The 144,179-nt window shown below is 46.7% G+C and overlaps 1 protein-coding gene and 2 long non-coding RNA genes across 6 annotated transcripts; 2 read left to right on the top strand and 1 right to left on the bottom strand.

The window, feature by feature from the left end:
- The first annotated feature begins 45,859 nt into the window (after positions 1 to 45,859).
- Positions 45,860 to 53,951, top strand: LOC309338130. 2 transcript variants are annotated; one of them, XR_014154743.1, is made up of 2 exons: positions 45,860 to 45,981; positions 53,825 to 53,951. It is a non-coding gene; the product is annotated as an uncharacterized lncRNA (long non-coding RNA). The 2 variants fall into 2 exon arrangements; XR_014154744.1 differs by having other exon boundaries at positions 45,866 to 46,052.
- Positions 53,952 to 67,158: 13,207 nt separating this feature from the next.
- EFEMP1 (EGF containing fibulin extracellular matrix protein 1) lies at positions 67,159 to 141,026 on the top strand. Of its 3 annotated transcripts, XR_014154560.1 has the most exons (13): positions 67,161 to 67,357; positions 77,570 to 77,659; positions 78,426 to 78,513; positions 88,022 to 88,070; positions 90,381 to 90,626; positions 114,062 to 114,184; positions 115,452 to 115,571; positions 129,834 to 129,953; positions 132,346 to 132,465; positions 135,617 to 135,740; positions 135,854 to 136,049; positions 137,958 to 140,069; positions 140,514 to 141,025. XR_014154560.1 is itself a non-coding variant. In XM_081854870.1 (12 exons), the coding sequence occupies exons 3-12, from the start codon at positions 78,430 to 78,432 to the stop codon at positions 138,114 to 138,116; spliced, it is 1,341 nt and encodes a 446-aa protein (XP_081710996.1). In that variant the 5' UTR covers positions 67,161 to 67,357; positions 77,570 to 77,659; positions 78,426 to 78,429; the 3' UTR covers positions 138,117 to 140,146. The 3 variants fall into 3 exon arrangements, 1 of the variants encoding a protein (XP_081710996.1); XM_081854870.1 differs by lacking the exon at positions 140,514 to 141,025 and having other exon boundaries at positions 137,958 to 140,146; XR_014154559.1 differs by lacking the exons at positions 114,062 to 114,184; positions 115,452 to 115,571 and having other exon boundaries at positions 67,159 to 67,357; positions 140,514 to 141,026.
- On the bottom strand, positions 138,227 to 142,466 carry LOC309338030. The gene is made up of 2 exons (XR_014154593.1): positions 141,407 to 142,466; positions 138,227 to 141,104 (listed from the first exon to the last, which is right to left on the bottom strand). It is a non-coding gene; the product is annotated as an uncharacterized lncRNA (long non-coding RNA).
- Between the last annotated feature and the right edge of the window lie 1,713 nt (positions 142,467 to 144,179).

Below are 144,179 nucleotides of genomic sequence, written 5' to 3'. Positions count from 1 at the left end.
GGCACTATTGTAAAATTGCTGCATTTTTATTTTATTTTTTTACTTGCTTGTTTCCAGGACTAAATCAAGAAGATGCAGCTTTTGACAGTCGAAGCCTGGAACAGCCTGGATCTCAAGGAGAACTTTCTCTCCTATAATCTCCCGGGGCTTTTAGGATCTACAAGTGAGACCCTAATCTATGTTCCTTCCTTTACCAAGGTAATGTTATCATCTACCTGGGGCAAGACTTTATCTGTTGTGGCCCCAGAGTTGTGGAACGCTCTCCTCCATGAGGTCTGTATTAATTCTTCATTGGTAGACGGGGGGTGGGGGGAATTCTGCTATTTATTTGGATGTTTAGGGATTGGTGGAGATACTTGTGTAATTAGAAATGTTCATTTTGATTAATTTAGCTGAGGTTGTTTATTTCTATTTCAAATGGATTAGTTTTATTTGCATTTTCAAACAGTAAAAAAATTGTGCGCAGGTGCTCTTTTTTTGAAAGATAGTGTAAATAAATAAAATCCTCAAGGCAGGGAACATGTTTTGTTGCTGTTTATATTATTCTTTATTTACAGAAATTGTACTGTATAATGTCTGGACGATCTGTTGAGCATTCATCCTTGATTTGCTTGCATAAAGCTTATGCCAGAGTCTAGATCATATCTGGTCTTTTTGAACATTTGTTTAGGGGGCAGTTATATGGCAAATAGGGATGCGGGTGGCGCTGTGGGTTAAACCATAGAGGCTAGGACTTGCCGATCAGAAGGTCGGCGGTTTGAATCCCCGCTATGGGGTGCGCTCCCGTTGCTCGGTCCCTGCTCCTGCCAACCTAGCAGTTCAAAAGCACGTCAAAAGTGCAAGTAGATAAATAGGTACCGCTCCGGCGGGAAGGTAAACGACGTTTCCGTGTGCTGCTCTGGTTTGCCAGAAGTGGCTTAGTCATGCTGGCCACATGACCCGGAAGCTGTACGCTGGCTCCCTCGGCCAATAAAGCGAGATGAGCACCACAACCCCAGTGTCGGTCACGACTGGACCTAATGGTCAGGGGTCCCTTTACCCTTTACCTATATGCCAAATGAGCATTCATTCTCAATTCATCCTGATTTGCTTGCAAGGTGTTCATTCATCTTCTATATTATATTCATTCAGCCCATACATTTCTGTGCATCTTCCCCATCGCAAAACTCACTTCTCTGTTAAAGTAGATCTGTTGCAGCAAGGGAGTCCTTGAATCTACTTTAATTATACAAACTTATCGTTCCAGTATGTCCAGTCTGAAGACGCTCTAAGTTTTTTTAAAAAATAATACCCAAGAACTTCCTGCTTCCCTCTGCACCCGTATCTATATCCCTTCCATAAGAAATCCCTCATACTGTGAAATTGTAAAAAAAGTAAAGGTGAAGGGACCCCTGACCATTAAGTCCAGTCACAGATGACTTTGGAGTTGCGGCGCTCATCTCGCTTTACTGGCCGAGGGAGCCAGTGTTTGTCCGCAGACAGTTTTTCCGGGTCATGTGGCCAGCATGACTAAGCTGCTTCTGGTGAACCATAGCGGCACACGGAAACACCGTTTACCTTCCCACCAGAGTGGTACCTATTTATCTACTTGCACTTTGATGTGCTTTCGAACTGCTAGGTGGGCAGGAGCAGGGACCGAGCAACAGGAGCTCACCCCGTCACGGGGATTTGAACCGCCGACCTTCTGATCGGCAAGCACAAGGCTCTGTGGTTTAGACCACAGCGCCACCTGTGTGCTTCTTTCATTACAATGTGTAAGAAGATTGGATCCTGCCCCAATATACACATTATTTCTTGTAAGGCAGGCATGTCCAAAGTCCATTTCGGGGGGCCTAATCGGTTTAATCCACCCCCTATGGCCGTTTATTTCTTGGGCAAAATCCTTAAAAAAAACCCTCAACTACTTTGGGGTAAAATCATAAAAAGCTCAACAACTTCAGCCCGAAAAAAAGGTCAACAACTATGGTTGGCCCTTTGGTCAGCCCTCACAGCCCTTCACTTCATCAAATCTGGCCCTCTTTGAAAAAAGTTTGGACACCACTGTTGTAAGGTAAGGGAGAGAAGAGGCTAGGCATGGCTCCAAGTGTAACTCCCCCAGAAAATATTGTTGTGGCAGAAATGGCCCCTCAATATTCCACAGCCCACATGGTGGGAAGAGGCCAATGGGGTCTATTACGCCCTCCAAAAAGCTACACACACAAACGCCGGGCACCCACAACATTGGGTGCCCCCTCAGTGTGCCTGCACCCCTCATTTTTAATAATATAGTCTGTATAGCCCACTCTTCACTGAATATTTCAGAGTGGAGAATATAGCAATGTGCAAAAAACTACAGAATCAAAAAATAATAATTTAAAATTGAGTAAGGTAAAGGTACCCCTGACCATTAGGTCCAGTCATGGCCGACTCTGGGGTTGCGGTGCTCATCTCGCTTTATTGGCTGAGCGAGCCGGCGTACAGCTTCCGGGTCATGTGGCCAGCATGACTAAGCCACTTCTGGCGAACCAGAGCAGTGCACAGAAACACTGTTTACCTTCCCACCGGAGCGGTACTTATTTATCTACTTGCACTTTGAGGTGCTTTTGAACTGCTAGGTGGGCAGGAGCAGGGACCGAGCAACGGGAGCTCACCCCATCATGGGGATTCGAACCGCCGACCTTCTGATCGGCAAGCCCTGGGCTCTGTGGTTTAACCCACAGCGCCACCTGCGTCCCTTAAAATTAAGTACTCCAGCATAAATCAGAAGCAAAAAAATTAAACAGCTCCGAGAACAACCATTAGAATGTCCCTATAACCCAAAGGTCTGGGTAAGGAAAAGAGAGACACCCAACCAACTAAAACAAGAAAATGGCCTTATGAAAATGTCCAGTCCATCGTAAGTTCCCAGGATAGGTTGCAATCTTGTGAAACAACAGTAGAATTAAAACCAATTCAATGCGAGTGTCGGTGAATTGCCGCTTACAGACAGCAGGGGGAGTGCTACGCTCATTCCATTACTCTCTGAATTTTTCTCCTGCTGCTCTGTTGGCTTTCTTCGATTCCTCTATAATAAGAGTGCAACTTTCCCAGAAAGAAATATGGCAGCAACAAACAGCCCTCACTGCTTGATTTTGAGGCCACAAAGTTTCCAGACATGTTGTCCCCCTTCCCATTTCATCAAGCGATACCCAACATTCCTGAGCTACTGGGCACGCTCAGTCCCCATCATTGGGCCATTGTGGGGGGTAGATTTTTAGTTTGCTTTGTACTTTGCAAAGCTTAGGATGCCTGCCACCTGCAGCATGCCAATATATCCCTCCTGTTTCTTGAGGTACCCATTCCTGTGGGTACTCGCACCCTGAATTTGCTATCAGGAGGAGAAATTATTGGCTGCTTCCAACAAGCAGTGACAACATTTTAGATTTGCCTTCTTGTTTTCTATTGGGTTTAAAAAATAAGTAAAATACACCCAGCTTTATTGACTGGCCGACTTACCGATCAGAAGGTCGGCGGTTCGAATCCCCGTGACGGGGTGAGCTCCCGTTGTCTGGTCCCTGCTCCTGCCAACCTAGCAGTTCGAAAGCACGTCAAAGTGCAAGTAGATAAATAGGTACCGCTCTGGCGGGAAGGTAAACGGCGTTTCCGTGCACTGCTCTGGTTCGCTAGAAGTGGCTAAGTCATGCTGGCCACATGACCCAGAAGCTGTCTGTGGACAAACGCCGGCTCCCTCAGCCAATAAAGCGAGATGAGCGCCGCAACCCCAGAGTCGGTCACGACTGGACCTCATGGTCAGGCAACCCTTTACCTTTACCTACATGATTTAATCTCCTAAGAAATGTTTTGTCGACAAAAGGAACAACCCTGGGGTGCTAGTGTCAGCCACAGTGGGGCCTGTTGGCCCTGGCATTTGCACAACTTTGCTTATTACCTGGCCTGCTGTGGAAGTCCCCCCACCTTTAGAGGTACAGTTGTTGGCAATCAAAGACGGGGCCTTTTCAGTGGTGGCACCCTTGAGTTGTGCACTACTTGTTCCAAGGTCATTTGGCTTGTTTTCCTTTTGGCATCAGGTAAAGGCTCCTCCTACCCCTCTCCTAGGCCTTTAAAGGTTTGTTTTGCCCTTTCTGGTTTCAACCTTTATTGCTGCTTTTAAAATTTACGGGTTTGCTTTGGCTACTGTTTTTTTTTTTGTGACTGAAAGGCTTGCTTTTTAATGTGACTTGTGCTGTGAAGCTTCCCCTCACCCTTCTGTATAGCCCAGAGAGATGCCTTGAAAGTTTCAGCCAAAAGGCAGTTAGGAATCTTTTAAATACAGTGGTACCTCGAGTTACAGATGCTTCAGGTTACAGACTCCACTAACCCAGAAATAGTACCTCGGGTTAAGAACTTTGCTTTAGGATGAGAACAGAAATCACATGGTGGCAACGTGAGGCCCCATTAGCTAAAGCGGTACCTCAGGTTAAGAACAGTTTCAGGTTAAGACCGGACCTCCAGAACGAATTAAGTTCTTAACCCGAGGTACCACTGTATATACATACACACATAACTGGAAATCGATAGAAAAGAAAGTGGTATTCTATCAAAGGGAGAATGCATTTGAATCAGAAAACATGCGTGATCTCAACAGAAATGTTCACAGCCTACAGCTTCAATCCCACCTGTGAGTGATTCTCCTGAGTAGACATTCACGAGATTGCAATGTTCATATATCAAATTCTGGATATCAGTTTGCCCAGAGATTCAGTTCTGTTGAGAAAACCCCTTGACACGAACTATCCTAGTCTTGTGCGTTGCAAAGGGTTGAACTGGATGACCCCCTGGTGTCCCTTCCAACTGTACAATTCTATGATTCTACCCCCCCACCCCCATTTGATGAGAGTGTCCTGGCAAATTGCACTGAATACTTTTTTATATAATAATTTTTTTTAAAAGCAAGCGAAAGAGCTCATGCTGTGACTTGCATCTGCCTCCTAAATGATCTCTAATAAGATTTACTTAATGCACTTGAAAAGGGGGGAAACTCTTTTTTTGTCCCCCAATTTGTGTAAACATCTGAAAGTTCGCAAGGTTGCGACCCCTCTTTCGGAAAGGGGAATCCCCTGCCACCTGTAAATATCCTGGGGGAAACAGTTGGGAACAATGAAACACGTGCTGGTTAACTGTTGCCCGGGCAACGGTTACGGTTCATCCGTAGGGGGTCTCCGGCCCCACCAAGGCTTTGTCCGCAGGAGACGTGGGCCAGCTGTTGCCGAATAGCCATTGTGGAAGATCATTGTGAACTAATAGTCAGCCGCACAAATAGGCCCCTGTTCGTTCTCAATGGGTTTTGTCTTTTTCAAGGGGGGTGTTCCCTGCACCTCCCGCAGCAGATAACTCTACAAATTAGCATCGTGAAAACAGCCCTTTTCCTGTAGATGCATAAATATCCCATTTGTAATACAGTGGTTCTCGAACATTTTTTCCTCCAGGCCAGAACGAAACAAAACAAAATTGCTCTTGGATTTTTTTATTGATAAGAAATACATTGGGAAACACGAGCAGGGTTGTCCTCAGTATCATTTGCTCACATTTTGAAAATATATCTATTCGTATTCCGCAAATGAAAAAAAACCCAATTGTTTTAATATTATACTATGCTATGTTTAAATGTTCTTTGATTGTCCTTGAGTTTTTCTGCCATGCTGGTCATTCTTTCCTGCCCCACCAGTGTGGCACACCTCAGCCTTTGAGAAGCACTGATTTAATAGAATGGACACCAGCTTAACATTGGTTACTTAGGGCCATTTCATATATAGGTTATGTCAGATGACAATGGTGGTTGCTCATGAGTAACCAGTCAGGACTCCGACCTGTCTTTTACAGGTTTTAATTAGGTGCAAAAACTATTTACAGTGCAGAACCACAAGTTCATGTCTGCCTCAATCGCTAGCAGGATCTGGGAGTGGTCCTTTCTGGGTCCTCCCCCAACATAAGAGCTCAGTCAGCCCCAGCCTTTTCCTTCCTTCCTTTGCATTTTACACCTCTGCACAAGGTGGGCGATGAAAGAGGCATGCTTCCCTCCTGGCCAGCTTTCCCCACCATCAGACTGATGAGGTGTGGCACTGGGGCTCCCAGCAGCATCTTCTGGTCCCTTCCCCTCTTCCCCACTGGTCGTGTTGGTTTCCCCACAGCAGGAATAGGAATTGCTTTGCAAGAGATGAATGTATTGCCAAAAATGTTATTTTTGTTTCAAACTTTGCAGATTGTGGACAAGATGGATTGTTTCAAGAGGTGGCAGAGAGATATCTCTAGATTTGTCTGGCAGGGCAAAAAGCCCAGAATAAAATTTAAAATATTAACTGATGTGAAGGAAAGAGGGGGGTTTGCCCTGCCAGACTTTAAACTTTACTATGAATCAGCAGCTTTCTGCTGGTTGAAGGACTGGCTGCTTCTTGAGAACACTGACATCTTGGATTTGGAGGGTTTTAATAATGTTTTTTGATGGCATGCATATTTGTGGTACGACAAGGTTAAAGCGCACAAAGGAATTGCTTTGCAAGATTTTCGGAGGTTCCCTGTAACCCAACTGCCCCTCTGCCTCCCTTCCCTGTTCTGATGGCAGTCCCCTGACAGGCTAGATATAGCAGAAATATCCAACAGGATGGTGCAGAATGATCCTGGGTGAGGGAGTCAGAATAGTTAGGATATTCTGAGTTCCTGGAGCAAAAAACATTCCGCCATGGATATTGCAGCTCTCTGGTCATCCCCACCTGCGTTCTTGGGGGTTGCATCTCTGGGGATGGCCCAAACAGGCCATCTCAAGATCTCACGAGAGCCATTGAAGCAACAAGGCAGGACTCCCTGGTCCTGAGTGAGGTAACTGTGCCCCTGAAGGACCTGGTGCGTAGCCTGGGAGTCATTTTGGACTCACAGCTGTCCGTGGAGGCGCAGGTCAAGTCTGTGCCCAGGGCAGCTGTCTACCAGCTCCATCTGGTAAGCAGGCTGAGACCCTACCTGCCCGCGGACTGTCTCACCAGAGTGGTGTATGCTCTGGTTATCTCCCACTTGGACTACTGCAACACGCTCTATGTGGAGCTACCTTTGAAGGTGACCCGGAAACTACAACTAATCCAGAATGTGGCAGCTAGACTGGTGTCTGGGAGTGGCCACTGAGACCATATCACACCAGTCCTGAAAGACCTACATTGGCTCCCAGTCCATTTCCAAGCACAATTCAAAGTCTTGGTGCTGAGCATCTCCATTATTGTCGTCAAGGCCGGACAGCTCTGAGGGCCTTCTGGCGGTTCCCTCCCTGCAAAAAATGAGGTTGCAGGGAACCAGGCAGAGGGCCTTCTTGGTAGTGGCGCCCTCCCTGTGGAACACCCTCCCATCAGATGTCAAGCAAATGAACAACGATCTGACTTTTAGAAGACATCTGAAGGCAGCCCTGTTGAGGGAATTTGTTAATGTTTGATGTTTTATTGTGTTTTTAATATTCTGTTAGGAGCCGCCCAGAGTGGGCGGGCTATAAATAAATTGATGATGATGTATGAATAGAAGGACTGGCCTCGTGACCTCGCAAGCTTGGATCCAAGTCACAGACTGAGAAATCTCTGCAGGCAAATGTGATGGCATGACAGCGATCTCACAGCTACCTGTAGAGGTTCCGCAATCTGGAGGCTTTACAATCCCAGGGTGCATCTTGAGCATGTATGGGCAAAAGGGCTGATAAATTCACAGTTGCACAGCAAACAATTCACTTACCGTACGTTGCTCTATTTTTGCTCTGTTAAACTGGGTTACCCTGGAAGATAGCATCCACAGTCATAGAAGGCAGCTAGTATAAAGTAATTTTGGCAAGATTTATCATGCAGGAGCAAGAACGTGACTTCTGGGATGTTTGCAGGTAGGATTTCCACCTTTCGGTATGGAAGAAGAAGAAGAAGAAGAAGAGTTTGGATTTGATATCCCGCCTTTCACTCCCTTTAAGGAGTCTCAAAGCGGCTAACATTCTCCTTTCCCTTCCTCCCCCACAACACTCTGTGAGGTGAGTGGGGCTGAGAGACTTCAAAGAAGTGTGACTGGCCCAAGGTCACCCAGCAGCTGCATGTGGAGGAGCGGAGACACGAACCTGGTTCCCCAGATTACGAGACTACCGCTCTTAACCACTACACCACACTGGGCTGAAACAGTGTGATCTTAGCAGGACACACCAACTCTTGAGTGATGCCTCTTCCATCACTTTGGTGGTAGCTCAGTGGTGTAACATGTGCTTTGCATGCAAAAGGTCCCAAGTTAATCCTCGGCATCTTCAGGTAAGGGCTGGGAGAGAACCCTATCACTCCAAGTCAATGTAGACAATCCTGAGCTACATGGGTCAGTGATCTGTCTCGGTTGTTGGCATCCATCTGTCTCGGGAGACAACGGAAGAGTATGCCCTCAAGAGTGAAGTCAAACTGTTTGGAGAGTTGCGTGGCAAGTTCCTAACTGCCCCCCCCCAGGTTGAAATGATGACACATGACACAATTATTAAGATTAATGGGCTTTAAAAGGCCACAACTTTATTGGTTACAGGTGATGAGTGGTATTGGCTTAGGCATTGGTCCTAACCGACTATATCTGACTCCAGCCCATCTGCTTGAAGTCCGGGAAGGGTTAACCACCAGTAGGGGGAGTCCTGCTGATGCACATCAACTAGGAGCTCCCCCGGGGTCACTGGTAAGGGGTGTGCCTTAGGCCCTAACCTCCCTAGGCTTTGGACAGGGCCACGCCCCCCGGAATCCATTAACAGACTACCCTTCAATATGCAAGGCAGGTGATGGCGCTACCTCCCCTCTTCCATCTACAGAACTATACCAATGCCTAACCGCCAATACCCAGAAAGTTGTGACGGTTTGCTACGAGCTAGGTGAAAAACCAAGTGGCCAATTTGGCAAGTGGAAAAATTCCTATCAGGCCCCTCAACGGTGACCAACCAAGGTCCATAGCAAGGTCAAAGAAAGAAAACCTTATAGGGCGGGAGGGTGGGAAAACAGGAACAGCTAGGGGTGGACAAAGAGGGAGATCCCCAGCTACGCCCTGCCTTTATAGGGCAGGCCACTCCCCCAGACCAACCCGATTGGCCGGCTAGGGGGTGATGCAGCCAGGCATCCCCCAATCACACGTGGAGGGGCCGTGAAGCCTGCAACCCCACCTCCTCCTTAAGGAGGAAGTGGCTTTACAGTACCTGTTGTGGTTTCAGAGACCTATATGGGAGAGACATGTTTTAACTGCTGACCCCTGTGTTGTTTTTGCTGTGTTAGCAGCAACAAAGTGACCTCCCCATTGCACAAGCCTGGGCAGTGTGTCTGGAGGTCCTGGGCTGCCCAGACAAGAAGACTCCTCGCTCTCAGCTTCACTGATGTGGTCCAAAGGAAAGCAGAGCAATATGTTTGGCACCAGCTTGGCTGCAAGAGTTGCCGGAAGGAGGTATACAAGGCGCCACCCAACCATCTTAGGAAGGCCCTTCCAAATTTGTGTAGGGTTTCCTCCTTAGCCTTTTCTTCTTCCGAATATATCCCACAAGGCAGCAGAGGTTTAGGATCAGAGTTTTTAGGTTTCAGGGCATTGGCTTCCTCCCCCGGGGCAGTAGATAAGCAGAACAAAGGAAAAGAGGTCTTCTTACCAGTTGGAAACTTTAACAATCACAGCAAGAGAACAAAGAACTTCTGGGTTTGGTGCTTGAACATGCGCAGAAGCACAAACCGCTCCGTGCGCGTGCGCAGAGTGGTGCTTTGTTGAGCATCCTTTTCGTCGAGCGTCCGGGGCTCCAGAATGCATCCCAGACCACTGTACTGTATTTATTTTTCGCGATTTGAACTATAAAATGGTGATTTTCTTAAGTCAAAATGAGAATACCCCTAAGCATTTTTTTAGAAAAAAAACACTGAATAATAATAATAATAATAATAATAATAATAATAATAATAATTGCACCCCGCATATGATTGAGAAAAACAGAGAAACCAAAGCTAACATATTCAACCATCCCTAAATCTCCTGGCTAAGAGGATTACAGGTAGCATAGTGGAAAAGACTCCTGCCTGAGAGCCCAAACAGCCACTGCCAGGGAACAGCAATGCTAGTATCAGCAGAAGCTGGTACCTTTTTGCAGTTGCCAGGACCCAGCTCCCTGGTGGGCTCACCTCAGATGCCTGTCCTGGTGTCATGGACAGGTTGGACGCAGAGGAATGGTGGAAGGAACCAGCTGGGGGACCACCAAGAGAAGAAGAAAGCTCAAAGCCTGGAGAGTGGTGGTAGGATGACAGCGAGTGGTCAGAGGAAGAAGGTGTTGGAACTTGAAGAGGTAACAGGGCTTAGTGAGCAGGGAGAGTCGGTGGCAGAGGCAGAATCAGAGGCAGAATCTGAAGCAGGTGAGGGGGAGGATGGAGGCAGAGAGGCAGAGATGAGTCCTGCTGTCGATGAAGCCAGGATCTCTCCCCCTCCTGATGCAACAAGCTCTCCTCCTCCCTGGTCTCCCAGAACCAGAAAAGGGCCGAAACGGGCAGAGCCGCGGCAGACTGCATGCAGGCGCAGTCTCTGATCACTAGGGGGAAAGCCCTGAAGAGGAAGGGACTTTGATGGCTGCGGGGAGGTAAGGACTTTCAGTCTTGGCAACTGATTCATGGGGCCAGACCTACTCAGCCAAGTCCATGAAGACTGTGTTTTTGCAAATAAAGAGCCCCTTGGGCTTGTTGATCAGAAGGTCAGCAGTTCGAATCCCCACGATGGGGTGAGCTCCCGTTGCTCTGACCCAGCTCCTGCCAATCTAGCAGTTCAAAAGCATGCCAGAGCAAGTAGATAAATAGGTACCGCTCCGGCGGGAAGGTAAACAGCATGCGCTCTGGTTTCTGTCACGATGTCCCGTTGCGCCAGAAGCGGTTTAGTCATGCTGGCCACATGACCCGGAAGGCTGTCTGCGGACAAACGCTGGCTCCCTTGGCCTGAAAGCGAGATGAGTGCCACAAGCCCATAGTTGCCTTTGACTGGACTTAACCGTCCAGGGATCCTTTACCTAGGCTGACACTCAGCCAAGTGTGTAAAGATTGTGTTTTTGCAAATAAAGAGTTAATTCCAACTTTGAAAGATATGCCTTTCTGCTGGCTCACTCTAGCCTCCTTTTTCTAGTGCTCTGACTAGAGTTGGGCGGCCTTCCCAAATGTGGCAAATTTTAGTGGCTACATCTTCTTGCCGTCAATTAGAATTCAGTAAGCCCAGAGACCTGGTCCCTCCAGAAGGGCCTTTGCTGAGGGCTTCCTCAAATGCAGAGAGATGGACAAGTGACAAGAAGCTAAGGGCCTCTTCACATAGTTCTGGGATCTGACAGTGGCTTTCAAAATGCCTCCTTGAACCCTGCTGTTATTAAGCCCCAACCGCAAAGTACGTCCTACTCGAAGGCTACAAATGTTTAGCAGAAGGAGTTTATATGCTCTACAAGACACAGCTGCGCTCTCGAGTTGGCACGTAAGAATCTCTCCAGCTGTTAACCCTGAACTTCAACCTGGGGGGCAAGGAACATAAAAATAGGATTATTATTTTTTGTTTCCACGTCCTTCGTTTTACTACATCAACATGCTGCTTGTGGCCAAAGATTTTTTTTATGCCTTTTTAGCAACCTTGAGTAATATAAGGGAAACAGAACAGCTCAATGTCATAAGGAAGGCTTGGCTTGGGAAATGTTTATCGCTTGTGGGATGTTTCTGTCTTCCGGAGCCAAAATCAGGGCATTCGTCTGTTTGATTTGCGATGCCAAACAAGGGACAGACAAATCTGTCAGTTTGTGTTTCTCTCTGTTTCTCATTTGTTTTTACTATCTCAAGTACAATTTGCCCCCTTTTCTTTATTTTTAATGTGGTGTGTGTTTTTTTAGAAGTCTGCATGGAAACCACACACTTTTTATGCAGCTTTTTCAATTACACACATTTCGGCAAGGATTTCCCCCTTGATATAATCCATGCTTGTATGTTATTTTCACTAAAATATGTGTTCCTGTGCACACTTCCTTCCTACCACGTTTATTTAGTGTATGCAATTTTTGGCTGGAGAAGCGCATTGCAAAATTCAGGAGTGCAATTTCTGAAGGCTAACAGCTTTGGTTTGCATAGTGGTGCAGGAAGTGCCAATTTGACAATGTGAACTGGACAAATTTCGCAGTCCTTGTAAAAAAGAACAGAAAAAAAGTCAGCTTTGATGAACCCTTTTACAGTCCAAACTGATACTCCTGTTCAGCATGCGCGAGCAGCAAACCCGTTCCGGTACTTCTGGGTTTGCCGCGGACGTCCGCCGAAATGGACGTTGGATGGGGCAGACTTATACAGAGGTACCGCTGTAAATGGACAAAAGTGCAAAGATTCATAAAATGCTTAGGGGTATGCGTACCCCCAGAAAAAAGCACTGACCATTATTATTCTAATCTGAATTTCAGCTACACATTCAAAACAGTGTGTGCACGCGTGTGGGTGTGTGGGTGTGTGAAGCAAACTTGAAAAGTCATTGTTTAAACGTGTCTCCTAAAATACATTGCTATAGGTTTGTAGGTGCTGGGGGTTTAAATTTATTTATTAAATTAGTATACCACCCTTCATCCATAGATCTCAGGGCGGTTCACAACATAGAATTTAAAACCGTGTCCCTTGTGTGTTTGAGCTGAGCGCTAGCTGCTTCTTATCCTTTAATTAGCATGTGTGAAAGACTTATTAACTTCCTACACTGTGTATTAGACACCTCGCTAATCTCTTGAAATCAGCATGTGTTAGAAAGCAACGGAGTCAACTAATTCCCCTTTAAGGTGTTAGCCTGGGGTGATGTGTCATCCATACAGCAAGAGGACCAAAGGGTGAGGGACCTTTGCCTGTGTTAAAAGAGGCCAGCGCTTATCTGAGCGAGGGGAGAGCAAAGTGGGATGTGATTTGGAAAGCAAGGCAAGCCTAGTAGAAAAGCAGGACCCACTTAAAATGCTGGTGCAGATTATCACGGCAGGCTCAGGTTGTATATATGTGTAAAGAAACCAATATCATAAAGACACCACGGTCTTCACTGTGCTTCATTGTCCAAACAGAAACACAGACCCAGAGTAAAGCATGCCTGGAACTCCCTGAAATCTCACATTGCTGTCGAGATTGAGGCTGGTGTGTAGCAACATTTTAATATGCAATTTTCTCTAACATGAAACATTTTTGCGAATGTAATTTTTTAAATTAAATTTCCAAAAATTTTCAATTTAAATAATTACAGAACAATTTTGTTCCGTAGATTGATTTCCCACCCTCACCTCTGCAGCGTTTTTACTCAAACCCTTTTTGACTACATTATAGAACTAACGTAGAACAATTTTGAAGGCCTGTATGTGCCAGTGTAACACGCGTGCACCCAATATATGCATGAGGTTATTGCCTCAAATATTTGCATTTTAATGCAAATGAAATTTTGCACTGAAATGGTGAGGGGCCCCGAAGCTCAAGCTTCATCAGTTTTATCGTAGATCCGCCCCTGGGTGCCAGTAAAACTGTCACAGAATTAATTTATTGCTGTGAGCATGTTGCAACGGGGAGGGGATTTGGTTTTCTGCCTCAATTAGCTTCGTCTCTAGGTCATTCCCCTCCTCTGTCGTGCTCCATTTCCTCTCTGGCCCTCAAATCCAGCTTCTCGGCCCTCTTCTGCATCGCAGGGTAATAGTAATTTGGGGTCAGCGGTAATAAAACATTGCAGCAACTACAGCTGTTGTTCTTTCCCTGTTTGTGTGTAAACCTCTTCCAAGACCACCAGCTCAACATCTCCCTCACATTTTGCTGCATTCCTTATTACCCGAGATGAACTAAATAAGGCACTCAAGGGAACGTGCTCCTCTTTTCGCGGATTTGCTGTTTCGCACGTGCCAAATACCACTGGACCAGAATGTAGCGCTGTGAAGGGAGATGCTTGACACATGCAACACCCTCCAAACGCTTTGGCGGTTCATTTTCCCAGCAGCATCAGACGACTCTTTTTTTTTTTTTTATAATAATTTTTATTGATTTTACAACATAAACAAAAAACAAACAAACATAATGCGACTTCCCCAAACCTCCCCTTCACTGCATCCAGATTTCAAAATTTTTAGCAATTCTTCATCCCATTTTTATATTTAATTCTCTTTAAAAAGAGTTTCTGCTTTATAAATTTCAATTTATAGCTGTAATTCTTTGTGTCCAATCCCCTGACATCTTAACATTCCGAAATTTTACAACAATTTTTAAGATAGTTTTTAAATTTTTTCCAGTCCTCCTCCACTGTCTCTTTCCTCTGGTCACGGATTCTGCCGGTCATCTCTGCCAGTCCCATAAATTCAGTCACCTTGGTCTGCCATTCTTCCAGAGTAGGTAATTCTTCAGTCTTCCAATACTTCGCCAAAAAGATTCTTGCTGCTGTTGTTGCGTACATAAAAAAGGTCCTATCTTTCTTTGGTACCAATTGGCCGACCATGCCCAGGAGAAAAGCCTCCGGTTTCTTTACAAATGTCCACTTAAGGATTTTCTTAATTTCATTATAGATCATTTCCCAGTAGGCCTTAATCTTTGGGCAGGTCCACCAAAGGTGATAAAAGGTTCCTTCACATTCATTACACTTCCAGCAATTGTTATTGGGCAAATGATATATCTTTGCAAGCTTGACTGGGGTCATGTACCACCTATAGATCATTTTCATTATGTTCTCTTTCAAGGCACTACATGCCGTAAATTTAATACCTGTGGTCCATAACTGCTCCCAGTCAGCAAACATAATATCATGACCAATATCTTGTGCCCACTTAATCATGGCTGATTTAACCGTTTCATCTTGTGTGTTCCATTTTAGCAGCAGATTATACATTCTAGACAAATTCTTAGTATTGGGTTCTAGCAATTCTGTTTCTAACTTTGACCTCTCCTTCTGAAATCCTAGTTTTCTGTCCTGCTTAAAAGTTTCATTAATCTGGTAGTAATGTAACCAATCTCGGACTTTAGGTTTCAATTTCTCAAAACTCTGTAGTTTCAACTTTTCACCATCATATTCTATAATTTCACAATATTTTGGCCAGTCTGTATCCATGTTCAATCTTTTTACCGCCTTAGCTTCCATTGGTGACAGCCACCTGGGGGTTTTACTTTCAAACAAATCTTTATATCGATTCCATACATTATACAATGCTTTCCTAATAATATGATTTTTAAAATTTCTATGTACCTTTACCTTGTCATACCATAAATATGCATGCCATCCAAAACTATTATCATGACCTTCCAAGTCCAGAATGTCTGTATTCTCAAGAAGTAGCCATGGTTTCAGCCAGCAAAAAGCTGCTGCTTCATAATAAAGTTTTAAGTCCGGCAGGGCAAAGCCCCCTCTATCCTTTGCATCAGTCAAAATCTTAAATTTAATTCTGGGTTTTTTGCCCTGCCAGACAAATTTAGATATATCTTTCTGCCACTTCTTGAAACAGTCCATCTTATCTAAAATTTGCAATGTCTGGAACAAAAACAACAATCTCGGCAATACATTCATCTTAATTACAGCAATTCGGCCTAACAAGGAAAGTCTCAATCTTGACCATATATCGAAATCTTTCTTCACTTCAGCCCAGCATTTCTCATAGTTATCTTTAAATAGGTTCACATTCTTAGATGTTAAATTCACCCCCAGATATTTTACCTTTTTAGTAATTTCCAAACCAGTTTCTCTTTGAAAACTGTCTTTTTCCCCCACCGTAAGATTTTTTTCCAACACCTTTGTCTTGTGTTTATTCAATTTAAAACCTGCTACCTGACCAAATATTTCAATAAGTTCCAGAACTCTTTTTGTGCTAGTTTCTGGCTGTTGTAATGTCAAAACTAAGTCATCTGCAAATGCTCTTAGCTTATAATGTTTAGTTCCGACCTGTATACCTTTAACCAGCTGGTCTCTTCTAATCATATTAAGGAAAACCTCCAGTACCGATATAAACAATAGAGGGGAAATTGGGCATCCCTGTCGTGTCCCTTTCTCTATTGGAATTTCATCCATAACCATACCATTTACAATAAGTTTGGCCTTTTGCTCAGAATAAATTGCACTTATACCATTTTCAAAGTTCTTGCCTACCCCCATTCCTTGGAGATTCCTCTTCATAAAGCTCCAACAAATATTGTCAAAGGCTTTCTCTGCATCCACAAAAATCAAAACAGCTTTTCTATTTATATCAGTTTCCAAAAGTTCTAGAATATCTATAATATTCCTCACATTGTCTGACAATTGCCTGCCTGGTAGAAAGCCTGTTTGGTCCCTGTGAATCTCCTCTAACAAAACCTTTTTGAATCTTTTTGCTAGAATGTCTGCAAAAATTTTATAATCCACATTCAAAAGTGATATAGGGCGGTAATTCTTAACTTGATGTTTCTCAGTTTCTGTCTTTGGTATAAGTGAGATGAATGCTTCCTTCCACGATTCGGGAGCCTTTTTCCCCTCCAAAATCTGATTGCAGACTTCTTTCAGTGGTTGTATTAACCAATCCTTCAATACTTTATAATATCTCGCGGTTAGTCCATCTGGTCCTGGTGATTTTCCCAGCTTCATATCCTGGATGGCACTCTCTATTTCTTGATCTGTAATTTTCTCATTTAAACTCCTTCTGTTGTTTTCAGAGATTTTTGATAGTCCGTATTTTCCAATAAATTCTTCTATCTCCTGTTCATTTTTTGGCCCTTGTTTGTATAATTTCTTAAAGAAACTTTGAAAACAATTACTTATCTCATTTGGTTTATTAATAGACTTCCCATCTACTTCGAGTGATGTCACTGTATTCAGTTTTTGTCTCTTTTTCAGTTGCCAAGACAGTAGCTTCCCACATTTATCTGCAGACTCAAAAGTCTTTTGTCTCATTTGTTTAATTTTCCATTCTATTTCCTGGTTCATCAATTCCATATATTGTGTTTGATAGAATTTTATTTCTCTTAATATCTCCTGGGATTTAGGCTTAGATCTCAGTTTCTTCTCCCCTTCTTTTATTAGATTCCAAATTTTCTCTTTCTTCTCATTCTGTTTTTTCCTCTTTATTGAATTCTGCTGTATTAGGAAGCCACGCATCACGGCTTTACTTGCGTCCCAAATGATTCTTTTTTCTGTGTCTGATCTCAAATTGATCTCGAAGTAGTCTTTAAGTGTTTTTTGGGCCTTTTTGCAAATTTCCTCATCTCCAAAGAGGGTGTCATTCATTCTCCATCTAAAGGTTCCAGCTGTTGTCAGTTTCATTTCCATCTTGACAGCATTGTGGTCAGAGCAGGTCTTTGGGCAGATTTCTGTTTTTTTAACCTTTGATGCCAGATTACTAGAAATCCATATTTGATCAATTCTAGTCCATGTCATTTTTGCTTCAGAGAAGAAGGTCCCCTCCCTTTCCAGAGGGTTCCTAGTTCTCCAAATATCAATCAGATCCATAGTGTCAGTCAGGTCAAAAAAAGTCTTTGGTAGTCTTCCATCATTAGATATTGTTTGTCTTTGGGCCTTATCCATATTTGTAGAGACGACTCCATTCATGTCACCCATCATTATAATTTTAAAGTCCAAAAAGTCCATTAAAGTCTCATGCAACTTCTTGAAGAATTCAGCCTTCCCCTCATTTGGTGCATAAACTCCAACAATCAATATTTTTTCTCCATGAATTTGGATTTCCACTGCCAGGTATCTTCCTTGGTCATCCTTAAAGATCAATTTTGGTTCAAATTTTTCCTTGACATAAATCACAACTCCTCTTTTCTTGACTCTATCTGATGATATAAATTCTTGTCCTAATCTCTTGTTTGTTAAAAGTTTTCTATGTATCCTGGCAATGTGGGTTTCTTGGAAAGGAAAGAGCATCAGACGACTCTTATTCAGATCGAATGAATATTCTTACCAATCCGGTTTCGGGGACAATAACGCTTTCAAAAGTACAGTCATACTTCTTGTTACGTGTTATGTACTGAAGTTCTCACCCTGGGCCAGCAGGGGGATACTGTAGATAGTTATGCAAATAAGGGATCGAAAGTGACGTTCAGTGATTGGATAGTTTTATAAAGTTGTTACAGTAACGTTGTACTGGAGCTCTATATAAGCAGGCTGACTGAACCCTTCAGCTCAGTTCTGTTCTGTTCTGGCCTGTGAATAAACAAGAGCTGTTTGAAGAATCGCTGTGTCGTCTGATATGTTCACCCACAACTTAACACTAAGTTTGCTTCATATGTTTTTTCAGGTTGCGTCCCGCGGTGACCCGGAAGTACCGGAAATGGTTACTTCCGGATTTCGCCACTCATGCATGCGCAGAAGCGCAAAATGCCGTCACGCGCATGCGCAGAAGCGGCGAATCGCGACCTGCGCGTGCACAGACGCGGGTTGAGTTTCAGGTTTGAACAGACCTCCGGAACGGATCCCGTTCACAGCCAGAGGTACCACTGTACTCCGATAAGAGATCAAGAAAACACCAAGGCAAAAATGTGTCCTACAATGAGAGATCTGAACAACAACAACTACCCTGTAAATAAGTTTAGACCGAGAGATCATGACTGCATTTGCACATACTGCTAAGCCATGGTTGAACGTTATAAGGAGGCACCACGACAAAGGTAAAGGACCCCGGACGGTTAAGTCCAGTCAAAGGCGACTATGGCATTGTGGCGCTCGTCTCACTTTCAGGCCGAGGGAGCCGGCGTTTGTCCACAGTCAGCTTTCCAGGTCTTGTGGCCAGCATGACTAAACCATTTCTGGCACAACGGGACACCGTGGCGGAAACCAGAGCACCTTCCCACCGCAGTGATACCTATTTATCTACTTGCACTGGCTTGCTTTCAAACTGCTAGGTGTGCAGGAGCTGGGACAGAGCAATGGGAGCTCACCCCATTGCGGGATTTGAACAGCCAACCTTCCGATCAGCAAGCCCAAGAAGCTCAGTGGTTTAGACCACAGCGCCACACGCATCCCTACCGCAATGAACACCAAGCTCTTAGACCACAGCGCCACACGCATCCCTACCGCAATGAACACCAAGCTCTTACAACACCACCTCTTTCCGCCATGGCCGCAAGGGGACGTTTGCTTCCATTTTGGACTGACCACAGTTTGCTGTATTGTCTAGACCTGGGCCAGCATTTAGTCTTAGTTCTCTCTCCCCAAGGATTTGTACTACTGTGAGGGCTCTCAGCACCCGCTTGCTGTCACTGCAAAGGGTTGGACTAAATGACCCTCCGGGTCCCTTCCAACTTGACAATTCTGTCTTGTGTGTCGAGGTCTCCAAGCCTCCCCAAAATATCTCACAATTCACATGGAATTTTTGTTTAAGGTTTTTGGCATAATTTTGGCCACAACTTTATTTAAATACATAAATGTGAGTGGTTGCTTAGGCATTGGTTACGACTATCTGTCCTTGCCCAGGGACAGAATTGACTTCCGGATTCCAGCGGAAGCCAGTAAGGGAAAACAATATTGGGGAGAAATGAAGTTGGGCACCAGACCCTCACCTCTCCCCGCATGCTCCCTGGGGCTTGTGCGGCCCAAGCCCCATGCCAGGGATTTGGACAAAAGCATGGCAAGCCCCTGGATTCCTTTAACAGAATTCCCTTGCAGCAGCAGCATTGGAGGGGTAGGCACTTACCCCTCCACCAACCAATTTTTTAACCAATGCCAAACCGCAACCTTGGGATGCGGGTGGCGCTGTGAGTTAAACCACAGAGCCTAGGACTTGCCGATCAGAAGGTCGGTGGTTCGAATCCCCACAACAGGGTGAGCTCACGTTGCTTGGTCCCTGTTCCTGCCAACCTAGCAGCTCGAAAGCACGTCAAAGTGCAAGTAGATAAATAGGTACCACTCCAGCATGACCACTGGCCACATGACCCAGAAGCTGTACGCCGGCTCCCTCAGCCAATAAAGTGAGATGAGCGCCGCAACCCCAGAGTCGGACACGACTGGACCCAATGGTCAGGGGTCCCTTTACCTTAACCGCAACCTTACAAGTTGTGACTATTTGCTATGCTGTAGGCAAAAACCCAGTGGCACCAGCCAATCAGCCAGATGGACAAAATTCCTACCAGGCTCCTACCCAAAAGCAGGCGACCCCATGACAGGCATAGCAAGGTCAATCGCAAATCCCCAATTCAGGGAGGGTGGGCGGGTGATCCGGTGCACGCAGCAAAAGAGGACCCTCAAAGCTGTGTGACCAGTATTTAAAACCTTGGGCCCAACCCACAAATTGGCAACTTCAAAATCTCCCCAGAATCTCAACTGCCCAATCACAGCCTGCGGCCATCCAAACAGATCTGCCCGGCAACAGTGGGGTGGCCTGCTAGACCCCACCGCAACATGTGCTCTCTATTAAGGTGAACACGCTAACCAGAGGCTTTCTTGCTAGGGATAATAGGAGATGAATTTAAAAAAAGAGGATCGTAAATCATTTATGTACGCCACAACCGCTGCTAGGATTCTAGTGGCCCAAAAATGGAAAACCCAAGAGATTCCAACTTTAATGGAGTGGCAGACGAAAATGTCCGAATATGTAGAATTGGCGAAAATGACTTATAAGATTTGATACCAAAAAGTAACAAAGTTTGAAGAGGAGTGGAGTAAATTTGTGGTGTACATACGGAATAACTGTAGAAGCTTAAAAACTGTAGCAGGGTTAACATAAATCTTGTGATGTAGACAGAGTGTAAATAAGAATCTGTAAGAGAGGGTGTTAATTGTGAAAGCCGAAGTAGGGAGGGAAGGAAGGAAGTCCAGGCACGACAAAGCGCAGGGTAAATAAGAAGATACCCAAATGTTGAATATAAGAGTTTATGTTTTATTTAATTTTGTTTTTGAAAATCAATAAAAAGCATTTTTTTAAAAAAGAGAACACGCTTTGCGGGCTTCCCATAGGTATGTGGCTGGAGAAGAGGATTCCGGACGAGATGGGCCTTTGTCCTGATCCATACAGTAAATTAAAACAAATTTTACCTTGATACTCTTTTTTAATTTTATGCATCTCTTTGGGTGGTGGGGAAGGGGGGAACTGTGTCGTGGTGCCCAACCACCTTAATCCAGTTCTTCCCTAATGCCATGTTAGCCGCCAGAGCTTTCGAACCTGGAACAAGGCGTTGTCGAAGTTGTGAGCCGAGTTGTGCAAATCCACTCCCTGGCCAGATTCCACAGATGGCTGTGAGCTGGTGTAATCTCAGCTGGCAACTGTGAGCAGTTAATGAACCCTCTCACAGTGGTATCTGGGATTATGCTAAACACGGCAATTGCATTGCTCTGGCGGATCGATCATGCGCCCGCGGAAGATCACGAAGCCGGAGGAGATCCCTTTGCATGGAAAACAGCCGCTCTCAAACGCACAAGATCGGCATTTGACTTCATTGACTTCTGCACATCATGAAGTGCCCTGTCTAAATTTGACGGCTCGTGCAGATAATAACTCAATCCACTCTAGCAGTATCTTGGAAATATATTTGTCAGCTCGGTTCATGCATATGCAGTTGCAATTCATTTTTCCTCAACCCACAGAAAGCATGCTTCAGACTGATGCTTGGCTGTTTGTGGAAATGGATACAAAATGTATTTTTATTGTATGTTTCTGAATGATAGTCCAGTCTACAAACATTTCGATAAGCCTTTGGCTTCCATTCTGTGAAGGGAGATCTCTTTGCCTCACCACACCACACCCCCCCCCCAACAGCAAAATATTACTAGCAGTTCTACCACATTTTAAACAACTTTGTACAACCATAGATATTATGGTTTTGTGTGCAGATAGCATCTCAAGATACCACAGGAGCCAACGCTAAATCTTAAGCGGAAACAAATGCTCCCCAGATCTGAAAAACCTTCTCTCTTTCTGGGCTGTCACATTTCAAGCATTCTATGAATTGGGAAGCACCCCCTATGGACACTGTATATCATTTCCTGCCTTACGGGAAGCATCTCTTGAAATAATCTGAACATTTGCTGACTAACTTGTCCTAGTTTAGGTCTTCCACCCACAGGCACTGAACTGAACTGATTCGCCCCTCCGTATAGCTTGTAGAGGCAGAAAAATTGTTCCAAAGGAAAAAAATAAGTGTTTTGAATCATAGAAGAGTTGGAAGCAGCCACAAGGATCATCTAGTCCAGGCATGTCCCACAGGTAGATCGTGATCTGCCAGTAGATAACCTGACGTCTGTGGTAGATCGTGAGATGCTTAGTGATTCTACCCCCCAAGAATCTGTGCTGGTCCCGTGGGATAACCATGAGGCGTGGTCCGAGTCCAGTCCAAGGTCGAGGGTGCAGTATTGAGGCCGTCCGTCATAGCCGAAGCTGGGTCCAAGACAGGGAGTCAGGCGAGGTCAGGAGCTCCAGCAGGACAGGGTTCAGGCAGGAACTGGCTACCAACAATGTTGCTCCCCAACTTAGGACTGGGGCTGGCTGGTTTTTATCTGCCCCGAGGCATAGGGCGGCCCCCTATCCTCTGGTGACTCCCCTCTCTTGGCCTGGAGGCGAGCACTCCTCCTGCAGGAATTTACTTCCCTCCGCCTCTCTGCCCTGAGTCTCTGTAGCTCAGGAGAGGCTGGAGGGTTACCGGACCCAGAGGCAACCTCAGCTTCCTCTGATGGGACTGAGAATGGAGCACCTGCAGGCAGTGGGTCCTCCATCACCTCAGGAGCCAGAGCAGACTCAGCTGATGCCTGCACCTGAGGATCCAGCACAGGCGAGGACCCTTCAGCCTCAAGCCCCAGCCCCGGCTCAGCTGGTTCTGGAGGCAGGGAATCCTGTGCAGGCTGGGATTCCTCAGGTTCAGCCTCCGAGTTCGAATCCCAGGCCATCACAAAAGCTTTGCTCCCCTAAAAAAGAAGCTTAACAACCTCACCTGTCAATAACAATGGGCAAATCACAGCCAGTATTTTTATAATGTGAGTAGATTACATTCTCTTTGGAGTGCCCGAATTCTAGTCCAACCCCATGCAAAGCAGGAATCTTTCACCCAACATGGGGCTTGAACCCACAGCCCTGAGGTTAAGAGTCTCATGCTGTACCGACTGAGCTAGTAGGCGGTACTACCCCCTAGAAATCAGGGGCATTACCTAGGGGGGGACTAAGAGGCAAGGGGCTGGCAAGGTGCTGCTGTACTTTAGCTGATATCACTAGATCGAGGACATCAGTTTTGAATTAATTAAACTAAATATTTTTCATTGGAATTTGAGTCAATGTGCAATTGATTGTCACTGTTTCGAATTTTATCGTGCACTTATCTTTCTTAGTGGGTCATGCAAACCGCTATTCTGAATAATATTTTTTTATAGGGTGGGGTAGCGGGCACTGGGGGTGAGTTTGTGGAACCAAGAGGGGCATGGCCAAAAAATGTTTGGGACCCGCTGGTCTAATGCAATAATAATCAGTGTGTGAAGTAGGCTGTCAGAGAGTAAGGAGGAATCATACATCCCTATGTTCCCCTACCCTCCAAAACAGGGGCTTGCAGCTGGCTGCTGCCTATTGGAACTGGTGGGGTCAAAAGCAGGGAGGTCAACAGTAGGTGGCGCCAGAGGCAATGACAGGTGTCACCTGCTTGGTCTAAATTAGCTCTCATCTGTTCTGAGTTCTACAATGGCAACACATGAGGCTAAAGATTCTGCACAGTGGCAGAATCGTAGGCAACAAGGTTAATCCGAGGTGCCATTCAGCGCCGGGTTTAGGGCGCCACAAGTGATTTCCCCACACAGGGTGCCATGCCGAAGGTGCACAAAATTGAGAAGGTCCATAATTGAGAAGATCCATTTGCGGGTGCCAGGTTTTGCCTTGTTCAGGGCACCAAAGTCTGCCCCTGCACAATTCTCGCTAATTGAAAACTGACGGTGCCAACCCCTGGACCGGTTCAGGACTGACTGGGGTTGGTGGGGTAGCACCCTTTTTCTCCTCATGGACCACCCTTCACTGGCTGCAAGGGTGCACACCTGAGGAATGGGTGCTTCTCCAAAGTCCGTCCTCCAAACAACTGCCACCTCTTTTATCAATTTCACCTCCCTCTGCCACCTTTAGGCAGGCCTCCTTGCTAGATTGTTTTTAGACGTCTGCCAAAGGCCTTTTTATTTCAGCAAGCCCATCCAGACATAAAATTGGACAGTTTATTTATTTGTTTGCAAATCCGTGTAGCTTTATTGGCAAGTGAACATGCTGTATAGTGACGCTTAACAAGCAATCTCTTTCCTCAGATTCTAATCTGTGTTTCATCCTTGGTTATCTTGTGTGTGTGCATTCCTTGCTTTCTAATGGCTTTGTGGATTTGGGCTGCTTCTGTGTCAATTATTGTACTGTGTATATTACCTGGAGGGTTTTATGATTGAGAGGTAGATCTGTCTTTCTCATTATAATAATTATATTAATTAAAGTCCCCTCCCACCCAAAAAAGCCTTACGTGGGTCATGAGAATGGGGAGGCAGTGAAGGCAGTGGTAGGAGGGCTATCGCCTCCCTGCCAGAGAAAGCAAGGGAGGAAAGATTGCATTTCCCAGCATGCCTTAGTGCGAACGTGACTCTTAATTCCATCCATTCCCCCCAAGCGCATGATGGGACATGTAGTCACCATTCATTCCCCAACTGCCACATGAACTGGAACCCTCTCTGTTGCCTTCATCACCTCTGCAAGGAAAAGGTGAGACATGATGGGACATGTGACCAGGATGATGTTGAGGATGTTGAGCATACCATCCAACTTTTCGAGGAGGCATTCTCATGTGAGTCATGTGACCCACTCCATACTCTCAACTCAGAAAAAGTGCTTTGGGGGGGGTGAGATCTTGTGAGGCACCCCAAAAGTGCTTTTCTCAGGGTGAGAGCACACAAGATCTTGGCACCCAACATGGTTGCCGCAATCTCACACAGAAAAATTGGCTGTCCTTTTTCCCCAGGGCACTTGGGAGGTATGTATAAAGGACCCCTGACCATTAGGTCCAGTCGCGGACAACTTTGGGGTTGTGGCGCTCATCTCGCTTTACTGGCCGAGGGAGCCGGCGTTTGTCCACAGAAAGTTTTTCCGGGTCATGTGGCCAGCATGACTAAGCTGCTTCTGGCGAACCAGAGCAGAGCACGGAAACGCTGTTTACCTTCCCGCCAGAGCAGTACCTATTTATCTACTTGCACTTTGCCGTGCTTTCGAACTGCTAGGTTGGCAGGAGCAGGGACTGAACAACGGGAGATCACCCCATCACGGGGATTCAAACCACCAACCTTCTGATCGGCAAGCCCTAGGCTCTGTGGTTTAACCCACAGCGCCACCCACGTCCCATATGTGTAAAAGTAAAGGGACCCCTGACCGTTAGGTCCAGTCATGAATGACTCTGGGGTTGTGGCGCTCATCTCACTTTATTGGCTGAGGAAGCTGGCATACAGCTTCCGGGTCATGTGGCCAGCATGATTAAGCCGCTTCTGGCAAAACCAGAGCAGCGCACGGAAACGCTGTTTACCTTCCCGCTGGAGCGGTACCTATTTATCTACTTGCACTTTGACATGCTTTCGATCTGCTATGTTGGCAGGAGCAGGGACTGAACAACAGGAACTCAGCCCGTTGTGGGGATTCGAACCGCCAACTTTCTGATCGGCAAGCCCTAGGCTCTGTAGTTTAACCCACAGCACCACCCGGGTCCCATATGTACAAAGGTAAAGGTATAAAGGGACCCCTGACCGTTAGGTCCAGTCGTGGCCAACTCTGGGGTTGTGGCGCTCATCTCGCTTTACTGTACAGCTTCCAGGTCATGTGGCCAGCAATCTCACGCAGAAAAATGGGATGTCCGTTTTCCCCAGGGCACTTGGGAGGTATGTATATGTCAGGCATAAAACGGTTGGTCGAAGGAACATTGCACAGCATAGAATGGGGGGAAGTTGGAGGCCACAATGCTTCTGAATACCAGTTGCTGGAATATGCAGGAGGTGAGAGCGGTCTTGTGTTCAAATCCTGCCGGAAAGTTTCCCACAGGCATCTAGTCGGTCCCTGTGAGAACGGGATGCTGGACTAGACTGGTCATTGGCTTGTTCCAGCAGACCCTTCTTACGTTCTGGAGTTAAAGGGCTTATTGCCTCCATGTGCTTTTATCAACCAGAAACAACAGTGAGTGCAAAACAGCCCACCACTACCCTTTGTAATGTAGTTGATAGTGAGTATTTCCAAAAGGGAATCAGTCCCCCCAGCCTGGTGGTCGAACAAGTGCCTGAACAACACACCCAACCAAATGGTCAATTGTGCGCTGTGGCAGTTTGAAACAAGTGGGAGCTGCAGCAAAATGTTGCTGCGTTGAATTCAGGGGTTTCAGCCACTCCATTCCGTTCCCCCTCCTTTTTCCTGGTTTTTTGTCAGCATTCCATGGCCATTGAACATACTCCCTGAGCTCCATGTCTCTCTGTGCTCCCCCCCCCAAAAAAAACCTTATTGCCCTTTCCGCAAACATTGAGGTTCCCCTGAGTCTGTGCATAGGTGGTGGTGCTGTTATGGCAATGTAAGGAACGGCACTCACTGCCTGAACTCACACTCTCTCTCTCTCTCTCTCTCTCTCTCTCTCTCTCTCTCTCTCTCTCTCTCTCTCTCATACACAAGCACACACACACACAGGTGCAGCCTGCAGAGTTTTTGATGTCGCAGATACTGCATCAGGAACTGATTGGATAATAATCAGGCACCATCAGTTCCTAATGCATTGCCTTCAGCATCTAAACGAGCATCAGCAAAATTCTCAAATTAACCGGTCCAGCTATAGTACAGTTGCCCCCACTTGGTGGTTTTTCGGGGGGGGGGGTTTAAAGCCAGTTCCAGAAAAAAGGTCTGATGCCCCACCAATATTTTGCTCAATGCAGAATGCCAAGCAAGTAGCGTACCTGTGTTCTGCTGCTTTCCCGGGCATTGCGTCCTCGGTGACACATATTGTTTGCTATTCAGAAATGATTGTTCAGGGTCGTGGTGGCAGTAGGATCCCAGTACACAGTCCCATTGTTAATAATAGAGGAGGGAGAAAGGTTGTTTTCTGCTGCTCCAGAGAACGGACACAGAGCAATGGATCCAAACTACAAGAAAGAAGATTCCACCTAAACATTAGGAAGAACTTCCTGACAGTAAGAGCTGTTTGACAGTGGAATTTGCTGCCAAGGAGTGTGGTGGAGTCTCCTTCTTTGGAGGTCTTTAAGCAGAGGCTTGACAACCATATGTCAGGAGTGCTCTGATGGTGTTTCCTGCTTGGCAGGGGGTTGGACTCGATGGCCCTTGTGGTCTCTTCCAACTCTATGATTCTATGATTCTATGATTCTACTGTTTGTGCTTTCCAATCATTCAGGGCGGCCATATTGCTTCGTTTCCAACCACTGCACCTCCCATCACATCCTGTCACATTTTATAAGACTGTCTTTCGCCATATGAACCTCCCCGGACTCTGAGATCAACCTCTGAGGACCTCATTATACACCTTTAGGTGCCATGCAAGAACCAGGCTTTGGGTTGATTGACACCTGGTGCCCTTTTATATGTGTTGTGGGAGGGGAAATTATTGGTTTGTTGTTGTTCATATTTTTATACAGTGGTACCTCGGGTTAAGTACTTAATTCGTTCCGGAGGTCCGTTCCTAACCTGAAACTGTTCTTATCCTGAAGCAAAGTTCTTAACCTGAAGCACTATTTCTGGGTTAGCGGAGTGTGTAACCTGAAGCGTATGTAACGTGAAGTTTATTTAACCTGAGGTACCACTGTATCGTAATTTTATTTTGCAGACCACCCTGAGGTCTACAGAGGAGGTGTGCAAATATTAGTATTATAGGTAAAGGTAAAGGAACCCCTGACAATTAGGTCCAGTCATGGCCGACTCTGGGGTTGCAGCGCTCATCTCGCTTTATTGGCCGAGGGAGCCGACGTACAGCTTCCGGGTCATGTGGCCAGCATGACTAAGCCACTCTCTGGCGAACCCCAGAGCAGCGCACGGAAACGCCGTTTACCTTCCCGCCGGAGCGGTACCTATTTATCTACTTGCACTTTGATGTGCTTTCGAACTGCTAGGTGGGCAGGAGCAGGGACCGAACAACAGGAGCTCACCCCGTTGTGGGGATTCAAACCACCGACCTGATCGGCAAGCCCTAGGCTCTGTGGTTTAACGCACAGCGCCACCCGCATCCCATTAGTATTATACCATAAAGCAATTTCCCAGGGAATTGCTCAGCAAAATGGTATCCGGGCAGATTTTGGCTAAATCTGGATGTATGGCAAGTTGGGCTCAACAACTTGGTCCAGATTTTCACTTTGGGGGATATGGCAACCCTGCCATAAATGCTCCAGTTTATTTCTTTGTCACACTTTTGATGTGCTAAAGTGCAAGAGTGCCTCTCCAGACAGCAATAATGCGGTAACATTGGGGAAGCATAGCAGAAGAACTAATAAGGCAGAATGATATGGCGATGGTCCAGTTTAAGTCCAGCATGAATGCACCATTATTGAGTCAAAGAAATACTGCAGAATGTACCAGTCTGGTGAGATGCTTTAAATATATGGCCTCTTACTTCTCATGAAAGGTCCCTTACCTTTCCCGCCCTGACCTGGCCACAGTGATCCATGCGACGGTCACCTCCAGGCTTGACTACTGTAATTTGCTCTACGCGGGGCCGCCCTTGAAGCTGTCCCAGAAACTCCAGCGGGTGCAGAATGCAGCAGCGAGGCTCCTCACGGGGTCTCTGCCATGGGAGCATATTCACGCAGTGCTTTTCCAGCTGCACTGGCTCCCGGTGAAGTACAGGGTCAGATTTAAGGTGCTGATTTTGACCTTTAAAGCCCTTCACGGCCTAGGACCCTCGTACCTACGGGACCGCCTCTCCCGGTATGCCCCACAGAGAGCCTAAAGGTCCATAAATAGCAACACCCTAGTGGTCCCGGGTCCTAAGGAAGTTAGATTAGCTTCAACCAGAGCCAGGGTCTTTTCAACACTGGCTCCGACCTGGTGGAACGCTCTGCCTCATGAGACCAGGGCCCTGCAGGATCTGATTTCTTTCCGCAGGGCCTGTAAGACAGAGTTGTTCCGCCTGGCCTTTGGCTTGGAGCCAATTTGATTCCCTCCCCCTCTTTCTTTTTTCTTTTTCCTTTCTCCTCCTGTGATGAGGCTGCATTTTAATACTTTAATGTTTCAATATTTTAATGTTGTACTTTAATCTTGTTTTTAAGTTGTATTCATTCAACTTGTTTTTATTATTGCTTGTTAGCCGCCCTGAGCCCAGCCTTGGCTGGGGAGGGAGGGGTATAAATAAAAATTATTATTATTATTATTATTATTATTATTATTATTATTATTATTATTAGGACACTTGTGGTATCATGTTGGGGCCTCCTTGATGTAGCCTTTCCATGTTCTGGGCTTCCAGAAGTCTTTTTTCAGATGTGCAATAAAAGAACGCTGAATAAATGACAAAATGCTCATTTGTTAACACTTTTGTTTTCCCGTCTTAAAGGGCCATCGGACAGAAATGCCTTTCTGAGCTTTATAAGGTGCCGACTGAAGACCAAGTTGGAGGCCACACGACATCGTCTCTCTTCTGACTGACCATTGGATGTTATTTGCATGCTAGCATCATATTCCAGTAAGGGTATGAAATAAGTTACACCCAAGGAGTTTGCTCTTGGGACGCCCCATCGGAGATGCTCGCTGATGAGTAACTGGCCTTTTAAGGCCGGAGACCTCCCCTGTTGTGTTGAAGCTCTGTTCCATTTGGCCTTGGGTGGCTCTAAGGTTTGAGCAGATCCACAGCCCTGTCTTTAAACCTCTCTAATCCAATCCTTCCGGGAGCTGCAACTTCTTGCCTAAACCAGAGTTGACCTACTCAGAAACGCATAGCTCAGGGCTGACTCACACAGGCCGCTCCGAGGGAGCTGTCACTCAAGGGCCTTTGCACCGCGTAATGCTTCTCATATGGCCGGACATGAAAATTCCTGGTCCTCAGCCTGAGATTGCCTTCAGACCAATAGTCCTGAGCTCCACGGGCTGCATTCCTTCCTGGGAAAGCATCCAGGAGCCTCATGCTAGCAGTGGATGGGGTCTGGGGCAACACATTGAAAGGTCATGTTACCTTTGAACAAATGGGCAAGTTTCTACACTCATACATGAACCCTCTCTGTCCTTTGGCCAAGCAAGCAACAAGTACTATCACAATTCAGAGACTGGTGTGATATTCAGAGCAGTGCTCCTCAAACTTGGGTCCCCGGCTGCTGTTGGACTACAACTCCCATCATCCCTTGGCCACTGGTCCTGCTAGCTAGGGGTGATGGGAGTTGTAGTCCAACCATAGCTGGAGACCCAAGTTTGAAGAACACTCCTCAAACTTGGGTCCCCGGCTGCTGTTGGACTACAACTCCCATCATCCCCTGGCCACTGGTCCTGCTAGCTAGGGATGATGGGAGTTGTAGTCCAACCATAGCTGGAGACCCAAGTTTGAAGAACACTCCTCAGACTTGGGTCCCCGGCTGCTGTTGGACTACAACTCCCATCATCCCCTGGCCACTGGTCCTGCTAGCTAGGGATGATGGGAGTTGTAGTCCAACCATAGCTGGAGGCCCAAGTTTGAAGAACACTTCTCAGACTTGGGTCCCCAGCTGCTGTTGGACTACAACTCCCATCATCCCCTGACCACTGGTCCTGCTAGCTAGGGATGATGGGAGTTGTAGTCCAACCATAGCTGGAGACCCAAGTTTGAAGAACACTCCTCAGACTTGGGTCCCCGGCTGCTGTTGGACTACAACTCCCATTATCCCCTGGCCACTGGTCCTGCTAGCTAGGGATGATGGGAGTTGTAGTCCAACCATAGCTGGAGACCCAAGTTTGAAGAACACTCCTCAAACTTGGGTCCCCGGCTGCTGTTGGACTACAACTCCCATCATCCCCTGGCCACTGGTCCTGCTAGCTAGGGATGATGGGAGTTGTAGTCCAACCATAGCTGGAGACCCAAGTTTGAAGAACACTCCTCAGACTTGGGTCCCCGGCTGCTGTTGGACTACAACTCCCATCATCCCCTGGCCACTGGTCCTGCTAGCTAGGGATGATGGGAGTTGTAGTCCAACCATAGCTGGAGACCCAAGTTTGAAGAACACTCCTCAAACTTGGGTCCCCGGCTGCTGTTGGACTACAACTCCCATCATCCCCTGGCCACTGGTCCTGCTAGCTAGGGATGATGGGAGTTGTAGTCCAACCATAGCTGGAGACCCAAGTTTGAAGAACACTCCTCAGACTTGGGTCCCCGGCTGCTGTTGGACTACAACTCCCATCATCCCCTGGCCACTGGTCCTGCTAGCTAAGGATGATGGGAGTTGTAGTCCAACAGCAGCTGGAGACCCAAGTTTGAAGAACACTGGTTGAGAGTGTCAGACTAGGACCTGGGAGATCAGGATTCAAATCCCCACTTAGCCATGAGACTCACCTTGGCCCCAGTCAATGCCTCTCAGCCTTACAGGGTTGCTGTTTGGATTAAATGAGGAGAGGGAAAATCCTTTAACCCCACCTTGAACTCCTCGGAGGAATAGGTGGAGTATAGATGCGAGAAATAAAGAAATACACTTCCAAAAAAATCAACCAACCAGAAGGAGGGTGTGACACAAGGCTGGTAAGAGGCGTGGCATGGGGAGAGGGCATGTGACTCGGGAGTGGGTGTGGTCTGGGGAGGTGTCACCACAGGAAAAAAGCTGCCCCTTTTTACACGAGGCTTGGAGCAAGGGGCTTGCAGAAGAAAAGGGGAGAGGTCGGAACGTGTCCAGAGGAGGGCAACCAAAATGGTCAAAGGCCTGGAAACGATGCCTTATGAGGAACGGCTAAGGGAGCTGGGCATGTTTAGCCTGGAGAAGAGGAGGTTAAGGGGTGATATGATAGCCATGTTCAAATATATAAAAGGATGTCACATAGAGGAGGGAGAAAGGTTGTTTTCTGCTGCTCCAGAGAAGCGGACGCGGAGCAATGGATCCAAACTACAAGAAAGAAGATTCCACCTAAACATTAGGAAGAACTTCCTGACAGTAAGAGCTGTTCGACAGTGGAATTTGCTGCCAAGGAGTGTGGTGGAGTCTCCTTCTTTGGAGGTCTTTAAGCAGAGGCTTGACAACCATATGTCAGGAGTGCTCTGATGGTGTTTCCTGCTTGGCAGGGGGTTGGACTCGATGGCCCTTGTGGTCTCTTCCAACTCTATGATTCTATGATTCTATGATTCTAACACCATGTGATGATGGCTAGAGCAGGCATAGGCAAACTCGGCCCTCCAAATGTTTTTGGGGGGACTACAACTCCCATCATCCCTAGCTAACAGGATCAGTGGTCAGGGATGATGGGAAGTGTAGTCTCAAAACATCTGGAGGGACCGAGTTTGCCTATGCCTGGGCTAGAGGAACCTGCATGCAAAGACCAGGGAGAATGGCTGGACCCAAGCTTGCTGAAGTTATGAGGAGAGCAACAGGAGGCACCCTTGGAGCATGAAGCTTTGCCCTCCCTCCATCAAGGCTAAGTTGTATATATGTATAAATAAAACCATATATCTTAAAGACACTACAGTCTCCGCCGTGCCTCATTCTAAAGGAACACAAGCCCTGGTTAAGTGCCAAGAGCCCTGGAACCTTGCTACCACTTTGCAGAGATTGGGGTGGCCTGTAACACGGATGAAAGGTGGGGAGGGGATGTTAGTAAACTTGTAGGGGGGTGGTAAGGATGACAGGGAGTTGGGGAGAAGGAGGTGGTGCAAACACTGGCTCGTCCTCTCCCCCACTCTGATGCACAACTTTAGGGTTGTGCAATGCCCTCAATCCATTTTGGGGCATTGAGCGATCCAGCATGTATAAGGCCCCAGACCAGATCAATAGTGCCTCTGCCCCCTCTTATTATTTATCCACAGGATTCTGCATTAAGTCCTGTACTTAGGGGGGACTACACTATGTTCCCCTTCATGAATCACTGCCTTGCCGATCATGGACACTGGTCCCATCACCTCCTGGCAAATAGAAGGGGGGGAAATGGAGGCAGTGAGAGATTTTACTTTCTTGGGCTCCATGATCACTGCAGATGGTGACAGCAGCCACGAAATTAAAAGACGCCTGCTTCTTGGGAGAAAAGCAGTGACAAACCTAGACAGCATCTTAAAAAGCAGAGACATCACCTTGCCAACAAAAGTCTGTATAAGTTAAAGCTATGGTTTTCCCAGTAGTGATGTATGGAAGTGAGAGCTGGACCATAAAGAAGGCTGACTGCCGAAGAATTGATGCTTTTGAATTCTGGTGCTGGAGGAGACTCTTGAGAGTCCCATGGACTGCAAGAAGATCAAACCTATCCATTCTTAAGGAAATCAGCCCTGAGTGCTCACTGGAAGGACAGATTGTGAAGCTGAGACTCCAATACTTTGGCCACCTCATGAGAAGAGAAGACCCTGATGTTGGGAAAGATGGAGGGCACAAGGAGAAGGGGACGACAGAGGACAAGATGGTTGGACAGTGTTCTCGAAGCTACCAGCATGAGTTTGACCAAACTGCGGGAGGCAGTGGAAGACAGGTCCATGGTGTCACGAAGAGTCAGACACGACTAAACGACTAAACAACAACAACAACACTATGTTAGAACCTGGGCCTGTTAACATGGAGGAGGGGGGAAGTTCCCATCAGTAAATCAACTTAAGCTTGGTTGATTAATCTATAGTTGAAACATATGGCCTAATTCCCAAGTTTATCTCCCCATCCCCAACCATAAAAATACAGGACAAACAAATAGGACTTAACTTTCCGTTATTTCTTTTCCTTTTTCTTGAAGTGAAAACATAAGGAAAATCTTATTCATCATTAATGATGACAAAATTAACTTTTAGCGTCATTCACATCAGTTCCAGATTTCAAACCACAAGAGACCATCATCCTCACTCCTTCCAGCAAATTCCACCCAGTCACTAATTACGAAAGAGAGATAAAGTTTGCCAACAAAGAAATTAATGAAGAAGATTCATCGCTGCCAATTGACTTTACTACTAAGTTAATGGGGAAAATATGTTGCAAGGAGAGCCACCCAAAAGCAAAGAGAGATTGCCCATTTGCTCAGAGGCGTTTTATTCTAGAAGAAACATTTATGACATTGACCAGCTTAATCTAATTTTAAAGAGAGAGAAAGAGAAATGAATGATATGAATCAAACTCAAGCCTTGCAAGACTGGCCCAATCCATTTTGTTTCCTGAAACAAAATGCAAGATGGTATCCTTCATGCAAAGCTGACTAGACCAGCAGCTGAATCCCATTTTAAAAATTGGGATTTTTCAGTCCTCAGGTGTGACACCCAGCCTTAGGGACAAGTTGCCGCTTATTGTTAGAAAACCAGCAATTTCACATTTGCGTTCTTTAAAGAATGCTTAGTTAGGTGACCTCTAGACCCAACGATGTGTTTGTTTTAAATACAGTGGTACCTCATGTTACAGACGCTTCAGGTTACAGACACTTCAGGTTACAGACTCCGCTAACCCAGAAATAGTACCTCGGGTTAAGAACTTTGCTTCAGGATGAGAACAAAATCGCGTGGCAGCAGCAGGAGGCCCCATTAGCTAAAGTGGTCCTCAGGTTAAGAACAGTTTCAGGCTAAGAACGGACCTCCAAAACGAATTAAGTTCTTAACCCGAGGTACCACTGTCAATAAGCCATAGAACTTGATCTCTTGTCTTCAAGACTACTTGCCTCCATTCCTCAAATGCCCTGCCTGAGAAAGTTAATTCAGACACAGAGATCTGCTGTACAGTGGTACCTCGGGTTAAGAACTTAATTCGTTCCAGAGGTCTGTTCTTAACCTGAAACGGTTCTTAACCTGAAGCACCACTTTAGCTAATGGGGCCTCCCGCTGCTGCCATGCCGCCAGAGCACGATTTCTGTTCTCATCCTGAGGCAAAGTTCTTAACCCGAGGTACAATTTCTGGGTTAGCGGAGTCTGTAACCTGAAGCATCTGTAACCTGAAGGTGTATGTAACCCGAGGTACAACAACAACCATTCAGGTCCTTTCCTCCTTCAGAATATCTTTGACTCACTTGTCACCCCAAGATCCAACCTCCTCTCTAGCCTGGCTCCGGCTTCTAATGCACTTAAATAATATTTTAACGCAGGTCTGAAATGTTTTTAAGTGACATGCTCCTTGAAGAGGGAAGGCGGATAACAATACTGTCAGAGCCACCCGTGGTCCCAGCTCACAAGAGACCAAAGTCCAGTCCGGCTTATGTACAAAAGCTTTTATTGGAGAACATTCTTAGCTTCACTTCCGAGCTCCGTGACTCTACGTCTGTTACGCTTAGACCGCTGAAGTCCCCTCTGAGTCAGTCCCGCCTCTACACCAGTTTAAGAGGCTTGTACTGGTCCACCTCTTCCTCTCTTTCCTTTTCCGCAGGGTCTTTCTGCCCCCCTGTGTTCTCTCCCTTCGGGACTCCCCAGAGGCTGAATCCTCTGGCGCCTCCTCCCCCTTCCTTCGCGCTTTGGGACCAGGCTCCTCCCCAGGACTCTCTTCACTTCCGCGCGCCTCCCATTTTGAACTTGGCGCGCGTACGTTGCTCCTGACCTTCCCTTCGACAGTTACACTGCTCTCGATACTACTTTCTGCCCCTTCCGGCAGGACGTCTTCCCCTGATCTCCTTCCCCTCTCTGCTTCCTGTTCTGCTCCTCCTGACACACTGGTCACTCCACCCCCTTCACTCCGTTCCGGCGGAGCAGCTGGTCCCGATCTCCAACTCCCACTGGGGGTTCCCCCTTCGTTCCCCTGCTCCAGACTGCTTCCCCCTCTAGCTCCCCTTGGCTTGACCAGAGGGGCTCCCTTTTGGGAGTCCTCCGATTCACTGGACGGACTCATGGACAATCTTGGGTCATTGTCGTCCTCTTCCTCGTCACCCTGGAATCCTTCCCCCTCGCTCTCTGTCTCCTCCCTCATCTGCGCCTCTCTCCCTGAACCCCTGACATCCATCCCCCCCTCGAAGCCCCCCCTTCCCCCCTCCCGGCCATCGGAGGCAGGTCGTGGGAGCCGCAGCTCCTCGGAGGTAGATGCAGGATACAGTTCGTTTGCTTCAATGTCCTCTGCTAGCAGCTCGGTGTATGTGTGTTCGAATTCGGGTTCTTCACCCAAGGTGTTCTCGGCTCCCTCTTCCATTGTTACTTCGTCTGGTGCTGCCTGCCAAGGCCCCGTCAGCCATTTCTTGCGCCAGTCTTCCTCTGGTTGCTCGTCCCACCAATAAGAGGGTTCTGTGTCTACCCCCGAACACGATCCCCTGGGCGGGCTTGAGTCTGGCGTTCTCTCCTCGGCGGAAGAAAAGCCCCTGAAAGTACTGTCTGAAAGTGTGGGCGTAAAGAGCCAGTCATCAAAGTACTCGGCTGGCATGGGTCTATGCGGGAAAAGTGCATGGAACTCGTCTTTCAGAAGAGGTTCGTCTAAAGCGTAGTCCGGCACCCAAATATTGGCACTGGCCGGGGTACCCTCTCTGGCTAGAAAGTATTCTACTCCCTCTACCCCCCATCTCGAGTCCAGGATCTCAGTGACCTCGTTGAGTGGTTCGGCCCTGGGCGCCCCCTCCCTCTCGGGTGACTGTGTGCGTGGGTGCGGTACTGTTTCAGACTCCTGAAACCTGTGCGGGGTCTTGTAGGGAGTGAGCACCGACCTATGAAAGACCGGGTGCACTCTGGAACCTTCGGGGAGGGCCAGTCGAAAAGCTACAGGGTTGATCCTAGCCTCCACCTGGTATGGCCCTAGCTGCCTGTGTCCTAGCTTCTTCTTAGCCAACGACCTGGCTGGCATCGCTTGGGCCGCTAACCATACCCAGTCCCCCACCTGGATGTCCTCTCCCACTCTCCTGTTCTTGTCTGCCTGCACCTTATATGCTTGTTTGGCTAGCTCCAAATGTCTCCGCAGCTCCTCGTGCACCTCTTGCAGTTCTGCTGCGAACTGGTCGGCCTCTTGCGTCACCCCCTCTCCCGGTGTTACGAACCCCGGGAAGGTTCTGGGATGACGACCATTGTTCGCGAAGAACGGCGTCACCCCCGTCGACACGTGCTTCGTGTTGTTGTAGGCAAACTCCGCCATCGGCAGGTAGTCCACCCACGCCGCCGGGCGCTGATTGGCGTAACATCTCAGGTACTGCTGCATGATCGCGTTGACTCTCTCTGCTTGGCCGTTGGTCTGCGGATGCCTTGCCGACGTTAGGTTGATCTTGACGTGCAGGATACCTAGAAGCTTCCGCCAAAAAGTAGAAACAAATTGGCGCCCACTGTTGGACAGGATGGATTGTGGCAGCCCATGCACCTTGAACACGTGATCGATGAAGAGTTTGGCGGTCTGTTCCGCCGTCGCCACCTTCGCGCAAGGAATGAAGTGCGCCATCTTGGTGAACAGGTCCACCACCACCAGCACCGCCGTCTTGCCTCTGGAGCTGGGCAGGTCAGTGACGAAGTCCAGCGCCACCCTCTCCCACGGTTGCTGTGGCGTCTCCAGCGGTTCCAGTAACCCCGCTGGCTTCTGGTGCACTGGCTTGGACCTCTGACAAGTGTCACACCTGGCGACGTAATCCGCTATCTCTCCCCTCATCTGGGGCCACCAAAAGTCCCTGGCCACCAGTTCTATTGTCTTCTCCTTGCCGAAGTGGCCCGCACTGGGGGCGTCGTGCAACTGCTGCAGAACCCTTGCGCGGAGCTCTTCGCCCGGTACGTAGAGGGCACCTTTGTGAGTTAACAGCCCGTCGCGTAATTGGAACTCATCGTCTCTCTGCGAACCCCTGCGCAGCGCCTCCATCTTGGATTGCGCAAATCGATCCACTTGCAACGCCCGTCGCACCGCGTCCAGGTCGACTGCGATGGTAGCACACGTCCACGCCTGCGGTGCGAAAATGTGCTTGGCTGCCACTGGCGCTGCTTCCTCGAGATATTGCGGTTTCCTGGAGAGCGCGTCGGCTATAACGTTGGAATCTCCCGGGATGTATTCTATCCTGAAGTCGAAATCCGCGAAGAATTCAGCCCAGCGCATGTGTCTTTGGCTCTGGAGCTTCGCCGTGCGCCAATACTCTAAGTTCTTGTGATCCGTACGGACCTGCACCGTGTGCTTGGCTCCTATGAGGAAGTGTCTCCACGCTTTGAAGGCAGCATGAATGGCCAACAGCTCCCTGTCCCATATGGTGTAGTTTTGCTCCGCCTTGCTGAGCTTTCGGGAGTAAAAGGCACCGGGTCTCCAATTTCCTTGCGAATCTTCTTGCAAGAGCACGGCTCCCACCGCTCTGTCTGAGGCGTCGGTCTCTACTCGCATGGGTCTGCCCGGATTCACGTGCAGCAGCTGCTCCTCGGAAGCGAAGAGGCTTTTAAGCTTCCTAAAAGAGCGCTCCGCCTGTTCCGTCCAAGCGAACTTCTTCTTCTTGGAACTGAGAGTGTCCGTGATTGCTGCCGTCTCCTTTGCAAAACCCCTGATGAATTTGCGGTAGAAATTGGCGAACCCGACAAATCTCTGGACCTCCTTCCGATTGCGTGGGCTCTTCCAGTCCAACACCGCGCGGACCTTGACGCTGTCCATGGCCAGCCCCTTGTCAGACAGCTTGTAGCCGAGGAAATCCACCTCCGTCACATCAAACTGGCATTTCTCTAACTTGGCGTAGAGCCTGTGTTCTCGTAGTCTCTGCAAGACCTCCTTCACGTCTCTTTCATGAGCTTCCTGCGATTCCGAAAAGATCAGGATGTCGTCGAGGAAACACACACATTTCTTGTAGAGGAGCCCCGCCAGCACGTGATGCATAAAGGCTTGGAAGACGTGAGATCCATTTTGGAGACCAAACGGCATAACTCTGTATTCATACGTGCCCAGAGGCGTGAACATGGCCGTCTTCCACTCATCGCCCTCCCGGATACGGATGAGGTTATACGCTCCACGCAGATCCAACTTGGTGAAGATCTTCCCCTTCCGCACGGTCGCTAGGAGGTCATCAATCTTGGGCATGGGGAAGGCCTTGGGCTTGGTCATGGAATTGACGGCCCGGTAATCCACAATGAGTCTCTTCTGGGGCGTGTCCTTCTTCTTTACAAAAAACACAGGACTGCCCCCCACTGCTTTGGACTCCCAGATGAATCCACGCTTCAAATTATGCTCTATGAACTCCCTGAGTTCTTGCATCTCGTCCTCAGACATGGAATACAGCTTCGCAGTCGGCAGCTGCGCCCCCGGCAACAGGTCGATCGCGCAATCGTAAGGTCTGTGGGGCGGCAACTGGTCAGCTTCCTTCTCGCAGAAAACCTCCAGGAAACTCTCGTACTTGCGAGGAACTGCCTGCACCATGCCAAGTTGCAGCTGCTGCTCCGCCCCCTCCTCCTGGCTGGACTGGATGCAATGTTGAACACAGTACGATGAGCAAAAGGTGATCTGCCGTTGGTACCACGCTATCGCAGGACTGTGCCTCTCCAGCCAACTCATGCCTAGTACTATAGGCGTGTCCGACAGGCGGGTGACATTGAAGCTAATGACTTCTCTATGATGTCCAATCCGCATCTCCATGGGAGGCGTCTGTTGCACAACTTGTCCTCCCAGCAATTTCCTGCCATCAACCGTGACTACGTTTAGAGGCGTTGTCACGGGCAGAAGCGCTATGCGATGCTGCTTGACGAAATGCACCCCCACAAAGTCCGCGTTGCTCCCAGAATCGATCGTGATGGGGACTTCCAGGGTGGTTCCGTTCGGCAACTGGAGTGTTGCAGTGAGCTGCACCGTTGGCTTGGGTGGTAAAGGGTCTGTACGTTGCAAAGGCACTGGGGACTGCTCTACAGATTCGCCTGGCTGAGCCCCAGCAGCTCTGCTTCCAGCCAGGCACTGTCGTTTCCCTGAGGTTGCTCTTCTTGCATCACTTCTGCTGCCACTGTTGCTAAGGCTGCAGTGTGCTTCTGGGGCCTCTGGGGGCACTCTTTCGCCATGTGCTGTGCACTGTCACAGATGTAACATTTCCTGTTCCCTCTAGGAGGCTTCGCCTTTACTGCACCGGATGCTGGGACTCTGGCTGTTGCTTGAGCCTTAGCACCACCAATTCCCATCGGTTCCTCCCCCTGCCGCGCCAGAGGCGAGGGATGTGCCTGGCTGAAGTCTCTGGGGAGAAAAGGAGGCGTCCTTGCCGGTGCACGCGCCTGGCGTCCCTCCTCATTGTGCCAAGGACGTTCTTCGTGCCGTACCCCTATCGCAAGAGCCCTCTGCACGACGTCCTCCAGGGTCTGAGGTCTGTCTCCCCTGGCAAGTTCATCTTTTATGGGGCCGCTGAGACCCTCCCAGAACAAATCTCTCACTGGTTTGCAGTCCTTCTCCCAGCCTAATACAGTCAGTAACGCGAAAAATCGTGAATGATACTGACGCACCGTGGCTCTGCCTTGCCGTAGCCCGTGCATTTCCCTGCGCGCAAGATCAAGATCCACGGTTGACTGGAAACAAGCATCCATCGCTTTAATAAATTCATCAGAATCGCGGCGGGCAGGGCCGTCTTCGCGCCACAAATTGCGCAACCAAGCTCTTGCCTCCCCATGCAAATGAGACACAATAAACCCCACTTTCTCCTCTTCATCTTTAAAGTCATTACGAAGCAAATGCAGTGCATACAAGACGTCTGCTCTGAAACTTGGGTAGTGCTTCAGGTTCCCATCGAAGTGGGTGACTAGGCTGCCCCCCCCGCCTTCCAAGTCCAATTCCCTCCGATCTGGACCCTGGGAACCCTTCCCTGGCTGCACGCTCCCACCTTGTTTGCAGGTACTGGCAGCGCTTCTCCGCTTCATCACTCTTCTTCTGAGATGCAATGACTGCAGCGGTGAGTTCTGTAACTGCGTTTCGCAGCGTCGTCAGCTGCTCCTCCGCACTCATGGCCGCTACCGTTCGTGAGCTTTGCAAAAAAAAAATTTGCGTTCTGTGAGAGGGGACTTACTGTCAGAGCCACCCGTGGTCCCAGCTCATAAGAGACCAAAGTCCAGTCCGGCTTATGTACAAAAGCTTTTATTGAAGAACATTCTTAGCTTCACTTCCGAGCTCCGTGACTCTACGTCTGTTACGCTTAGACCGCTGAAGTCCCCTCTGAGTCAGTCCCGCCTCTACACCAGTTTAAGAGGCTTGTACTGGTCCACCTCTTCCTCTCTTTCCTTTTCCGCAGGGTCTTTCTGCCCCCCTGTGTTCTCTCCCTTCGGGACTCCCCAGAGGCTGAATCCTCTGGCGCCTCCTCCCCCCTCCTTCACGCTTTGGGACCAGGCTCCTCCCCAGGACTCTCTTCACTTCCGCGCGCCTCCCATTTTGAACTTGGCGCGCGTACGTTGCTCCTGACCTTCCCTTCGACAGTTACACTGCTCTCGATACTACTTTCCGCCCCTTCCGGCAGGACGTCTTCCCCTGATCTCCTTCCCCTCTCTGCTTCCTGTTCTGCTCCTCCTGACACACTGGTCACTCCACCCCCTTCACTCCGTTCCGGCGGAGCAGCTGGTCCCGATCTCCAACTCCCACTGGGGGTTCCCCCTTCGTTCCCCTGCTCCAGACTGCTTCCCCCTCTAGCTCCCCTTGGCTTGACCAGAGGGGCTCCCTTTTGGGAGTCCTCCGATTCACTGGACGGACTCATGGACAATCTTGGGTCATTGTCGTCCTCTTCCTCGTCACCCTGGAATCCTTCCCCCTCGCTCTCTGTCTCCTCCCTCATCTGCGCCTCTCTCCCTGAACCCCTGACAAATACATTTTGTGAGATGCTCTTTCACACATGCAGAAAGGTCTTATATGAAAGCTACAGTTCTTATACACATTTAACTGGGAGTATCACCTTGCCGACAAAGGTCTGTATAGTTAAAGCTATGGTTTTCCCAGTAGTGATGTATGGAAGTGAGAGCTGGACCATAAAATAAGAATTGATGCTTTTGAATTCTGGTGCTGGAGGAGACTCTTGAGAGTCCATGGACTGCAAGAAGATCAGACCTATCTATTCTGAAGGAAATCAGCCCTGAGTGCTCACTGGAAGGACAGATCCTGAAGCTGAGGCTCCAATACTTTGGCCACCTCATGAGAAGAGAAAAGACCCTGATGTTGGGAAAGATGGAGGTCACAAGGAGAAGGGGACAACAGAGGACGAGATGGTTGGACAGTGTTCTCGAAGCTACCAGTATGGGTTTGACCAAACTGGGGGAGGCAGTGGAAGACAGGAGTGCCTGGCGTGCTCTGGTCCAGGGGGTCACAAAGAGTCGGACACGACTAAATGACAAAACAACAACAACAACAACAACAACAACAAGTCTTTAGCTGAGATTCCTGCATTGCAGGGGGTTGGACCAGATTACCCTTGGGGTCCCTTCCAACTCTACAATTCTATGATTATAAGTCCTACTAAACTGGGGCTGTGTGTACACTGTACATTTGAAGCACATTTACAGCACATCACTTCCCCCAAAGAATCCTAGGAACTGTGGTTTGTTAAGTGTGCTGGGAAATGTACCGGTAACTCTGTAAGGGGATAAACAACAGCTCTCTGGATTATTCAGGGGAAGAAATGCGCTTTAAATGTGTTTTGAATGTATGGCACGTACACAGCCTCAGTGGGAATTACTTCTGAGTAGGCAAGCACAGGTTTGTGCCGGTAAATCTCCTGTTTCTGCGGGGTGTAATGTTCTTACTTTCCTGGGTTGTTAAATGGTCTCTGCTTCTTACAGTATGTCGATGCTTCATTGCTAACCTTTTTTCAACTGTGTGCTCACAACAGAAGATATAATACTTCTAAAGGGCTTCTTTGCTCCATCGATATCGTTCCCCAGCCCAAGCGCAGCAAGCAGTTCTGCCACTCCCAAGCAAATTTCATCTTGCTTTGCTCTAGGTGATCCTGAAATATTTTGCAATTCCCAGAACCTGAAACATAAGACAAATTGCTGGGCTCAAAAGTCTCTTTGCCTTGCCAAGTTGGGAAGGATCCAGATTAGTTCCCTCCCTCTCTGCCCCTCCCCCCCCGAATCACTTATCATACTAAACTTCCTGCTTAAACAAACTCAGCAGCAACAAATATAATGAAATTGCAGTTCCGTCAAGATGGCCCAGCCTTGCAAGTTGACACATGCATATATGACTGCGAAGCATTCTGAGGTATCCAGTTCCTAGTCTAAAACTTCACTTTGACTCCAATCAAATTCACAAGATGTCCACAGGCATTTCATTTTGGTATGTACTGAAGTTCTCACCCTGGGCCACCAGGGGGATACTGTAAATAGTTTTCACTCAGGTCCACATATGCAAATAAGGGATTGAAAGTGACGTTCAGTGATTGGATAGTTACAGAAGGTTGTTACAGTTACGTTGTACTGGAGCTCTATATAGGCAGACTGGCTGAACTCTTCAGTTCAGTTCTGTTTTGTTCTGATCTGTGAATAAACAAGAGCTGTTTGGAGAATCGCTGTGTCGTCTGATATGTTCACCCACAGCTTAACACATTTATTTTGTATTCCAAATCTACCTGCAATTCTCTAATCCTGTTCCAAAGCCATTACCATTTTCCCAAGGGCTTGGGACAAGTGTACAACAACCTCCGTGTAACCAATAAAACGAAAGATTCCTTAGATTAAATATATATGCATAGACGAGCCAGTTGACAGAATTCCAGTTTACAGTGGTACCTCGAAAGACGAATGCCTCGAAAGACGAAAAGCTCGCAAAACGAAAGAGTTTTTCGTTTTTTGAGTTGCCTCGCAAGACGGATTTCCCTATCGTCTTGCTTCGCAAGACGAAAACGTCTTGCAAGTTTGTTTCCTTTGTCTTGCAAGTTTGTTTCCTTTTTCTTAAAACCGTGCATTCACTTCGAGGAGCAACTCATAGCACGTGGGGTGGTAGCCTTTTTTGAGGTTTTTGAAGACTTTGGTGATTTTTGAAGCTTTTCCAAAGTCCGTGCTTCGCAAGACGAAAAAATCGCAAGACGAACGAATTAATTTCGTCTTGCGAGGCACCACTGTACACCAAAGAGCAGGGCCTGGGTTATGCAAATGAAGGGGTGGAGCTATGTAGAGAGAGGCTGGCTCAGCTCATCATGGCTTCCACTGAGTTCCATGTGACAAAAAACTAAAAAAGAGGCTGTGCTATCTACAAAGGAAACTACATAATACTAGGTCAGAATATTCATCCATCTAGCCCAGTATTGTCACTGGCAGCAGTGAGTCTCTGGAGTCCCAGGCAAATCCTAGAGAGGAGAGCCTGGGCCAGCAACTTCCTGTTCAGACTCTTGCTGCTTTCTTCCATCACTGCTTCTGAGTTCCCTGCCCAGTAGTCTGCCAGTTTTGAACTGGTGTTGGAATACCAAAACAGGGTTGGGATTCCCCCCTACTAATAATAATAATAATAATAAAATTTATTTATACCCCGCCCTCCCTGGCCAGAGCCGGGCTCAGGGCAGCTAACACCAATAAAATCACAGTAAAAAACATAATGGGGGGGAACCAATTTAAAATACAGGTTAAAATGCAATTTAAAATGCAGCCTCATTTTAAAAGTAGCTGATAAATCAAGGCCATAAGGGGAGAGAAACATAAGGGTCAGACTGAGTCCAAAACAAAGGCCAAGCAGAACAGCTCCGTCTTTCAGGCCCTGCGGAAAGATGTCAAGTCCCGCAGTGCCCTAGTCTATTGTGACAGAGCGTTCCACCAAGTCGGGGCCAGTACTGAAAAGGCCCTGGCCCTAGTTGAGACCAATCTAACCACCTTGCGACCTGGGACCTCCAAAATGTTGTCATTTGTGGACCTTAAGGTTCTCCGCGGGGCATACCAGGAGAGGCGGTCCCATAGGTACACGGGTCCTAGGCCGCATAGGGCTTTAAAGGTCAAAACCAGCACCTTAAACCTGACCCTGTACTCCACCGGGAGCAAGTGCAGTTGGTAAAGCACTAGATGAATGTGATCCTGCGGCAAGGACCCCGTAAGGAGCCTCGCTGCAGCATTCTGCACCCGCTGGAGTTTCTGGGTCAGCTTCAAGGGCAGCCCCGCGTAGAGCAAGTTACAATAATCAAGCCTGGGGGTGACCACCACATGGATCACTGTGGCCAGATCAGGGCGAGAAAGGTAAGGGACTAACATAACAATCTCCAAATTTGGGCTAATGGAGGCGGACACAAAGGTGGTATCAGAGATCATGAACTTGGTCTTGGGGAAACCACTCTGAAGTCACCTTGTCTAGAGTGGCTTAGGATTTGATGGCCACCACAACAACCAAGAATGCTGGGCCCAACACAAGTGTCAGGATCTTGTTTTCTGTACTGGACGGGGGAGGAATGGTGTTTAGATAACAGAGCTCATGCCGGCTCCAGAGGCGGATTCTGGGGGCACAACTGGTTCAGTTGCACTGGGTGCAGAACTTGGGGGTGCCACTAGGGAGCACCACAACTATTACAGTCATCCCTTGGATCCTGAACGCCCAGGAACTCAGACGTTTTGGCTCCCCAACGCCACAAACCCGGAAGTGATTGTTCCGGTTTGCAAACGTTCTTTTGGAACCTGAACGTCCGTCAGGGCTTCCACAGCTTCTGATTGGCTGCAGGAGCTTCCTGCAGCCAATCAGAAGCTGCGATTTGGTTTTGGAAGCCAAACGGACTTCCGGAATGGATTCCGTTTGACTTCCAAGGTACAACTGTATTTAGAATGGCTCTGAGATTCAGGGGGTGCCAAATTTTGGCATTGTGCTGAAATTTGAGGCCTCATGGTCCACCACTGCTGGCTCCCTACCTGAATAAAAATAACAACCCTTAAAGGTTCCTTTTCTGGTTCTGCTGGATTCCTGGACCCACCCAGCCTATGGATCACATCTTCCGACTTTTAATAATTTGCAATCCCATGAGGCACCGACCCCCATGACATCATTAAGTCCTACCCATGACATCGTAAAGTCCTGCCCGTGACATCTCTGCATCCCTACATGGATCTTAAGGTTTGGGGGTGACAAGAGAACAGGAAGCCTACCTCCAAATGGAGCCGCTGAAAGCAGCCATTGATACTGGTATCTGCTGGGCAGTGTCCAGAAGGAGGAGGAACATCAGAGGTGCCATAGTAGCTGTCCACTTCCAAGGAGGGTGAGAGGAGTTAAGCCCAGTCAGCTGGCCAGCTCTGCAGGTGTAAGGGGGAGAAGCAGACTGGGAGATGCTAAGCATCCCAGCAAGTGGGACGCGAGTGGCGCTGTGGGTTAAACCGCAGAGCCTAGGACTTGCCAATCGGAAGGTCAGCGGTTCAAATCCCCGCAACGGGGTGAGCTCCCGTTGCTCTGTCCCAGCTCCTGCCAAACTAGCAGTTTAAAAGCACATCAAAGTGCAAGTAGATAAATAGGTACCGCGATAAATAGGTAAATGGCGTTTCTGTGCACTGCTCTGGTTTCGCAAGAAGCGGCTTAGTCATGCGGGTCACATGACCTGGAAAAACTGTGGACAAATGTCGGCTCCTTCGGCCAATAAAGCGAGATGAGCGCCGCAACCCCAGAGTCGTTCGCGATTGGACTTAACAATCAGGGGTCCCTTTACCTTGAAGCATCCCAGCAGTACTTCCAAGGGGTGGTATTTATGTGCCAGGCCCAGACCCAGTAGAGGTCCGAACAATTAGATTTTTTTTTTTTTATTTTAAAGAAAGTTGCTAAACCTCTTGGAAGAGATGGTACAAAGTAAGATGTGCAGGCAAACCTCTAAGTGAGAGGTGAAATGAACCAGCCTTACTGCTCCCAACTTTCAGTGTTTTCTAGCCAATGAATGAAGTCAGAGTTGTGATTGAGAAGTGAGTTGTGTGCACATCAGGCAACAAGAGTCCAGCCCCAAAGACCTGCTGTTTCCCACTCCCTGTAAGTGCTGTTTTTCCTTCCCCGCTTCGCTGTTGTTTTCTACTCCTTGCAATCTCCAAAGTTTAAAAGATCTACAATTTCCCCTCGCAGCCAGGACTCATCTTTCCTGTGTCAGGTTTGTCTGAGGACAGGTACTTCCTACATGTTGTGGTGGGTTTTTTTGCAAACACTGCTACACAAGAAGAGTTTGGATTTGGATTTGATATCCTGCTTTATCACTACCCGAAGGAGTCTCAAAGCAGCTAACATTCTCCTTTCCCTTCCTCCCCCACAGCAAACACTCTGTGAGGTGAGTGGGGCTGAGAGACTTCAGAGAAGTGTGACTGGCCCAAGGTCACCCAGCAGCTGCATGTGGAGGAGCAGAGACGCGAACCCAGTTCACCAGATTACGAGTCCACCGCTCTTAACCACTACACCACACTGGCTCTCAAGAAGCGTGGGTGGAAGATGTTAGAGGATTCCACCCCGATATGGCAAATGTGAAATCTTTGCAAAGAGGACTTGCTTCCGAGTAAAGCACGTGTGGGATTGTTAGCGTGTTGTGAGCTGCCTTGGAGGTCATCCGATCAAAATCTGAGGTCTTTTAGAAGATAGGATCTGGTTGACATTGTTTATGTCACACCTTGGTAGCATGCATGGTCCCACTCTCACCCACCTGTCAATCTTATGAAACCCCGTGAGGTTGGTTTGAATTGCAAGCTTGGCTTTCTTCTGAGGAAATGGCAGATGGGTTCACAGGGTCAGTATGAACTCTCACTTTGGGAATAAGCACACCTGAGTGCAAGTGAGATTTATGAATCAAAGTAAACAGACAGAAATGTGGTCAGATTAAGATGGGCTGAAGCTTTGGAGCTGTACCAATTTGCAAGGTGGAGTGTTGTTGTTGTTGTTGTTTAGTCGTTTAGTCGTGTCCGACTCTTCGTGACCCCCTGGACCAGAGCACGCCAGGCACTCCTGTCTTCCACTGCCTCCTGCAGTTTGGTCAAACTCATGCTGGTAGCTTCGAGTACACTGTCCAACCATCTCGTCCTCTGTCGTCCCCTTCTCCTTGTGCCCTCCATCTTTCCCAACATCAGGGTCTTTTCCAGGGAGTCTTCTCTTCTCATGAGGTGGCCAAAGTATTGGAGCCTAAGCTTCACGATCTGTCCTTCCAGTGAGCACTCAGGGCTGATTTCCTTAAGAATGGATAGGTTTGATCTTCTTGCAGTCCATGGGACTCTCAAGAGTCTCCTCCAGCACCATAATTCAAAAAAGGTGGAGTGAGGGACCCAGAAAAACAGTTTTTTTAAAAAAAAAATTATTGATTTTAACATATAAATTATAAAATGTACCACAAAACTTATCACTTATACAATCCTTTTAGACTTCCATCAGCACCTCTGATGATCCACCGTTTTAACCACTTCTTATGCATTTCTTAACTTTATATTGCCTTTACATCTCTTAACAAATCATCCTTCTCCTTCTCCAATTTTGCAATACTTCCAATAATACTCCTCACAAAACTTCTTGCAAACCTACAAACATCGTCTGATCTTCACAATGTCCACTCCCTGCTTAAAACGGGGGGCGCCCTTTGCGTGGACGCGCGCAGCCCCTAGATCTGGAGCGGTTCCATCAGCATAGGCTTGGCTTTGCCTTCCCTCAGGTGGGATACCTGGAGGTCTCCGCTTACCTCAGTCAGTTGTCCAATCCCACCTGGGGGAAGCATTGCCAAGGAGACCAGGCCAGGTAGGGGAGGGATTACCTGCCCACACAATAGAGGGAGGATCTTACCTGGGAATCCTCACTTGGCTCCAGAGCTTCTCCCACCCTACCCACCCTCAGTTAATGTCTTATTTTGCAGGTTAACTTTTCTTCACAGGTTTTGCAGGTTAACTTTTCTTCACAGGTATGCGGGCGCTGCTACGTTAAGGTCGCTGTTAAAGGGCCGGAAAGGAATTTCCCTGCATTAGCAGGTTTCACCTTTCCCGTAGCAAAACGTCACAACTTTGGCGGTATCAGGCCTTGGGCGGAATCCTTTAGTCCATCTTCCTCTTTGTGGCGGCGATACCAGGGTTCCCCGTTAAAGGGGTTTCTGAAGGGAGGCTTTGACCGTACACCGAAAGGTCGTCATTGCTCTCCCCTGCGGCGGCAGCGTAACGGGGGCGGCTATCTCTGCTTGAACATATGTTCTCCAGAGCCGGCCCATCCCCACACACACACACACACTGGATAACCCTGATGCTCCCTAGGTCCCCGGCTGGGGACTGGGGAGGGAGAATGCCCAATGCCTGAGCCAAGGTCTACCCACATTTGAAATTTAATAAAGTTGTGGCCAATTTAATCCCATAGCACGTTGTCTTGAGTCGTTATTCCACATGATGGGGGGGGGCGCTCGGGATCTGGGGACTCCACCCGTCCACGCAAATACTTTTCAAGTAGTCCATAAATTTACTCCAGTCTTCCATGAATTTCTGGTCCCGCCGGTTTCGAATCCTTCCTGTTAGTTTATCTACTTCTGCATAGTCCATTAACTTCATTCTCGATTCTTCAATCGTCGGTAATTCTTCTTGCTTCCATTTTTGGGCCAGTAATATTCTTGCTCCTGTTATTACATATAAAAAGGAAAAACATAGTTAAAGGGAGCAAAATGTGATGCCCGTAATACAAGCACTAAGTCTTTCCCCACTGCTTACTGATTTACCCAATCTATGAGCCTTGTTCAAAGATTTAAATTTCCCAGCTGAGAGATTGATTGAGTATCTGATTAGCTTTTTATTAGGAGAAAGGTCCTCCTTAAACTTCTGAAAAAGTAACCTGTTTTGCTACCAGTTTTAAGGAGAAGAGTTTGCTGGGATGATAAGTTAAATCCTTCATCGGAGCAAACTCTTATCCAACAGAATGCCTGGTTTTCATAATTACTTTGTATAATGTGTTTTATTCTGTCATATGTGTCTCATTTTGTTTTGTAATGGCTTCGGCTACACAAAAATAAATAATACTGGAATCCCCGTTTGCAGTAGTATTTTTCATAGAATCATAGTTAAAAGGTCCGTATAGTTAAAGATATGGTTTTCCCAGTAGTGATGTATGGAAGTGAGAGCTGGACCATAAAGAAGGCTGATTGCCGGAGAATTGATGCTTTTGAATTGTGCTGCTGGAGGAGACTCTTGAGAGTCCCGTGGACTGCAAGAAGATCAAACCTATCCATTCTGAAGGAAATCAGCCCTGAGTGCTCACTGGAAGGACAGATCGTGATGCTGAGGCTCCAATACTTTGGCCACCTCCTGAGAAGAGAAGATGCCCTGGAAAAGACCCTGATGTTGGGAAAAATGGAGGGCACAAGGAGAAGGGGACGACAGAGGACGAGATGGTTGGACAGTGTACTCGAAGCTACCAGCATGAGTTTGACCAAACTGGGGGAGGCAGTGGAAGACAGGAGTGCCTGGCGTGCTCTGGTCCAGGGGGTCACGAAGAGTCGGACACGACTAAATAACTAAACAGCAACAACAACATAGAATTGAAGAGTCGGAAGGGACCCCAAGGGTTATCAAGTCCAACTGCCTGCAATGAACAAACCTCAACTACCTCTCAAAGCACTGATTATAAAATCCAGGGTGAGTGAGATAGCCAAGGTGGGCTGGGGAATCGCTGAAAAGGGATAGTAAAAGAAGGGATTTCAAAACTATCAGCAGCACCATACGTAATATCTCTGTTTCTCCACAAGAGGGCAAATATAACAGGTAGGCGATTTCCTGTTGCCCTTGCTCAGTCACATGCAGAATCTTTGCAATGAGTCCTTAAGGCAGTGGTTCCCTTACCAGTCCACACTTTTGTAATAATAATAATAATAATAATAATAATAATAATAATAAAAAAATTTATTTATATCCCACCCTCCCCAGCTGAAGCTGGGCTCAGGGCGGCTAACAACAATCAAAATAATCCAACGATTCTAAAAACATTTCATTATAAAAATTAATTAAAATCAAATTTATGGCAACCAATAAGCAAAATTCTGTGCAGATTGCCAGAGGAGGGGGGTCAGGCTGCGCCCTGACCAAAGGCCTGGTGGAACAAAAAATTGCTTGTGCCGCATCATAGTTTTTATTGACAAAGAATGCACAATGCAGCTACGTAAGAACGTGAATCATTCCCAAAATATAAACAAGCCTCTTACATATGTACAGTGGCCTCTCGGGTTGCGAACGTGATCCGTGCTGGAGGCACGTTCGCAACCTGCAGTGTTCACAACCCACAGCGCCGCATCTGCGGGTTGCAATTCGGCGCTTCTGTGCACGCGCAAAGCATGTATGACTACCCAAACCCAGAAGTAACCCATTCTGGTACTTCCAGGTTTTGGCGGGTCCGTAACCCGAAAAAATGCGACCTGAAGCATCTGTAATCTGAGGTGTAACTGTACCGTAAAAGTATGTATACAAACTCAATGAAAAGTGTGAGCTTGCTTTTGCTGGGTCATCTCATTTATGTTAAGTCAATTTGAGGCAGACCAAGTCTCATCAAAGCAAAGAAGCTTTTCTCTTTACCTGAACTTTCCTGTTCATCAGAGTTGAAAATCCCAGTTCCCAACAATATGTTGAGGAGAAGTATAGAAGAATAGCCAGTGCTCTTGAAGAGAGGCGTGGATATCATTTCTGGTTTTATGTCCATTCTGTAATGGAATATTTAAATGTTTCTTTGAATTGTCCTTGAATCTTCCAGCCATACTTGCCATTCTCTCCTGCCGCACCACTGCCTTAAGCTGTGTGGCTTCTCAGTACTGAGAAGGCTTCACAGCAGAACATGCCTGGAAAGCTCAGTTGGTTACAGCATGGTGCTGATAATGGCAAGGTTGAAAGTTTGATTCTCAGGGACCCTTCCAACTCCACAGTTCTATTATTCTGTGATCCTATGACCACAAAGAACAAGATGTCTGGCATTAAAAAGAGTATTGTACAGTGGTACCTCGGGTTACAGAAGCTTCAGGTTACAGACTCCACTAACCCAGAAATAGTACCTTGGGTTAAGAACTTTGCTTCAGGATGAGAACAGAAATCGTGCAGAGGCAGCAGGAGGCCCCATTAGCTAAAGTGGTACCTCAGGTTAAGAACAGTTTCAGGTTAAGAACGGACCTCCAGAACAAATTAAGTTCTTAACCCGAAGTACCACTGTAATTAATCTACGATGCCCACTTATTATGGCTAGTAGCCACAGGTAGCCTTATTCTCTTCCCCTCCCCCTCCTGTAGATTTTATTGAAACATTTCACCATTGTTCTTGTTTAGTCATTTAGTCTTGTCCTACTCTTTGTGACCCCCTGGACGAGAGCACGCCAGGTACTCCTGTCTTCCACTGCCTCCCGCAGTGCTTCAGCACCATAATTCAAAAGCATCAATTCTTCAGCGATCAGCCTTGTTTACATTTCACCATACAGTTCAATAAAAAAAAAACAAGCTGATCTAAATAAACAAAAGAAAAGAAAGAGAAAAGGAGCATGGAGAATACAGAGCCCTCTCTCAAAGGTAGGACTTAATCCTTGTCTCACGCAGAAAGAGGTAGGCCCTTCCGGTTAAAGGTTGGCATGGGGGCAACATAGAAGTTCTGCCTATGGCATGTTCTCTGTATGGTCCTATCCATACACAACACCTCATACATCAGCTGTCATTAATAATAATAATAATAATAATAATAATAATAATAATTTATTTATATCCCGCCCTCCCCAGCCAAAGCCAGGCTCAGAGCGGCTAACAACAATAAAAATAACACAGTTTACATAAAATTACAGTCCATTAATTGGAAAACATTCGAAAATCAATTTATTCTAAAATCAATTCAAAGTCAAATTAATGGCAACCATTGGGCTAGAATGCTATGAGGATTACAGAAGGAGGGGGTCAGACTGTGCCCTAGCCAAAGGCCTGGTGGAACAGCTGTCTTGCAGGCCCTGTGGAAAGATGTCAAGTCCCACAGGGCTCTAGTCTCTTGTGACAGAGCATTCCATCAGATTGGGGCCACGGCCGAAAAACCCCTGGCTCTGGTTGAGGCCAGCCTAACCTTCCTGTGCCTCGGATCTCCAAGATGTTTTTATTTGAAGACTGTAAGGTCCTCCGTGGGACATACCAGGAGAGGTGGTCCCGTGGGTACGAGGGTCCTAGGCCGTCTAGGGCTTTAAAGGTTAAAACCAGCACCTTAAACCCGATCCTGTACTCCGCCGGGAGCCAGTGAAGCTGCTATAGCACCGGGTGAATGTGATCCCGCGGCGAGGACCCCGTAAGGAGACCTGACGCAGCATTCTGCAGCCACTGGAGTTTCTGGGTCAGTCTCAAGGGCAGCCCCACATAGAGTGAGTTACAATAATAAAGAGTGGCTAGGATGGCTTTGGGTCCTCCAGCCTGGAGGGAGGGAGGTTTGGAGGTGTGGTCTGCAACACGTCTCAGATGCAACAATGGTGCTTTCGAGTTGGGTCTCTACTGAGCCATCCAGCCATCATTCTGCTCTGTTAGTTATTTTGCAATGCTTCCAAGCCCAAAAAGTTTGCAGCCATAGACAGTATTGAAAGTGGAGCTGGGTAAGTTGGAGGCCAAGAGTATCAGCATTGCTGTGTTTTGCATATGCATGGAGCCCCCAGCTGAAAAACGTTACTTTGGTTCTGATCCATTATAGCTATTCCTACATTCTTGCACTTTACTCTTCAACCAAGGCCAGATCTCCAAAATGCCATCTGTGGCAAACATCTGTCGGGAGGAATAACTTAGGCCTCAGTGCATCTTGTTGCAATGCAAAAGGATCGGAGGCTACAGAGTCCTTCCATGTTACGATGACAAATTTTCCAAAGAAACAGCCCCCATCTTGGGCTTTTAAAGGTCAACATTCCAAAGCAGTTCCCTTCACAAACCACAGATCTATTTTAGCCGATATCCTCCTGGGAAGGAACCTCCTGCTTACGATCGCTGCATGGATTTTCCTATCCCCTCATAGTCTATCTTAAGACCCCTGCTGCTTTTGAGCAGTGATTCCTGCAGTATTGGACCAAGGCAACATTATTTGTTGGCTTGCTTGTTTCCTTTCTTCTTCAGCCCTTCTCCAGCTGGGCAAATGATGTGACGGGTGTCTGTCGGCTTGAAAAAGTTCCCCACCACCACATGTGGCATTTGAGCCCAATGACTTCATCCATGTTCCTTCTATAATAAATGGATGTGCAGATAGGAGGCTCTGCTTGGTTTTGTGGAGGTAAAATCACCACCTTCCAATGGTCTTCGGCCATGGGGCTTAGCGGGGCACGAAAACACCCTTTAGCTTTGTCAGGATGAGTAAATCTGGTCAAGATTTTGGCAGGCCAACAGAGAGTCAATCGCTTTATGCTGGTGGAGAGATAACAATCTTTGCAGACTTCTGGAAAGTCAAATATCACATCCACATCATTTGAAGCACATCACTTTCTCCCAAAGATTCCTGCTAACTGTACAGTGGTACCCCAGGTTACATACACTTCAGGTTACATACGTTTCAGGTTACAGACTCCGCTAACCCAGAAATAGTGCTTCAGGTTAAGAACTTTGCTTCAGGATGAGAACAGAAATCGTGCTCCGGCGGCGCAGCGGCATCAGGAGGCCCCATTAGCTAAAGTGGTGCTTCAGGTTAAGAACAGTTTCAGGTTAAGTATGGACCTCCGGAACGAATTAAGTACTTAACCTGAGGTACCACTGTAGTTTGTTAAGGGTGCTGGGAACTGTAGCTCTGTAAGGGGGCAAGCTACCGGGTGGTGCTGTGGTCTAAACCACAGAGCCTAGGACTTGCAGATAAGAAGGTTGGTGGTTCGAATCCCCGCGACGGGGTGAGCTCCCGTTGCTCGGTCCCTGCTCCTGCCAACCTAGCAGTTCGAAAGCACGTCAAAGTGCAAGTAGATCAATAGCAGGAAGGTTCCAGCAGGAAGGTAGACGGCATTTCCATGCGCTGCTCTGGTTCGCCAGAAGCGGCTTAGTCATGAGGTCTTCACTAAGGTAAACTCCCAGGAATTTAAAGGAAGAGACTCTCTCCACACAACGCCCCTGATATACAATGGGGCTAGTTCCCCTCTCTTCCTCCGAAAGTCCAACACCAGTTCCCTAAACTGCAAATGGTTTGGGAGAATGGTACATGAAAGGGTGCAGAGAAAAACAGATTGCTACTAAGCAAAACCTTACAACCAGCCCCCCTTCAGAAGAAGAAACAGGACTGTGTGCACCCTTTGCTATTATCTGTCTGTCTATTCTGTGCCGCTAAAAAGTTGATTTTGTGACCATTCAGGACAATGCAAACCAAGCAAATGTGCACAATTTCTTTTGGATGCATATTTTGTGTGGGTGTTATATCTTTGCCGGTGTGGTGTAGTGGTTAGAGCAGGGGTAGTCAACCTTTTTATACCTACCGCCCACTAATGCATCTTTCTTGATGGTAAAATTTCCTTACCCCCCGCCAGTGCTCGATGGAAGGAGGATTCAGCTTGTGCTGTAGAACCCCCTAACGCCCACCTAGAATCCTGAAACGCCCACTAGTGGGCGGTAGGGACCAGGTTGACAACCCCTGGGTTAGAGCGTTGGACTCAAGACCTGGAAGACCAGGATTCAAATCCACCCCGCAGCCACAAAACGTATTGGGTGACATCATCATAATCATCATCATTATTATTATTGTTATTACAGTGGATGCTCAGGTTGCGAACGTGATCCGTGCGGGATGCACATTCGCAACCCGCAGCGTTCGCAACCCACAGCGGCGTGTCTGCACACAAGCGGGTTGCAATTTGGCACTTCTGCGCATGTGCAAAACACAATTTAGTGCTTCTGCGCATGCGCAACCCCCGAAACCCGGAAGTAACCCGTTCCGGTACTTCCAGGTTTCAGCGGGTCTGTAATCCAAAAAACACAACCTGAAGAGTCTGTAACCTGAGGTATGACTGTATTATTATTATTATTATTATTATTATTATTATTATTAATTCAAGTTATACACTGCCCTATACCTGGAGGTCTCAGGGTGGTTCACAACGAGACCACAACATATAAAATCAAACCCAAAGCAGTAACCCAATAACCACCACCCCCCAAAGCTACATTCTAAAAGGGTGTTGGATGTCAATATGATCAATCAAAGGCCTGGTTAAAAAGGAACATTTTGGCCCAGCGCCTAAAGGTGTATAATGAAGGCGCCAGGTGAAATTCTATCAGCCCATTTGCAAGGATAGTTTTATGGTTAGGCCCTAACCATCCCTGAGTTGCGGGGGGGGGGGCGGTTCGGAATGGATGCCCTTTGGGGTCCCCTCCAACCCTACAATTCTATGATTCTATAAAACCACCCCTAAATTAATAAAAACAGCCATTAATAAAAACAAATGGTTGCTAGCCTGTCCTTATATCCCTATATTGCTTCTTTATTCCCTCTTTGAGCTACAAATGATTGGTTTTCTCCACCTGGTCACCTGGTAGCGATGTCTGGGGGGTCACAGGAGAGCACGCAAGGAACTTTTTTGGGGGGAGGGGGAATCTTGTTACATTCAAAGTCTCCATCTCAAATAAAAAGAGCTTTTTGATTACAGTGGTACCTCAGGTTACAGCTGCTTCAGGTTACAGATGCTTCAGGTTACAGACTCCGCTAACCCAGAAATTGTACCTCGGGTTAAGAACTTTGCTTCAGGATGAGAAGAGAAATCACACGATGTTGGCATGGTGGCAGCGGGAGGCCCCAGTAGCTAAAGTGGTGCTTCAGGTTAAGAAATATGCATTTGTTAAGAAACCAGAGGCTTTTCTTTTAGGAATTGTCGGTAATGAAATAAATAGAAAGGACCACAAACTTTTCCAATATGCAGTAACAGCAGCAAGAATATTACTGGCCCAGAAATGGAAACAAGAACAAATACCAACGTTGGAGGAGTAGAGAATGAAGCTGATGGACTATGCAGAACTTGATAAACTGACTGGGAAGATCAGATATCTACGAGATCAAAAGTTCATCGAGGACTGGGGAAAATTAGCCGAATATTGGGAATGTATAAGTGATAATGGAATAAAGCTAGTGGCTTTCAGAGAAGCTCTGTAACAGTTTAAGAAATATTGTAAAAAGGCAAAATAGAAGTGGGGGGTAGGTATAAAGGCAATAGCAAAATTTGGAAATGTGAATTAAAGAAGTTAGAATTTGGATGATTGTCAGAGAAGCCGAAGGAAGTCAAAAATGGAAAATTTAATAGAAATTGAAATGTGGTATGAATGTATGGAAAATTAATAAAATATAATTTAAAAAAAAAAAGAACAGTTTCAGGTTAAGAACAGACCTCCGGAACGAATTAAGTTCTTAACCCGAGGTACCACTGTATTATTTTTTAAGCAGGGTATGTTTTGTTTACTGATCAGTAACAGGGTATTATTTTTTAAGCAGGGTATGTTTTGTTTACTGATCAGTTTTGTTTACTGAGAGCCAGGGTGGTGTAGTGGTTAAGAGCAGTAGACTCGTAATCTGGTGAACTGGGTTCGATTCCCCGCTCCTCCGCATGCAGCTGCTGGGTGACCTTGGGCCAGTCCCACTTCTCTGAAGTCTCTCAGCCCCACTCACCTCACAGAGTGTTTATTGTAGGGGAGGAAGGGAAAGGAGATTGTGAGCCGCTTTGAGACTCCTTAAAGGGAGTGAAATGCGAGATATCAAATCCAAACTCCTCCTCTTCTTCTTCTTCTTCTTCTTCTTCAGTACAAGACTCCTGGCATCCTTCTGAGCAACTGAGCATCTTTCTCATACAATGTGTTCGCAGGACAGGGCTTGGACATATTCGTGGCGAGCGAAATGAAAGGAATTGGGGGTTGGGGACACGGGGAAGGAGCTGTTTCGTTTGCCAGCTCTGTGGTCAACACCACTGCCCTGACCTGATTACTTCAGCTGATGTTTTTCCTAAATCTGTCATGAATCAGCAATTATCAGCTTTCGCAACACTCTGTGACTGTCCTGTGAGAAGCTGCAGAGGGACTTTTTTATTGTGGGCTGGATGTTCCTGAAAGGACCTTTGAATATACAAACACTCTCTCTCTCTCTCTCTCTCTCTCTCCTTACACCCTTGGCTTTTCCCTGGCCAGAGAAAGTGCAGAAAGACAGAAGGGGGAAGAGGAGAGGGAGGGGAGAGAGCAAACTTCCACATCCCCCAAGTGTGAGGGAAATTCAGCTGAACGCAATTTGGATGTGAACCGAACGATGCCTTTTATAACAGGCTCGCATGTCAACAATATATTTTTCCATTAAGCCCTGGAAGAGGTCCAGATTGAGGAATTAAACGTTCCTTCTTCCATGGGAGTCCTTGCATAATAGGGAACGCGTGGAGTGGAATGGGATTAGCACCCATGCGCAGCTAATAGTTTCAAAAGGGCTCCCCCTCCTGCGCCTGGCTCACTGTGTATTGAAAAAATTGTTAATAAGTGTTTTTTTTTTTTTAAAAAAAAAAAAGGCAAAAAATAAGGGAATTTTCCCACTGGTTTATCAGCAGAACACTGGACAAACATGCTGGGTGATCTGTGTCAGGAGGTCTGTTTTGCAGGTCAGCACAGTTCCTAGGAAGCTTTAAAAAAAAAAGCCAGAGAAGACAAAAATGCAAACACTATTCAGCACAATTTGCTAAGAAATCTGCTATGATTAAATGGGCACAAGACGTTGGACATAACATCATGTTTGCTGACTGGGAACAGTTGTGGACCACAGGTATGAAATTTACGGCATGTAATGCCTTACGAGAGAATATTATGAAAATGATATACAGGTGGTACATGACCCCAGTCAAGCTTGCAAAAATCTATCATTTGCCCGATAATAAATGCTGGAAATGTAAAGAGACTGAAGGTACATTCTTTCACCTTTGGTGGACGTGCCCAAGGATTAAGACCTTCTGGGAGATGATATATAATGAAATGAAAAAGGTATTTAAATATACCTTCTCTAAGAAACCAGAGGCCTTTCTCCTGGCCATGGTCGACCAATTGGTGCCAAAGAAGGATAGAACTTTCTTGAATACTGTCAGTTTTGGTCCCCTCAGTTTTCAAATCATAAATGCATTTCTTCCCCCTGCTGCAGCACTATGCTTTTTTAAAAAAAGTATCTTCATTAAAATTAACCAGTATTTTACTGCAAATTTCTCCCAAGAAACACATCTCTGTATGCAATTTCACAACGCACACATTTTTTGCAAGCAATTTCCCCTATAGTTTTATGCACATGTTGTGAAGTGCTCTGAGACCTTGAATAAATGTTGTTGTTGTTGTTTAGTCGTTTAGTTGTGTCCGACTCTTCGTGACCCCGTGGACCAGAGCACGCCAGGCACTTCTGTCTTCCACTGCCTCCCGCAGTTTGGTCAAACTCATGCTGGTAGCTTCGAGAACACTATCCAACCATCTCGTCCTCTGTTGTCCCCTTCTCCTTGTGCCCTCCATCTTTCCCAACATCCGGGTCTTTTCCAGGGAGTCTTCTCTTCTCATGAGGTGGCCAAAGTATTGGAGTCCCAGCTTCAGGATCTGTCCTTCCAGGGAGCACTCAGGGCTGATATCCTTAAGAATGGATAGGTTTGATCTTCTTGCAGTCCATGGGACTCTCAAGAGTCTCCTCCAGCACCATAATTCGCAACTTGAATAAATAGTGTTACATAAATATTATTTATACATGAATAAATTCAGTACAGTCACATATGCATTTTCTTGAGCACTTCCCCTTGTAATTTGCATTTTTGTACACATTGTTTGGGACTGCATTGCAAAATTCAGAAAAATTCAAATTTTGAAGGATAAGTGTGTTTTGGTTCGCGTATTGGTGCGAGCAGAGTGAATCAGGTAGTTTCTCATTAAAAAGCAAACAAGATTTAATTTCCTCTCTGTCCTTAGCTGGGAGTCATCAGGCTTCAAGGCATGAGATTGTGGACATGGAGCATAGAAGCCAACTTCTAGGGACTGAGGGGTCTTCGGCCCCCCAATAAAATATTTGAGGTTGCTACCCCCCCCCCCATTGATGGACATTGCCATTCAGATGGTATGTGAGCACCACATCATGTGATCAATTATGCAGGACGGGGCTTAGCTCCTCCCCCAATATTTTATTCAAATTGGCACCCCAGGTTAATAGACTACCCTGTCCATTTCAGAACATTAAAGTTTAAAACTATCAGCTGCTCTTTGCCCTTCAGCTATGAGCCTGCCACTCTGAAATCCTTATAAAACACTCAATGAACACTTGATAACTATCCCCACCCTAATGCCTGGGGTGCTTAGTTAAGCCCTGTGGCTAGAGTGCAATAAAATAAATAAATTAATTAAAATGTACATGGCTTCTGTGAATAGGAAGGGACATAGGCAGCTGCCTGATGTTGAGCCAGACTCTTGGACTAGCTATCTCAGTATTGTCAACACTGACTGGCAGCCGCTGTCCGTCTCTCCCAGCCCTACCTGGCGATGCCAGGGATTGAACCCGTGACCTTCTGCACATAAACCAGATGCTCTACCACTGAGTTACAGTGCTTCCTAAGCACTCACTCTTAGTGGAGGCTGCCCGCTGTGTCTCTGCATGATGGATTAACCCGGCCTACTTCCAGTCAGCATTCACTGGTAGAGGAAAGTTGCTGTGTGCCATTTCTGACCTACAAATTGAATACCAACATCTGATTCACAACAGAAGAAGAAGAAGAGTTTGGAATTGATATCCCACTTTATCACTACAGTGGTACCTCGGGTGAAGTACTTAATTCGTTCCAGAGGTCCGTTCTTAACCTGAAGCACCACCGTTCTTAACCTGAAGCACCACTTTAGCTAATGGGGCCTCCTGCTGCTGCCGCGCCGTCGGAGAACGATTTCTGTTCTCATCCTGAAGCAAAGTTCTTAACCCGAGGTACTATTTCTGGGTTAGCGGAGTCTGTAACCTGAAGCGTATGTAACCTGAAGTGTATGTAACCCAAGGTACCACTGTACCCAAAGGAGTCTCAAAGCAGCTAACAATCTCCTTTTCCCTTCCTCCACCACGACAAACACTCTGTGAGGTGAGTGAGGCTGCAAGAAGTGTGACTGGCCCAAGGTCACCCAGCAGCTGCATGTGGAGGAGCGGGGAATCGAACCCGGTTCACCAGATTACGAGTCCACCGCTCTTAACCACTACACCATACTGGCTATATGCAGGTAGGTGTCTTTTTTTAAAAAAAGGCATCTCTAATCACATGGTGGTTTTGGATCAGGTTAGCCGTATTGATTTGTATGCTGTTGGTGGATTTTTGTCATTGCCTTGTTGGGCTGTGTATGTGCTAAAGGGGAGCCATACCGGGGTAAAAACGTCGTCTTCCGTTTGTCCCCGTGTCAGTTTCAGTTTATTGGTTAATTTTTCTAGTAAGGCTGTTTCCCATACTATTTGGTACCATTGGTCCATACTTACTCCTGACAGGTCTCTCCAGTGACTGGTTACTCACACATGAAAACAAAGACCACCTAGCAAAACTCATAGAATCATAGAATCATAGAATCATAGAGTTGGAAGAGACCACAAGGGCCATCGAGTCCAACCCCCTGCCAAGCAGGAAACACCATCAGAGCACTCCTGACATATGGTTGTCAAGCCTCTGCTTAAAGACCTCCAAAGAAGGAGACTCCACCACACTCCTTGGCAGCAAATTCCACTGTCGAACAGCTCTTACTGTCAGGAAGTTCTTCCTAATGTTTAGGTGGAATCTTCTTTCTTGTAGTTTGGATCCATTGCTCCGTGTCCGCTTCTCTGGAGCAGCAGAAAACAACCTTTCTCCCTCCTCTATGTGACATCCTTTTATATATTTGAACATGGCTATCATATCACCCCTTAAACTCCTCTTCTCCAGGCTAAACATGCCCAGCTCCCTTAGCCGTTCCTCATAAGGCACCGTTTCCAGGCCTTTGACCATTATGGTTGCCCTCCTCTGGACACGTTCCAGTTTGTCCGTGTCCTTCTTGAACTGTGGTGCCCAGAACTGGACACAGTACTCCAGGTGAGGTCTGACCAGAACAGAATACAGTGGCACTATTACTTCCCTTGATCTAGATGCTATACTCCTATTGATGCAGCCCAGAATTGCATTGGCTTTTTTAGCTGCCGTGTCACACTGTTGGCTCATGTCAAGTTTGTGGTCAACCAAGACTCCTAGATCCTTTTCACATGTACTGCTCTCAAGCCAGGTGTCACCCATCTTGTATTTGTGCCTCTCATTTTTTTTTTTTTCTTTTTTTTTCTTTTTTGCCCAAGTGCAATACTTTACATTTCTCCCTGTTAAAATTCATCTTGTTTGTTTTGGCCCAGTTCTCTAATCTGTCAAGGTCGTTTTGAAGTGTGATCCTGTCCTCTGGGGTGTTAGCCACCCCTCCCAGTTTGGTGTTATCTGCAAATATGATCAGGATGCCCTTGAGTCCATCATCCAAGTCGTTGATAAATATGTTGAATAAGACCGGGCCCAAGACAGAACCCTGTGGCACCCCACTAGTCACTCTTCTCCAGGATGAAGAGGAACCATTGATGAGCACCCTTTGGGTTCGGTCAGTCAGCCAGTTACAAATCCACTGAGTGGTAGCATAGTCGGGAAGAGTTAGAGGAGTATTGAACCAGGAAATATTTGGAGAATGGAGAATATTTAAGGATTATATAAGATCATATTGTACCAATCACACCATATTAGCAGAACTTGAGTGATACTTGTAAACACAACAAACACCGTTTGTGGAGTAGACGGGAACAATATTAAAGAATATAAAACTGTGCGGGGAAAAATGACATTGGAAACATTTTGTCAGAAGTCTTTTTTTATTTAAGTATTTATTTAAGTATTAATTAGGAAGATTAAGTGTTTACTATGTACGTAAATTTGCATTTTCTTCTTTCTTTTTTCTGTATTTTCTTTTCTTTTTTCTTAATTGTTTTTTCTTTAATTTTCTTTTTGTAGTATGAGAATGCAAATTCTTTGTAAAATCTCTGTATAAGTGTGTAATTTAAAATAATAAAGATAATTTTTTTTAAAAAAGACCACCACAGCCCACCACAAATGAACAACCACACCCTAGGCCAAGCCCAACCTCTCTCACCACCAAAGAAACACAAGTGAACAGCAGAGAACCTGCACATGCAACGCCGACACAAAACCCCACATATATTAAGTAAACTAGAAACACCCCCTACCCGACCCCACTCCTACTCATCTTTCCCCCCGCTCCACCTCTTTCCCCCTTTTCTTCCTAATGTCTCGACAAATGAAACTGATTTGTAAAAAAAAAAAAAAAAAATGTTACATGGGGAGGGGGGAATAAAAGAGAGAGACATTGCACATACTTTTGTAAATCAAGAAAATCTTTAATAAAAATACATTTTAAAAAATAAATAAATCACATGGTGGTTTTAATTGCACCAATTCAATTGGCAAGCTTTAGGGTTACACAGAAGTCTTGGTGGGTTCTCCTTCCTTGGAGGTTTTTAAGCAGAGCCTGGATGCCCATCTGTCACAGATGCCTTAGTTGAGGCTCCTGCGTCGCTAGGACTAGATGGCCTTTGGGGGTCCCTTCCAACTCTCCGATTCTAGTACTCTTCTTGGGACAGGGAACTGGCGCCTTCATCCTTCCAAAGCAGCAGTTCTCAACCTGTGGGTCCCCGGATGTTGTTGGACTACAACTCCCATCATCCCTAGCTAGCAAGGCCAGAGCTCAGGGATGATGGGAGTTGTAGTCCAACAACATCTGGGGACCCACAGGTTGAGAACCGCCGTCCCAAAGCCTGCTCTCCTGCCAAGAGAGCTTGTTCAATGTCACCTGAACCCTTTTAGATCTCGTGTCGTGCATTAGCGCTGATTTTGTTTCAACCTCCTTCAAGATGATTAATTCCAGCCCGGATATGATAAACGACTCCTTTGCAACTGCACATAACTTCGTTAACTCCTGTGCAGCACCCTCGTAAAGACCCGTGCATTAAATTCCTTCCCGGGAACATCAGAATTTCCTTTCGGGTCATTAATAATCACAGATGAAACTCAGGCTGCCAGTGTTCTGAGCCAGGCTACACATCCTCAGCCAATCTCAGACGTACGTGTCGCATTTCTGACATTTGCTTGCGGGAGGTGAATTGACAGAGGGGGGCAATTCCTCCCCACCGCCTTGCAGATATTCCCTCCGAGCAAAGATTGATAAGAGTGGCTGTGGCCCCACATTCTGAGAGGCTGGGAGAATCACTTCTACCGCTGGAGACTCCTGCCAGAAGATCACTCAGTGCTTTAAGGCCTTGCCAAGGATTGCAGATAACAGATGCATTTGGGAGAAGCGGCAGCTGGGAGGCCAAAGATGAAAAGTTATTTGCACACACTAGGCAGGTTTGGAATCAGGGGGTGGGAAGGGCCTCGGTCTTGTATACCTGAAGGAGCGTCTCCACCCCCATCGTTCAGCCCGGACACTGAGATCCAGCGCCGAGGGCCTTCTGGCGGTTCCCTCATTGTGAGAAGTGAGGTTACAGGGAACCAGACAGATGGCCTTCTCGGTAGTGGCGCCCGCCCTGTGGAACGCCCTCCCTTCAGATGTCAAAGAGATAAACAACTACCTGACATTCAGAAGACATCTTAAGGCAGCCCTGTTCAGGGAAGTTTTTAATGTGTGACATTTTAGTGTATTTTTGGTCACTGTGGAAGCCGCCCAGAGTGGCTGGGGAAACCCAGCCAGATGGGCGGGGTACAAATAATAAATTATTATTATTATTATTATTATTATTATTATTATTATTATTATTATTATAGCTCAGGGATAGAACATCTGCTTTGCATGCAGAAGGTCCCGGGTTCAGTCCCTGGCATCTTCAGGTAGGACTGGGGATGCTCCCCTCTCTGAAACCCTGTAGGGTGTCCATCAATATGCAGATGATACCCAGTTCTACCTCTCCTTCAAATCAGAACCAGTGAAGGTGGTGAAGGTCCTGTGTGAGTGCCTGGAGGTGGTTGGAGGATGGATGGCGGCTAACAGATTGAGGTTGAATCCTGACAAGACAGAAGTACAGTGGTACCTCGGGTAACATACGCTTCAGGTTACAGATGCTTCAGGTTACAGACTCCGCTAACCCAGAAATAATACCTCGAGTTAAGAACTTTGCTTCAGGATGAGAACAGAAATTGTGCTCCAGTGGCACAGTGGCAGCAGGAGGCCCCATTAGCTAAAGTGGTACCTCAGGTTAAGAACAGTTTGAGGTTAAGAACGGACCTCTGGAACGAATTAAGTACTTAACCCAAGGTACCACTGTACTGTTTTGGGGGGACAGGAGGCGAGCAGGTGTGGCGGACTCCCTGTTCCTGAATAGGGTAACTGTGCCCCTGAAGGACCAGGTGCGCAGCCTGGGAGTCATTTTGGACTCACAGTTGTCCATGGAGGCGCAGGTCAATTCTGTTTCCAGGGCAGCTGTTTACCAGCTCCATCTGGTACGCAGGCTGAGACCCTACCTGCCTGCAGACTGTCTCGCCAGAGTGGTGCATGCTCTAGTTATCTCCCGCTTGGACTACTGTTATGTACTGAAGTTCTCACCCCCTAGGCCAGCAGGGGGATACTGCAGATAGTTTTCACTCAGGTCCACATATGCAAATAAGGGATCGAAAGTGACGTTCAGTGATTGGATAGTTACAGAAAGTTGTTACTGTTGCATTGTAGTGGAGCTCTATATAAGCAGGCTGGCTGAACCCTTCAGTTCAGTTCTGTTCTGGCCTGTGAATAAACAAGAGCTGTTTGAAGAATCACTGTGTCATCTGATATGTTCACCCACAACTTAACAACAACAACAACAACAATTAATCCAGCACTGCCCTCTCAATGGAAACCAGGCAGGTGCCTTCACTGCATTCTTTCGGCAACTGCTAACATTTTTGTTTAGACAAGCTTACCTAGACGTGTAGAACATCCATGTATATTTCAATCTGTTTTAACTTTACATCAGATTTAATTTTTTCAGTGCATGCAGTAGTTGTTTTCATTGATAATTTTATTGCCCCATCTAAATCGCTTGGAGTTTCCTTGCAGTCACTTTTACAATCAAGCGATGTATACATTTCGTGAAACAGAGGAAAGAAGCTTTGGAGCTTGTGCCTCGCCCGGTCTTTTAAGGTGCCACAAACCCTTTACGTACTGCGTTTGGGGGGGTTGGACTAGATGGGCCTTGGTGCCCCTTCCAACTCTACAGTTCTGTGATTCTATCAAACAGACGACGGCAGGGCTACCCTTCTGGAACGCGCCCTGAAAAGGAATCCCTTTACCGAGCAGCGCCTTCCATTGAAAGAAGAAGTGCGAAGCGCAAAACAGAATATGAAACATAATAATAATAATAATAATAATAATAATAATAATAATAATTTATTATTTGTACCCCGCCCATCTGGCTGGGTTTCCCCAGCCACTCTGGCTTCCATAAAAACCAAAAATACATTAAAATATCACAGATTAAAAACGTCCCTGAACAGGGCTGCCTTAAGATGTCTTCTGAATGTCAGGTAGTTATTTATCGCTTTGACATCTGATGGGAGGGTGTTCCACAGGGCAGGCGCCACTACCGAGAAGGCCCTCTGCCTGGTTCCCTGTAGCTTTGCTTCTCGCAATGAGGGAACCGCCAGAAGGCCCTCGGCGCTGGACCTCAGCGTCCGGGCAGAACGATGGGGGTGGAGACGCTCCTTCAGGTATACTGGGCCGAGGCCATTTAGGGCTTTAAAGGTCAACACCAGCACTTTGAATTGTCCTCGGAAACGTACTGGGAGCCAATGTAGGTCTTTCAAGACCGGTGTTATGTGGTCTCGGCGGCCGCCCCCAGTCACCAGTCTAGCTGCCACATTCTGGATTAGTTGTAGTTTCCGAGTCACCTTCAAAGGTAGCCCCACGTAGAGCGCATTGCAGTAGTCCAAGCGGGAAATAACTAGAGCATGCACCACTCTGGCGAGACAGTCCGCAGGCAGGTAGGGTCTCAGCCTGCGTACCAGGTGGAGTTGGTAGACAGCTGCCCTGGATACAGAATTGACCTGCGCCTCCATGGACAGCTGTGAGTCCAAAATGACTCCCAGGCTGCGCACCTGGTCCTTCAGGGGCACAGTTACCCTATTCAGGACCAGGGAGTCCTCCACACCAGCCCGCCCCCTGTCCCCCAAAAACAGTACTTCTGTCTTGTCAGGATTCAGCCTCAATCCATTAGCCGCCATCCATCCTCCAACCGCCTCCAGACACTCACACAGGACCTTCACCGCCTTCTGGGTTTGCACCGCGCGACCTCTCCGCCCTGTGTTTCGACATCAGGCTCTTCTCACAAATGGCCAAGTCAGCGGAAGATCGGTAGGGGGCGTCCAATGGATGCAAACAGTAGCCGGGAAGTTTGTCAAAGATCTTTGCTAAGGGAGGCGGTGCGGGGAACACGCTCCATCTGCGAACGCAGCGCAGCGAAGGCGCAGGCTGAACCTGCCGTTGGGGAGAGAGCTTCCACCAGCTCTCTCCAGCTTCTGCCTCTGCAAACTTGGGCGTCTTTCAGCCTGGCTCGCTTCGGGAAGGGAGTCCGCCCTCTTTCCTCCTCACCTAAGCTGCGGTCTTCAAGAGGGGCATCGCCTTCTTGCGGCTGTGCAGGTAAGGCGCGCCCGGATTCGGATTCAGATTCGGATTCCGATGGCACGCAGCGGCGGCGCGAGAAAGAGAGGCGATTCCTCGCTTGGTTAGGTGGGCAGATTCTTGCAAAGGAAAGTTTCTGGCGCACCGAGATTGGCGGGTGCAAACAGTGGCGTAGCGTGGGTTGTCAGCACCCGGGGCAAGGCAAGTAATTTGCGCCCCCTAACCCGTGGATTTGCGCCCCCTAACCCGTGGATTTGCCCTAACCCCAGATGTTGCGCCCGGTGCGGCCGGCCCCCCCTGCACCCCCCACGCTACGCCACTGGGTGCAAATGGATATCAATGCAAGGATCTTCCGTGCGCCGAAGTGGATGCAGTTTGCAAATCTTGCAAGCGGAGTGTAGGGGATTTTTTCCCCCCTTGGGGTGGTTTGTGGGTCGTGTCTCTCACTCAGTCCGTTTAGATCCACTGGAAAACTTGAGCGACTTCAGGGGATTGTTTTCAGCGTGTAGGACTTGGGGTACCACCCTCAGCTGAGAAGGTTTTGTAGTCCAGGGGGGATAGAAAATTTAGGGTTGGTGTGTGGGGAGAAAAGCAATCGTTGTTTGCTTTTACATATATTAAATTTATATCCTGCCCTTCCTCCCTAAGAGCCCAGGAGGCAACATGAGATGGAGCAGAAACCTTTAACTGAACAGGCAGTGGGAACTCTGTGGTCCTTAAACACCATTTTAGCGAGTTAATTCTCCTTGAATTCCATGGGACTTCAGTTTCTGAAACTCAAATATGTTTAGGGTCCAGTCTGTTTGGGGTAGTAGACAGAGGCCGTTTTAGGGCAGCGTGACCGGTTTGGCCACACTGCAGCGGGCGCCACAACAATGCTGTAGAACAGAGAGAGAGAGAGGCTTTGAATTTGAGAGCCCCAAGTCCACCACTTTAATAGATCAGAATAGTGAGAGGTGACCAAAACTAATAATATCCAAAAGGGAAGGGCAACCTGGAACTTTATTCTCCGGGGCGAGGGGAGGTTTCTGGACTTAAGGAAGGATACCTTTCTTAAAATAAGGGGGCTGGCTGGTAGTTGAGAGCCAGAGTGGCACAGGGGTCAGGGTGTTGGGCTGCATATTGAGGAGACACCTGTTCAAAGCCCCACTCAGCCAGGAAACTCGCAGGGTAACCTTGGACCAGTCACGCCCTCCCAGCCCAGCCTACCTCTCAAGGCTGTTGTGAGGATAAAATGGGGGAAAGGGAAGAACAGCGTATGCCACCTTCAGCTCCTTGGAGGGAAAGTGGCATATGGATGTGGTAATAAAAGAAAGAAAATCAGTAAAGCCAGGGAGTTGGTTAGAGCATGGTGCTGTTACATGCTGAGGTTGCAGGTTCGATCCCCGTATAGGATGGCTGCATATTCCTCCATTGCAGGGGGTTGATTCTAGAATGTAATGCATTTCTTTCTGTGCCCATACATTCCACACACACAGACACCAGTTCTTGATGAAGCAGGTAAAATGGTAAGCTGCAAGGACTTGGTGGTTTTGCAGCTACATTACCCTGAGGCAGACCATTCCAGCTGGCAGCATTTGGGAGTAGGGAGGCATTCCCACAGCCTTCGTACCTGCTTTAAATTTTTAGAGATGGGGGAGGAAAGCAGGGGAGGAAATGTGGGGGACCTAGATAGGTAGGGTGTTGTGTTATGTGAGAGAAAGGGGGGAAGGTGTAAGAGAAAGGGTGTGTGGAGAACGGATCCTGTATCAATGGGGTTCGTCCTCGCATGTGTTTGAATGGAGGCACGGGATGTTTGAGTGAGAATGAATGGATACTGTATGAATGGGGTGAACGGGTGGGGGTGAGAAAGAGAGTGGGGTGTGTCCTGCAAAAATAGCTGCTAGTTGCTACATCAGAGATGGCGAACCTGTAGCCCTCCAGATCTCGTTGGACTACAACTCCCATGATCCCTCACCACAGGCCTTGCTGGCCGGGGCTGATGGGAGCTGGGGTCCAGCAACATATGGAGGGCCACAGATTCCACACACACCCTCCCACTGCATCCCTGTCTGAGTTGGGCCAACAAAATGGCAGCTTTGCCTGACATTCTGACAACCTTTTGGACCAACCTGATATTCATCCTCTAGCATAGGACGTTAAGCACCGGCATTATGCCGCGTGCTGAATTTAGGCCGCTGTAAGCCTGGGGGTGGTGCTGTGGGTTAAACCACAGAGCCTAGGACTTGCCAATCAGGTCAGCGGTTCGAATCCCCGCGATGGGGTGAGCTCCTGTTGCTCTGTCCCAGCTCCTGCCAACCTAGCAGTTTGAAAGCACGTCAAAGTGCAAGTAGATAAATAGGTACCGCTCCGGCGGGAAGGTAAACGGCGTTTCTGTGCGCTGCTCTGGTTTGCCAGAAGCGGCTTAGTCATGCTGGCCGCAAGACCCGGAAGCTGTACGACGGCTCCCTCTGCCAATAAAGCGAGATGAGTGCTGCAACCCCAGAGTCAGTCACGACTGGACCTAATGGTCAGGGGTCCCTTTACCTTTTTAAGCCTGCCGATCCTAGCTGATTGCACTTTGCATCCAGGTCGCTGATTGACCTTGAAATTAACCACTTGCTGTTTCGCCTGTGGCAAGTAAGAATTTTTTCCAGGTGACCAAACAGGAATATTTCTGTAAAATGGAAGAGAAAAGTTCCCTTTCTGCATTCCTTTTTAAGGCTGCTGATACGCTGCAAATGGTGTATGTGTGTAGCGAACAGGCAGGTAAAATGTTTCTAACTTTGGTGGATTTATTGGCAAGACTGCCCTAAATATATTCCACTACTACTAAAGGGGGGTGGGGGTAAATGTTGGTTGCTTCCTGCAAGACCATAAGCCCTGAACCTGTGGAGCCTTTTCTGTAGATGGCACTGAAGGGGTCTGAATGAGATATATTGTGCTGGAACCAGAAGATGCATTGCCTAAGAGAAGACACTTGATAACAAGTCTGAATACTCTAGTTGTAGAATACTCTAGAACTGGAATGGGGCTGAAATAAGAAACATATCCACTGGATTTTGTACACCTTGATCTGATCCAGTAAAAGAATTCTCAAGCCCTTGTGTTTTGTGGAAACAGGAAGCGTCGCAGAAGGGACCTCTGGCAACCTTCACATAATTATACTTACAATTTATATAGCAGAATTTGAAGGGGTGAATGCATCCAAAGAATTGTTCTGGCAGTGCAGGGGTGTTCTGACCCACGGTTCTGGGGTTCCCCCAACCTTCTGGAGCAGATTTGGAGAGGGCATGGACCACACACAGGAGGAGGAGGAGGGAAGGAAAAAGGTCTGTTGTACGAGTGCAAATCCTTGTGCAGACAGGACGAGTGCACTGGATACTGCCCAAAGCTTTTCACATACCTTATTGTGATAGTCCTTACAACACCCCTGTGATGTAGGCCAGTATTATTATTGTTGTTTCTACCTTTGAACACTTAAAGAAAAGAAAATATTGGGGAGTAACTCCCCTACATATTGTCACAAGAAAGGGGAAAGCATTCTTTCCCAAGATTATTGCTCCCTTTGCTTCTGTCCAAGGTTGAAGATGGAAGAAAGCAAAAATTGCCATATGCTAGTGTGGCAGTTCCGGGTTTTAGAGATGCATTTCAGGACAATGTGGGTGTGAACCAGCTGCAGATGCTGCAGTACAGAGATGTATTATGTATTATGTTTTCAATGTGTGATCGTAGAATCATAGAATCAGACCAGGGCTTTATTTCTAAGCACAAAACTCTCCTGCCTTCTTATGCTTTCTATTTGAGTTACCGTATTTTTCGCTCTATAGGACGCACTTTTTCCCCTTCAAAAATGAAGGGGAAATGTGTGTGCGTCCTATGGAGCGAAGACGCCATAGCCCCGCGACCCTCTCCCGGCTGGAGAGGTGACGCGTGGCTATGGAAGGAGCCTCTATAGCCGCGCGTCACCTCTCCAGCCGGGAGAGCACGGGTGGGGAAAAAAATGCCCCCCACGACCCTCTCCCGGCTGGAGAGGTGACGCGCGTCTATGGCAGGAGCCTCTATAGCCGCGCGTCACCTCTCCAGCCGGGAGAACGCGCGGGGAAAAAAATGCCCCCGGACCCTCTCCCGGCTGGAGAGGTGACGCGCGTCTATGGCAGGAGCCTCTTTAGCCGTGCGTCACCTCCCCAGCTGGGAGAGCGCGAGCGGGGCAAAAGAAGCCCCCCGCGACCCTCTCCCGGCTGGAGAGCGTGCGTGGGGCAAAAGAAGCCATAGCCCCGCGACCCTCTCCCAGCTGGAGAGGTGACACGCGGCTATGGCAGAAGCCTCTATAGCCGCGTGTCACCTCTCCAGCCGGGAGAGCGCACGCGGGCTAGAGAAACCATAGCCCCGCGACCCTCTCCCAGCTGGAGAGGTGACGCGCGGCTATGGCAGGAGCCTCCATAGCCGCGCGTCACCTCCCCAGCTGGGAGAGCGCGAGCGGGGCAAAAGAAGCCATAGCCCAGCTGGAGAGGTGACGCCAACTATGGCAGCAGCCCCTCCGCTGCGCCTTTCCGCTGCTCCCTGACCTGCTCTTTGGGGCTGGTGGTGGGCTTCCCCTGCCAGCCCCAAAGAGCAGGTCGAAAGGAACCTGAAGCCTGGACCGACCCCTCTCGCTCTCCAGGCTTCCAAGGTAGCCGCCCGAACGGCACCTTGTTTTAGAGCGGGAAAACAAGAGCGGGAAAATTCTCCCCCTCTCTGCGCAGCGCCTCCTGCTGCTCCGCTGAAGGGGCGCTGGGCAGAGAGGGGGAGAATTTTTTTTCTTGTTCTCCCCCCTCTAAAACAAGGTGCGTCCTATTGTCCGGTGCGTCCTATGGTGCGAAAAATACGGTACTTTTCATTTATTAAACTTCCGAGTTGATTGTCACCTGAACATCTTCAAGCACCTTACATACAGTTGATAAACTGATAGATACACACACACTGATAGATACACACACACTGATAGATACACACACACATACATAATACTGTATGCTTAAGTTCACATGTGCACCATCATCATTTAGTGCAAACAGCACCAGGAGTTGATATGGCATATGTGACTCGGGCATTGATGCTCAAAGGTTTGGTGTCAAAGCTCCCACCATTGCAGGCTCAACACTTTTTAAATGGGACGTCCTCTGTACATGAGGTCAAGAGATAAGAGTGGATTTCTTGTGTCGCTTTTTAGAGCCCTTTCACACATTACGCAGAGGCTGGCCTGGGTTTGCCACCTCGTGTACACTCAAAATACCTCAGAGGTGTTATCATATGGCATCCTTAGGCAGCTGCTGATGCTGCAAAGCCCTTTTTGAAAGCAACTGGGAGTCGCCATGCTCATCTCCCACAATGCCCCACAAAGATGCAACATCAGGGGCATTATGGGAAATTAACATGGTGGCTCCCAGCCGCTCACAGCACTGCTGCCACTGTCTCATGTCCCAAAGTCGGCGGGCCCCTCCCCAAAATGAGACACCAAGCTTCCCCTTAAACCTGGACCCAGCTTAGTTGATATAAATGTAATATCTGGCCCATAATGAGGGTCTGTTCCTGATCCTTGCAGGTGGTTATATAGCAAAAGGCCAATTCTGCCATCAGCCTCTTTCTTGCCAAGAGCAGGCAGCTTCTCATTCCTTTTCTGATGGGAAGATCCTATGTGGTCGCTGATGGCTGCTTAGAGAAGATTATAGGGTAGCTTCCTACACTTCCTATATATTGCATCTGTGGTTGGCCACTCTGGAAAGAGGACGCAAGAGGCCCCAGTACCTCTGCTCCTCTCTCTCCCTCTGTTCCCACCACCATTGGGCTCAGGAGCAACTTAGGCTGGGAAATGTGGACCAGCACATTGCTGGAGGGGAGAGAGTGCAAATTCAATAGTGACATATAAGAACATGGAGGTCTGCCTTGTATTGAGTGAGAACACAGTTCCATCTAGATCAGAATTGCCTACTGGCAATTGTGGCGATCACACAGGGTCCCCGGACGTTTCACCGCCTTTTGATCCCTGTGCCACCACTTTATTTCTCGCTGCCACCACCCAAGCCCTACCTGGTACAATACTGAGTCCAGTCAGGGTTAAAACCACAGAGCCTAGGACTTGCTGATCAGAAGGTCAGTGGTTCGAATCCCCGCGATGGGGTGAGCTGCCGTTGCTCGGTCCCTGCTCCTGCCAACCTAGCAGTTCACAAGCACGTCAAAGTGTAAGTAGATAAATAGGTACCACTGCAGCGGGAAGATAAACGGCATTTCCGTGCACTGCTCTGGTTCGCCAGAAGCGGCTTAGTCACGCTGGCCACATGACCCAGAAGCTGTAAGCTGGCTCCCTCGGCCAATAAAGCGAGATGAACGCCGCAACCCCAGAGTCGGTCACGACTGGACCTAATGGTCAGGGGTCCCTTTACCTTTAACAAGCGTGTGGTTTCATAAACGGTATCGGTCCATTACAATCATGGGGTGCCTATCCAGACCTATAACTTCCGCTCCCTGCTCTCACTCACTAAACCACCTCTCAGATATTTACTTGTCTTCCTAGCCCCTAACTGTTCCTGACTCAGCTTATTTTACTACACTAACTCAACCTACCCACAGACTCTATCCCAATTCACTCCAAGCAACCACCCAACTCCCAATGAACGAACTCCTTTGCCCCTCCCAGAGATGGTTTTATAATCCCTCTAACTCCACCCCCCTGGGTTCTGATTGGGTAAGTTGTTTAACTATTTCACCTCCAGCACTCTCATATGTTAATGTCACAGCAATATTGGCAGTGGCTCCAACGTTACCATGTGGTATTCTCAAAAGCTGCTACACGCCCTCCGGCCCCACAAAAATGCTCAAGATCCCAGATTCTATTCCCCACTTCCATACCCTCCAACATTTCTCCAGTGCAAATAGGGACATCCCATTCCATAATGATAATTTTACTATTTATACCCCACACATCTTACGGGGTTGCCATAGCCACTCTAGGTAGCTTCCAACATATATAAAAAACATAATTAAACATTGGTTGGATAATTTCATACCCTCCATCATTTCTCCAATGAAAATAGGGACATCCTAAGGAGAAGTGGGACATTCCAGACGGCTTCTCTAAATTACGGATGCCCCTGGGAAATAGGGACACTTGGAGGTTCTGCAAGAATCTTTATTCTCATTGTCCCATTCAGAACAACGAAACTGGGGGGGGGGGAATCTTCATAAGACATTCAAAACCAACAAGCCTGCTATCCCAGCTATCCCAACCTGGTTAGCCCCCCTAAAAACTCTGATACCCCATTTTTAAAATACAATATACTCCCATAGCGTGTGAATAGTCTCCCATAGAAACTAATGTGAAACCAACAGCAAGTCAATTTAAGGCCAGCAATAAAAATCAGTATTAAGCACCAGCGCGGATTAAAACAAAGCCCTCTAATCAACCTGGAATGGATTTTAAGAATTAAAAAGTTGCTTCGCCCTTCGGCAAAGTATAGAGAGCAGTGGAAGCCTTGCATAGCTTTTCCATAAAGTGGGGCTGTCTGGTTGTATATAGGCCCTTGTGCCACACATACCCCCCAGCAGTGGGGCAGGAGCTGATTTCTCCATCGTGCCATCATTTGCAGTGGCCCGTTGGTGCAGGTCCAGGTGGAAGGGCAGATATCCAGGAGAGGCGAAGACCACACACTTAACCTTGCCAACCCAGATGCCAACTTTGCTGCCACATACACCCGGACAACACCATTACTGGCCCCAACAACATCACACATACCATCTCGGGACTATTTAATTGCTCATCGTCTAACATTGTGTATGCCATCAAATGCCAACAGTGTCCTTCAGCTCTCTATATTGGACAAACATGCCAAACCTTACGCCAAAGAATAAACGGACATAAATCCAACATCAGGAATCACAAGACAGAGAAACCAGTAGGAGAACACTTCAATCTCCCAGGACATTCTATACAAGATCTCAAAGTAGCTGTTCTATTACAAAGGAATTTCAGAAATAGACTGGAAAGAGAAGCTGCTGAATTGCAACTTATCACCAAACTTAAAACCATGGAGAGACCTGGTCTGAACAAAGACATTGGATTCTTATCTCATTATGACAAAGCCATTTTTCACCTTCTCACCCCTTGCTTTTTCCTGTGAGACCTATTGCAGTCGTTAAGAGTCGTCAACAGGCTCATCACAGCTATCTGCCAATCACCCATTCCCACCACCCTTCTGAGTAATACCCCTCCCCACCTTCTCACTATATAGAAGGGTCTGGTGACTTCTGTTTCAGTGTATCTGAAGAAGTGTGCATGCACACGAAAGCTCATACCAAGAACTAACTTAGTTGGTCTTTTAGGTGCTACTGGAAGGAATTTTTTTAATTTTATCTTGCCAATGTGGTTGCTTTGTTTACAAGACATAAGCTTGCATCATAAGGAAGCAGTTCCCATTCTTCTGTGCTGAGTCGGGTGGGACAAGGCGGTTCCTTCCGTAGGATGTGTTCACCCTGAGGCATCCCATAGAATCATGGAATTTTAGCGCTGGAAGGGACCACGAGGGTCATCTAGTCCAACCCCCTGCAATTCAAGCATCTTTTGCCCAATGTGGGGCTGGAACCTTGAAATTAAGAGTCTCATGCTCTATGGACATTGCTACCCATCACAAGGGGATATTTCCACACACACCCAAAAAAAGCTTATTTGCATGTGCTTTTTGAAACATCCCTCAGCTCACACCACCCTAATTATCTTCCCCTGTTCCTTTTCTTGAGAGAGGAAAGCAGTTTGATGACACTTATAATATGGGGCCTCAATTCAAGCCTTCTTGTGCATTGAAAGAATTCAAGTCCGGGCTCCCTGCTGTTGACCTTTGAGGCTATATTAGCATAAATGCATTGTGCTGTACCATGCTAGGATGGGGGGGGGGTCCTCAGCCAATCAGGACCCCTCCCTCCTTGGGATCTGTATGCTTGCAACACCCCTTCATACGGAAGTTTCATTTATTTATTTTTAAATATAATTTTTATTAAGTTTTCTATATTTCATTACATCAAAGGGGGGGGGGGAATCCATAACTTGAAGCATTGCTTAAATAATGCATCAACTTCCTTCCCTCCCTCTAACAGACTTCCACACACCTTTACCAATTTCTTCGCATACCTATATCCATTTTTTTACCTTGTATCCATCTTTTAGCAATCACCTTCTTATATGTAAATCAGCTCCTTAATTTCCCATTACAAAACATTTCAACTCAAACCTACAAACGTTTTCAACCGTTTACAATTTTCTTTCATATAAAGTATAAATTTGCCCCAGTCTTTTTGGAACAGCTCATCACGCCGATTCCAAATCTTTCCCGTCAGCTTAGCCAGCTCTGCATATTCAACCATCTTTACTTGCCAATCTTCCAATGTGGGGAGTTCTTGCTGCTTCCATTTCTGAGCCAGGAGTATTCTTGCAGCCGTTGTGGCATACATAAACAAGCTTACATCTTTTACTTGAATTTCCTCAATTAACCCCAGCAGAAAAGCTCCTGGTTTTTTACTAAAGTTATACTTAAATACCTTTTTCAGTTCATTATATATAATATCCCAGAAGGCTTTAATCTTAGAACAAGTCCACCACATATGCAAAAAGTTCCCCTCCTTCTCCTTACATTTCCAGCAGACTTTATCCTGGTTCCTATACATTTTGGCTAGCTTACTTGGTGTGATGTACCAATGGTACATCATACGGAAGTTTCAATTCAACAATATCTGGAAGCCATGGGATCCCCACCCCTCTTCTAGTCTACCCTTCTCCCTGACACCCTAGTTTTCTATGTGCAGGGAAACTGATTCGGTTCAATCGACGAATCAAACTGCTGGCATATGCAGTCAGTAGTTCAAATCGCTGGGGCTGAGAGGTGTTAAGAGTAAGATAAAGGGTTGCAGAGAATCTAATCCCAGAGATTGGCTGGCCAGTGCTGTCTGCTGAACTGGGCCTGCTTTTAAACACTTACACAGTACGGACCTATGCATGTTTATTTGGAAGTAAGTCCTTGATTGTGGTCAGTGGAGATGTAAAATGTACATGAGCTTGCAGCCTCGCTGGGACAAAAACATGGGAACATTTTGAACCGACCTGAGCAATTTGGACAATGAAGTTCAAACAGAAAAGAATCTGTCTCTGGAGAACAGGGGCTTTTACATTAGGCACAATTCACAGTTATTATAATAATGTCTGTGTTGTTGCCTTCCCCTCCTCAGTTCCAGAAAGGTACAAGCTTGGAGCAACACTAAACTACAAGCAACACTCTCCTAGTTGTCTCAGGGCTCAGTTCTGCCCGCTCTCATCAGGTAATTTCCCCATCTTCTCTCCTAGGGTACAGTTACAGATCTTTGTCGCTCTGTGAAGCATTTCTGGGTTTGTTTTTTTAGTTTTAAATTCCAAAAATACAAAGTTAAGGTAAATCATTCCCATCACAGGTACATTTGTTTGGCCGCTGAAGAGGACTTTATGCTGAAACGTGTCCGACCAGTTGCTCTAAGAGGCTCTCACCTTTAACTCACATTTGGCCTATAAGCAGAACACAGGAGTGCATTCTTAATATTTCTCTGTAGTGAGCATCTCATCTTACAGAATATTATATATATATATATATATATATATATATATATATATATGTTTATGTGGGCATAACCTATAATCAAGTGTTTTACCTTACCTTTTTGAAATTTTATTCTGCTGAAGAGAGCAGATCTTCCATATTTGTGTGTGGTTTTATTTAAATGCCTGGTTTAAAAGAACACATCTAAGAAAATGAAGTTGAATTATAAACCGTTCAAAGTTCTGTTTCCAAAATTTTTGTTCACATTTAGGTCACCCAGCAATTATGGGGCCTACTTTTAGGTGTCGTTCAGTGAACTAATTCAGTGAATGCTGAACCAGTCCAAACACTGCTCTGAAGTGGTACATCCGAGAGACAGATTTGATCCTGCACTGAAACCCAGGCATCTGCTAGGCCTCCTTTCTCAGTTCCCTGCTATTAGGAGTGCCTGCCTGTCATCTACCTGTGGTGGTGTTGTTGTTGTTGTTTTTAAACTGGGTTTCCTTTCTTTTAAGATCCATGATGGCGCTGTTCGCTGTCCTCGCTGCATTGATGCTCGCTACAGTTCATGGACAGGAAGGAGATGAAACCATCACATACACGGTAAAGTTGAGGGGGGCGGGATGTTGTCTACTACAGGGCTTTCAAAGCAATCCTACAGAAGTTAATAGTACCAGAATCTGTCTGGGGGCCAAACTACACACGAGGTTAAACGATAAATGCATCCTCATATGCAGGGATGGGGAACCTGTGGCCTTGCAGGTGTTGATGGACCACAACTCCCATTATCCCTAGCTATTGGCCATGCTGGGTGGTGCTGATGGGAGTCTGAGTGCAATATTTATTCATCTATTTGTTATTTATTTATTTACTGAATTTATATACTGCCCTATACTCAGGGCGGTTCACAGTAGAATCTGGAGGGTGCCTTCTTGGGTGTTCCTGGTTTAGATGTTCTTCAGCTGTCAAAGCACACCTGCTTTCCCCCTTTTCTTGGAACTCCAGCACAGAACATTATTCATAGTACCATTCCCAGCTTCTCTTCCTTCAAATCCTTCCTCAGAACCCACCTCACACCGCAGCAGATGCCAACTGGTCTGTATAACCTAGTAAGGCCTAGTTTTTTATTAGCAATGGCTCCACAGGGTCTTCCCCATCAACAGTTACCCAATCCCAGTGCTTTTTTGTGGGAAAAAGGTGTTGAAGTTAGTTAGTTAGTTAGTTAAACGGTGCCACCTCCACCCCAGGCAGGGGCTAAATTTAAGATGTGATTAATAAATTCAAGCAGGCAGTGATCTAGATTAGAAATGGCCACAACTTTATTGACTGCAGATATAGGTGGATTTTTGGCTCAGGCGTTGGGTGTATAACCGTTCCAAGACAAAAAAAGAATAACAATTATTTAATTTTTAAAAGGGAAGGGAACTCAGTTCCCCTGAGTTCCTACTGAAAAAGACCTCTGCCCAATCCTCTTTTAAATTTGAGGCTGACCCTGCGATCTTCCAGAATCATGCAGGAAGCCTTTTGCTGAACACCTTAGTCTCTTCCTCCAGCCTACTGCACGAATATTCAGTCTCACAATTAATCGTTTGTTGCTTTTGCCTCTCTCCTCCTGCGATATCATGAGACAGGGATGGGGAAGCTGTGGGTCTCTGCATACTGCCGGACTCCAACTCCCATCAGCCCCAGCTGGCATTGCCCGTGCCTTGGTGTGATGGGAAATGAAGTCTTAACAACCTCAGAAGGGCCACCGGTCCCTCATCTCCATATTGAGAACGACCTCCTTCTGCCCGTGCGTCGACATCGGTTGTCAATAGTACCGGGTTAAGACCGACATGTTCTGACTCAGTGCAAGGCAGCTTCCTGTGTTCCTGATTTTGCTGATCGTCCACAGCGGAGCAATCACACTGAAGTTAATGGGATTTCTTGAGGATAAGTCATCTGCGAAGTGCTCCCCGTTGGGTTGTTAACTGGGCGTGATTTTTCGTTGTGCATTAAACGGGCATTGGGGAGATTCAGTAAGTTTTGCTGTTTTTTCCTCTGGGGCTCAGAGGCCTTTTTATAGCTACAGTAACTCCAGTTTCCTCAGCCCGAAGATGCTGTCATTCCTTTGGAGAGCTGGGGTTGTAATGCAATTAGCTGCCCTCTTGCCCCCTAGTTACACTCGAGGCCTGTTCCCTTCCAGCTCGCTGCTAGATTTGGCAGACTTCTAGCATCACCTGTGAATAAATGGGGGGGGGGAGAGTTAGTTTCTGCCTCCGATTTAAACTCCTTGAGTAACAAAGCTACTCAAAACAACCCACCGCAGCCCAGTGTGTTGAGCAACAAGGGCGTCAACATGCTGAGACAGATTCTTAGCTGGAGCAAACGCCGTGAGTGCCTACCAAGTTACGGCAGGGGTGGATTTGGCTCGCCATGACAAGCTGATTTATTAACTCGAGGGTTTCTCTCGCTCGCTCGTTCACTCACTCCCTGCCATCAGTACTACTATGAAAACACTGTGCTTAGTATGGCAGATGTAATAGGGTTGCCGTATTTTGAAGAGCAAAAAAGAGGGCATATTTGCTGACTTCTACTTTTAACTATGGATCACTATGACAATTCCACCCATGAAAAAGAGGATGAGTCCTGGAAAAAGAGGACATATGGCAACCCTAAGGTAGATTAGATAGATGATAGATAGATAGATAGATAGATAGATAGATGATAGATAGATAGATAGATAGATAGATAGATGATAGATAGATAGATAGATAGATAGATAGATAGATAGATAGATGATAAATAGAGATAGATAGATAGATGATAGATAGATAGATGATAGATAGATAGATAGATAGATAGATAGATAGATAGATAGATAGATAGATATAGATGATAGTGTTGAATGGTTTCTTTAAATGTAAAGGTTCATCATTGTTCCACCTAATGTGTATGTCTTTAAGGGGCCAGAGCAAGGGCCAGAGCAAGATAACGAGACCCAGCTTTACAGCTGTGAAACATAGCAGGTGCTGCTGAGTTGCATTGATTAAGGTGTGTCAGCATTTGCATGTAGTATATAAGGAGCAGCACCTAGCTCTCCCATTACCCTGGGGGTTGGGTTGGTGGTTGGGTCTGGTTTGTTGTTAATGTATTTAGTGTATAAGGAGTTTTTGTTTTTTTGTAATTAAAACCTTGTTTAAGTTATTTTTGAGTCCCTTTTTAATGCATGGTCTCCCCAGCAAGCTCTCTGCAGCGCTACCATACTACAAATAGCCAACATCTTTGGTTATGGGCCCAGCTGCTGAGTGGATGACTGCATATTTTTGGACTCTGAGAAAGGTTTGAAAACTCCTTCTCCTGTTAGTGTAGTTTTTGTGGGTCTGGAAGATTTCCAGAATGGTTGACCGGGTTCCTGAAGCTGAGAAGGCTCTGGTCTTCCCACAGCTAACAGATGAGAACTATAGTTTATGGTCCTTTCGGGTGGAGGCGCTTTTGACCTCTAGGGAAGTATGGACCTATGTAACTGAAGACCCTCCTGACCCTGTAACTAATGCTTGGTCGAAAGGAGATGCAAAAGCCAGGGCGATAATTAATTTGGCAGTCAGCGACCAGCAAGTAGTCTATATAAGGAATAAGAAAACTGCCAAAGAAATGTGGGACAGTCTTGCAGCAGTGCATGTTAGAAAAGAGTCAGCGTCTGCATTGACATTTTTCAAGCAGCTGTACCAGACGAAGTTGCAGCCTGGTGGTGATTTGGCAGCACAGTTGAGACGTCTGGAGGCAATACGCGGCGAATTAATTCGAAGGGACATGGACATACCTGATATTCAGTATGTTTTTATCATTCTTTGTTCCCTTAACGAGGACTTTGATGGTGTAGCTAGCCAGATATCTGCCATCCCACCAGCACAATTAACTGTGGAAGGGGTAACGGCAAGATTAATGGGCGAGTTGGATAGAAGGGAGGCTTGTGCCATTAGCACTCCTATTTCCAGAAGTAATGAGGAACGCCATATGCAAACTTGTGGTGATGCGACTGCATTTAAAGCTGCAAAGCGTTGTTGGTTCTGCAATAAGCAAGGACATTTTGCAAAGGACTGCAGAGTCAAAAGAAAGCAAAGTACTCCCAAGCCTGTTTCTGATCGTCAATCACGGGTGTCATCTCAGCAGCCAACATCGCACCGTAAAGACAGAAACGAGCCGCGAGCTTTTCACGCTCGGACTGCAGATCATAAAAGAATTAAAGGTGCCAAGTGGAATTCTTTTATTGTGGACTCAGGAGCTTCTCACCACGTTTGCAACAATCGAAGCTTGTTTATTTCTTTCGAAGAGGAAATTGGTAATGTACATTTAGCCAATTCACAAGTCTTGCAGTCACTTGGCAGAGGTACTGTTAAACTTGACTCTTTAAACATTACAATAGCGAACTGCATTTACTGCCCATCAGTGGACAACTTATTATCAGTAAGGTGTTTTGCTCGTCAAGGCATAAGTGTGCGTTTCTTAAATTCAATGTGTGAGTTTTTTGAGGGGAACAAACGTCTATTGTATGCCCGGGACTCTGATGGTTTATATAGACTGTATTTTCGCACCTACTCCCAATTGCCTATAAATTGCAGAGCAGCACAGTCAAGCCAGGGGTTGAGGAATGCAAGGCCTCATTCCGGGTGTCTCCACGAGGCGCACAGAATTCTGGGACACTTGAATTTTGCTGATGTAATTAGGACGAAGAATATTGTTAATGGCCTCAACTTAAAGCCATGTAAATTCTTTATGCAATGTTTATCCTGTTGCAAGAATAAGATTAAGGTTGCACGCAAGGGTAGGTGCTCAGATAGGAAAGTAACTGAGCCATTTGAGCGTGTACATTGTGATTTAGTTGGGCCACTCCCACCATCATTAGGAGGTTCTAAGTACTGGCTTACCCTCATAGACCAGTATAGTAGATATTGTTGGACTTATGCAATAGCTGACAAGTCCCAAGCATTTGAGAAGTACAAAGTTTTTTGCAACTGGGTAAAAACGCACTTTAACAAACCAATTAAGAACCTGTTCTCTGACCGGGGCGGGGAATTTGTTTCTGAGGATTTTGAGAAATTCCTGGAAGCGCAGGGGACTACTCATGAGTTATCTTGCCCCCGAAGTCCCTGGCAAAATGGGCTTGTTGAAGTTGTGCAGCGTGACCTGCAGGCAGGGGTTAAAACGTATCTGCACGATGCTAATCTGCCCAAAGACTTTTGGGCTGAAGCGCTTAATGGGTTTTGTTATGTCAGAAATCGCAGTTATCATTCTGGTTTAGATGTCACCCCCTATGAGAAGCTGTTTAAAAAACGCCCTAATCTGAAATACCTACGCATTTGGGGTTCAGATGTAATTATGCATTATCCCGCTAAGCAGAAATTGGGTGAGCGTAGTGTCCAGGGTAAATTAATGGGCTACCAGCAGGGGGCGTACAGAATTTACATACCAGCAACTGGCAAATTTCATATTACCAGAAGCATGATACAAACTGTAAATTGGAATGGAGTTGCTGTTTTCCAAGATACTGATGGTATAGATAATACTGAGGAAGAAGAGGAAGAAGCAGCAGCAGCAGCAGCAGGGAATAATGGTGCTTCTGAATTAATGGAAAAAGACAAAAAGCCTGTTGAATCTGATAATTTGTTTGATGATTTAAAGTCACAGGCACCCAAGGATAGGTTAGATTCTCTTGAGTTTTCTGATCGTGAGCTTAGCCTACAGGGACCTCTTCAGTCCGACAATGATGATTTACAACCTAAAACTAGTAGTTCACTTAGTCCCATTAAGTCTGAGGAGTCTGACTCCCCTTCTGGACTAAGACGTTCAGATAGAAAGAGGCAGAAGCCACAACGATTTGCAGATGAACATTTTAATACTGTGTATGCCAATAAGGTGGTTTTTGAGCCAAAAAGCTACAGTGACGTTCAGAATTTACCTAAGCACCAAGCTGCAAATTGGTATAAAGCTATGAACTCTGAGATAGCTTCTTTAAAAGAGCATAACACTTGGTCTCTTGTACCACAAACCCCAGATATGAGACTTATTGATTCAAAATGGGTTTATAGAGTTAAAATGAATGACAAAAATGAAGTTGTAAGGTACAAAGCAAGATTAGTTGCTAGGGGTTTTCAACAAATTCCAGGCGAAGATTATGATTTGTGTTATTCACCAAGTGTAAAATATGAAACAGTTAAACTTTTGTTAAAAGATGCATCACAACGTGGACATTCTGTTTATCACCTAGATATAAAAACTGCATATTTGTTTGCCGATTTAAAAGAACAAATTTTTATGCGTGTTCCTGAAGGCATAGATGCTGCTGAAGGTTTGGTATGCAAATTAAATAAATCCCTTTATGGTCTGCACCAAAGTGGAAGGAATTGGCACCAAACTTTAGCAAAAGAATTGCTGGCTATTGGTTTTTCACAAGGAAAGGCAGACAATTGTGTATTTATAAAGGAAAGGGCAAACTCTGTGACAAAAATATGTGTGTATGTAGATGATGTGTTAATTTCTACAAAAACTAAACAGGAATATGAAGAGGTAGTTTCACAGTTACAGAAGAAATTTGATGTGGTGGAATTAGGCATAGCTAAAAATTACTTATCCATGCAAATTGAGAAAGGCAAAAATGGATCTTTTCTGGTTCATCAAACTGCAAAAATTGATGACCTTGTTGAAATGCTACGTTTAGAAAATGCAAATGGGAAGGAAACGCCTATGGTGTGTGGTTTCACCTTTACAGGTAAAGATAAGCCATTTCCTAACAAAACTTTGTATCGTTCTGCTATAGGCAAGCTAAATTTCATTCAAAGAATCTCAAGACCAGATATAACTTATGCTTTTCACTTTCTGGCAAAATTTGTGGAAAAACCTACTACACAATGTTTCTCTGCTCTTAAGAGAGTGGTAATGTACCTTAAACATACCAAACATTATAGGTTGCAGTTTACATCAAGTATTGACAAAGGTTTTGAAATTTTCTGCGATGCATCTCATGCAGTGGAACAAAATAATTGCAGGGGTGTGTCTGGTATGGTGTTTTGTTATAATGGTTGTCCGTTTGAATGGAAGTCCCAGACACAAACCATTATTTGTCTCTCCACAACAGAGAGTGAATTATGTGCATGCGTTCAGGCCACTCGTGATGTAGAATGGTATCTGCAAGTATTCGCAGACCTACAGATGCAAGTAACACTACCAGTTAAAGTTTACCTTGATTCCCAGAGTGGACTTGCTATCCTATGTTCAGAAACCAATACGCAGCGCACCAGAGTCTTAAGATTACGTTTGGAGTTTGTAAAGAAATTAATTGCTGACGAAATGATTGTATTTGAATATGTCCCAGGTGATAATCAAATTGCGGACATTTTTACCAAAGCACTTCCAAAGGTTACACATGAAAAACATGTACAAAGTATGCTTTATGTTTTTGTTCCACAATGATGAACCGCAGGGGAAATGTTGAATGGTTTCTTTAAATGTAAAGGTTCATCATTGTTCCACCTAATGTGTATGTCTTTAAGGGGCCAGAGCAAGGGCCAGAGCAAGATAACGAGACCCAGCTTTACAGCTGTGAAACATAGCAGGTGCTGCTGAGTTGCATTGATTAAGGTGTGTCAGCATTTGCATGTAGTATATAAGGAGCAGCACCTAGCTCTCCCATTACCCTGGGGGTTGGGTTGGTGGTTGGGTCTGGTTTGTTGTTAATGTATTTAGTGTATAAGGAGTTTTTGTTTTTTTGTAATTAAAACCTTGTTTAAGTTATTTTTGAGTCCCTTTTTAATGCATGGTCTCCCCAGCAAGCTCTCTGCAGCGCTACCATACTACAAATAGCCAACAGATAGATAGATAGATAGATAGATAGATAGATAGATAGATAGATAGATGATAGATAGATAGATAGATGATAGATAGATAGATATATAATGATAGATAGATAGATAGATAGATAGATAGATAGATAGATAGATAGATGATAGATATATAGATGATTGATTGATTGATTGATTGATAGATAGATAGATAGATAGATAGATGATACATGATAGATGATAGATAGATAGATGATAGATAGATAGATAGATAGATAGATAGATAGATGATAGGTAGATAGATAGGTAGATAGATGATAGATAGATGATAGATAGATGATACATAGATAGATAGATAGATAGATAGATGATAGATAGATGATAGATAGATGATAGATAGATAGATAGATAGGTAGATAGATAGGTAGATAGATGATAGATAGATGATACATAGATAGATAGATAGATAGATAGATGATAGATAGAAAGTCAGATGATAGATAGATAGATGATACATAGATAGATGATACATAGATAGATAGATAGATGATAGATAGATAGATAGATAGATAGATAGATAGATAGATAGATAGATTAGATGATAGATAGATAGATAGATAGATAGATAGATAGATAGATAGATATAGATAGATAGATAGATAGATAGATAGATAGATAGATAGATGATAGACAGACAGACAGACAGCATTGATACCCCAAAAGGTCTTTCTTCTCCCTTAACCACAGCATTGTATTCCAGTACAAAAACCAAGCCTGGGTCTGTCTCAGCGTCTCAGCCTTCATCCTGCTGTCAGCTGAGCTCACATACAACTTCTCTGGCTATTTCACTTAGCTGCAGCCCAGGTCATTTTTTTTTTAGGATGCTCTTCATGATGCTAAACTCTGTGTTTCCTAGTCAAGGGGACTGATTTAGGTGCTTAAGTGACAAGCTTTGGCCATTGTCTTACAATTGCCTAGTTGGCAAAGGATTGTTCCATCAGCTTTTAACTCTACCGGAGACAGGACCCCAAGGATTAGGAAGGGAGTCATTGTGCAGACTGACACCCACCCCCCAACCTGCAACAACATCTGTATGCATCTCACTCTCTCTTTCATCAGTTAAACCTGATGATGAAGATTGTCAGTTATTTAGCTAAAATGCTACATTTTGAGAAACAGGAAGGGTTTTTCCCTTCCGATATCAAGATGTCTTAAGCCAGCCATTGTTTTCTGTGACTTACCTATTAATTGACAATATGGCTTCAGAGACTGCAAATCTTCCATTTGAATGTTCCAACAAGGTCTCCTTGGACATTTCTGTACCTTTGCACATTCAGTAATAGTAAGTTGGGTCAAATGTTGGTTAGACGTGCTCCCCAATGTGCTAATTTTGTACTTGCAGTTAGAAGCTTCCTACTCAAGCTAGCGGGACTCGGGTGGTGCTGTGGGTTAAACCACAGAGCGTAGGGCTTGCCAATCAGAAGGTCGGCGGTTCGAATCCCCGCGATGGGGTGAGTTCCCGTTGCTCAGTCCCTCCTCCTGCCAACCTAGCAGTTCGAAAGCACGTCAAAGTGCAAGTAGATAAATAGGTACCACTCCGGCGGGAAGGTAAACGGCATTTCCGTGTGCTGCTCTGGTTCACCAGAAGCGGCTTAGTCATGCTGGCCACATGACCTGGAAGCTGTACGCCAGCTCCCTCAGCCAGTAAAGCAAGATGAGCACCTCAACCCCAGAGTTGGCCACGACTGGACCTAACAGTCAGGGGTCCCTTTACCTTTTTACTCAAGCTAGAGAATGTTTTTAATTGGACGGTGCAGGTATGGCCTCAGCAGTCCCTCCAGTGAGGTGTCATGGGGGGAAATGCAGAGCTTTTATTTCCTGTGGAAAATGCTTTTGTTTCATAAGTTCGTTGCAACAATGAATGGATGGGGATTGCAAATATAATGTTGCGCAAGCTTGGCACTGGGAACTTTTTAAGTTTCGCTCACTGAACACAAATTAAAGAACATAGTAAATTAGATCACCCGCTAGGGCATCAGAACATTTTCCAGTTTGCAAACTGATTCCCCCCCCCCCCACACACACACACACAAACCCTAATGTTATCCTAACTCTGGAGGCCCTCAGTGACGATGGATCAGCAATTGTAAAAAGTAATGTGAGCCCTGGGGAGAGAGGCAAGTCTCTTTCCTGAGAGCTCCATAAAACTGGGGCCTGATCTTAACAGCTGAACATATATTAATCCATATTTTCGTTTTGATTGTGCTAATTGGTTTTCTTTGTTTTACATGCAGCAATGCACAGATGGTTACGAATGGGATCCTGTCATGCAGCGATGCAAAGGTACAGTAAACTGTAGCAAGGGGCACATTGATGTATTTATATCTGCTAAAAGGAATCCTGAGCTTGAACAAATGAGAATTCCGTCTCCATAGTGGAATTTCCTCCATAGTCTTTTCCAGTGCAGAGACTATGGAGAAAGCATGGGAAGGAGCACAAACTTTGTGGCCATATCCGGGTTTCTGGAATCGCATCCACTGTATCAGTTTCTCTCCAACACAGATTTGCATTCGTCATCATTGATATTTCCTTCCAGGGCAGTGAGAATGATCCATTTACTGCAGGGATAGCCAATGTGCTGTTCTTCAGATCTTGTTGGGTTATAGTCACATTCATGCCATTCATTGAAAGCATCTTTAAAGAGTGCATCATGGAACATTCCCATTCGACAGCATGGACAGCAGTCATTTAGGAGGGTAATGCAGAGCTCAATAATGGTTGAGTGTTGCACATGCAATTGGCTTAGCTGTGTACCTCTCGCACATCCAATTCCCCTCTCCCCATGAGGTGGACTGAGGATCCAAGGGTGTCAGGATGCTGTCAGCGGTTTTCCGGCTGGTTGCCCAGGAAAGTATGAAGACAAGGAAAAGTTTCTTACCCTCCTTTTTTGTTTCAAAAAAAGCCAGTGGGGTGTAGTGGTTAAGAGCGGTGGACTCGTAATCTGGGGAACCGGGTTCGCGTCTCCGCTCCTCCACATGCAGCTGCTGGGTGACCTTGGGCTAGTCACACTTCTTTGAAGTCTCTCAGCCCCACTCACCTCACAGAGTGTTTGTTGTGGGGGAGGAAGGGAAAGGAGAATGTTAGCCGCTTTGAGACTCCTTAAGGGGAGTGAAAGGCGGGAATATCAAATCCAAACTCTTCTTCAATCTTTACAGAGAGAGGCTATAGAACCCAGCCTCTTGGATAATGGCATTGTCATGAGTGAATCTCCATCACACACCCCGTCTCTTCCACTTCCTCATTCATCTCTTCTGCGGGTGCTGCTATGTGCCCTCTGTCTTTGTGTTCTTTGCTCTCCTACTTTTAAGGCTCGCCGGGTTCTGGGAGATGGAGGGTCTGGGATGCTTTCTAGTGACAACGTGTCAGCCAGGTGTTGCTCTGGCTCTCCCATGATTTCCCAGCTTTCCCCCACATCTGCCTCTGAGCTGCGACCTGCCTCAAACCCCTGTTGTAAATCTATACTGTCTTCGTCATCCTCCTCCCTGGAAGGGTCAGGATGGGGAGACGGTTTTTACCCTTCCTCCTCTGCCCAGTCCCTAGGGGAGTGGCCAGCACTCCTGCAGAAACTGTGCCAGCCCCTGTCGCTGCTGCCAGAAAAGTAAAGCGAAGCAGCAGCAGCAGCTTATGGCAATATCTCGTGAGATTTTGCGGAACTCTCGCGAGATCTCGCTGCTGCCGCCACTTCTCACATCTCCCATGGCTGGGGGTGGGTGTCCTGTCTGCCCACTGCTGCTCCTGCAGCAGCAAGGAAAAATTATTACAGCATCCAGGTTCTGGCAATATCTTACAGACCTCTCCCAAGTTCTTGCCAGAAGCCATAGTCCATAGGAAGGCAAACTAAGGCCCGGGGGCTGGATCCGGCCCAATCGCCTTCTCAGTCCAACCCGCGAACGGTCCGGGAATCAGCGTGTTTTTACAGGAGTAGAATGTGCCTTTTTATTTAAAATGCATCTCTGAGTTATTTGTGGGGCCTGCCTGGTGTTTTCACAAGAGTAGAATGTGTGCTTTTATTTGAAATGCATCTCTGGGTTATTTGTGGGGCATAGGAATTCGTCCAATTTTGTTGTTGTTGTTGTTCAAAATATAGTCCTGCCCCCCACAAGGTCTGAGGGACAGTGGACCAGCCTCTTGCTGAAAAAGTTTGCTGACTCCTGCCGTAGTCACTGTAAAGGGGCAGCTGACCAATAATATTACTGGCAATTGTGAAGTGATGTCAACTAGAGACTAAGTGAAAACTGATGCAGCAGTTGGGGTTACATCTTGGACATGTAACGAAAGCGGGAAACCGGTTTTGGAAATATTAGATTGAATGAATCTGGTTTCACATGTAATAATTTGGAAAATCAATGAAAAAATAATTGGCAGAAGCTGTAGTCATGCAACCCCAGTTAGCAGTGAGTGGGTTTCTGTTTCACCTCACATGTTGAAATAGGACAGGCCGTTGCTGCCTCTTCCCCTATCTCTGCCTCTTCCCCTACCTTTTCATTCCACGTGGAAGTGCTGATAACATTCTCAAACCTGCCGCCTGCCTGAGACACTCGCCTGCATTCAAGGCCGTTTTGGTGCTCACCTTTGCCTTGTTTCCGACCGCAGATATCGACGAATGTGAAATCGTGCACGATGCATGCAAAGGTGGGATGAAATGCGTGAACCACTTCGGAGGATACCTCTGCCTGCCCAGAACGGCTCAGATTATTGTCAACAATGGTCAGGAGCAACCTGCGCCTGAACCCGTGCCTGTGCCTAATGGCCGAAACGGCAATGCCATAGCTCGAAGGACTGTCCCAGGGATACAGTGCGCGGCTGGGTTTGAAGCCAGCGATCACAATGTGTGCCAAGGTAAGGAAGTCACCTTATGCCAAACTTTACATCCCTGTATCAGGGAGGGGGGTGGGATTTGTTTGGCCCCCTTTCCGCATCAGATTGGCCCAGTTCAACCATCCTGAACTCAGTTGTTGATTGGAACAAAACTGGCTGAATTGCAGCCTTATCCAGATTTTGCAATGCCATTTCGGTGCGCATAACATGCACACCCAAAGAAACCACAATTGAAATGCATATTCAAATATGTGTTTTAGGAGAAAGTGCATTGAATTATTATTATTATTATTATTATTATTATTATTATTATTATTATTATTATTATTTTGAGGGGAGTGGTGGGGAATACGTACACAAATGCATGTAATAATGTACGCGGTTTAAATGTGTTGTCATGCATTCTTTGTTTAAAAAAAATCAGCACAAAACATGGACTTATGCCAGCAAAATTGAAGCAAGGGTGGGGTGGGGACTTGTGCTTATCTGTTTGCCCCTGCTATGTAGTAGAGAATAACAGGAAGGGCAAGTAATGTAGCCTTAGTGGCTTATATCAGAGAAAGCAATTCAGAAGAAAGGGATGAGGTTGTAGTGAAAACTGGGGCAGCTTATTTCTGCTCTCGGTCGGTTTTGGCACCTGCCCATTCTGAAGTCAGTTTGTCGTGTTCCGGCCTTAATCTGCAAATTCCTCCTTTTTTCAATCTGCATGAAAATTTGTATCTAAATACACATTTTAAACATAATTCTTCTCGCAAAAGATGCATTGTTGAATTTATTTTATCTGAAAGTACATCTTCCTCAGAGCACATATTTAGGATAGGTTTAGATTCTAGCTCAGTGGTAGAGCATCTTGCCTGTCAAGCAGAAGGTCGCATATCAACCCCCAATCTACCTTGGTATCAGGGAGCTTCCTACGTTCCTATGCAGGATAAAATTATGCATTTTTAAACGCATTTTGAATCGACCCCGGAAATGGACCAGTTTGCCAGTACATGTTGGGAAAACCCTGGCCTAATATGCTCACAGCCCCTAGTCCCAGTTACCAGCCTAGCAGCTGCATTCTAACCAAGCTGCACTTCCAAACTTGTTTCAGAGGCAGCCCCACATATATTAGTAGTCTAAGCTGGAGGTTAGGGATGCAGGTGGCTCTGTGGTCTAAACCACAGAACCTAGGGCTTGCTGATCAGAAGGTTGGCGGTTTGAATCCCCGTGACGGGGTGAGCTTCCGTTGTTCGGTCCCAGCTCCTGCCAACCTAGCAGTTCGAAAGCATGTCAAAGTGCAAGTAGATAAATAGGTACCGCTCCGGCGGGAAGGTAAACGGCGTTTCTGTGCGCTGCTCTGGTTCGCCAGAAGCGGCTTAGTCATGCTGGCCACATGACCCGGAAGCTGTACGCCGGCTCCCTCAGCCAATAAAGCGAGATGAGCGTCACAACCCCAGAGTCGGCCATGACTGGACCTAATGGTCTGGGGTCCCTTTACCTTTACCTTTTAAGCTGGAGGTTATCAGAGTAGACTATCTCTACGTAGGGATGCAGCTGGCTAATCAGCCGAAGCTGGTTAAAGCTGTTCGCTATCCCAGAGAGTCACTGCTGGCTGGTTAGAACCTTGAGTAGGAGAATTCCTGTGAATGTGGTGAGGATCTACTGCAGAAGAAGGTAACCAAGATGATCAAGGGCCTGGAAGCCAAGTCTTAGGAGAAACAGTTGAGGGACTTGAGTATGTATACCCTGGATAACAGGAGAATGACAGGAGATATGATAAAAGTAAAGGTAAAGGGACCCCTGATCATCAGGTCCAGTCATGATCGACTCTGGGGTTGCGGCGCTCATCTTGCTTTATTGGCCGAGGGAGCCGGCGTACAGCTTCCGGGTCATGTGGCCAGCATGACTAAGCCACTCTCTGGCGAACCCCAGAGCAGTGCACAGAAACGCCGTTTACCTTCCCGCCAGAGCAGTACCTATTTATCTACTTGCACTTTGACGTGCTTTCGAACTGCTAGGTTGGCAGGAGCAGGGACCAAGCAACAGGAGCTCACCCCATTGCGGGGGATTTGAACTGCCGACCTTCTGATCGGCAAGTCCTAGGCTCTGTGGTTTAACCCACAATCTTCAAATATCTAAAGGACTGTCACACGGAGTGTGGAACAAGCTTGTTTTCTCCAGCTCCGGAGGATAGGATCCGAACCAATGGCTTCAGTTACAAGAAAGGAGGTTACGACTAAACATCAGGAAGAGCTTTCTGGTGGTGAGGGCTGTTCAACAGTGGATGAGACTCCCACGAGAGGTTGTGGACTCTCCTTCTTGGAAGTTTTAAAGCAGAGGTTTGACGGCCATCTGTCATGGATGCTTTAGTTGAGATTCCTGCATTGCAGGGGGTTGGACTAGATCACGGGTGTCAAACACAAGGGCCGCGGGCCGAATCCGGCCCGCCAGACCTCGTCATGTGGCCCCTGTAGCCGCCGCCGGCTGCCAGCCTTCACCTTTTATTCTCGCTTTTTTTTTTTACACAAGAAAGCCGCCTCTTCAGCGCATGCGCGGCAGCCTACAAGCCAGAGAACGTCTGCCCTCTAGCGGCGCCGGCTGTTCTACACAGGAAACCTCCACTTTACATGCATTCAGGAAACAGATACAGATAGAGTCCTACAGATACAACCGGCCCTTTGAGGGTGACCAAACTGCTGATGCGGCCCCCCAATGAATTTGAGTTTGACACCCCTGGACTAGATGATCCTTAGGGTCCCTTCCAATTCTTTGATTCTCTGATTTTGTTGCAAGGCACACTTGTACTATATAATCTAGGAAGTAGCGTATATATTGGACATTCACAGGTTGTGCGGGACTGTCCTATAACACATTGTTGCTTATTTATCTACTGTGACTTAAAGAGCATTGTATTTGAGCCTCTTACATCCTTTGGCCAGGGCAGAAGAAGCTTGAGGTCCGTGGAAATCACTGGTGGTTTTTCTAGGGTAAGGCTTCCATCCAACATGTTTATATTCTGATTCATAAAATAAACCCCACAAGAGCATTCCATTAATGGTAACTTAATTTGAGAGTGACGTGTTTGTTGGTAAATGAGGTTGGCGCTGCCTCTATGAATACCGAGAAAGGAACTACAGCTATTTCATACAGCTTGTCTCGATTATAACCATTTAAACCACTATTTAATATAATTAGATAGAAAGGACTCTCTCTCTCTCTCTCTCTCTCTCTCTCTCTCTCTCTCTCTCTCTGCCAGAGAATTAAAAAGAAAAGAAAAATCAATAGCCGAAATCTTGGAAGATTGCTTTGCTGACATGCACTTGGATCCTCCACTGGTTAGCCTTAGAACAAGTGTTTATGAATCAAAAGCAGAATTTGGCTCCAGGTCTTTTCTTTCACAAAAATGATATGCGCTGGAGGAACAGATGTTAAAGTAAACTATTTATACAAACAAACACAATGAGAAACAGCCTCCAGAGTTTACAGGATTGTTGCAAGCCCCATTCCTGATTGTGCAAAAAAAAAAATATTAAAAAGGGAATTACCACTGCTAACATCCTGGGAATTTTATCCTGGGGAGTGGTGGGTGTACACTCATGCAAATGTTGTTCATTAGCTAGCTTGTTTGAAATGCTGGCAAGCTTCAGACTGGATCTCTGACCAAAGGATCAGAGCTGGGGGGAGGGGATATAGCTCACTAGCAAAGTGCAATTTCTAATCTGGAGAGGGAACATACAGGGAAATCAGTGGGAAAGCCATGCGGAAGATCCCTAGTTCAGGCCTTGGCAACTTCAATTAAAAGGATCAGCTTAGCAGACACTGAGAAAAATAGATCTCCCTGCCTAAGATGCTTTAAATGGAGAGCCAATCTTATGTGCAGTGACAGCGCAAGCCTGTCCAGTACAAAGAAACTCTACTGAAGCTTTAGAGGACTCCTGTGCCTTTAATTAAAAGTTTCCGATTTGCAGGCCCTACCCGTTTTATTGCCTCCTCTTGAGATTGACTAGAGAATCTGTGTTGAATAGTCGGTTAACTAGATTATTTCTCTGAATTTTCCCCACGCCACTTCCTCTTCCTGTTCACAAATCCTCTGGTCAGGCTTAAGGGGAAGCAACAAAACAGGACCTGCAAATAGGTAACCTTTAATTAAAAGTGCAGGAGCCCTTGAAAGCTTCAGTTGCGCTTTCTCCATAATAGACAGTTGCACATCAGATGTATTCCTAATTTTAAAAGTGGACAAAGAGCGTGGCAACTTCAGACTAAACTGTTAGGTGTGGAAGTAACCCCTTGACTTCACAGCAGCTCAGTCAATGGTTTGACAGGCTAGCTGATGACAACCTACAGAAATGTTGCAGACCATCACGTAGAGAGAAGTTTTGCGTAGCTCAAGTCTGAAAAGGGTTCAGTTGTCCCAGATTCACTTTCTTTATAGATGGCTTGTAACAGATGGATATTGTGCTGGTCCCGAGGGTTAACTGTGCGGCGAGGTCCGAGTCCAGTCCAAGGTGGAGGGTGCAGTATGGAGGCAGTCCGTCAAAGCTGAAGCTGGGTCCAAGGCAGGGAGTCAGGCGAGGTCAGGAGCTCCAGCAGGACAGGGTGCAGGCAGGAACAGGCTACCAACAATGTTGCTCCCACAACCTGGGACTGGGGCTGGCCAGCTTTTATCTGCCCCGAGGCATAGGGCGGCCCCGGTCCACAGGTGACTCGGCTCTCCTGGCCTGGAGGTGAGCACTCCTCCTGCGGGAACTTAGTTCCCTCCGTCTCTCTGCCCTGAGCCTCTGCAGCTCAGGAGAGGCTGGAGGGTTACCAGACCCAGAGGTAACCTCAGCTTCCTCTGACAGGGCTGAGAGTGGAGCACCTGCAGGCAATGGGTCCTCCATCACCTCAGGAGCCAGAGCAGACTCAGCTGGTGTCTGCACCTGAGGATCCAGCACAGGTGAGGACCCTTCAGGCTCAAGCCCCAGCCCCGGCTCAGCTGGTTCTGGAGGCGGGGACTCCGGTGCAGGCTAGGATTCTTCAGGTTCAGCCTCCGAGTCCGAATCCCAGGCCATCACAGATATTCTCGAATTTTAAGTGGATGAGCAGGGGGAAAATGTGAAGATATTCCGGAAAGGTATGTTAAGGAAGTATGCTTATATCCTGAAGAGTTCTACTTTACCTCGTGCAATGTTATGTTTTGACCGAACTAAAAATACAATAGGGATTTGCAAATTATAGAGTGATTGAGCAGCTTGGCTTCCATGTGGTGATTATAAAATGGCTTCTATACCAATTAACATTTTTGTGTTTTATTTGCTGCCATGCCGTTGAGCTCAAACCATGATAGAAGTGGCTTCCCCCATTGTTAAGTATAGTGTGAAAATATCCGCTTTTCGTCACGTGTAATTCGGCAGTAAAAAGGACATAGGCTTGAAGGCCAACACAGGACGCAGGAGAGGCAACATGCATTAAGAGACTCGGTTTTTTATAAGTTATAAATTGGCAATAATTAACATGAAATTGACAAGGATTTCATTCTATAATGCAGTCTAAAAATCTCGTTAACAAAGTGGGAAAGGTGCATGTGTTTGGCCCTAATAGAAAACCATCACCAAGTAGTATCTGTTAAAGAATGAGGGGAAGGCGGGCCAGGGGCTGTTGAGCTATGGCAGTTATAATGATATAAAACATCTACGACAGCCTTTCTCAACCTTGGGTCCCTGGATGTTGTTGGACTACAACTCCCATCATCCCTAGCTAGCAAGGGATGATGGGAGTTGTAGTCCAACAACATCCAAGGTTGAGGAAAGACTGGTCTATGAGTTTGTAGTGTCAGTATTCCATTAAGAGTCATGTTTGGTAAGTCGGGATTGCTTTGCTGTTGACTTTAGTCCCCTGCCTAGAAAGTTCCGGATTCTAGCGGCTTCAACAGTCAGTCCGAGTTCTGTTGCCACTGAGCATGCTCCGTCCGTATCAGAATGATATGGAGAAAGGAAGGGATTTCATCATCAGAGCATTTATATACAGTGGTGCCCCGCAAGACGAACGCCTCGCAAGACGGAAAACCCGCTAGACGAAAGGGTTTTCCATTTTGGAGGCGCTCCGCAAAATGAATTTCCCTATGGGCTTGCTTTGCAAGACGAAATGTCTTGCGAGTTCCTGCGGGTTTTTTCCCTTTTTTTCCCTTTTCCTAAGCCGCTAAGCCGCTTATCAGCTGATCCGCTAAAAGCCGCTAAACCGCTAATAGCGCTAATCCGCTAAGCTGTCAATGGGCTTGCTTCGCAAGACGAAAAAACCGCTATACGAAGAGCCTCACGGAACGGATTAATTTCGTCTTGCGAGGCACCACTGTATATTTTTTTGCTGAAGATTTTTTATAACTTCTGCAAACCTTGCGGTTCTCCCAAGCGCACTAGTACCTTCTTCTCAGGTGTGGGCCATGCCATTTTGCTTACATAAGCAACAGTGCTCCGAGACTGAAGAAAAATGGAATTACACTGGAGGGCTAGAGAGAAAGATTGCTGGTATGATAGGTCAGCTGTGCAAATGCGTGAGTCTTTTCCCAGATGATGAGGTTTGAGCATGAGGCATTCTGCGTGCAAGGCAAATGCTCTCCCGATGAGCTTTGGCCCTTCCCTATCTATAGCGGCAGTCCAATACACACTTCCCTGGGAGTTAGTCCCCCTAAATTCAGTGGGTCTTAACTCTGAGTAGACGTGTGTAGGATTGCACCACAAGATAGGCCCAGTAACTGCTTTACTAGTGATGCATCTACAGTGGTACCTCGGGGTAAGTAAGTGGCTCACTGCTGGAAAAGTACACAGAAGAAGACGGGCAGGTGGAACGCAAACTTTGCATTAACTCACAAAATGCCTGTCATTGCGACCAGTGCGCTTGTGTGTGTGTGTGTGTGTGTGTGTGCTCGCGTGTATGTTTATTATATGGACAGCTAGCATCTTGCAAAGACCTGTATGATGTCTGTGTTGAGAGAGAGTCGAGTTGCAAAGGTCTGTCTGGCAAATGAATGCTTGTGTACAGTGGTACCTCGGGTTAAGTACTTAATTCGTTCCGGAGGTCCGTTCTTAACCTGAAACTGTTCTTAACCTGAAGCACCACTTTAGCTAATGGGGCCTCCTGCTGCCGCTGCGCCGCTGGAGCACGATTTCTGTTCTCATCCTGAGGCAAAGTTCTTAACCCGAGGTACTATTTCTGGGTTAGCGGAGTCTGTAACCTGAAGCGTATGTAACCTGAAGCGTATGTAACCCGAGGTACCAATGTATAGTTCTTTGATTGGGCCTTCAAGCTCTCTTCAGATATTAGCATGGAGTGAATCCGTTCCCATATAATTATATATAGCTGGAGAGGAAAAACGTTGCCCGGCAGAAATAATAATAATAATAAATTAACTACCTGGCATTCCTTATCTGTCAAAACAAATTAGCTCCCGCGGTGATGAAATTTAAATTTCAAGCTCGTTGGTGTATTTCTTGTGTGAACCTGCAGCCATTTGACAGGAGTGGGAGAAGGATTTTCCTTGAGATCAGTAAGTGAACCGAGGCTGGTAACAAAACATTTCAAGCCTTGTTGCTGTTAGGTCAGCGGCTCCAACGCAAAATTGTGCTTGTTTCCGTTTGACCAATTCAAAAGCTTCCAAGAATGTAATAAAAGAAAGCTGCATTCCTGCAGAATGCAGTGGGACTTATTTCTGAGTAGGCAGGTACAAAACCCTTATCAATACTGAAATACAGTGGTACCTCGGGTTAAGTACTTAATTCGTTCCGGAGGTCCGTACTTAACCTGAAACTGTTCTTAACCTGAAGCACCACTTTAGCTAATGGGGCCTCCTGCTGCCGCCGCGCCACCGGAGCCCGATTTCTGTTCTCATCCTGAAGCAAAGTTCTTAACCTGAAGCACTATTTCTGGGTTAGCGGAGTCTGTAACCTGAAGCGTATGTAACCCGAGGTACCACTGTATGACTCTTCTGACACCCTAATCTTGAGAGGTGGATCCAATTGCAGTCCAACCTTGGTTCTCGAACGCCTCAGTTATTGTACATTTCAGCTCCCGAACAGCGAAAACCTGGTTTTCGAACGCTTTTTGGAACCCCAACACCCGACGCTGCTTCTGTTTGTGTGCGAGAAGCTCTTGCAACCAATCGGAAACCACGCCTTGGATGTTGAACATTTTGGAAGTCAAACAGTCTTCTGGAACAGATTACGTTTGGAATTACGCATGGAATGCTCCTTCGCAACGCAGGTCTGAGTGCTCCCCCACTTCAATTAACGTATCAGGATTCTGGGCTCCTCAAGATATTGCTAGTCTACATCTCCCATCATCCTTGACTTACCGGCCAAGCTGTCTATAGCTCATGGGACCTGGAGTCCACCATCATCAGGGAAGCTAGCATCTCAGGGCAAAGGCTATTCAAAAGCCACCTGTCAGAGTCACCCGTGGTCCCAGCTCACAAGAGACCAAAGTCCAGTCCGGCTTATGTACAAAAGTTTTTATTGAAGAACATTCTTAGCTTCACATCCGAGCTCCGTGACTCTACGTCTGTTACGCTTAGACCGCTGAAGTCCCCTCTGAGTCAGTCCCGCCTCTACACCAGTTTAAGAGGCTTGTACTGGTCCACCTCTTCCTCTCTTTCCTTTTCCGCAGGGTCTTTCTGCCCCCCTGTGTTCTCTCCCTTCGGGACTCCCCAGAGGCTGAATCCTCTGGCGCCTCCTCCCCCCTCCTTCGGGCTTTGGGACCAGGCTCCTCCCCAGGACTCTCTTCACTTCCGCGCGCCTCCCATTTTGAACTTGGCGCGCGTACGTTGCTCCTGACCTTCCCTTTGACAGTTACACTGCCCTCGATACTACTTTCCTCCCCTTCCGGCAGGACGTCTTGCCCTGATCTCCTTCCCCTCTCTGCTTCCTGTTCTGCTCTTTCTGACACACTGGTCACTCCACCCCCTTCACTCCGTTCCAGCGGAGCAGCTGGTCCCGATCCCCAACTCCCACTGGGGGTTCCCCCTTCGTTTCCCTGCTCCTGACTGCTTCCCCCTCTGGCTCCCCTTGGCTTGACCAGAGGGGCTCCCTTTTGGGAGTCCTCCGATTCACTGGACGGACTCATGGACAATCTTGGGTCATTGTCGTCCTCTTCCTCGTCACCCTGGAATCTTTCCCCCTTGCTCTCCGTCTCCTCCCTCATCTGCGCCTCTCTCCCTGAACCCCTGACACCACCCTTTAAAACATCCTAGTTTTTCATGCGCAGAGAATTATTGACATCAGTGAGCTTTCTCAACAAGACTTGCGCCACCACCTGCAGTCCAAAGTGGTACGACTTGGCTAGTCACTTAGTTGTTGTTCTTTTTGTTGTTGTTTTTTTAAAAAGAGGTCTTCCTTTTGTAAATTTTAATAAGTTTCCATCACCATACATTTTTGTCTGGATGCTTTGTTTTCATGTCATGTCTGCATAACATGCAGCAAGCACCAATTTTGAAGAGAGTACAGTGGTGCCTCGCAAGACGAAAAGAATCCGTTCCGCGAGTCTCTTCGTCTAGCGGTTTTTTCGTCTTGCGAAGCAAGCCCATTGACGGCTTAGCAGATTAGCGCTATTAGCGGTTTAGCGGCTTTTAGCGGCTTAGCGGATAAGCGGCTTAGCGGCTTAGAAAAAGGGGGGGAAGGGGAAAAAAACCCACAGGAACTCGCAAGACATTTTCGTCTTGCGAAGCAAGCCCATAGGAAATTCGTTTTGCGAAGCGCCTCCAAAACGGAAAACTCTTTCGTCTAGCGAGTTTTCCGTCTTGCGAGGCGTTCGTCTTGCGGGGCACCACTGTATCTTGTCTGGTACAAGAGAGAATGCAGACTGCCTCTTCTAAGACCTTAAATACTTCAGTTAAAAGGAACTTAAGAGTTATTTTTTAAAGGTCCATCAAAGGGATCCTAGTAAATTAATCCGCATGGTTGTGCAGAAGGCAAAACAAGGTTTGCAGGTTGGCCACTGCGTGGTTTCTAAGCAAGAGTTGTTTAACAAAAGCAGCAACAAAGCAACTCTCTCCATGAAAAATAGGCTGCTGAAATGAAGAATCTGGGACCTACATGAGTCGTACCCCTGAGCTTCAGCCCAGGTCTTCCTTGGGCCTACCTTTGACAGGTGACATTGAGAAATTCTTCCTGGACTGCCTCATTGGCCAACAGCACTCTTTTCCGCAGATCTTACCTGCCCTGTCATAGCTCTGAGGAATCCTATTGTGCTGCGGTATGCATTTCTGCTTGTTTTCCTTGGCAACGGCGTTGTTCTACCGTTGCACCCGGGTCAACAGAATTTCATAGCCCTGGGGCAAAGTGTGTGCGTTGTTTCAGCCAAACTCCGTCTGCGAGTTTCACTTGGCAGAAGCGATACCGGGCAGAAATCCTCCTTCCCTTTCTCTCCTAAGCTCTCTGGTATGTGTGGGCCTGTCTGTTGCCCTGCGCGAGAAAGAGAAGAAAAGGTGTTGCCCCTTTGGAGACTATCAAGATACACAAATAGCTTTGTCAGATCAGACCACAATCCCGTCTTGTGTAGCTTTCTCTTCCCACTGCAGCGCAGTTAGGTAGTTTTAGGTTCTGGAATTTAGCCTCACCTAGCTGGGCTCAGAGCGAAGGAGATATGCTAGCATATCTCCAGCTGAGCCAAGGATCAGGAATTATGCCAGTTGTGCAGACACACACACACACACACACACACACACACACACACACTGGCTCAGCCAGAAAATTGCCGTATCCTAACCCTACTCATCCCGGCAGATTTTGCTGTAGGATTGCTCCCTAAGAGGATCATTCTTATAGGCATGACACTGTCTGTCTGACCCCAAGTGATTTGCAATTAGGGATGAACGAGAAAGTCTATTCAGTGTAACTGGAGCATAACCACTTGGGCAAGGGAGGCCAAGCTGCCTCCAGATTATTTTAATCCAACCTGTGCTGTGAATCAGACCGTTCATGTCCTGACGGAGTCCCTTAGTGGCGTCTTATCTTTCGAAAATGGCCCTGGTTGCCTCCTTTCGAAAACGAACAAGCCTCAGTCCCCTTTCTTATCTAACTGAGTGCTTCGAGTCTCACATGGACATGTTTGGCGGTGGGGAAATCATTGCGGCTTGCTGCTGGCTGAGCCCTTCAAAGGCATATTTTGGAAGTTGGAACCGTGTCAGGAATCTACTTATTTACTCAGGGAGTTGTAGAGATTTCAGAAAAAGGGGCTGCTGCCAGAAGATAGCATGACTGCAGCTGGAAAACAATATCCTCATTGAGATAAGGCTCCTGCTTTTGATAGCTGTCAACCGAGCTTGGCTTGAACTTAAATTGCACTCGCAGCCGCCCGAAAAGAACTCGCCGAACATTTTCAGAGAGGGGCTCCGGATGCTCTTGGCGTGTTTCATTTGGGGAGGGGGCTGGAACCCCCACTTTGCATGCAAAACCGGGGTGGGTCCCTGGCATTTCCGGGGGGGAAGGATCTGGAGAGGTGATGCCAGCCAAAGTTGGCAAACTGGGCAAGAAAGATTTTTGCCTGCTTTTTTCTGGGCATCAGACTGTGGTTAGAGATGCAGTATCAGGGCCAGTAGGGACACAGGTTAAACCACAGAGCCTAGGACTTGCCGATCAGAAGGTTGGCAGTTCAAATCCCCGCGACGGGGTGAGCTCCCGTTGCTCGGTCCCTGCTCCTGCCAACCTAGCAGTTCAAAAGCACAGCAGTGCAAGTAGATAAATAGGTGCCGCTCCGGCAGGAAGGTAAATGGCGTTTCCGTGCGCTGCTCTGGTTCGCCAGAAGCAGCTTAGTCATGCTGGCCACATGACCCGGAAGCTGTATGCCGGCTCCCTCGGCCAATAAAGCGAGATGAGCGCCACAACCCCAGAGACGGCCACGACTGGACCTAATGGTCAGGGATCCCCTTTACCTTTACTATCAGGGCCAGAGAAATGGTGGGAGGAACCAACTGGAGAAGAAGGCTCGGAGCCCAGGGATTGGTGGTGGGACAACAATGAATGGTCAGAGGGAGAAGACTGGGGGAAAGAGGTGTTGGAAGCTGAAGAAGTATCAGAGTGGGTGGAGTCCGTGGCAGAAAGCAGTCCAGACTCAGAGGAAGAAGCTGAAGAGGGAGAGGAGGGAGGCAAAGAGGCAGAGATGAGTCCAGCTGGTGAAAAGGCATGTGTCTCCCCCTCCTGCTGTGACCAGCTCCCCTCCTCCTGGTCTCCCAGAACCTGGAGACACATGAGGAGAGCAGAGAACTTAGCGTCATGCAGGCATAGTCTCAGGTTACTTCAGAAAAGCACTGAAAAGGAGGAGACTTAGGCAGCTGTGGGGATGTAGGGATCTCAAGTCTCTGCAACTGCTTCTTGGGGACAATATTTGCTGGAGATGAGTTTCTGTGCTCATTAGCCATGATACTTCGGTCCTGATCCTGTTTTTTGCTAATACAGTGGTACCTTGGTTCTCAAACTTAATCCGTTCCAGAAGTCCGTTCCAAAACCAAAGCGTTCCAAAACCAAGGCACGCTTTCCCATAGAAAGTAATGCGAAATGAATTGATCCATTCCAAAATGCATTTATTATTTGCAGTTATATCCCGCTCTGCATCAAATTTCATGATGCCTAAGTGGATTACCAAAAAAAAAAAAAAAAAAAATACAAGCACATTTTAAAAATTCATAAAAACCCTGAAAATATAGCAATAAAGCAATGGATATTGTTATTATTATTATTATTATTACCCCACCCATTTGGCTAGGTTTCCCCAGCCACTCTGGGCAGCTTGCAGCACAGTGCAGATTCACAAGACCCTGCAATTCAGCATCACATCAGTCCCCAGCAAAAATGCATCCCTCACAAGATTGCATTTTTTATTTTTATTTTTATAAAAAAATTCTAGAAATTCACCATGAACGCTTCCCTTGTTCTCTTATAATGGCAATGGTGCCCACCTGAGAGGTACCAGATCTGTGTTTCATTGAGCTCCAGCTGAAAAAAACAGCCCCCGTGACAAACTTTTTAGACATGCATCATTTTGCGACACGGTGATTCAGTTTTACTAGCAAACCGGAAGTTAACCTCACCCCTTTCCAGCCCCGGGAGGAGTGCAGGGGGCATTTGCACAACACACCTACACACTGCAGCCCAGACACTAACATGTCGTGACACACAGTTTGGAAAGCTCTGTTATAAATCATAATCCTTGTGTCTTGTGAAATCATGATGGTGGCAGTCATTAATTTCCCTAGGGCAGAACCCACCCCAAGTTTACTAGTCTTGGGTCCCACTGGCTTCCTAGAGGGAGAGATTTCAGTACCTGTTTCACCACCCTTTTGACATCAGCCACATCCACGCCACAGGTGGCGCTATGTTCTAAACCACTGAGCCTCTTGGGCTTGCTGATCAGAAGGTTGGCAGTTCGAATCCCCACAACGGAGTGAGCTCCTGTTGCTCCATCCCAGCTCCTGCCAACCTAGCAGTTCGAAAGCACACCAGTGCAAGTAGATAAATAGGTATGGCTGTGTCAGGAAGGTAAACGGCGTTTCCGTGTGCTCTGGTTTTCCATTGCGCCAAAAGTGGTTTAGCCATGCTGGCAACATGACCCGGAAAACCGTGGACAAACGCTCCCTCGGCCTGAAAGCGAGATGAGCGCCTCAACCCCCTTGTCGCCTTTGACTGGACTTAACTGTCCAGGGGTCCTTTACCTTACATCCATGCCGTATATTTAAAGCACTTTCAACACACATTTAAAAGCACATGCTGCCCCCCCAAGGCTCATGGGAACTGTAGTTTGTTAAGTGTTCCGGTAACTGTAGTTCTGTGGTGGGGTAAACCATAGTTCTTAGGATTCTTGCGGGGGGAGCCATGTGTTTTAAAGGTACGACGTGGATGCGAACCTAGAGCTGCTTCCTGATTTGAAGATAGTAGGTGACATTTTCGTATTGTATTAAATAAATAAATAAAACCAGAGCTTCCAAAACCAAGGAGTTAAAAGTGATCTGGGCAAAAAGCCCAGATGTGCAACATTCCAAACATGGAAGGAAGTAGCAAGGGAAATGAAGAAAAGAAAAGCCTTTGACAGAGATTGCAGATAGCTTTGCTAATGCAGAAGAGGAAAGCGGAGGATTAGCAAGGTTACTGGTGTTGCTGCAAAATGCAAGGAAGGGATTGAGGGTCCAGGAAAGCCTATAGCCGCTGAGCCTGGCTTTAGCCATAAGAAATATAAGGGAGGAATGTTAAGAGAGGGCATGTCAGGGCACCGCCGTCCTAAAGTGCAGTCATCATAAGAAGCAGAAGAAGTTGAAAGGATTTCCTTCAGCTCTTGGGAAACGCTTCCCTCAAACAGTAGACATAATTCGCCAGGACTCTTCAAAGGCCTGTCCTGCAAAGAAAAAAACTGCACAGTTATGGGCGGATATTTACTGGGGTGGAGTGGAGATTGAAGCTTGCAGAAAGTCAGATGCAGGTTTTCTTTTCTTTCCAAAGGTGGAGCAATCCTATACAATTCTGTTCAATGGGAACTATTGATTTCCTAGAGGCTTGCTCTCAGGTAGCTTGGGAATAAGACTGTGGCTTAAAAGGTAGAAATGAACACTGCCAAAATCTGCCGGCCTCTTGTTTCAGGTCAAGTAACCAACGCAGGTGCCAAAGGTTAGGTTCCTATAGATGCTACCAGCGCTTTTTTCTATTAAAATAAAATGTTTAGGGGTACTCTCATCAGTGGCGGAGCTTCATGCTCTGGCACTGGGGGGCGGAGAGCAGGTGGGGGCAGGGCTGGCACACACCCGGGGCATGGCGCGCCACCCGCAGGGGCGTGGTCGCATCCTGGGGGCGTGGCACGCCGCCTTCGGGGGCATGGCGCCCAGAGCGGGCGGGGGAGCAGCTGCGATTTCACCCCACCGGGATCGCACTGCCGGGGGCGGTGCGCTCCCCCCTCCTCTTTCTCCACCAGTGACTCTCATTTTGACTCAAGAAAACCACCATTTTATAGTTCAAATCAGGAAAAATAAATACTCGGGTTGTGAACGTGATCCGTGCGGGATGCACGTTTGCAACCTGCAGCGGTGCGTCAGCGCACGCACGGGTTGCGAGTCGGCACTTCTGCGCATGTGTGCGCCACCCCCGAAACCCAGAAGTAACCCGTTCCGGTACTTCCGGGTTTTGGCGGGCCTGTAACCGAAAAAACGTAACCTGAAGTGTCTGTAACCCGAGGTATGACTGTACAATAAATGGACAAAACCACAAAGATTTACAAAATGTTTAGGGGTATGTGTCCCCCTGCGTCCGTCCCCCCCCCCCGAAGAAAAGCACTGGGTGCCACCCTTATTTCAGCAACATTGAATGGTGTGCTTTTCTGAATGGGGAGGAGAGCAGACTGCATTTTGCAGCGCAAGAGATTGGTGGTTCCTTTGTTCTGCATCCACAGAACAGTTTGCTCCCCATACTGTATTGGTATCTCCCAGGCTTCCTCAACCTGGTGCCCTCCACACCCCCAGCAGCCCTACCCAAAAAAGATCTGCAGGGTGCCTGGTTGAGAAAGGCTGGGACATGCAGGGATAATATCTGCTTTCTGCTTCAGAGATCTTTGAGACTGCAGTCCTAAAGACTTACCAGAGCCATGGATGGGGAACCTGTGGTGTTGGGCTACAGTTCTCATCATCTGTGCCCATTGACTGAGCGGGGATGATGGGAGTTGTAGTCCAACAGATATCATGTGGAGGACCCCAACTTACTCGCTGTACTAAGCCCCAGTGAAAACAGTAGAACATGCAGAAGATCGCTCTGCTAGGACACAATAGTTTTTTTAAAAAACACACACAGAGAATTGTCAAAGGAGCCCTTGTTGTTTAGTTGTGTCCGACTCTTCGTAACCGCATGGACCAGAGCACACCAGGCACTCCTGTCTTCCACTGCCTCCCGCAGTTTGGTCAAACTCATGCTGGTAGCTTCGAGAACACTGTCCAACCATCTCGTCCTCTGTCGTCCCCTTCTCCTTGTGCCCTCCATCTTTCCCAACATCAGGGTCTTTTCCAGGGAGTCTTCTCTTCTCATGAGGTGGCCAAAGTATTGGAGCCTCAGCTTCAGGATCTGTCCTTCCAGTGAGCACTCAGGGCTGATTTTCTTCAGAATGGATAGGTTTGATCTTCTTGCAATCCATGGGACTCTCAAGAGTCACCTCCAGCAGCACATATACCTGCATACAAATGAAGCAGGGTCTTGACTGTGATGGCCCTAAAGCTAAGAGACTTGGGCCACCCTGAAGAGTATGCTTTCTCCCAGTCGCAATTTACTTGGGGATTACATTCCAAGGCACCGCGCACTGGAGTGAAATCTCTTAGATTTGAAAAGCCTTTGAAAAACCCTGCAAACAACCCATTTCACCCCTGCCCTGTTCCACCCATTTTTGGTGACGTTTTTGTGACATTGGGGGGGGGTCGCTTCTGGGTTCGGCATGGTAGCATGTGCCTTGAACATGCGTAAATGGGAAGTTGCCTGTATTGAATTTGGACCTATTTAGCTTCTGGATGTTGTTGGACTCTCAAGTCCCATAGCATGGCCGGTGGTCAAGGATCATGGGAGTTGTGACCCAGCCACACCTGGGTGGCCACAGCGTCCCCATCCATAGTAATAATAATAATAATAATAATAATAATAATAATAATTTTATTTATACCCTGCCCTCCCAAGCCAAGACCGGGCTCAGGGCGGCCAACACCAAATATAAAAACAATTGATTGAAATACAGCTTAAAAAAACAAGATTAAAATACAACACTGAAACATTAAAATGCAGCCTCATTTCAGTGGAAACTCAATCAAAAACTTTTGGGGGGATAAAAACGTCAAGTCTTCACCAAGGCTAACTATCCAGACTGTTCCTACATGGGCCAGAAAAAAGCCAGGGAAGTCCCCAAATAGGAGTTCCAACACAGAAGGAGAAAGGAAAAAAGAAAGAGGGGGAGGGAATCAAATTGATTCCACGCCAAAGGCCAGGTGGAACAACTCTGTCTTACAGGCCCTGAGGAAAGAAATCAGATCCTGCAGGGCCCTGGTCTCATGAGACAGAGTGTTCCACCAGGCCGGAGCCAGTGCTGAAAAGGCCCTGGCTCTGGTTGAGGCTAATTTGACTTCCTTAGGGCACGGGACCTCTAGGGTGTTGCTATTTATGGACCTTAAGGTCCTCCACGGGGCATATTGGGAGAGGCGATCCCGTAGGCCTTGTCCTACAAGTATCTGGGGTGTTGTTGTTCTTTATATGCCCTGGGCTCTCTCCCAGCTGGGAGTTGGGTGCCTGCCTCTACAGCATGTCCTCTTTAGCTGCCAGCCTTAGATAGCGAGGTGCCCGGGCAAGGAGGACTCGGGGGTTTTCCAGCCCGGCAGCTAGCGACCAAGAATAAGGAGAGTCAGCGCATGCTTGGATTGGCTCAAGTGTGTTGCTCCGTAACCATGGGCTCCAGATTGACACAGGTTTAAAAGGGCATCGAAGCAACCCCGTGGCTTGGTTACATAAATGAGCTGAGCTGGGGGAATAATTGCACTGAAGTGTAAACGGCCGGTGGGAACCGCGCTGGAAATGCCGAGCGCTGTTGTGATTATCTGGTTGTAGGAAGCAAAACGGCGGAGATTAAAATGTTACATAAGGGAGCGAGCAGCGTGAGTCAGGGGTTTTGGGAAGAGTGAGTCACAGCCAGAGGGAACGAAGCCAAGCATGTAAAGAGAGGGAGAGAGAAAGAAAGAGATCCTAAAGCGTGCTTTCTTCTTGGAAGCAAGTTCCAACAGAATCCGTGGGCTTTCTCTCAAATCGGTGTGTTCTTAGGATGGAGGTTCCAGCAAAGGGATCCGAGGAGGTGGCAGAGAGCGAGTTGGGAAGGATGGGGGCGAGTTGGGGGGCACTGACAAGACTTTTTAAAAGCAGCTTGCTTCAAAGGAAGGGTCTTCCGAGAGCTCAACGCAGCTCACCCAGAATTTCAGCACAGAATGACGAGCGTCCTGCCAAAGTCAGCAACGGAAGGGGACAAAACAGTATAAATCACTTCGTGAGAGAGTGCTGGGTACATTTTTGGCAAATGAGAGGAAGTCGCTGGAGCGCAGCTATTAGGGAAGCTGGTGGGAACAAGCGTGAGGCGATGCAAGCCAACCTGTATTCTGCCACAGCGCTCGGGGGGGGGGGGGTTGCTGGAGTCGTTTCACACACACCCCAACTTGCAAAAGAAACACTTCTCTCAGTATTTCTCGATTATCTCATAAACCTCAGCAGGTTGCAAGGCAGTTTGGAGAAGGCTTTCTTAATAGTACAGTGGTACCTCGGGTTACATACGCTTCAGGTTACATACACTTCAGGTTACAGACTCCGCTAACCCAGAAATAGTGCTTCAGGTTAAGAACTTTGCTTCAGGATAAGAACAAAAATCGGGCTCAGGTGGCGCAGCAGCAGGAGGAGGCCCCATTAGCTAAAGTGGTGCTTCAGGTTAAGAACAGTTTCAGGTTAAGAACGGACCTCCAGAACGAGTACTTAACCTGAGGTACCACTGTATTCATAACCACACTGAATTTATAAGAACTGTTTCTAAAGGGGGGGGTGTTTAAAGTCTTGGGGGCCGCTGCAAATAAACCCCACTCAAATTGCAATGGGATTTAATGGCAATGGGTTTGGAGGAGCAATGAGGCCTCTGGCTGTGATTGGCTGAGCAGCCCTCATATTGCAGGGAAGCAGGACAATCCACATGGTCTCTGGGTACCCCTGGCTGCGCTGCTCACATTTTACAGGGAAAGACTGTAGCTTGGTGGCAAAGTACCTGTCTTGCATTCAGAAAGTCCTGGGTTCAATCCTTCCCAGTTGAGGCTGGGAAAAGTCCCTTGTCTGAAACCTTGGCGGGCTGCTGGCTTTATTGAGCTAGATGGAACAATGGTGTGACTCAGCTAAAGGCCATTTCCTGTGTTCCTACAGAAGGACACGGAAAGCAGGATGGCCTAGAGAAGAAGGACTAAAAGAATTGGGAAAGAAGGGACCGGTTCATTGAAGCAGCCTCTGTTTTCCCCCATGGACCAATTGTCTCCCTTGCTACCATAGGATCTTAAAGCAGGGGCCCCAGGGGCCACATTTAATAATAATAATAATAATAATAATAATAATAATAATATTTCTCATGGGCAGCCTTCTGGGGCCGCATTGCCAGAGGCAAAAGTTGATAAAGTGACAGTTGTGATTCTTACCTTTGTGGGGTCAAAGTCTTCTTCTACAGAGACCCACAAGCTCTGCTTACAACACATGCAGAGGAACACAATTATTATTATTATTATTATTATTATTATTATTATTATTATTATTATTTCCCCAGCCACTCTGGGCGGCTTCCACAAAGACCAAAAATACACTAATATGTCATACATTAAAAACTTCCCTGAACAGGGCTGCCTTAAGATGTCTTCTGAATGTCAGGTAGTTGTTTATCTCTTTGACATCTGACACAATGCAGTACAGTGGTACCTCGGGTTACATACGCTTCAGGTTACAGAATCCACTAACCCAGAAATAGTACCTCGGGTTAAGAACTTTGCTTCAGGATGAGAAGAGAAATTGTGCTCCAGCGGCACGGCAGCAGCAGGAGGCCCCATTAGCTAAAGTGGTGCTTCAGGTTAAGAACAGTTTCAGGTTAAGAACGGACCTCCGGAACGAATTAAGTACTTAACCCGAGGTACCACTGTACACAAGCATTCATTTGCCAGACAGACCTTTGCAACTCGACTCTCTCTCAACACAGACATCATACAGGTCTTTGCAAGATGCTAGCTGTCCATATAATAAACATACACGCGAGCACACACACACACACACACAAGCACACTGGTCACAATGACAGGCGTTTTGTGAATCAATGCAAAGTTTGCGTTCCACCTGCCCGTCTTCCTCTGTGTACTTTTCCAGCAGTGAGCCAGCTTTTAGGAACTGATAACAGCCATCAATTCAAAGACTGAGTCAGTGCGGAGGAAAGTTTCTTTTGAGCTGTCATATAGAAAGGAAGCAAGTAGGAAAATATTTGGGCATTCGAAGAGAGTGTGTGTGTGTGTGTGTGTGTGTGTGTGTGTCGGGGGAGCAAGCCCAAAGAATAGAGTCAAAACAGTCCATTCTATTTGTGATCTGGCTTTTTGTGTGTGGTGGTGTGGGGGGGGGGTCAAGTTTGTTTTCATTTTGCATGAGAAAGAATCCATCTTTTCTTTTCCATGTCCCCACCCGGAATATGCCACCGGTCCCCAGTTCCTGAACAAACACGGAGAGTTCAAGTGGGATTTGTAAACTAGTTTCAAGGAATTTGTTTATTCAGCTTAGAGACTTCCAGTTGGTGCCGAGTGCCAGAAGAAACTGCTGTCAAATTGCGCTGCATCGGATTATAAAAGGCATAAATCTGGGAAGCCACACACAAACCCAGTACAGTGATGCAGCATGCAGAATCTTCTACTGGGGTTGATGGGGAGAGAGAGAGAGAAGAATTGCAAGCCATTAAGAATGTCAGAATATCAGAAGAGTCCTGCTTGATGAAGTCAACAGTCAGATGGGCAGGGTACAAATAATAAATTACTATTATTATTATTATTATTATTATTATTATTATTAGTCCAGCATCCTGTTCTCATGGCCAACCACATGCCTCTGGGAAGCTCACAAGCTGGACCTGATCCAAACAGCATTCACTCCTGCCTCCATCAGGCAGCCATTGTGACTAGTAACCACAGAGACCCTTAAAGGTAAAGGGTAAAGGGACCCCTGACCATTAGGTCCAGTCGTGGCCGACTCTGGGGTTGCGGAGCTCATCTTGCTTTATTGGCCAAGGGAGCCAGCGTACAGCTTCCGGGTCATGTGGCCAGCATGATTAAGCCGCTTCTGGCGAACCAGAGCAGCGCACGGAAACACCGTTTACCATCCCGCCAGAGTGGTACCTATTTATCTACTTGCACTTTGACGTGCTTTCGAACTGCTAGGTGGGCAGGAGCAGGGACCGAGCAACGGGAGCTCACCCCATCGCGGGGATTCGAAACACCGACCTTCTGATCGGCAAGTCCTAGGCTCTGTGGTTTAACCCACAGCGCCACCTGTGTCCCTACAGAGAGCCTTATCCCTCCATGAATTAGTCCAATCCTCTCTGAAAGTCACCCAAGTTGGTGACCACCACTGCCTCTTCTGGGAACGTATTGCAAAGTTCCAACTATGCACAAAGAAGTGCTTTCGTTTATCTGTCCTGGTAGGCCACTGTTGGGAAGGAGGGTGCTGCACGAGATGGGCCTGCGGTCTGATCCATAGCTGTCAGCTTTTCCCTTTTCTTACGAGGGATCCTATTCGGAATAAGGGAATTTCCCTTTTAAAAAGGGGAAAAGTTGACAGCTATGGTCTGATCCCGCAGGGATCTTCTTGTGGTTTGTAAAAAGGCAGGTGCTTATCTAAACATTGCAGCCTGAGACTTCACAGATGGAATTGCAAGCTGATGAAGATGAAGGATAGGTTGAAGGACCCTGTGTGAGAGGTGAGGAGGGGGAGACCTCAAAGGGTGAGAGAAGAGAGGAATGGTCCCAGGTGAGAGCTAGGAGGGCTCACAGCTTTCTGCATGGGATAAAAATAAGAATAATAAGAATGATTTATTAATTATACCCCGCCCATCTGGCTGGGTTTCCCAGACACTCTGGGTGGGTTCCAACCGAATATTAAAAACAATACAGCGTCAGACATTAAAAACTTCCCTAAACAGGGCCGTCTTCAGTTGTCTTTTTAAAGTAAAATAGTTGTTTATTGCCTTGACATCTGAAGGGTAGGTGCCACTACCAAGAAGGCCCTCTGCCTGGTTCCCTGTAACCTCACTTTTTGCAGCAAGGGAACTGCCAGAAGGCCCTCAGCACTGGACCTCAGTGTCCGGGCTGGATGATGGAGGTGGAGACGCTCCTTCAGGTATACTGGGCCGAGGCCGTTTAGGGCTTTAAAGGTCAACACCAACACTTTGAATTGTGCTCGGAAACGTACTGGGAACCCATGAAGATCTTTCAGGACTGGTATTATATGGTCTCGGCAGCCACTCCCAGTCACCAGTCTAGCTGCCGCATTCTGGATTAATTGCAGTTTCCAAGTCACCTTCAAAGATAGCCCCACGTAGAGCGCATTGCAGTAGTCCAAACGGGAGATAACCATAGCATGCACCACTCTGGTGAGACAGTCCGTGGGCAGGTAGGGTCTCAGCCTGCGTACCAGGTGGAGCTGATAAACAGCCGCCCTGGACACAGAATTGACCTGCGCCTCCATGAACAGCTGTGAGTCCAAAATGACTCCCAGGCTGCGCACCTGGTCCTTCAGGGGCACAGTTACCCTATTCAGGACCAGGGAGTCCTCCACACCTGCCCGCCCCCTGTCCCCCAAGAACAGTACTTCTGTCTTGTCAGGATTCAACCTCAATCCATTAGCTGCCATCCATCCTCCAACCGCCTCCCGACACTCACACAGATATAGCAGTGAGAGAGGATGATGTTGTTCTCTTTTCTTTTTAGTTTCCTTTTTTTATTATTTCTTGTAGCTTAGCCTGTTTGTTTTCCTTTTATTGTATTGCGAGAATCTCAGTAAAAATTTGCAGCAAACAATACAGCCTGGGATCCAGGAACAGGGAAGCAATAGTCAGAGAATCATAGTGCTAGAAGGGGCCTAGGAAGTCATCTCATCTGACTTCCTTCTCCATGTAGGATCTGTGCAGCAGGATGTAACCATGGCATCTTGGCACTGGCTGCGTATCCTTCAGCAGCAGAGAGGCCAAATTTGTGTCCAAGGTGGTCTGTTTGACTGTTTCACTTCTCTTACCCTTAAAGGTAAAGGGTAAAGGGACCCCTGACCATTAGGTCCAGTTGTGCCTGACTCTGGGGTTACAGCGGTCATCTTGCTTTATTGGCTGAGGGAGCCGGCGTACAGCTTCCGGGTCATGTGGCCAGCATGACTAAGCCGCTTCTGGCGAACCAGAGCAGTGCACGGAAGCGCCGTTTACCTTCCCTCCGTAGTGGTACCTATTTATCTACTTGCACTTTGATGTGCTTTTGAACTGCTAGGTTGGCAGGAGCAGGGACCGAGCAACGGGAGCTCACCCCGTTGTGGGGATTCGAACCGCTGACCTTCTGATCGGCAAGTCCTAGGCTCTGTGGATTAACCCACAGCTCCACCCGCTTCCCTTCTCTTACCCTTAGGAATTTCCTAATGTTTAGCCGAAATCTACTTCCCTCTCTTTGGCTCTAATCCTGCCTCCTGGAGCAGCAAAGAACAAGTCCTTCGGGTATTTGAAGGTCCACTAGCATGTCCCCTCTTAATATTCGCTTCTCCAAGCTGATCGTACGGTTCCATCAACACGAGAATCCATCCTTGAATATGGGATTCAGCTGCCTTCTACTTTCTCCCAAGGTTCTGGAGACAAACAGAAAAGTTAGGACTTCACCTCCAAAGTCCCTAAAGTCCATGCTGTCGTTTTTGTTTCTTTGCTTTCAAAAGATATTGACGAATGTGCGACAGGCGCCCACAACTGTAGGGTAGATCAGATATGCGTCAACTTAAGAGGATCGTTCAGCTGCCAATGCACAGCCGGGTATCAGAGGCGAGGGGACCAATGTGTCGGTAAGTACTGTGGAGAAGCAAGATGTTCTTTGGCAGTAAAGTTTAAGGGCCTTTCTCCCTAACTAATTGTGGGGGTTTTTTTAACAGATGTATTCTGCAACAGGCCACTGATGCAGATAGTAGAATGGTGGTAGATTTATACTGGACTGCCCACACATCATTCCTCTTTATAAGTTGTTCTGCAGTGTTTCCCCATTGTTAAATACACGAATCATGTCTTTGTGGGTTTCCCCATTAACCTCCATGTGATCGGAGCTAGGTTTTAGGGTTAACTCCATCCCTCCTGGCTCCTTCTCTCTCCCTGATTCAACATCTATTGGCAGTCATTCCAGTTGCTTACAGCTGAAGGATGAGAGAGACACTCCATTGACTCGACTGTCATTTGGCTCCGCTCTGAGCTGTCTAGTCCAGCTGGCCATTTTAAGTGTTAAGTAGCTCTAGGAATTGGTGCCTGGGCTCGCGTTTTCCTCTTCCCTTGCCATCCCATTTTCCTTTTGTGTTATACCTACTAAACTGCAAGCCTGTAAGCAGAGATGCTCCTGCTTCAAATCTTCATGCAGTGGCTAGAAAATTATAGAAGCGGTATAAATGATGACAAATCATCCTCTTAGGGTAGGGTTACCAGATGTCCCTGGTTCCCGGGGACAGTCCCCGGATTTACAAATCTGTCCCCGGACAAATTCTGTCCCCAGAATGTCCCCAGATTTGCAAATCTGTCCCCGGGAAACATGGCAGTGGCAGCTTCAGCAGCCCAGAGCCAGCCAGGTAGGGCAGTTGGCTCTGGCTGGCTTCAGGAGCTGCTTGCTGCTCGGGTGCAAGACAAATGGCGGGTGCCACGGCAGCACGGCGGCTGCCCGCCTGTGACTCCAGAGCCTCCCCTGATCTGTCAAAACAAAGGGGGAAGGGGGAAGGAGATCAGGGAGGGCTCAGGAGTCACGGGTGGATGACGCGCCATTGCCCAGTTTTTTAAAAAACTGCGCATTTATGTTTCACAGGGTGCAAAAGAAGGGCTTTGCACCTTTATACAATATGCATGTGTGCTTGGGCCCAGGGTCTTTTGCCTCACCATCCCCACTACTGACTCCGTGTTGCTACTCAGCTTCAAAAAAAGAAAAAAAGAAAAAGTGTCCCCAGATCCACTGAAAAAAAAATCTAGTAACCATATCTTAGCACCTTTATTCTTGTCAGAGTAAAGCCATGCGAGTTTTTTTAACTCCATTTTTTTATTTATTTATTTTTTAAATGCTGCGCTTTTACGGCAACCCAGACATAGATGAATGTGCACGCCTTTCGTTTTGCCATCATCGGTGCGTGAATACTCCCAGTAGCTACTACTGCCAATGCAACGCTGGTTTTCAGTTAGCAGCCGACAACCACACGTGCGCAGGTAAGATTCGAGGGGGAATTTGGCAGATCTGGACTCAGAAGAAGAGGCTTCCCCACTGTCAGGATAGACAGTCCCATCCTGTAGAGCAGAGACATCCAACATGGGAGCCTTCAGATGGTGCTGAACTACAACTCCCATCATCCCTGACAGGAGTTGTAGTCCAACAGCATCAAAAGGGCACCACACTGTCTACCCCCCGATTGGGTTTCTGTTAATAATATTGTGAGAGCTTGTGGTCATCGCTGCCAATCAAATCCAGGAACTCGGTCACCAAAATGGTTCCAAGAGTTTTCTCAGTACACGGTTTCTTCTCTTTTCTAGAATCTTCCCTGGAAAGCTGTACCCAGAGCAGTTTAAAATGCTTGACCCTGTCATGACAGTGTTGAACTAAGATGGTTTGTTTAATCATTGTTGGTTTCATGCAAGGAAGGGGAAGAACCTGTGGCCCTCCAAAGGCTGATGGGTGGGTTCCAGCTCCCCTCATCTCTGGTAATTGGCCATTGCTAGTCCAGCAACATCTAGAGGGCCGCAGGTTCTCCAACCGCTGCTTTATTTAATGCATTTGCTATTTCTGAAACCTAGGAGTGCAACCTCTTAAAGGCATTTTGATCAATAAACCTTGATGTTTTGTTGAAGTAAGGGTAGCGAAATCGCAGCTAAGAAACTCAAAACAGATATATGACTGACACCCTTCTATGGAGATTGAACCAATGTCCAGACTTTAACATTCAAAAGCTTTACTTGCAGAAACTTATAGCTAGAGATGAATTAAAACATATTTATAGTCACATGCTTCTTCAAGCATGGGCTTATAGTCTCTTCTTCTAACTTCCAAACAACTGTGTTTTCCTCTCTTTTCGGAGCACAGCACTTTCAGCCTTCTGTATCTCAGTCAGGCCATGCCTTGCAGCTCCTATAAGGGATTTCCCTTTTTCCCTTCTCCTGCAGCTTTGCTCTCTGTCTTTCAAGCAGAGAAGAAGCACTCCAACACTCTATTCAACTTAGCAGTGTTCACAGTGGATTCTAAAGCATCTTGCATCATATAAAATGGAGTATCTCCATCAATAGATATCTCCCATGTGACCATTGTTAGCCAATCGCATGAGAACTACTAGAGAACTCTCTAGAATTCAGTTACCAACCAATCAAATTTAAACACATAGTAATGCATACAAGCATTTATAATTTCAGTGAATTAAATTACTATAGCTAGCAGTTTTCTGGTGAATTAGTCTATCAATTACATTTGCACGTGGCTTAACACAGTATTTCTAAAGTAAGATCTTCTCTCTTCCTACACGATCTGCAGAGCTGTTACAGCAGACAAAGTCTTATAAAATGCATTCCTTTTTGTGTTTCTTTTAAGATGCTGTTTGCCATCTGCGTTTATAAGGGCTTGTATTAAAAGTTTATAGGGACACTTTTTCAGCCGATTAAGAAAGTTTTATCAATTAATCTCAGGGGCAAGGAACCTTCTTCAGCCTTTGGGCCACATTTTCTTATAGGCAACCCTCCCGCCATCCTTAGAAATTTGCAGTTTTCTGAATTTTGCAATGCAGTTTTCCAGCCAAATACTGTGTACATTAAAATGCATATGTTAGTGAAATGAACATGCAAAAATGCATTGTGTTGGAGGAAATTGGTTTGCAAGAATTTGTATATTGGGGGGGGGAATGCAGAGAAATAAATTTATTTTGGGGGGAAATTCACACTAAAAAGCTACTGAATTTACACTAGGACTTAAAAAATGCAAACTGATATGGCAGACTGAACTTTAGATTCAAAAAACAAGACACTGAAATTGGCAGGCGAACTTCAGTTCCACATGAGGCTCACCACCCCTGATCTAATTAATTGATTAAAAACTGCAGCCTTACAGAAACCTGAATAAACATGAAGCAAAAAAAGGCAAATCTTGACACATTTGCACTTTTAAATATTGTCCCCAATGAGCACTGACCAATGAGGATTTGTTGTTCCTCCCTTTTCCCTCCCTCAGCTACTCAGGTGCTGATCTGAGCATTGAAAAGAGCTGAAAGAGGAAGTGGGAAAGAGGGTTGCTCTTCCTTTTTCAGCTCTATGTATATTTTGAAGAGGGAGGTAAGCACCCTCACCATCTCATGACAAAGAGAGGATCGCCCAGAAGCTTTGCAGTTGCCAAGCAAGTCCTCCTGGCTGGTGTGTTGGTGTTACCTCTGGCCCCATGAGAATTCCCAAGGGTCAGCTAAATAGGTCTGGAAGATGCATTTGGGCCTGAAGTTCTCCAACCCAATACAGGTATCTCATGCCACCTGGATTATTTAGCTATAGACAAGCTCTACCTCTCTTTCAAATCAGAACCAGTGAAGGTCCTGTGTGAGTGTCTGGAGGTGGTTGGAGGATGGATGACGGCTAACAGATTGAGGTTGAATCCTGACAAGACAGAAGTACTGTTCTTGGGGGACAGGAGGCGAGCGGGTGTGGAGGACTCCCTGGTCCTGAATGGGGTAAGTGTGCCCCTGAAGGACTAGGTGTGCAGCCTGGGAGTCATTTTGGACTCGCAGCTGTCCATAGAGGTGCAGGTCAGTTCTGTGTCCAGGGCAGCTGTTTACCAGCTCCACCTGGTACGCAGGCTGAGACCCTACCTGCCCGCTGACTGTCTCGCCAGAGTGGTGCGTGCTCTGGTTATCTCTCGCTTGGACTACTGCAATGCGCTCTATGTGGGGCTACCTTTGAAGGTGACCCGGAAACTTCAACTAATCCAGAATGCAGCAGCTAGACTGGTGACTGGGAGCTTAGACCACATAATACCGGCCTTGAAAGACCTACATTGGCTCCCAGTACGTTTCCAAGCACAATTCAAAGTGTTGGTGCTTACCTTTAAGCCCTAAATGGCCTCAGTCCAGTATATCTGAAGGAGCATCTCCACCCCTATCATTCTGCCTGGACACAGAGGTCCAGCGCTGAGGGCCTTCTGGCAGTTCCCTCACTGCAAGAAGCCAAGTTACAGGGAATCAGACAGAGGGCCTTCTCAGTAGTGGCACCCGCCCTATGTCAAAGAGAACAACTACCAGACTTTTAGAAGACATCTTAAGGCAGCCCTGTTTAGGGAAGCTTTTAATGTTTGATGCATTACTGTATTTTAATATTTTGTTGGAAGCCCCCCAGAGTGGCTGGGGAAACCCAGCAAGATGGGCGGGGTATAAATAAATAAATTATTATTATTATTATTATTACTAGTACTGCTACTTCTACTACTAACTCCCATTAATAGTTCTACCAGCTGGCGGGCTTGTTGCTAGGAATTATTAATAAATAGTGTTGTTTCAGCTATTTATATCCAAACAATAACCAATAAGCTACCTTTTTCTCAGAGCCAAAGAGCCCTGAGAAAATTGGTCTCTCAAATATTGGAGAGTTAGTGATCTGGGGAAGAAGCTTTACACTCAAAAGGAAATCTGTACCTACTAGAAGTTACTCTCTGTAGTAGGTGGATAATAAAAAGTTAATAATGCAAAACAGGGTTCACTACGGGGTCACATACCTAAACTTTACATTTGAAATTCCGGCAAGTTTTTTACATTTCTGTGCCCTCTGATAATGCTCTTAAGATGGATATAAAACGGACCCCCCAACATTGCACTGAGGAGAAATAAATCTCACCATTTTGCAATGCAGTTGATGCTCCTGAGCATTGCAAAATGATCTACTGGTCTCAAAGGCTCATGTCATAAACGAAGTGGAATTTTAAAAGAACAGGTCTCCAGGGTAATAAACAGCTCCAGATAAATCTTAAACCACATGCATGCTGAGAAGCTTTATCAGTATGTATTTCTTATAGCAATTATTTATAGACCTACCCCTCACCAAAAATCGTATGGGGGGTGAGGGGGGCAAGTGGGGAAGATGCTGGAATCCAGCATTTAAAAACCACAAAAGGGTTTCTGGAAAAGTTTGCTACATGCTAAAATGCCACCAACATTTCCTAACAGAAATGAAGAATACTGTATTTTTTGCTCTATAAGACTCACTTTTTCCCTCCTAAAAAGTAAGGGGAAATGTGTGTGCATCTTATGGAGCGAATGCAGGCTGTGCAGCTATCCCAGAAGCCAGAACAGCAAGAGGGGTTGCTGCTTTCACTGCGCAGCGATCCCTCTTGCTGTTCTGGCTTCTGAGATTCAGAATATGTTTTTCTTGTTTTCCTCCTCCAAAAACTAGGTGCGTCTTGTGGTCTGGTGCGTCTTATAGAGCGAAAAATACGGTAATTCTCACAGGCATAACAAGTGTGATTGGTAGAGGGCGACACATATGCCGACCCAATTTTGAGAGGAGAGAGGAATTCTCCACTCAGCTTTGGCTTCCATGCCAACTTGTCTCTGCTTTCCCCTTCCCTGGGAATTATGTTATCCATGAAGCAGTCGAGAAGACAGTACTGTAAGACAGTGTTTTTCAACTTTGGGGGCCCAGATGTTATTGGACTACAACTCCCATCATTCTTGACCATTGGCTAAGCTAGCCAATAGGACAACATATTGACTGTGGTTGGCATCCCTGTCTCAAGAGACAATTGGGTGTACATCAGGGCACAAGGCTAGGCAATGTATGGAGGTCCTGGGCTGCCAAGACAACAAGAACCCCCTCTCAGCCTCGCTGATGTGGTCCAAAAAAAAGCAGAGCGATATGTTTGGCACCAGCTTGGCTGCAGGAATTCCCAGAAGGAAGCGTGCAAGGCACCATCCAACCAACTTAGGGACCCTACTTTGGTTTTGTATAGCCTTTACTTCTCCTGAAGATGTCCCACAAGGCAGCGGAGGTTTAGGATCAGAGTTTTCCTTCTCCTAGATGGGCTACCTTCTTAGGTTGACACACCCCATCTGTGCCTCACTTCCCTCCACAACATGTGCAGAGACCGCCTTCTTGACTGTTGAACCCACTCTTGGTCTCATTCGCTCAATCTGCCATAGCCTGTCTTCGCATGCAGAGGATGTCCCTGATTCATCAAGGGTTTGAGACCCATCAGCTACTCTCACCTGGTTTAGCCGGCCAGTCAAAGCCGTTTCCTGGGGTGTGGCCAGCTGTCACATGCTGACAACTTCTAGGAGCTGCAGAACTGCCCCAGAAGGAGCATAACAGATTCCCCACCAGAGGAACTGAAATGTCGTACGACCATCAACCCCGAACGTCAGCTTCCATTCATCAGCCTCATGGCCCATGGGTAGAAACTGTTCTTTAACCTGTTGGTGAGGCTTATCGTGCTTCTATATCTCCTGTCTGAGGGCAGGAGATTAAAAAGGTGCTGGCCAGGGTGTGAGTCATCCCTGATAATGCTCCTTGTTCTTCTGAGGCAACGGTCTCCTATGATGACATCTAGCGGACTCAGGAGACAGCCCATGATATCCTGTGCTGTCTTCACCACCCTCTGAAGGGACTTTCTGTCCATGGCTGTCAAACCAGCATACCAGACTGTATGAGAGAACACTTTCTGGTGCCCTCCTCTAGGACAAGGTACACCAAAGGTGATATCCTGTTGTACCCATCTGGACTTGCACTATGGAACTTCCCCTTCCCCTTGCAGTCCTCTGCGTGTCCCTCAAACCTACAGCATGGGAGCTGTAGAAGGGAAGAGAGCAAAGGGAACTCTGCTCATGCAACACTGGACATCGCCCTGAGTTAAGCCAAGTGCAGGTAGTGACTCTCCCAGAAATCTCAGGTGCTGTCTTGGTGAGATACAGTAAGGAGCAGTTGACTCATATTGCACCTTCAAAGGATGGTGTGAGTACAAAGTTCTACTGGGCTATGAGCCTATAGTTTTTACTTCCAGAATCTCGAGGTAGGGCTGGGACCAATGGTCTGACTTCCAGCATCTTGAGCTAGGTGGACCAATGGTCTGACTCGGTATCAGGCAGCTTCTTGTGTTCCTCATCTCCCAAACTGTTTCTTCATCAACAACAACTAAGCATACGCAGGTCAAGAACCTGTCTCCTGACTTGGATAAGGTTTGATGGGGATATTACTGGAGCCATTTCCTTGTGATAGGAGTCCTTACCTGCTTACATTCCTGGTCTCATACAGTTAGGGACAGCTTCTGCTTTGCTACTCCATCTCTCTGAGGAGAGTGAATGGGGTCCTTTTCAGAAACTAGCTGAACTTTCAGCCAGGTCTTCTCAGGCAGGCTGACAGGGGTTAACAGCACAGATGTTCCCTTTTGTCTAAAACATGGGTAGGCAAACTAAGGCCCGGGGGCCGAATCCAGCCCAATTGCCTTCTCAATCCGACCCGCGGACGGTCCGGGAATCAGTGTGTTTTTACATGAGTAGAATGTGTCCTTTTATTTAAAATGCATCTCTGGGTTATTTGTGGGGCCTGCCTGATGTTTTTACATTAGAATATGTGCTTTTATTTAAAATGCATCTCTGGGTTATTTGTGGGGCATAGGAATTCGTTCATTATTTTTTTGTTCAAAATATAGTCCGGCCCCCCACAAGGTCTGAGGGACAGTGGACCGGCACCCTGCTGAAAAAGTTTGCGGACCCCTGGTCTAAAAGTTGTGGGGAACTGAATTTTGCAGCGGTGTCCGTGCCAAGTTATCTGGGGGTAATTCTTACTCTCAGGGGTGAGGACGAAATTGAGAAGAGGATGCTAAAGTAGCTGAGTCATTGAACCTGACTCAACAGGGCTCTTTTGTGGCTCTTATGTGACTGACTGAATTGAGTTTTCTTCTGGCTCACAGGAGTGGTGTTGATGTTGTGGTCTGCCATTCTTTCAAACTTGTGGAACCTGGCAGACAAATCTAACAACAGGTGTTTCGTTCTTATTCAATGCATCCTCCACTAATCAAGAAAATGTTCTGGACAACCAGGCCTGGTGCTAGGACCATAAAACCAAACCTATTAAAAGTAGAAACAGCAACGCCATCAAAACAAATACAGCCGTGTTAGTCATCGCTATTAAAATATACAGAGCAATTGTTGGTTACAAGAAATGAGCCATCTGTGAAGCAAAGAGGGATGGGAACACAGCAAAAATCGATTGCTTAAAAAAAAACCACCCCAAATAAAAATGGTCTGAAACACATTCCTTCAAAAAGTCAGCCATTTTGGATGCAAGATTCCGCTGAAGTCATAGGTTGTAGGTAATAGGTATTTTAATTAGGGATGGGGGACAGTCCATTCAGTTCACATTAGAAGGTGAACCTACCTAATTGGCACATTCCAAAACAATACGTGAACTGAAACATAGCCAGGTTTTGAAATCGCACTTCTCCGAATTTTGCAATGATGTTCTCCAGCCAAGTAAAAAGCATGCAAAAATGCACATACTAAGGTAAGATGTACATATAAATGCCTATATTCGAACAACATATAGAAATCAATTACATTAGGGTAAATAACTGTGAGAATGTATATAGTAGACAAAATTGAATGCAAATATGTGTATAATAATAATAATAATAATAATAATAATAATAATAATAATAATAATAATTTATTATTTATACCCCGCCCATCTGGCTGAGTTTCCCCAGCCACTCTGGACAGCTTCCAATCAAGTGTTAAAAACAATACAGCATTAAATATTAAAAACTTCCCTAAACAGGGCTGCCTTCAGATGTCTTTTAAAAAGAAGATAGCTGCTTATTTCCTTCACATCTGAAGGGAGGGTGTTCCACAGGGTGGGCGCCACTACCGAGAAGGCCCTCTGCCTGGTTCCGTGTAACTTTACTTCTCGCAATGAGGGAACCGCCAGAAGGCCCTCGGCGCTGGACATCAGTGTCCAGGCAGAACGATGGAGGTGGAGAAGCTCCTTCAGGTATATAGGGCCAAGGCCATTTAGGGCTTTAAGGGTCAGCACCACACTTTGAATTGTGCTCGGAAACATATTGGGAGCCAATGCAGGTCTCTCAGGACCGTGTTGTGTATATTATGATAAATTTGTACTGAAATGCTGATTAATTTTCATGAAGGCTTTAGATTAAAAAAAAACCTGATATGGAGAACAGAACTTAAAATTGGAGAAGAATTAGAAACTAAGACAAACCCAAATTGTCAGATTCACTCATCCCTCTTTTTTTTTTTATTTAGTGTTTTTTAGAAAGACGGTATCCTAGCTGTTAAGGTGGTGGGTCTTTTTTATATAAAAATAGTGGTGTCTCATCACATGGGACAACAACGCATAGTTCAAAGGGTTCCCAGTTTTAACCAAAGCTGTGCCAAAGGTTATCAAAAGAGAAGTTTTGGCTGATTTAGAATAGGGTTGATTTTGAAAGAGAATGGAATGTTGTCTTTTCATCTTCTGGGGTGTGGTAGGCATTGGAGGGGCGTGGAACACTCATCAGCGCTCTCCTCACCTGAGGACTGCCATTTTAATGTCTAAGAATGCTACTCCCTATGCACCCCAACATAGTATTGTTCCAGGAATTTCTTGGAAAAGAAAAACGGGGGCTGCCAGGTCAGCTGGAGGAGTACCAATGAATTTTGTGCATAATAATAATAATAATACTGCAGTAATTTATTATTTCTACCCGGCCCATCTGGCGGGGTTTCCCCAGCCACTCTGGGCCGCTTCCAACAGAACATTAAAAACACAATAAAACATCAAACATTAAAATCTTCCCCCAACAGGGCTGCCTTCTATTATCTTCTAAAAGTCAGATAGTTGTTTATTTCCTTGACATCTGAAGGGAGGGCGTTCCACAGGGCGGGCACCACTACCTAGAAGGCCCTCTGCCTGGTTTCTTGTAACTTTGCTTCTGGCAGTGAGCAAACTGCCAGAAGGCCCTCAGAGCTGGACCTCAGTGTCTGAGCAGAACAATGGAGGTGGAGACCCTCCTTCAGGTATACTGGGCTGAGGCCTCCATTTTCAGATTTGAACTTTGAAGTCCCAACAATAAAAAAGAACAACTACAACACATTGTAATATCAGAGTTTAAGCACGTGCATCAGCTGTTGCTATGGAAAGAAGAAGAAGTTATTATTTATACCCCGCCCATCTGGCTGGGTTTCCCCAGCCACTCTGGGCGGCTTCCAACAGAACACTAAAATACAATAACCTATTAAACATTAAAAGCTTCCCTAAACAGGGCTGCCTTCAGATGTCTTCTAAAAGTTTGGTAGTTATTTTTCTCTTTGACATCTGGTGGGAGGGCTTTCCACAGGGCGGGTGTCACTACTGAGAAGGCCCTCTGCTTGGTTCCCTGTAACTTGGCTTCTCGTAGCAAGGGAACTGCCAGAAGGCTCTCGGCGCTGGACCTCAGTGTCCGGGCAGAACGATGGAGGTGGAGACGCTCCTTCAGGTATACTGGGCCGAGGCCGTTTAGGGCTTTAAAGGTCAGCACCAACACTTTGAATTGTGCTCGGAAACGTACTGGGAGCCAATGTAGGTCTTTCAAGACCGGTGTTATATGGTCTCGGCGGCAGCTCCCAGTCACCAGTCTAGCTGCCACATTCTGGATTAGTTGTAGCTTCCGGGTCACCTTCAAAGGTAGCCCCACCTAGAGCGCATTGCAGTAGTCCAAGCGAGAGATAACTAGAGCATGCACCACTCTGGCGAGACAGTCTGCGGGCAGGTAGGGTCTCAGCCTGCATACCAGATGGAGCTGGTAAACAGTTGCCCTGGACACAGAATTGACCTGCACCTCCATGGACAGCTGTGAGTCCAGAAAGACTCCCAGGCTGCGCACCTGGTCCTTCAGGGGCACAGTTATCCCATTCAGGAACAGGGAGTCAATGAGAACCTAACTCGATCCTGCCTGTCACTTTAATGGTCCTCCTATCTAGGGACAATGTCATATGTTATTATCGCTCCCGTATCCCTGCTGTGATTTCCATCAGGTAGGGGATCTTTTGCATTCTGGGGGCAGGTTTGCTTCATGGGCACCCTTTCAGAGACCATGTGCCAGGTGAATAGTATATAAGGCTACATTTCAGCCATACAAAAGTTAGAGGCTTCTACAGACAGCTCTTTCCGTCCAGGCAAGCTAGTGGAAGGCACATTCCAGTGAGGCAAAAGCACTCAAAGGGGGCATGGAGGGGAAAGTGAGGGTGTGGCCTGGAAAGAAGGGGTGTGGCCTGGGAGATTCCTGAGTGACAGATAAAAATGAGGTCCCCACTCCTGTTGTAGGGACGCAGGTGGCGCTGTTTGTTAAACCACAGAGCCTAGGACTTGCCGATCAGAAGGTCGGCGGTTCGCATCCCCGCGATGGGGTGAGCTTCCGTTGCTCGGTCCTACTCCTGCCCACCTAGCAGTTCGAAAGCATGTCAAAGTGTAAATAGATAAATAGGTACCACTCTGGCGGGAAGGTAAACGGCGTTTCTGTGCGCTGCTCTGGTTTGCCAGAAGCGGCTTAGTCATCCTGGCCACATGACCCAGAAGCTGTATGCCGGCTCCCTCAGACAATAAAGTGAGATGAGCGCCACAACCCCCAGTCTGCCATGACTGGACCTAATGGTCAGGGGTCGCTTTACCTTTACTCCTGTTGTACATGTTCGATTAACTTTCACTGATTAAAAAAAAATCTCAAAAGCCAGAATACTTACTTTAGCACAGCTGCATACTTTAGTATTAATTTGCATAACATGATTTATGACACTTGACTTCCATTTCTCATGGCGCAGGAATTTGGATATTGTTTTTCCTTCCCCTGAAGCATAATACCAGACGTTCTCGATAGAAAGCAAAAGACAATGTAAAATGGATTTTGCATTTAATTTTGTGTGATTTAAAGGCAGCCTGAAACCTTGTCATATCCTTGACAGTTCTAACTGCATTACAGCAACCGCAGAATCCACCGTACGTCTGAGCAAATCAGAGCAGCTGTAGCTCAGTGTTAGGGTTAGTGCTGAACAAGCCTAGTGAAGGCAAGTTGTCATATTTAAAACAAAAGAACTCACAGCATTTCTCTCAAGCATAGAAGGAAACTAGCATAGCAGCTACATTGGATAAATTAGTCCACTATCCTTGACACTCCCCATTTTTTCAGATAGGTTGTCCCCATTATTTTAAATTTTTCAAGGTGCCCCCAAAATGTTCCTGGATTTAGGTCTATTTTTAAAAAAGAAAATCATATTCTTCATCGTTTAAAAGGGATCCTGTTTGTCAAAATGCAAAACTGCACAGGAGATTGATGGAGGAAGGTTTCTTGCTGATATCATGAGAAGCCAAACAAACAGTGTCATGCACAGCCAACTTCTGCTTTAAACTTGCAGCTCTGCGTTTTCCCAGAGCTTGACCCTACAGAAGATGAGTATATTTAGACTGAAAGCAGTGAGGGCACCTACTGATCATGCGTGTTCCTTCAGCCACTGAATTTGTATGCTTAGAAAAGCACACAGCAAGTTTTCCTTCTACCTGCAGCTAAAACCACACGCAGCAAACACGGATACACTAAATGCATTGTGGGAACTGTAGTTCTCAGAAACGTAAAGGGCCTCTTGACAGGCTGCAGCCTCCCTCTTCAGGAGATCCTGCAGGAGCTTCTGAGAGCTTCCTCTCCCATCTACAGCTTGTGCAACAGGTCCCAGGCTCAGCCACAACATGACCCAAGAACCCAGTGTAAAGAGGCATGGCATAGATGCCCACTTAGGTCTGAAGACACCGGCACTTTTACAAGAGCCACGTAATGTTCATTTTGCACTTGCAAGAAATCGATCGTTCAGTGTAGCAGCTCCTAGCCTTTGGAGCCTTCCTGCCCATTGATATTAAAGGTAAAGGTAAAGGGACCCCTGACCATTAGGTTCTTTCGTGGCCAACTCTGGGGTTGCGGCACTCATCTTGCTTTATTGGCCGAGGAGGCTGGCGTACAGCTTCTGGGTCATGTGGCCAGCATGACTAAGCCACTTCTGGTGAACCAGAGCAGCACATGGAAATGCTGTTTACCTTCCCGCTGGAGCGGTACCTATTTATCTACTTGCACTTTTATGTACTTTTGAACTGCTAGGTTGGCAGGAGCTGGGACCGAGCAACCGGAGCTCACCCCATTGCGGGGATTTGAACTGCCGACCTTCTGATCGGCAAGTCCTAGGCTCTGTGGTTTAACCCACAGCGCCACCCGCGCCCCAAGCCCATTGATATTAGGCAGGGGCTTTCACTGTATTAAATATTTATGTTGTTGTTGTTGTTTAGTCGTGTCCGACTCTTCGTGACCCCATGGACCAGAGCACGCCAGGCACTCCTGTCTTCCACTGCCTCCCGCAGTTTGGTCAAACTCATGCTGGTAGCTTCGAGAACACTGTCCAACCATCTCGTCCTCTGTCGTCCCCTTCTCCTTGTGCCCTCCATCTTTCCCAACATCAGGGTCTTTTCCAGGGAGTCTTCTCTTCTCATGAGGTGGCCAAGGTATTGGAGTCTTAGCTTCAGGATCTGTCCTTCCAGTGAGCACTCAGGGCTGATTTCCTTCAGAATGGATAGGTTTGAGAGACCATAGGACTCTCAAGAGTCTCCTGCAGCACCATAATTCCAAAGCATCAATTCTTCGGCTAGCAGCCTTCTTTATGGTCCAGCTCTCACTTCCATACTTCACTACTGGGAAAACCATAGCTTTAACTATATGGACCTTTGTTGGCAAGGTGATGTCTCTGCTTTTTAAGATGCTGTCTATGTTTGTCATTTCTTTTCTCCCAAGAAGCAGGGGTCTTTTAATTTCGTGACTGCTGTCACCATCTGCAGTGATCATGGAGCCCAAGAAAGTAAAATCTCTCACTGCCTCCATTTCTTCCCCTTCTGTTTGCCAGGAGGTGTTGGGCCCAGTGGTCATGATCTTCGGTTTTTTGATGTTGAGCTTCAGACCGTATTTTGTGCTCTCCTCTTTCACCCTCATTAAAAGGTTCTTTAATTCCTCCTCACTTTCTGCCATCAAGATTGTGTCATCTGCATATCTGAGGTTGTTGATATTTCTTCCAGCAATCTTGATTCCAGCTTGGGATTCATCTAGCCCAGCCTTTCACATGATGAATTCTGCATATAAGTTAAATATTTATTTACTTATACCCACCCAATTGGCTGGGTTTCCCCAGCCACTCTGGGTAGTTCCCAACAAAATATTAAAAACACAGTAAAACATCAAACATTAAAAACGTCCCTAAAATGTTTGATCATAGAAATGTTAATTTAAAGAAGCAACAGGAAGAGTACATAGATTCGGATTTGTTTATATCTTATCATCACAGAAGTTTAACATCCATAGAAGTTAACTGAGAGCCCAATTAAACCACAACATAAACTTAAAATGCCAAATTTACAGAAAAGTCAGGGTCGGCCCAAAATCCACCTGGACACCAGATGGTTTTTGACGCCTGCTGAAAATTTCTTTGTACTTTTGGTACATTATGTTAGTAAGTATCAGTGTTTCGAAATGTTTCTGGGTTTTATTTTACATTTTAACACTTTTCTCATGCGATTTCTTTTTAAGGGTTGTTTTTATTGGTGCCTTCAATCCATATTTTGGATTGCCTACTGCAAACTTGCTTAGAGGTCTTTAGAACTAGTAAGCGATATATACATTTTGTGAAATGAAATGTCCACTAATATGGACGTTCCCATTCATTTGAGTGAGTCACAGAATTCTCTGTGTAGTCTCTTTCCTCTGGTGATAAAGTCCGCAGTTTCAATACATACAATACTAGGAACCAGCTCCATTGTTAATAAATGATAGCAGGGCTAGCGGAGGACCTCTGTCAGATAGGACCCAGGCACCTTGGCTGTCATTTCCTAGGTACATAAATCCTACATAAATTGTCTTGACTCTGCAAAGTTAAGCCTACCTGGACCATCTGGTGAATTTGCCTAAATACAACGTGAGAGAAGACTCAGCTTTATGTGAAGAGTAAGGCTGGGGCAGAAATTTGATTCAGTTCACATTTAAAGGCAAACTACTAAATTACACTCTCTGAAATAATACACAAACCAAAACACAGCTCTCCTTCAACATTCGCAGTTCTATGAATTTTGCAGTGCTCTTCTCCAGCCAGGTAATGTGTACAAAAATTCAAATGCTAGGGTAAAGTGTATCTCTATTAGAAGAGATAATATACCAAAATCCATTCTATTAGGGAAAATTGCATCGCAAAAAATATGTGTATTGGGAGAAAATGCATACAAAGATGTGTTTGGGTTTTTTTAAAGAAAGAAATGCATTAAAATGCAGGCAAATTTTCACGATGTTTTTTTTAAAAATCACAAATTGCTACAGAAATGTGAAAAACTGATTTTTAAGATTGGAAAAAAATGAAGTAACAAATTGACAGATCTATCCAGCCCTAGTAAAGGCCTATCATCTTTCCTTTTTAGACATAAATGAATGTGAGACCAGCAACCCATGTGCACAACTGTGCTACAACACGGTCGGATCTTTCATCTGCCAGTGCAATCAGGGCTTCGAATTAAGCCGGGACAGAATGAATTGCGATGGTGAGTGACTGTTGGCTACATTGGTGGTTCTCAAAGGACATGGGATGGTAGGAGGCTTTTAAGTTGACTTTGGGCGGTGCAATATGGGGGGGGTAGAAACATTAGTGACTCCAGATTCTCCATCATCCTAGTCAGAGGTTTCTAACTGTCCCCATTTGTTTTATCAGTAGTCTTCTAATGTTTAATGTCCACGGTCATCAGGTACAACCACAGTTAAGCACCTGGAAATCCCACTGATTTCAGAGGGCGAGCTAAGCAGTCACTGAAATCAATCCTGATGGGGCTTCACTTTGCACTGAATTGTGTCCGACTTCTGCAGAACATGGGCTTTGCATGCACAATGGTCTGGTTTGCATGTGAAGAACCTGTGCCCCCCTTCCCCAGGTGTTGTTGAACTACAATTCCCTTCAGCCTCAACTGATTATCAGGGACGATGAGAGCTGTAGTCCAGCAACATCTGGAGGGCCACAGGTTCCCCAGCCCTACTTTAAACCATAGTTAAACTATAGTTTAATGAGAACGTGGTGCATGCTGCTGAAATCATGTGCTGTTGCTCTTCTCCTGCCATGGTGCTGCAGAACAAACCACACTCTGGTTTACTCTTGCATCTGAACCCTGTGTTTTACTTCTTTTATAAACAAATCGCAAGCGGCAACCATGGTTTGTTCTTAGCTTACCGCTCATGGTTTGCTTGAGGGAAACAAAGAGCCCTGGTTTAGATATAACCCTACGCCAGGCCATGGTTTGTTTCCTGGACAGCAGGACAGGACCGAATATGATTTCCACAGCACATGCACATTAAACCATGGCTTATTTTAACTATGGTTTGAAGTGATGTGAAAATGAGGACAACGTCTCAAGCTTATTTCCTGGCATCTCTGGTTAAATGAGAGCCAGTGTGGTGTAGTGGTTAAGAGCGGTAGTCTCATAATCTGGTGAACTGGGTTCGCTTCCCCGCTCCTCCACATGCAGCTGCTGGGTGACCTTGGGCTAGTCACACTTCTCTGAAGTCTCTCAGCCCCACTCACCTCACAGAGTGTTTGTTGTGGGGGAGGAAGGGAAAGGAAAATGTTAGCCGTTCTGAGACTCCTTCGGGTAGTGATAAAGCGGGATATCAAATCCAAACTCTTCTTCTTTTTAAATGTTCCCAAATACCAGAAATAATATTGAGTCCGTCTCAAAGGCCTGTGCTCAAGTTGTGAAAACGGTGGGTTGGCAGCATCTTGCCACTCTTAAAAAGTGGTGCTTTGTGGGGGAAAAGGTTCAAGAGGGCTTATCTGTGAGTCACCTGCCTCGGGGGTTCCCTCAACCCTCCAGAGCATATTTAGGGGATGCAGAAGGGCAAAGGGGAGGCAATCCTGTTGCACAAGCAGACCTCCTTCTGTGCAGTCAACAACTTAGTTGAATCCCGCTCTGTGAGATATAACAGAACAGGAAGAGCTTTTTGTCCTAACCCTATAACTCTTATAAGGTTGTATCCAGCAGAGTCGTTGCATGAATGAAGTGACTTCTGCATGTGCAGGAGAACTTCCTGTCCCTCTCCTCATCTCACACACACTCTAAATCCACTTCATGGTTTCCTTGAACCCTTCAGAAGAGATGTTGTGGGTCAGGATATAGATGAAAGAGGGGGAGAAGAAGTTCTGTTGTCTGAGCAGAAGCTCTTCCCCTCATGCAGTGACGTAACTGGATTCAACCCACAGTTGAGAGCCAGTGTGGTGTAGTGGTTAAGAGCGGTAGACTCGTAATCTGGGGAACCGGGTTCGCGTCTCCGCTCCTCCACATGCAGCTGCTGGGTGACCTTGGGCCAGTCACACTTCTCTGAAGTCTCTCAGCCCCACTCACCTCACAGAGTGTTTGTTGTGGGGGAGGAAGGGAAAGGAGAATGTTAGCCACTTTGAGACTCCTTAAAGGGAGTGAAAGGCAGGATATCAAATCCAAACTCTTCTTCTTCTTCTTCTTAAAACTGAGCAAAACATTTACTAGCAATTTTACCCCACTTCAAATGGCAGGTGCTTTTCTGGGGTCAAAAGCCCTGGTCACTTTTCCCCTCTTCTTTTTCCCCTTTTTGATGCCTGCACATGTCTCAGATGGTGAAGACCCTGCTACTGGGTGTGGTTTTTTTAAAAAAAGAAATTAAACACAAGATGCCAGAATAAGAGGCAGAAGCGTTGCCTTCACTCTGATTGGACTTCAGACCCCAGATTTCATTGGCCAGTGCTCCCTGCTCTCAATCTGTTGCTTTGTATTTTTATCTTATGAACCACCCTGGCATCTTATGATGAAGTTGTATAAATATAGAAGTCAAATAAATAAATTGCAATGTTTTTTTATTAAAAAACAAACAAACCGGAGGAAAATATGGCGTCTAGCAGATGTCTCTGTTTTACAGATGTCAACGAATGCGGAACTTCGAACTACATTTGCATGTATCAATGTGTCAATGAACCAGGGAGGTATTCTTGCCTGTGTCCAGATGGATACCAGTTAATCAGAGGCAGAAACTGTCAAGGTAAGCATATTTCTCTTGTGGCACTTCTGCCGCCTTGATTCTAACATATAAACCAATATTGAACTGTGGGGTAGGAAGAATCACACCTTCTATATACTGCATAGTATCCCTTTATCGACTTTGTTAAGACAATCGTCCATGGTTTTCATCCTCCATCAACTCGTAGAACCTTATGGAGAGACATTCTCATTTGATTGCCTTTGTGCTGGGCCCGGAGGTAACCCAAGCAACACGGTCCAGGTCTGGTCCCGAATCCAAGGGTTCCATGAGGAGTCAGTCCAACAGGGCCAAGGCAGGACACGAGGCAGGAAACCAGGCAAGGACAGGCATAGGATCACAGGCAGGTTCTGGCAAACAGCAACGTTGCTCCCACAACCTGGGGCGGGGTCCAGCAGCCTTTTATGTCTGTCGGGGTAATGGCCAGTCCTGATCCCCCGGTGACTCACCTCCCTGTCTTGCCCGAAGCAAGCACTCCTCCTGCGAGTACTCAGGTCTCTCCTTCTCTCAGACCTCAGTCTCTCCAGCTGAGATGTCGGTGGGTTACTAGACCCAGAGGCTGCCTCAGCCTTCCCTGACCCAACTGGTAGTGGAGCAGCTGTAAGTGATGGCCCAGCTGGAGGCAACGAGGTAATCCCCACATCTGGAGCCAGGGCAGGCTCAGGCCCCTGATTTGGCCCAGCTGGTGCTTGTTGCAGGGGAACCTGTGCAGACTGGGGCTCTTCAGAATCAGGCCCCAGACTAGGTTCAGCTGCCGCCTGAGGCAAAGGGTCCGGTGCGGACTGAGAATCCTCTGGCTCCGAGTCCGAGCCCGAGTCCCAGGCCATCACAGCCTTTCTTGGAACGTCTAAAACCATCACCCACTACTTTTCTGTCTTTTCTGTGCAACCGCTAAGCTCTGTTTTCCTTGTATGGGCATTTTTGTTACTTGAAATTAAAAATCAATAATAATAACAACCATTTTTAAAGAGTCTTTCATTGTCTCGGGATTCTTCCTGTAAATCTCTTCAACATGGGCAGTGCAAAATGTCCCCTGTGCAACTTGCCACCAGCACAGCAAAGCAGGGGGCAGATGAACCTTCTTCACTCCCTGTAGGGAACTGCAAAGATCCAGGAAGAGGTGGGGGAGATATTAAGCATCTTACAGACCACAGTACATGATTGGTGGGCTCTGTGTAGGCCTGGTTTAAGATGAATGGAAGTCCTGCATGCATGAGGCTGGCAGCTATACGTGACGGGGGGCGGGTTCCAGACTTGTGGGGTCTACTTTATTTTTCACTAGAACCCCAAGATCTGCTAACAGAAGCCAGGTGACTTGGTGGGCAACTGGATCTGACTCATGTGCTAGAACCTTCCCTTGTCCACACTTCCACTTGTCCCACTGATTTACTGCTGAATCACAGCAAATGGCAATCGGCTATTGTTATGTACTGAAGTTCTCACCCTGGGCCAGCAGGGGGATACTGTAGATAGTTTTCACTCAGGTCCACATATGCAAATAAAGGGTTGAAAGTGACGTTCAGTGATTGGATAGTTACAGAATGTTGTTACAGTTGCGTTGTACTGGAGCTCTATATAAGCAGGCTGGCTGAACCCTTCAGTTCAGTTCAGTTCTGGCCTGTAAATAAACAAGAGCTGTTTGAATAATCGCTGTGTCGTCTGATATGTTCACCCACAACTTAGCAGCTATTCTGTGGATTAGCGTTTGTTCCGATTCAGCAGCAAACAGCGGGTTTTTCTGGGGAAAGTGGTGAGACAAATGAACAACCACTCAGACCCAAGCCTGGAAAGCACGGGGCAAGCAGAACTATGGACAAAACCTTTGATAGGGGGAGCCACAACCCACCTTACATCGTTATGACATCCAGTGATATCAGTTTAGTTTTGCCCCAGCCTGGTGATCATCAGCTTGTGGTAACACACAGGCAAGCTTTCTCAGTGCCGTCATCAGGGTTGTGGAATGCACGTCTTTCTAAAATAAGAGAAGTCATCAGTATTGGCATGCCGCTGGCTCCTGTTTAGGCAAGCATTCTCCTGGATCTGAACTTACGATGACATTGTTCTAACTGGGTTTTTTAAACTGTTTGTTGCATTTTTAAACTGTGTCGTTTAATTAAAGATGTTTTAATGTCATTTCATATTTTAATTATGGATTGATTAGATAGTTTTAAATCACCTGCGCTCAAAAAATGTACACTGAACTGCTGATCTGCTACAGGAGGCATGTTCAAGGTGTTACTATTGGTATATCAAGCCCTTTACAATTTGGGACTGGTTTACATACGATATCACCTTACCTCGATCGCTTCGATCAATGGAATTGGCACTACTACAAGTGCCACCTAAAACTCATTCCACATTTGTGAGAAAGTCGTTTAGTGCATCCTTTTCAGCACCTGCTGAAGACATTCATACTCAGACGAGCCTACCCAAACACTTACAAAGTTTGTATGAGTTTTGATTTGGGGAGGGGGCCTATTCTATTGCGGTTTTAACTTTTCGTCTGTTTTAAATTGCAGCTGTAAAATTTGTAGTGATAATTAAATCTTTGGGGGAGTAAACCAATTTTATGTTTTATTTACTATCATGCAGTATATCAATTTTATGAAATAAGTAAATAAATAATCAGGCCATAGGGCTGGAGGTTCTCTACTGCCAGCTTAGTAGAGGCAGCTATCTGCTGCAGATTCAAGTACAAAGGCCTGTCTAAATTACAACAGTTCAGGGGTTCTGCCAGCAAAACTCCAAAGCATGGGTAGGCAAATGATACGATAATCTTTATTGTCATTGTCCCATACAGAACAACAAAATTGAAAAAATCTACATCAGACATTCAAAAACCAACAAGCCTGCTATCCCAGCCTGGTTAACCCCCTAAAAACTAAGGCCCAGGGGCCAAATCTGGCCCAATCGCCTTCTAAATCCGGCCCACGGACGGTCTGGGAATCAGCATGTTTTTACATGAGTAGAATGTGTCCTTTTATTTAAAAGGCATCTCTGGGTTATTTGTGGGGCATAGGAATTCGTTCATTATTATTTTTTCAAAATATAGTCCGGCCCCCCACAAGGTCTGAGGGACAGTGGACCGGTCCGCTGCTGAAAAAGTTTGCTGACCCCTGCTCTAAAGGTTCACTTCTTTCGCTTCCTCTCTTAGATATCAATGAATGTGAAGTGGGCCATGAATGCCGGGAGGACGAAATGTGCTGGAACTATCACGGCGGATATCGCTGTTACCCGAGGAACCCTTGCCAAGAGCCTTATGTGCTGTCGTCTGAAAAGTAAGGGGAGCCGCTAAGAGATCTTTTAGCAAAGCCTCATTTGCAACGTTCAGAGCTGCAAAGCCCACAGGTGCGAGGAGTTTGTTTTTCAGTCGTTGTGGTTTGTCTTACAGTCGCTGCGTTTGCCCGGTGTCCAACCCCCTTTGCCGAGATCTTCCATACTCCATTGTGCACAAATACATGAGCATCCGCTCAGAAAGAACGACTCCGTCCGATATCTTCCAAATCCAGGCGACCACAATTTACCCCAATACCATTAACACGTTCCGGATCAAATCTGGAAATGAGAACGGAGACTTCGTCCTGAGAGTGAGTATTTCGCCAAGTTCCGCTAACAAAATTTGACTCGGCTCACCTGGGTTTCCATAAAGCTCCCATAAGGGCAGCAGCATAGTGCGGTTTGCCGGCTCCTGGGTCGGCACATGAATGAAGCCCGCTGTGCCAGCCCAGCTCTCGCTGTCAATACTGCCAGAGCACCACCCCCACCAGAGAAAAGAAGGGCCACACTGCCCCACCTGTCCCCACACAGGTGAGAGCCCAGGTGCCTGATGCAGCCCTTGGCAGGCGACTCTCACCCCCACCCTGACACCCATGGGTGGGATGAGGAGGACGCAGCAGTCATGCCCCCGTCAATTCCAGCCTCACAAATCGAGGGTGAGGCTAGGATCAAAGGCACATGGCTGTTGCATCCTTCTCACACCACCCTGCCAGCTTTAGGAATATTTGAGAAAAATAAAATGAATTCAGCTCTGCAGCTGGGAGGGTAAGAAGGTATTGATTTTCATTCCAACACGTGATAATAATTATTATTTATTATTTATTATTTATTATTTATTATTTATTATTTATTATTTATTATTTATTATTTATTATTTATTATTTATTATTTATTATTTATTATTTATTATTTATTATTTATACCCTGCCCATCTGGCTGGGTTTCCCCAGCCACTCTGGGCGACTTCCAACACAATATTAAAATACAATAATGCCTCAAACATTAAAAGCTTCCCTAAACAGGGCTGGCTTCAGATGTCGTCTAAAAGTCTGGTAGTTGTTGTTCTCTTTGACATCTGGTGGGAGGGTCTTCCACAGGATAGGTGCCACTACCGAGAAGGCCCTCTGCCTGGTTCCCTGTAACTTGGCTTCTCGCAGTGAGGGAACCGCCAGAAGGCCCTCGGTTCAGCTCAGTGTCTGGGCTGAACGGTGGGGGAGGAGACGCTCCTTCGGGTATACTGGACCGAGGCCGTTTGTCGCATGCAGCCTTGGGGCTGTTCTGCTGCAGTTCTGCTTCCATCAAAGACGACGTTATTTGTCTCACTCTCTGCTGCGAGAGAATTTTACTTAATTATCATTACATTATTCCGCACCATTTCAGTGCAAAGGATGTGCAATGCTTATGGAGTGGAAAGGAATCCATTACCGTATTTTTCGCTCCATAGGGCGCACCTAGTTTTTAGGGGGGGGGAAATAAAGAAAAAAATTACCCCCCCCCAGCCCCAAAGAGCAAAGAAGCCAAGACAGATCCATCCCTCTGGCTGTCTTGGCTTCCTCTTTAGCCACGCACAACCTCTCCAGCCGGGAGAGGCTGCGCGCAGCTTTGGCAGAAGCCAAGACAGCGAACGGGATGGATCCTGCTCGCTGTCTTGGCTTCGTTTTTAGCCGCGGGGCTGGGGCTGGGGAAGCCCAAGCTTCCCCCGACCCCAGCCCCCAGAACGGGTCCGGGAGCGGTGACGAGGTTGTGCGCAACCTCGCCTTCGCTTCCAGAGCTTGCTGTTATCCGCTCCCCGGGCTGCAGGCTGCTATCCGCAAGCCTTCGGAGCCCGGCGGGAACTCCCGCCGGGCTCCGAAGGCTTGCGGAAAGCTTCCTGAAGCCTGGAGAGCGAGAGGGGTCGGTGCGCACCGACCCCTCTCGCTCTCCAGGTGTCAGCGAAAGCCTGCATTCGCTCCATAGGACACACACACATTTCCCCTTCATTTCTAGAGGGGAAAAAGTGCGTCCTATAGAGCGAAAAATACGGTGCCTATTGTTTGCAGACATCAGCAGCAAGAGTACCGATTATTTTGCTGGACAAATGTTCATTCCAGACATGGTGGCAATTTCCACTCTCTAACATCCCCATCCATAACTCAGTGAAAACACTGCCCGTTGAAACTTACTCTCAGGTGGGTGGGGTGGAGACAGGTGATAACTTCCAATTCCTTATTTTCTTTCAGCAAACAAGCTCTGTGAGCGCAATGCTTGTGTTGGTGAAGCCGTTAACGGGACCTCGAGAACATATCATTGACCTGGAGCTGCTTACCGTCAACAGTATGAACTATCGGTCGAGTTCCGTGCTGAGATTAACGCTAATTGTAGGACCATATCCCTTTTAGCCTCTGCAGCTAAGCCACTCGCAAGCACCCACAGCAGCCAAAGAAATATTCCCTTAAATGAAGCACTTACGACTTTATTTATAGAATTTACGGGGTGTGTTTGTTTTGGTTTTTTTAAAAGGGGAGGGGAAAGCCCCTTTATTAAGGAAATTAGTACTTGTAACCGCGCTGTTATGCTTATAATTCAAGAGTAGGATATGTGTTTCAGCAATATAACCTGGGCATTGCAAACCTTCTGTATAAAGACGGCATTTCTCCCCACCCGATTCCTTGCGCACGTAAGTCACACACCAACTGCACAGCAATGCTATTCCCACTGGGAAGAGTGGGGTCGTACCCACTGGCTTTGCCCCAGACCCTCATGTGTTCGATGGAAGTGGTGGAAGAGCGCTGTGCGCATGGAAACCGCACGTGCGTTGCCTCTGTGCGCACACCACAGAGGACCCCAATCACAGAGGCTTTCCAATCGCATGAAAGAGTTTGCATGCATAACTGGGGTCCAGCCACACCTTCCACTGAATACACAGAGGTTGGGGAGGCAGAAGGACAAGGCCAGAGACCAAAATCTCACAAACACCCTCCCCCAGTGCATTCAGTCATCACGGTTTGGAAATGAGAATTGGGCTATAATTGTTGCCTTTCTCATTTTCTTTCTAGAATAGCAGGACATCACCTTCAAATACAGACTGTTTTATCCACAGATAAAGTAAAAATTAGATTTGACTGAGAGCTAACACTTTTCTATTACAGTCATACCTCGGGTTAAAGATGCTTCCGGTTAAATCTTTTCAGGTTGAGTCCCACAGCTACCCAGAAGTACCAGAAAGGGTTACTTCCGGGTTTCGCCACTCGCGCATGTGCAGAAGCTCAAAATGGTGTCTCGTGCATGCGCAGAAGCGGCGAATCGCGACCCGTGCATGCGCAGGCACACGTTACGTTCTGCTCTGGTTGCGAATGGGGCTCCAGAACGGATCCCGTTCGCAACCAGAGGTACCACTGTATGAGATCCTGGGTTGGATAGTGTTTTACCTATTCCCACTGATTTTTTATGGGGAAATGAGCCCAGCGCAGATGATGTTCTTCTTTTTGCAAGGGCTGCCCTGCTTACTTCAATGGAAGAAGCCCAATTTCAAGCACAATGGTACCTCGGGTTAAGTACTTAATTCATTCCAGAGGTCTGTTCTTAACCTGAAACTGTTCTTAACCTGCAGCACCACTTTAGCTAATGGGGCCTCCGGCTGCTGCCGTGCCGCCGGAGCACGATTTCTGTTCTTATCCTGAAGCAAAGTTCTTAACCTGAAGCACTATTTCTGGGTTAGCAGAGTCTGTAACCTGAAGCGTATGTAACCCGAGGTACCACTGTACGTTCATCTGTAGACGTGGGTGAAATAGTGCTGCTAGCATACCCAAGAGCTTCGTGTGCACATTGAAGCACACCTGTAGGGTAGGACCCAGCCATAGAGGGCCACTTTTGATATCCCAATGTTGTTTAAAATCAGCGGGACTTGAATGCACTTTGTACTGGCAGGAAAGTGTCCCTGGGTTCAAAAGCCTGGTGGTCATAGAATCTATGAGGGAGGGAATCTTTTACAGACCGAAGGCCACAGCCCCTCGTCGGAAGCCTCCCAGGGGCCACATGGCAGTGGTGGGTGGGGCCAGCTGCAAAAGTGGGTGTGCCCAGAGGGGAAGGCGAGCAAAACAACAGATGTGACTCCTGCCTTTGTACAGCAAGACAACTTTTCAGCCATGCAGAGATCTGTGTTTTTGATGCAGAAACTCATTCATATGCCTCGCCGTCCTCCACTGAGGCATTATCGCAGTTCAAGCGTGCATTTCAGCGAGGCAAAAGCACTTGGGCAGGGGGCAGAGGTGTGGCTTGAGAAGGGTGTGTGGCCTAGGCAGAGTCCCAAGAGCCTGATATAGGGGAACGGAGGACGACATTTGGCATTCAGAGTGCAGGCATAGCTGTCAACAGTCCCTTATTTGGCGGGAAAGTCCCTTATCCCAGCGCTGTGTCCCACTGTTGTCCCTTATTGATGATGTCCCTTAAATTTCCTGGGTTTCAAAGGAAGCAGCTCCTCTCCCTCCCTGCCTGCCTGCCATCCAGGAAGGAGGGAGGCCCCAACTGTGTTGCTGGGGGGTGGAGCTTGCCTGCCTTCTGCCGATCAAATCGGCCGCGTTGCCTGGGGACTCGCCTTTGCTCAGCGCTTCCCAGCAGAGAGGTGACGGTGGTTTTCCTTGCTGCATCCCCTTTGCCAGGTTGCTGCAGTGTGGGAACCACCGCTTGAGGCTTCTTTTGGCTGCTGGTTGACTAAAATCCCTTATTTTGGCTGCTGATCCCATATTTTCGAGGCTGCTGGTCCCTTATTTTCAAATCTGTCAGTTGACAGCTATGAGTGCAGGTTTCCCAATCCTTGTCGTAGGTGTTGCTGTGTATTCAGTGGTCTGTGTTTGCCTGAGCTTGAGTCTTGACTAAGGATTCTGAGCCCCTGTGTTCTGATTCGATATATGATATCCAATCCCAGAACATTTAAGGGTTTGGGCCTCTGCCATTGGCCCTTAAACTCTGAGTTATGATTCGCAGCTTGGAAGTTTAGACAGCCAATCACATGGGGAGTGGGAGTGGCCCAGGCCTTCAGAAATGTATATAAGCAGTTGCTTTGCCCCTGTTGTCCAGTTCTGTAGTTCAATAAAGGTTCTTGCTGTTATTACTGTGTCTTGCCTCGTGGGAACCCACCTAGACTTCAGGTGGTTTATTTGTACATCCCATTGTCCACAAACCCACGTTGTGCACGAAGTGCTTCAATCAAAACAGGCCGTTCAAATGATCAACTCCCACCCGGAAACCTATGTCCCCACTGTGGAAGGACGTGTGGATCCAGAACTGACCTCCACAATTAATGAACCTAAGTTAGTCATGCCCATTAATGTCAGTGGGTCTACTCTAGCACTGGATACAACCCAGTGAAATGAATGGACCTGCCTAACCTAGGTACAGTGGTGCCCCGCAAGACGAACGCCTTGCAAGATGGAAAACCCGCTAGACGAAAGGGTTTTCCGTTTTGGAGGCGCTTCGCAAAACGAATTTCCCTATGGGCTTGCTTCGCAAGACAAAATGTCTTGCAAGTTCCTGCGGGTTCCCCCCCCCCCTTTTCCCCCCTTTTCCTAAGCCGCTAAGCCGCTTATCAGCTGATCTGCTGATAAGCCGCTTATCAGCTGATCCACTAAAAGCCGCTAAACCGCTATACGAAGAGCCTCACGGAACGGATTCATTTCATCTTGCGAGGCACCACTGTATATCAATTTCAGCGGGTTTACTATGAGTAGAAATTAGTTGGCTACAACCTGTTAACAGACACGCCGTTAAGACCATCTAACACCGTTAAGAGATCTAACAGTAAGATAGCTCGCCCACATTAAACAATGTGGATAGAGGTTATAAAAAAAGAAGAATTAATTCCTCAGACACCTATTTTTTCTCTCCTATTCGATTTTTGTGTTCTTGTTCTTTAACTGATCTGGGATTAATGAGCACCATAAAGAGAAAATAGTTCGCACTGGGTGTTTCCATACCACTTATTACCACTTTATCTTTTCCAAGAAAAATGGGACATAAGGAAGAAGGTTTGCCAACAATGAGTGAAGCTCCCAATGGAAAGACAACATCATTTGGAGAAATGTTTCTGCATGAGTATTGTTCCTTGCTTCTTTCTAGTTCCTGAGCAAAGGAGGGGTGGGTGGGGGAATATATGTTTGTATACTAAGATCCCCCAATTGAAAAAACAGCTGCTTATACCATGTTCTCTTTTTCTTTTTAAACCATTTTTGGCTTTGACTTGTGTTGGGTTTTTTTTTCAGAATTTGGGATCCAAGAGCTGGCTCCCCTTTGTTAAACTTTCTACAATACAGCAGTGCCTTGCTCATCCTATATATCTGTTTTATAACTCAGATTTGCAATTCTAAATGTACAGTGTTCATTAAAAAAAACAAAACGGTAGTAAAACCTGGAACTGAATACATCCCTTTGTAATATGTAAAACCTTCTCTTGTTTCTTCATCGAAAAACCATAACGAAGTCTTTGATGTACAATTTTTTATAAAATAAATAAATAAATAAACCTGTTTTTAGTGGACTTGCTTTGTCTTGCGAGTTATTTTATCTTAAAAGGACAGCTCAAAGAAACCAGATCAGCAGCTGGTATATGTCAGTGGATTGTGTTGCTAATGTGAAAGAAACACACAAGTTTACATCAGCTGCACATCTGCCTGTGACTTCGTAGTGGGAGAGAGCATCTTCTCTGAATCATTCAGAAAAGGGACAATTGAGAACAGGCAGGAAAAATGCTTCCTGTCTATAGCTGTCAAGCGTCCCTTATTTGAAGGGACAGTCCCTTATTCCAGCGCCATGTCCCGCTGCTGTCCCTTATTGATGGATGTCCCTTAAATGTCCCTTAAATGATGTCCCTTAAATTTCAAAGGAAGCAGCTCCTCTCCCTCCCTCCCTCCCTCCCTCCCTGCCGGCCAAGGAGGAGAAGACCCTCTGCCTGCTTCCCTGTAACTTGGCTTCTCGCAGCGAGGGAACCGCCAGAAGGCCCTCAGCGCTGGACCTTAGTGTCCAGGCAGAACGATGGAGGTGGAGGCGCTCCTAAGGCACTCTAAAATAGCAACCAACACAGGGCCCACTCCCCTTTCATCTGCCTCTCTTTGCTTCTGCCACTATCAAAGATTGTGGGCCTTAAAATAGGTCCGATTGTAAAATGCTGCCTCTTCCGAGAAACGTGGATGCTGGCGGTAAATATAGAAGCCTTGAGTAAACAAGACTCTCGTGGACATAGTAACCGAGTTCATTCACTTCTTTGAGACCACCTGAACATGAGCCTAATGGGATTATTATGTTTGGAAGTCTTAAAAAACAGGAGTTTACTGTTGAAATCCGTTTCCATGGCAGTGGGCTGTTGCTTATGTTTTGAAAAGGCCAAATACGTTTCTAACTTTATAACTCTTCGGCTCAACTGCAGCCCAGCTGCTTCCCCCATCGTATGTTCTGCATATGGGAGCCCCCCCACTCCACCCCAGGGAGAAGAGCCTCCTCTTACTTGAATTATTTTTAACGCCCTCGCATTTCTATCACAAACCATCATCCCTGCTGGATGGCAGATTTCCATATTTCCCAGCTGGGGGAACACCTGCATGATACAAGCCGCATCTGGTTGTTGTTGGGGGCGGGGGGTGGGCCACGGGGGGAGACAATCTTATTTCATCTGGCCAGCAGAGTAAATTATTGTCACTATTGAAAGGAGAGAGGGTGCGGGTGGGGAAATATATCAACTGCTTTTTCTATTTAGGCAAAAGCAGATGTTAAACAGGGCTGTTTATTTTGTGCAGGCTTGTGTATATGTTAGCAAAAGGCAGGGCCTTTTGGTAAAAATTGGGAGCTTTGAGCCGTCTCTGGCTAGGAATAATATTATGCAGTTGCTCATCTATACTCCTGGTATTGAACACAATTATAAAATTTATAGAAAAGAAATTTAAAACTGACTTTCAATTAATCTCACTGTAGTTTGTCTATCCATTACTTTATACCACACAGTTACATATTTCTTATATAATTTCTTTTTACCTCCCTACAAACTTATATTTATACAATACAGGGATCAGATGCCCTGTTTTGAATTGTGTGTAAAGACAGTTTTTGAAAAATGGCTGAGGACCAACAGGTGATTAGCCTAACCATTTAGGATCCTTGGAGAAACAAATAAGACCCAATAACACCTTTTGCTCTGAATTCTCTGTTGATAAGAGACCCTGATGTTGGGAAAGATGGAGGGCACAAGGAGAAGGGGACGACAGAGGACGAGATGGTTGGACAGTGTTCTTGAAGCTACAAACATGAGTTTGACCAAACTGTGGGAGGCAGTGGAAGACAGGAGTGCCTGGCGTGCTCTGGTCCATGGAGTCATGAAGAGTCGGACACAACTTAACAACAACAACAACAACATCTTTTGCTCTGAATTCTCTGCTGATAACAGGCTGGACGGTCCCCTGAAGAAAGAACAGGCAGCG

Source organism: Podarcis erhardii (assembly GCF_964252035.2).
Source record: "Podarcis erhardii genome assembly, chromosome: 3".
NCBI lineage: Eukaryota > Metazoa > Chordata > Lepidosauria > Squamata > Lacertidae > Podarcis > Podarcis erhardii.
The sequence above is the reverse complement of the archived record's forward strand: the minus strand, read 5'-3'. Positions and strand labels throughout refer to the sequence as shown.

Bases quoted from the DNA above. Each gene is read 5' to 3' on its own strand.
- EFEMP1 (XM_081854870.1), top strand. From the start codon at position 78,430: ATGATGGCGCTGTTCGCTGTCCTCGCTGCATTGATGCTCGCTACAGTT. The intron at 88,071-90,380 runs GTACAGTAAACT...TTCCGACCGCAG, and splicing joins TGTCATGCAGCGATGCAAAG to ATATCGACGAATGTGAAATC. The intron at 135,741-135,853 runs GTAAGGGGAGCC...TTTGTCTTACAG, and splicing joins TATGTGCTGTCGTCTGAAAA to TCGCTGCGTTTGCCCGGTGT.